This window comes from Leuresthes tenuis, unplaced genomic scaffold, assembly GCF_036924035.1.
Source record: "Leuresthes tenuis unplaced genomic scaffold, fLeuTen1.0.hap1 SCAF_20, whole genome shotgun sequence".
Taxonomy (NCBI): domain Eukaryota; kingdom Metazoa; phylum Chordata; class Actinopteri; order Atheriniformes; family Atherinopsidae; genus Leuresthes; species Leuresthes tenuis.
The window spans coordinates 11,566,901-11,687,977 of record NW_027325374.1 but is presented as its reverse complement, the minus strand read 5'-3'; the positions used below and the strand labels follow the sequence as shown (position 1 = coordinate 11,687,977).

The window sequence follows — 121,077 nt, the reverse complement described above, 5'->3', positions numbered from 1 at the left end:
GATAAATGTATAAATAACCTTTATGAAGGGTATTTCTACTTTAAACAGATCATTGCTAATTGTGGTTACGGTTATCTATTAATTATTTTCATCATCAAAATATATGGTAAGTACATTTCTCGATTAAGTGGTGGTTTGGTCCATTTGATGGGAAAAGAGACAAACAAACAAGACTGATAAAAATAATGGGACTCTGAGAAAACATGAATGTGGGGGCATAATATTATTAAGATGACGTACAAAACAACCATGAAGAGATGCAATAATACCACAAAGAGGCAGAGAATGGCTGCAAAAAGTCAAATGGAGCCAAATGGGGCAAAGCAACATAACAAAACCATTTGAGACACAAAAAGATAAACAGGAGACAAAAAAAAAAAAACTTTACTGAGATGCAACATGATGGAAAAGAGACGCAGAATGACTGACAAGAGAAAAAAAAACAGGGGACACAAACATTAACAAGGAAATATAAAAAAGTACAAACAATGCTGATTGTGAACAATCCTCTGCGTCTGACGTGGTCAGCACATGCTGAATTTAAATGATTTAAATTCAGGAATCTGTGTGAGGACAAACCAGACGTGCCTTTTGTTGCCGAACCAACCAAAGTCGGCATGAATATTTTTTCAATTTATCACCTCATTCCTGTGCAGGTCAGCACATGTGTCCACTCCACCCATACGAAAATATGTTCACAGCTCTTTCAGGAAGTGACATGATCTAAGTTTGGAAATGATTCTTTTTACGCATTCTTTATGTAGCGTCTCGCTTAAGTGGTGTCCTTAATTTTTCTTGTAACACTGCTTTGTAATAAAAAAAAACTTATATATAAAAAACGTTTTTATAGGCTGGAATAGATGTGTTTTATGCAGGTGGTGAAATCTCAGCATGTCAGCAGAACAAGTAAAAGACAACTCAGCTTAGTTGTAAATGTGTTACTGGTATTCTTTTTTCACGTCTGTCTTCTCAAACTCTGTCATTTGGAGACAATTAAGCCAGTTTTTAGAGAGGTGAAATCATAGCTGCTGCATAAGGGATTACATGTTTGGTACCCCTTTCTGAGCACTGGTCATTGTGTGCTGTGGTGTGAAACGGTAAATCCAGTTTTTGCTGTGTCTGCAGTAATGACAGCTTCCTCATATGTGGTCTTGTATGTGCAGAACAATAGCAGGAAACAAAGGCACTTGGATGCGTTTACATTCAAGGGCAGGCAAGGAAAAGGAAAAGATACAGAGGAGGTCACACAAGCACATGAAAAGAGGCTCACATTCACAGCTATACTGTACCATCTAGAAATATTTAAACGTTGCGGTTATTCTGTTGAAAATCTAATTATACTACATTGTACTTAACCTACATTTCTTAGTAAACAGTTCCTCTTTTAATTATTTTAAGTTACACTGTATTGATCAGAGCAAGACCGGACAGGCATGAGTTTAAGTTGCTGGTGCAAAGTTGTTTTATCTAACATTCAATTTTAGTAGAGTTCTAATGGAGAACTGTTTGTACACAATATGTTTTTCATGTGTGGTCGTGCGATTTCTAAGTTACATAGTGAAAATTTGTTAGCAAATTAAGTAAAAAACTGCATGCATTTTCACTTAATAGCATTATTGTCATCACAGGTCAAAACATATGAGTTTTTCCAGTGGTTGTCGTGTAACTTCCGGAAAAGAAAAAAGGTCACATAGCCTCTCCATCAGCTCTGAGTCAGTGTATGTGGGTAGAAACCTCTTGGACCACTGGTGGGCTTCATTGACGCCACATTTGGCCAAATGTACATAAATGCAAACGTGCCCTTTTGTGAGCACACGCACGCACATCCTCCATACATACTAGAGCTGGGAACTCTCCAGATCTGTGTGAAATGCCGGCTTTGTCTGCTTTCACAGTGGCCACTTTCATCCGAGGGCAGTATGTGGGTCTATTGTTGTCTTTCAATATTGCTGCCAGTTGAGCGTCGCTATAATGCTCTCGACGAATCATACAATCATCCTATTGTGTTTTCCATGCGAGACATCAGCTGTGACAAAGTAGGTTTGAGTGGGCAAAAATGAAAACGACTGTGTTCAGTTATTGTAGTTACTGGACAGAAACCAGAACTGATGTCAGTAACTGAATTAACAGATTATCATGACTCATTTATCATGACATTAGGCCTGATGATACACAACTAATGTCAAGTTTCTTTCTGGCTTTCTTGAAGTAGGGATTGTTGTTTGGAGTTTTTTTTTATATGGCCTGTGTTCAAACTATGACTAATAGTAGGAAAATGACTACAGCTGCTAGTTTAGATATTTCACTAATTACAAAGGGAGTTGTGTTTTCTTTTTTCTATTTGGCTCCTTGTTTGACTTTGCAGAACTGTCATATAGTGTTAAAGTGCCCCACAAAGTGCGCTTTTCCTCTTTCCTGTGCGTCAAAGAGGAGCTATTGTTGTTCTGTAGAGGTTTGCGAATGGCACAGAAAAAACAAGGTGAGACATCTGGGGTTAATGTGGAGGACCATTCTCTGGTCAAAGAGCCATACAATGAAAATACCTAAAAACTGTGCTATCACCAAAAGTCATACAGTGACTCTAAAAGGCCAGAAGAATAATCTGCAAGTAAGGAATGCACAGAGCAAGAACTGTCCAAACAAGTTTGTATCTGGTTTGGATTTTGTATTCTGACCAATACATTTGTCACAGAAACTGTGACAAAAAGTTGAACTCTAACATCATGACTTGAGTGGGTGGTGGTTAGAATAAAGGTGTGGTAGCATTTAGCTGTGAACTGCTGCTATATTAAGAAAATGTATCAGAATGAAAAGAATTCAACATATCAGTTCATTTCATTGTGCTAGTCTCTGTTATGTCACCTTGTACAACGTCGTTTTCTGCCACGTTCGGGAGGCCGACGCTCAGTTTTGTGACTTCAGCCTGTTCTGCGTGAATCATTTACACAGGAAAGACCAGTACAGTGAGTGGTAGACGATAGCATGTCGTGTTTTTGGTTGGAATCTGCTTGTTTTGTCAAATAGTTTTAACCTCCTGCTCACGTAAAACATCCCAGATGGGGAAATTTACATTCATGCTCTGATATTGCAAGTCTTGTGTGGGTGAATTAAGTGAAGATGCAATCAATTATATCAAACTGTAAAGTGTAAATCTTTTAGCCAATAAGTCATCTGAAAGCAGAATGTGCCTCCCATGACATTATTTTGCCTGATCAACAGTCCAGAATCTATATACTAAGGAAAAAAAACTCCAAAATCTGCAGATCCTCACACTAAAGAGCAGTTCATTAATTTGACGCTGGCTTATTTTCTGCTGAGTAACATTGCATTGCAATGACAGTCATTGCATCACTATTGAACAGGAGTGACAAGCATATGAGCAGATTGAGTTACTGACAGGGGGTTTGATGAAAAGAGGAAAACCTTTAGTCCCGCTTGTCAGTTTATCTTTTTTTCTTGTACAACAGTGACATCTACTGCTCGTAGCTTAAAATGTTTGCGTGTGTAAGTGTATTTTTCATGTCGATTGAAAATCTTGAGGCTTTGTGAGGACTGTGTCACGTTTTCTGACATCATTTGGGTTTCACATCGAGTCCATTTAATGTTCTGAGTGATCTCCCTAATAGACAATGAAACGCTTTGGTCATGACGGGTGGGGCCTCGATGACTATTACAGCATCAATCCACACATGTGTGTAATCAATACCAAAGTGCACAGAACATTTTCTGGCAAGCTGCAGCGGCTCAAGACCTTACTGAGACCGTTACTTCACCACTACATGCCCACACAGTTGTTCTGCTTTTGTTAACATATTCTATGTGCATAACACGCAACATGTGCATGTTTCTCCTTTTTTAGAGCCGGAGCCATGTTAGTCTGCTTTTTAACTTTCAAGCCCGACATAAAGTGAACATGTTTAAAACACTGCTAACACCTATGGTCTGAGAGGGTTAAAAAGTATCAATAAAAGAGCAGTGCTGTTTGATTATGTTTAAATGTTAACATATATCTGATATAATGTGCACTTGCTGTTGGAACACACACTAATACAAAAGATATACAAAGTAACTGTAACTTTTCGTGTGATTTTTGTCATGCTCGCTCTATGAGTTTTTGTGTTCTGGTTTTGACTTTGTTTTTTGGTTTCTTGGGGTTCACTATGTTCTACTTTTCCATTTTGTCATCAGTTTACTTCTCGTTCTTCAGTTAGCTGGCATCCTGTTTTATTTCCAAAGAGTTTGGTCTCATGTGTAGTCTGGTCTGTTAACTTCCTGTAGCACATCTGGTTTAGAGTTACGGATTGTTTGAAATCACTTTCCTCACTATATATTCTCCAGTCAGTCAGTTTTCTCTGTGATGAAGTCAGTTTTCTTCACCTGTCTGTCTTCAGCCTCCTGTAAGTTCTGCATTTGGGTCCATTCCCTCCGTTTGCTTCAGCTGTGACTCATGAAAAATGAACGATAAACGGGAAACACATTGCAAAGCTTCAGTGTACAGAAATGGTAAACAACAACCGTAAAAACATTATTTTATTTTCTCTTCCAATTGTCATCAAATTATTGTAATCAACAAAAAAAGTAGTTGTTTACACATACAGATCAGCTGTGTTCATACACATCAACATTGTTACATAAATACACCAAGCTTGCACAAATTCTTTAATACAGACAGACAGTTTATATCACCAAAAGAACATAAAGGTTTGACACACATTACCCTAAAACTACAAAGATATACTGTGGACCTTTATCATTTACATAATTCGTATAAGTGTATGTTTAATGTGAGAACTTCTGTGTGTGTGTGTGTGTCTCTGTGTGTTTAGGTTCGTGCGATGGCTGGATTATTGTCCGTGTCTCATCTCGGGCCGAGCTTCAAAGGGGCCTTGTGGGAGGAGAGGTTCTTCTTGCCGTTGTGCGGCTTCACTTTCAGATTTTGTTTTGGAGCTGTTTTCAAGTAAAAATGAAGCTGTCACGGAAGAGATGGAGAAACACAGGTGTGAGAGATGGTGAGAGTATGTGTATTCAACACAAAGATTCAACACTGACTGACTTGTCTTGGGTTCTCCAAAAACTCATCTATTTGTTCAAAATAAAGTAAATATACAGGTTCCTGCCTCAAGCCCTCATCTAGGGCAGAAAGCTACACCTTGAGACAAACCTGTATAGCCTCAGCTGGTCCCACTGTTACGGTTCGGGTTGAAGGGAGGTAACCCTTTGCAGAGGCTGTCACTGTGTAGGTGCCTGGCAACAGAAGTCTGAAATAGTCGCCATCCACCCCTGGAAGAGCACACAAGACACAATTCATCTTAGAATAAAGATTAATAAAGCCCACTTAGAATTAAAGTAAAAGTATCTTCTAGTAAGGCAAATTTGATTTAGTCAGATTTGAATGTAAAATATTTACTATGCTATTAGGCATTTGTGTGAAACAGTTACTTACTGTCCTTGGTGATAGTATTACGAACAGGTATTTCATTTAGCTAAATAACAATACATAATTTGTCATGTATCCAAGATGGGTTTTAGGTTTTGTTCAAAGTATCCAACAAGAGGATGCAGCAGTCGTATGTAAAAAAAAAAAAAAAAAAAAAAGATCAAAACAGTACAATACTTTCTATTCAACTGAAATAAGAGGTTTAAAGCGTTACCAATATGTATAAAAATGAAGTACCTCGGAGCTGTGCTTAATTGAAGGTGCGTTTCCACATTTGACCAGCAGAGGGAGACCTTTTACTTGCCATTATGAGGACTGTTGGCACTTCGCTTCATTTGTGTTCCTGATGGACACTAAATTTTGTCTGTTCCTTCCAAAACGGCACTCTTTTCCAGGTGACTTTTTACATGTGTGTTAAAGAGTTTCACAATAGTTTCTGGCTTTTTGGGGACGTATCCCAACACTCTTCACCACTGTCCAGGACAGCATTCAACACAAATCAATCTTGCTTTTCAACTCTGGAGTTAATGATTGACAATAAAAACAAAAAAAAATTGTATGGATAGAAACAGACTGTCTTACCACTGGTCATATCGTGATTGATGCCAGCCACTGAGATCTCAGCATTGCTGATAGGGTTGTTGTTCTCATCATACACCATGCCTTTTATCCCATGATGTATCTGAAAAGGGAGAAATGTTCCAATAAGTATTCAAGCTACAATTTAAATAATTTCTTTAAGCGGTCATTACGGTCTCTAAAAGTCCCAGAGTTTATATCCTCTAAAGTTTAATGGAAAATATGTGCTTTTATTGGCACACACATAGCTGTGTAGTAGAATGAAGCAATAGTATCAAATCATAATAGGTCATAAATCACATTGCCGAAGCAAGTTTCCAAAGCATTAGACCTTGTTAACCTTCCACAGACTGCAGGCCCTTTCAGTTTAGTTTGTTTAATCAGAATTGTGGAAAAATGCATTTCTGAGTCCTCCCTTGTGACTATAGTAGCTCAGTGGGATAAAAGCTCATGCTTGCTGCAAACCAAGTATTTTTTTTCACAGTTAATAGAAGGTTAAAATCAGCCTGTTTGTATTACACAGAATTCCACACAAAAGATATGTTGCAGCTTTGTTCAGAAAATCCATGCCTATTTTTGCAAAAAAATAGCATTTCAGATTGATAAGGACTTTGGGTACTTGGGTCTTGGTGCATATCTGTGCAAATACAATTCTTTGCAAAAGTGTTAAGCCATCTCTTATTTCTCTTTGGTATCTTTCGTGGATGTAGCTTAAGAAATGGAAACAAATCATGAGTCTGTGTTACATGCTGCTGATAAAGTTAGAATATATAATTGGTTCTTTGCTAAGTTGTCTGTTATGTGTGGACACAACCCGGGTTGATTCCTCGAGTTAGGTGACCTTTTTTTTTTGTATGAATTATTCACACGTCAGTGTTAAGTGGCTTGGAAAAAATAGAAATGAAGGTTGGCTCAAGTCCTTTGCACACTTTTTTTAAAGTGTATCAGTATGTGCCTCCGGTTGCAACATGTATGTGTTTATGAACATAACTGTGGTCTGACCTGTTCCATGTATGAAACCAGGGCTTCTCGGTTTCCCAGCCATTCTCTGGGCAGCGCTGATTCTGAAGGAAACTTATCACAGCTCAGCTCCAGAGTGATCTCAAAACAGTTGCTGTACAGATAGTTGAAGTCCTGCATGCCTAAAGAACAACATTAGAGGGAGAAATTAGTCTAATTAGGTTTTTTTTCACTTAGAATTTCAACAGAAAGTCTCTAAAGGTTTTTGTTTCTTAACACAAGTTTTGCCTTTTCAAGGGTTTGAACAGATTTCTAAAGACTTATCAGCAGTGTGCATTGAAAAGGTCAACACTTTTACTGAGCCATCTGAAAATGATTTCTCTCTTCAAAACATTTAATGTGGACTTTCAAACTGAAGTTTCTGGTTTCTTATTTATATTGAGAAGATAGCTTTGCAAAAATGAGGTCCCACTTTTCATCCAAAGCTGATGTATATGAAGGCCAGGATTGGGAGGGCAGGATCAAATGTAACCTCATAGACCATGACACAACACTTGGAGCAAAAGGACTTGTTAGAATAAACATAACGTGCTCCCACTAAATGAGACTGCGGCTATTTTCATCAAATTCAAAAGCTTGCACGATTCAACCGAAAAGCTCTAAAGATTCACATTCCAATGCAGAAACCAAACCAACCCAGACCAGAACTTACACATCAAAGAAGTTTGTATTATTATTGTTGCAGCTACAGATTCACTGAGCTGAAAATATGCCCAGACAGTTTCAAGAACTTTTGCAGTTTCCAAGAATTCTAGAGCAAAAATATCACCGTAAATTTTCATCAAACCAAAGAGGATGAGTTTAACTTTTCTAACACCGCCTAAGATTATCTAACCCTGAATCTGCATGTGCATTGCAGAGACAAGCTGAAATATAAATCCAAAATATTGGCCTTTTTTTATTTTCAAGGTACAAGGTACATTTCTACATGCAATGCTGTTTAAAAGCTGCTGAAAATGTGTACAAAGAACACAATAGATAACACTAATGTGAAACCACAGAGAAACAAAAATGTTGGAAATGCATCAATGTCATGGCTGCAGCTACAGTTTAGAAAAGTAAAAATTAAAATACCAACACAATTTGAAAATATATGTGGAAAAGGAGTGTGTATCTGTATCTGATCTTTATGTGAACACATTTTTGGGGTTGTTAGATACTGACATGTGATTTTTCTGCTTCATACATACTGTTCCTGGTCTCTCGAGCCAAAAGCAAAGGGTCGACACTTACAGCACACAGTATCTTTTCACCTTAGTTGCGTTATGAAAGTACTTTTTAATGCATGTCTTATTGACTCATTCACACAAACACACTCAGCAGACTATGCCCAAAGATACTTAAACATATGGAAGGGCCAGGGGTTGAAAATGTCTACCCTGTGATTTGTGGCCAACCCCCTCTACCACAGGAGCCGCAGCATCCCCCGTCATGTGTAGTCATGAAAAGGCCAAACACAAAGAAAAGGCAGAGGAACAATAATGATAGCATGTTTTCAGCAATCTGATCAAAACTGGTTGTCCAATTACCACTCAGGATGTGAACTGTTTTGTGAGATCAAACGGTCAAAAGAGGTTTGGATTCAAATGTAAGCAAAGCTTGTCCTCTGTTTCTATAGTGTCAAGGGGTAGTTTAAAGGAGAGGCAGCTGAACTCACATGACTTTGTTCATCTTTACAAAGAGGCAGGGACATCCCCAGTTTCATTAAAGTTTCACTGACCATTCTCTGGAAAAACACTTAAGTAGTCAGCACTGTGAGTAAAAACTCTCCAGGAGGTTGATGGCACTTTTAATCACCTTTTGTAAAGTTGGTGAAGTTACTTCACCCTGCCGAGTGTCTTACATACCTGAGCAACTAAACTTAAGGGGTCAGTGGGCATTCAGCTGTTGATGTGCACGGGGTGAAGAGGTTAAAGGCAAGAGCAGGGTACAAAGACAGAGTCAGTGAGTTTGTGATTGCCTTGCAAGCCTGTGGGGGAAGTCATTCATACTGAAGCACCCTCCATCAAGCAGGCAGGTGTTGTGTTTGTTGGAACAGGAATGATAATGGCTATACCCATAGGAATTTTGCATGTAAACAGGGACCAATATGTTATGTGCACTGGGGTAGTGAATCAGTTTTGTACCTTATGGTGCTTGAAGAAAATTCAGTGTGTTCTTCACACAACAGAGTTCTGACCTGCTGTTCTGTCCCCTTTAAAGCAGACCTATTATGCTCATTTTCAGCTCTATATTTTTTACTCTGGGACTCATAGAGCATGTGTAAATGCTTCACATTTTCATCATTTTTTATCTATCTTTTATTTCATGCGACTTCTCAGTCAGAGTCAGACTAAAAACAAAATTCAGCACTGGCAATTCTCATCTGGACCGGCCCCATTTGTCCCCAACTTGCACAACACTGTGTAAAGCAATGTTAAACATATAAGCAATGGAAAATATAGCCTATTAGTGTTGGACAGCGCTTAATTGGTTTCAGAATACACAAAGGGAGCTGTTTATTGAGACAGTGCATGCACCCAGAGTTTCAACTCCTTCTATAAGCGTTTTACGTACCATCACTTAATTTGTCAATATTAAATTCCCTTTTATGTAGAAAATGTGCTGTTTCAATGTCACTTTAAGCTCAACAAAGGGCTAGTGTGAGCCTTTTTCAAAGTAAAGTGGCTGGAAAAAGTGTTGGAAAGCTGAATGGTAACTACATACAGTATGTAGTCATGTTGTTGAGCTGCTTATCCTCGGGTGTGGACAACTCTGCTCTTCAGTATAATCCTCCTCCATCCAAAGTCTTTTGTTCATCTTTTCATTCAGTGTCAATATCCTTTTAAGTTGACTGTCTTAGATATCGGTCCAGCTAAATTTAATATTTTGCAGAGGAGCAGAATCTGAAACATTGCTTTTAACATTTGTTACCTTCGAACGTTTCCCAGCTACTTGAAACTGTTGACTTATCTCTCTGTCCTATTTTGCTCCATCTTTTATTTTTAAGACTTTTATCAAGTTGTGGTTTTCAACTACTTTCTGTCCTGTCTGCTTTTGACCTGTTCGTGGACAGTCACAGTTGAAAGCGAGGCGGTGATGATGGGACAGTATGTTCTGCAACTGCCCTACAGAACAGGTAGTGCCTCATGGGGCAATGTAACCCCCCGCTCAAGTTGGTTATTCTGTCATCAACTGGACCACAACGTCTGATCACTACGTTATTTTCAACCTAATTTTTCCCCTCAGTTTGTGACCTTTCAGTCCACAGAATAGATCGGCCCATCTGGCATTTGCCATAATTGCCAGATGGCTGGTCCGAGTCTGCGCTGATTTCATCCAGAATTTTACTGTTTGAACTCCTGTCTCTTTAAAGCCACCTCCATACAAGCCTCTGTCTTTTGATTGACCAACTGCTGAAATTGTCCTTGTAAGCTATATCTCGTGCACCTGTAGCAGATGGCCATGTAAAGAAATCTGATTACTTTTGGATGTTATTGTTATTGATAGAAAGCATCCTACTTAGTAGAGACAGAAAAGGAAGAGAGACTGCATTGTATTGTTGTATCAGGGGTGTGCTCCGTGCTTCCCTTTCTTTAACCAGAACAATACTTTCATGGTGTGGTGGTGCTTACTGGCATTTTGAAAATCAATATCAAAGTTATGGGTATCCGTTTGCATTTATAATCAACATATGTTGTGTTATTTTAAAGGAAGGGTTCGGCATAATGCTTAATATGATAACTAAATTCTTGCCAAGAGTTGGATGATGAGCTATAGCACAGAGGCAATGAAACTCCATTCAGGTGGAAGGATTCAAGTTTCTGAACTGATATAAACTTACAAGCTCAAGTAATTTGAACCTTTTTCACAGAAAAAAATAATTGATTAGATTGTCATCTTTTTTATAAAGGTGAATATAGAATTTCTTCTCCAACCGTGGCAATCTAAAAGGAACTAAACTGCATGTTTTTACAATCTCTACTACTACAGAAAATTTTCAAAACAGTTTTTTCAGTTTATTTGCATTCAATGACCGTGGATTAATGGTCAGCCCTTCCCTCTGAATGAAAACAAAGCCCCAAAAGATTGTGGAACATCAGTGAACCCCAAATGAAAACCAGTATGAGTATAAACCACATAATATAAAGCAGTAGCTCCCTCTCACTCTGTATCAAACAACTGCAGAGATGACAGAATTGGATTTCCACAATTGCAGTGAAGTTTTTTATGCTCAAAATAAACACTTCTGATTTAATTTCACAGGAACAGAGGCTTTGCTTACCTTTGGAAAGGGAGTACCAGCTGGCTCCGTTGGTGATCCCCTCATCAAAGAAGTCTCCGCAGTTCCAGCCTTTGTGCATCCAGCTATGAGCGTACGAGTAGGTCCTCGCCAACTGTCATCACATACAAATGCATATGGACCCAATCATCCGCAGGTTTACACACACACAACAGACGGCGGTGATGTCAGATGTGTGTAACATCTGGAGAGAATTTTCAATCTGCCACACACCTTTCTGAAGATCTTGTCATCTGGAGTCGCCGCATACGTGGTCCTTCCTCGACTGCGAGGGTCTCTTGACTTGTCAAAGGGGTAATTGGCCACTACTGCTCCCCCGTGGAGATTAGCTGACAGGATAAAATTGTAGTTTTGCATCCATTTTATGACCGCCAAAGTCTCCGGTTCAACCTGTGAAGGACATTTAGTAAAAAGGTTAGAAATAATGTAACTTACAGGACATTCTATCAGGTTTACTACCAGGTTTCCTTTGTTCGGTGCCTCATCATTCACTGTCATACCTCCCAGTTCAGAAACCACAAAAACATTTCGAAAAACTTTTTTTTCTGTTTTGCTGCTTTGGATGAAGTGTCTTTTGAAAAACTGTTTTATTATTGTTCTCTCTGAAATGTGTTTTCTGAAATTTTGTTGCATTTTTTTAAACTATTGAGTTCTGATGTGCTTTAGTATTTTGCACCTCATGGCAATCATAATACTGTCCAGTAACTTCCAAGTATTACACACAAGAATCATCAGTGGGTTGAGCTCTGCTTTTCTTCAAGCCTTTTCTGCTCATCAGCCATATGCACATATATTCCATGTATTCCCCATATTAATCACTAGGCAAAAATAGTTCATTCTTCAAAGTTGCCCAATTAATTATTCTGCACCTATACTTTCGACACTGACATGCCCTCATCCTCTACTGGCCAGTATGTTTTTTCTTTTAAAGCCTCTTAAATGAAACATTTTGCATTTGTAAAAGAGCCCTTTTTTATGTTTATGTGAAGCTTCTTCTTTAACAGAAAACAAAGTCAGCAAACTAAATTAACATAACATAAGGCCGCCCTTTTGTTAATGAACGAATCTAAAGGATCAGGATCTAAACAGGATCAGCTTTTCCCATATAGAAACTCCAGCATATCGCTACAGAAGCCTTGAAATTCCACTTTGAGCTTCCATTTATTTTTTATATCAGCACTAACAATCCTCACATGCTCCAAGCTGTATCTCATGTTAGGAGACCAGACATAGTAACTCTCCTTGAATACAGTATGTAGGACAATAAACACAGTCTGCTGATCAGCACCCACTGACCTTGAACACAGCAGCTGTAACCAAGCAGTAAGTTATCTGCAAACCTTTAGAAGAATGGGCACATACTTTGAAGTCAGAGCTGCCACTACCGTGTCGACTTGTGTATAAAGAACTAAAAAAGGATCACTCAGTAGTTCAGTTTGAAGTTCTTCTTCGTACTGAATGAATCCATCTGTCCAAACGCACAGGCTTCCTTCATGGAGGAGTCTTTTTCCGAATATGTATAAAAAAAATCCCAAAAAAAACAGACCCTGCTGACAGGTGGTGCAAAGCTTTACAACATTTACTTCAACATTAAATTAACCATGAAAATAACTATAACTCTAGAGGACAAAATGACTTGCCCTGCCTCAGATTTATCTTCTTACAAGATATTAGAAAATCGTACAAATGTTCCAACAGGAATCAAAACAGCACCAGCTGCTCCTGAGTCTTCAGGCAGTTCACTGACTACAAACTGACTTTATGTGGAGAAAAGTCATTTAATGTTTTCACTACAGTCATTCCTTTGAATGATACATCATCATTCTGCTGAATTACCAAATGCAGCATGACTGTGCCTGCGGGCTCGCACAAGGCTTGTGGCTTCATGTTGCCAGTGAGAAAGTAATCCTGACCAGCATGAATGAAACAGCTCTAACAGTGGCACAGTTGTGTCTTCCTGTCAGGAGGCTCCCAGGAGGTCATGTGGCTGGGACCACAGCCCATAAATCGACGGATCACTGTTTTAGTTTTCCCAACACATTTTCAACCAAAGAAAGGATAAACAGGAAAAAAAGAGCGGTAACTGTTGCCCCTTTGATTGAGCGGAAAACCAATGTACTGAAATGAAACAAACAGAAATTACACCACTTCCCTGTCAAAAACTGCTTGCAAGGCTTATTTTAAGAGGAGTGAAATCTGCCATGCATTCCTTGTTTAAAGTAGTCCTCCTTGATAAGGTGTCCTTTTTTTCCTTATAGGCTATTTATCTTCATCTGATTCCTTTCATCCATCCATTCATTCATTCATTTTCTATAGCTGCTATAGAGCAAGAGTCAGTGCACACACTGGACAGGTCACTAGTCCATCACAGGGCTGACACAGAAACCTCATTTGAATCTAACTTTAAATATGTTAAGATTGAGGATCTCTTTACTGATAATATGGAGACTATGAACCGCTCAGATCTGAGAGATTTGGATTTTCATATGCTTATTCATCTTTTTTATTCTGTTTGACTGGGATGACATGTAGTGGCACTCTAACATAAATGTGGTACCAATGGAAAGTTTATACTTTTTCTAGCTAATATGCACACTCCTTGGTCCTTGGTTAGGCTTTTAAGGAATAAAACTAAAACAAGTAAAAAGACAAAAATGCACCAAAAACAAACAACAAGAACAACACTCTGTAATGGGCAAATAAATCGGTAGAAGAGAACAGAAAGAATTCTGTGCGTTTATCTCAGGGGACATGACACAGCAGCTAATAATCCGGGAAAAGGATATTTTGATCCAATAAATTATTACAGTGCCTTGATGTCTTGTGTTGCTGTGTTGTTTTTAATGCCCAAGCTCAGACAAATAATTTGTAATGTGTGAAACAGTGACTTAAAGCACAAGAAACAACAACAGAATCCTAAAATGATAGCTATAAAGAAGGTCACTTTAAATCATCAGTAGTTGTGGGTGATGTGTGTAGCTCCGTCCCACGACCCCTCTGACCATTATGGACTTTGTGCGCTCATAAATGTGATGCAACAGTTGTTTTGTGACTGTTTCACAAAATGCAGTTAAACTCCCTTGTCAAACTCTTCCAGCTTGCAAGCATTCATTTTTCCCCTGCCAAAGCTGATAATAACTCCCTCTATGACTGTATTATTATATGTAGTCATGTTGCATAAGATAAAGTCATGTTTACATTTTATGAAACACTTTTATATACTTCTGTGAGACTGTGGTTGTTTGAAAATGGACTCAGCAGCAGCTTGAATGTACACTGATGCATGCATCCGCCTAAAAAAGCCTTACTTGAATGGGGTGAGCATAGACTGTGTGTTGGATTATATCTGCGAATACATTACACATTCAAGGCCAGTTTGGAGGACTTCACGGAGTTAACCATGAACAACAGCCCTTTTCAAAGATAAGATGACAACAGTCTAGACGCCCCCAAGGATTTGACCCTAATATTTGAAATGTGCTTTCTGGCAGACTGTTACCAATAGTTCAACAGTGAATGCTCTTATATTTCCCGTCTTCTGTTCATTTCACACTTCAGTGACCTAAAGTAAGTACATGGTGGATTATAGGGGCCATTAAATCATCCAGAACAAAGCCATGTGTCTCCCAAAGTCAATCTGACAGATACTATTTACTCTGGAAAGTCTAGCCCCAGTTTATATTCTCAGTGAGGGTTTCACTAGTCTAATAGCTAGAAAATGATCCACAATCAAGGCTTCAGCGGCTGTTCACTGCCACTGAAAAAAAACATATGAGTGAAAGTATCTGTCATTTAAAGAAAACAGAATTACAGACTTGGCCATGAGGGGATGATTTTGAGTGAAATCACAGCTTTGTCAGCTATGTGGAGAGTTTGCCAGTAACTCAGGCTTGCAGGTAACAGTTTACACTCTGACGTCGAAGAACAGGTCAGCTCAACTTCACACGGAGGCGACGAAAAGACAAGAAAATGTTTAACTGACGCTGAACATCTTCATATACAGAGCGTGTATCACATCAGGTGTTATGAAAAAGCACGAGAAAAGCTCTCTTCCTCTTGGATCGAAACTTTTCTACACCCTAAGCTGAATTCCTGCACACAAAAAGTAGACCAAAAAAGTCCAGTACTCATATTCTTATATTTGAAAAGACGCTTTGGTTCTAGTTTATTCGAGTTGGGAGCGACGCTGCAACTTTGCCCCCCTGTTTCATTCTAGGTTCTACTGTAATACAAACAAACACATTCATCCAAAAGACTGCATGAGAATACTATAAACTTTCACAACACGAAGCAGAAAGAATGGCAAGGGGATTCACTACTGGTTGTTTAAATTCAAGGACAGTTTCATTATATTTACCTAGAGCTCAGCTGGCATTAGAGTCTGATCCTGTGCAAAACACACCAATTTGTCTATGTCAACTAAGTCAAAGCCAAGATAACAAAGCTACGCTAAGGTTGCTTATTATTCAGTGCATTCTCACGCAAGCATGACAACTGCACGCATCCATAATCCTTACTCCCTTTTTTTTTCTCACCCACTTAAGATCTTACTCACACATATTTGCACTTATTTCCCTTAAAGATGTGAGAAACATATATAAACAGGGTCTTGCGTATGTGTATCCAGTAGCACTGACCTGCTTCTCCCAGTTGTCTGGCAGAGGAAGGTGGTGGTTTCGTCCATTGGTTTTCTCGTAGTAGTACATGAGGGCGTTCAGGTCTGGAAAGTTCCGGTTCAGATCAGTTTCTCTGGCATTTCCTCTGCCCACTAGATAGCCATTTAACTCAGGACCCTGGTGACACACAAACACACAAACGTAAGCTATTGGGTAACTTTATACTTTCCCAATGTAATGAGTGAATGGTTGTTTTCATATTGCTTGGAAGCAGCATAGGAAAACCAATTTGATTACTCTCAACCTGCAAACACTGTTAGTATTCAGCAAAATATTTTCCCTACTAGAAAGCGTTTCAAGAAAATCTGACTGTTTCTTCAAAAAAGATCATCCAGCTGACAGAATTTCTTACAATAAAAGCTTTTAACATTGCAAGTTAATATAAGCCAGTTTGATGAAAATACTGATTGAGGTTCAACCTTTCATAGATCTCATATTACCCTCAATTACAATTTCATGACTTTATTTTGGGAGGATCTACTAGACTATATTCCAATGCTTTAATGCTGAAAAAAAAAGTTCTCGTACAGTACATTGGTGCAGGTTATTGTGTTAACCTCTGTCTGGAACACTTTGTTTCGGCTCCTGTCTCTTTAAATCCTCCACTGGACAGCCTGTCTACCCAGTTTATTGGTCAGCAGATTCATTGTTTTATTTAGATTTTTTGTTTTAGACATGCCAGACAAGCCACTTGGCAGCCATTATGTAAATTTGATAGATAACCTACCTTTAGGGGGGGAAAAAAACCCCTGGACTACAAAAAAAGGTATTTAGGTCATTTTCGGAGCTTTGTCTTCTGTGGGAGAGTGTGTTTTGTGGGAAAGTTTATGCTCATCATTCGCTCCAAATGTCACACCACAATACCACACCAACACACCAGGCACTTTGGTGTCATTTCAGCTGGCCGTGCCCTTCCCTAACGTTTGTAACTTATCACATGCTGCATAAGTGGTAAACAGAGATACGGGGAACAGCATTCGAGCAGGTTGGTCACTGGAGGCAACTGTACAACCCATCTAATCTCAAGAAAATTAAAATATTGCAAATGTTACAAAAACATCAATTTACGACTTAAATGTAAAGCAGAGAGTTTAAAACTGTGTAGTTACATTTGTGCATACGTATGTTCTCCCAGTACGACTCCTGCTAATGCTATTGCTGCTGTGTCAGTTTCTCAGTAGTGACTAACCCTTACTGTTTAGGATGAAGACTGCAGTGAGTAAAGCGGAAAACTCAGCAGCCGGAGGAACGGTTCTGACATGAAGTCTAGCTTAAGTGGTTTGGTCTTTATAACTTTTCTGACATTTTACAGACACAGAAGCTATTCTGCAAACTAAAGGAAGGGGAAAACCTCAAAAATATGTCCTCATTGAGATTGGCTACATGTTAACTTGCAGTCCCCTTTGAGCTGTTGCTCAAATTTTTTGGTTTAAAAAACAAACTGTTACCTGTTAGTCAAAAAATCTGAAGTGACTGAATCCTGTTTGTTTTTTGTTTCCTCTCACACAGTGCAGAGCTTTCTTCTGAGTAACAAACCAGTAGAAGGATGGTCTGTTTTCCATCAGATATATATAGCTAATTTACATCGGTAACAGCTGCTTTGATGTAAAAGTTTGTGTTACTTTTGTGTTCCAAAGAAAATGCAGTAGCAAGACGTTGCCTTTTAGGATAAGTTTAGGGGAAAAATCTCAAGATTTGTAAGGAGAGACTTTTTATAGGGACAAACTCACAAACTGAAAAGTTGCTAAATCTGGCAACAATGGAACTAATAAATAATAATAATTCTAATATATATCTATATGGTACTTAAAAAAAATTCACAGGACAATAAAATCAAGTAAAACATAAATCAAAGAAGGCAGAAAATTCAACAAACACGAGCAAATAAAAACAAAGAATTAAATTAAAACTGAACCGATAGTAAACCGAAGTAAAAGTCACGAAAAGTGAATAAAACCAAATAAAATCAGACAAGGCACTTTCATAAAAGTATGTTTTTAGGGAGTCATTTAAAACAGAGCCCTGATTCTGTTGACCAAATCCCCTCAGGCAGCTCATTCCACAACTTTGGCACTTTTACCACAAAACCACCATCACCTCTGGTTTTTAGCTGTGCTTCAGTCAAAGATAAGAGCTCTCTGTTAGAGGCTCTCAGAGTGGAAGCAGGCTTACGTAAGTAGGACATAATCCTTAGTATGCTGATGTTAGCATTGAGTTCAAAGCAATACTATGCTTAAGTACATTTTCAACAGCCTTGGAATTTTCCTTCTTGTTTGCATACAGCGAGATGACCTTTTATCTTTGAGATTTCCCCTTCTTTGATCATATGTTCCAAGTAGGAATTTGTTGCACAACAGGGTGTCTCTCGTATGATTTTCCAGTCTTTAAATGCAAGATTTTCTGACCTGTTTAAGGTAGCTGAAACAGAACTCTATGGCCACTGGTGCCAAAAGATATTTGCTTCTGTTTCTGTTCTGCCTCAAAAGCAAAAATGATTAGCCTGAACCAACACCATGCCATCCAGGATGCTGGAAAAACAAAACAAACTTCCCATTGTTGCCCAGATGCTGCTGCACCCAAACATCTGCTAAATAACAAATCATAGTGCAGTATGCATTAGCATTTTTAGTGGCATAGAATGAGACTGTCATCTGTGATGTGCCTGCCTCTGGACATATGATTAGTGTCAAAGACATCGTGCACACGTTTTTGTGTTGGAGTAGGCTGCATGTGATCCACTGTTTCAAAATCCACAATTACCCCTTAACAAAAGAAAACAATGGGAAACAATGACCTGCAATTGCCAACTTTGTTTAAAACACACATTCATCTCAAATCAAAACAGATACCTTGACAGTATATATATCTTATCACACAGAGTCATATAAACTATGCACTGAATGTGAGTGATATACTGTTATTTGACATATAAATGTTTAGTTTCACTCAGGAACCATAACATTTCTACTCCACTGGCAAGAAGGAGGACAAAAAAGTGGACCCCCCCCCCTTTATAAGTAGCAAATGATTGCCCAAGAAAAACAGCCGAAGGTGTCCCAATGGGAGAACTTTCCTGCTTTTCTTTTGGCACGTGGAAGCAAAAAGCTCACATGTATGTTAGAGTTTACATTACCTGTCTGGCTGCCACTTCGTAGCCATCAGGGTTCATGGAGGGCAGGATGTGGATGCGTGTGTCATGTATCAGCCTCATGATCCGCTGGTTTCCGACCCTATACTCCTCGCATAGAAACTGGGATAACTTAATGAGGAGCTCGCGGCCAAGCACCTCGTTTCCATGCATGTTGCCCACGTACTTGAACTCAGGCTCCACTGGGGGAAAAAGCAGAGAAGTGGAGGAAGCAGGAGGTTAAAAAGCCTCACAGAGTTGCTGTGCATAACATTTTAAATGACTGAGTGAGAATGAGCACATGTAAACATTTACCTTCATGCATATGGAATCTTTTGGAATGCTGACTTTTTCATGTTTAAATGCTTTATTCTAACGGGTTTTCAATGAGTCTTCTAAATGTAGCACAATTCAAATATTGTCAGCAGCTTCTGATTACCAACTTGAGTGATTTGCTTTCACATCATTTATCAAGCTGCCTGACTAAAAGTGATTAATGGGAGTAATTTTGAAATAAAACTACTGAAAATGAATAGTGAATCGACAATCTTGACTAAAAGGCATCAATCTTTTTTTTTAAACTGGCCAATAACATTGTTGGATTAAGAATATATATATTTTTTCCTTTTTAAATGTCTCCTTTAAATATATATCCTCTCTTTTAGATTAGCAGTTCTATTATCTCGTTAAACCATCCCATCTATAGTTTCCACAATACAGTTTAGTCGGTCAATCAAAGATTGATCCTATCAAGCACCAGCATCTGATTGTACAAGTGTCAGAAACAGTTCCTCAAGTGGCCACTTGAGGCCAAAAACAAATCTATTCCCATAGAACCTCTTGTTAAAATGCCCAAAATGAACAAGTTTGTGATACAAAAATGGTTTAAGCTTATAGCTAATTCCCCTTTCGAGTGAGACTGAGCTATCTGTAGTTACTACCAAATAGACTTGCATAATGTTCTTACATTTTTAGAATGATCCATCCCGTGCACATCACCTCTGGCTCTAATAACCCTAAATGAAGATGACCTAATAGGAACCAGGGGGTGACATCACGCTATTCCTTTAATAAACAGTGTAAGACCCTCTCTAATGGTGCTTACATGACATCATTTTAATGAAATTATCAGAATTAGTGCACCTCCCAGTCATCTTTTAACTGATTTTGATGTGGTGTTGCCAGTTTCATTCCTCTGTAAACTATGTAAGGCCCCAGTGTGAATTGCAAGACTGTGGTAACATTTTACCTAATTTCTTGATAAGGATACTTTCAAGGTTCCAACAAAAGAGGAGCTGAGGAGAGGGAGTCTGATTACAACTGATTGCATTATTTTGGATAAAGTCATCTGGCATTCTTGTGGGTATATTTGAACCATCAATCCAAAGAAAACCTTGCCCTCTGTATCGAATTTCCTCCTCCCAAAGGTTCTTTCATTAATAACTGCTAAAGTGCTGAAAGAGCTAAGACCCAAATTAGCAAAACTGCGGGACAAATCCCCTACTTAAGACGGGCTTCAAGTGGTTTTGCTCCAAAACAGCTATTTGAAATTGTTTGTTTTTTTAATTGAATGTTCGTTGCTCAAAACAGGAAGGAAGTGTTGTTTTTTGGGGGGATGGGGTGTTGAGAGGTTGAGTAGCCACTTCCAAATTTATCAACGCCCTGCACTAATTGCTTCAGGCACCCAAATGGCAGCTTGGCCAGTGCTGTTCACTTCTTTTCCTTTAACACAGGGCCAACTGGCCGGGAGTTCAGAAAACAGTTATGGCTCCAGTGTGTAGCTTTTAAAAAAAAATCCCACAAACTCTCAGCAGCAATGTGAAAGACACGAACTTCTTAAAGGGTAGAACAGGGTCAGCCCAGACCAGACCTTGGGTCACTCCCCTACGTGAAGTGTGCTGTTCCTGTTTTTCACCCTCAGTCACCTTACAGCAGAACAGGCGTACATCCTTCTATTCTAAAGAAGGAAGCCCCTACGTGTGCAGACATGGAAAAAAATGCAAGCCTGGCTACAGCCAAAATAGCATTCTCCAGTTGTCTGGGTATTTTTCAAATACTTACTAATGCAATTACAAGAATGGAAAAATCTCTAAGGTTACTTACATGATATGACCCCTCAGTGTATAACCCACTCAAACATTAGGTGTAGTCATATGATGGTTTTCAATTTGCAACCAATATGCAATATAAACACCTGAAGTGGCGAATCAGTGGTTTAAAGGGGGTGGGGGTGGGGATGGGGGTTTAGTCTAACCTTGTTGACTCAAAGTGAACCTCTTAAGTCATCTGCTCAGCTTAGAATAACACCCCACATTTAGTCAGCGATCCGATGGCAAAAGAATTGAAATGAAACACAGATGTTAACGCAGTTCTTTCACTTTTGCCTTTTCTTTCCTCACTTTGGATTTTCCACAGCTTGTTTATCAAAGACGCCAGCTTTTGAATCACTCCTCCTTTTTGTCTTCTCTGTTAAACCACAGATTTATTCAGCCCCATAAAGCCAAAACAGAAAGCTTACATTTAATCTCCTTGGGACCAAACCAGAGCCCCCACAAGCTGCTCTGTCTTCTGCCAGCTATGTTCTCACTCCTAACAGCAAAAAGTATAAAACAAATTAACACAATGGACCACTAACACGGCCTGTGCATTTGAAACCCATGATCAAATAAACTACATATATGGTCCACTTCAACATCCATTTAATCCCCAATCTTGACGACATCATAAATTAAAGCACTTTTCATTTTCTTGAAAAAATGCATACAGAGAACACTTTTGTAAAATGCCCTTCTCCTTTGGACTGCCAAACAATGAATCAGGTGTTACTCACATGCTTCGTGGATGCCCGGGTTGTCACTGAACTCCAGCACATAGAGGTGGCGTCCCTCCACGCTGCGCCCGATGCTGTAGACTCGGGAGATGTACGGGCATTCCATTTGCACTGCAAACAGAGCTCGCACCATCTCCTCATATCGGTGATGCGTGAAGTCCGAACCGGACACTATGAGTCCCGTCATCCCCAGCAGGAGAGCGCGGAACCAGGGGAGAGTCCAGCCCTGCAGCATTATCCCTCAGCCCGGGGTGTGCAGCACAGGAGAGGCTAGAGAGGATGCCCACAGCTATGCAAAATGCAATTTCAGATGTATTTATCTCCTCACATGCCAAACATACTGCTTACTGCTCTTTTCCTTTCTTGTTCCCCCTTTGGCTCCTGCTCTCCCTATGCCTCCTCCTACAAACAGTCCTCACATTGAAGAGCAAGTAAGGACAGCCCCCTGCTCCCTCTTTGTCTCACTCTCCTCCTCCAACAGCTGCTTCTCTCCCTGTCTCTTTCCCTTTGGGTCCTTGTCAAGTACATGCTATTTGCTTTATTAGTGCTTCAAATGCTTCTGCTTCAAGTAGTTCGCTCCAAAGCCCCTCTGGGCTCTCTGTACACACAATCTGAATTTCATTCTGTGTGTGAGACACTCATTTTCGATCCCGTTCTTTGTCTTTAACTCAACTTATATGCTCCCTTCCTGGGAAAGAGGGGCTGTTTCCACGGTGCTGCCTTCCCCAACCCCTACAGCCCTCAATCATCCATTCATTAACTCTTAAGTCAACACACTACCCCTGTGCCTGAATGTGTGTGTGCAAGCGTGTGTGCACGTGTGTCTGGGCTACTCGGATGAATCAATGCAGAAGCTCCTTCGCAACCAATGGGCTGGTTTTGTTGCTGTTCCCCAAAGCGCACACACATAGGAAAAAATACCCACACATGCTCCTGTGTCCCTGAGAGGGAAGACCAAATGCTGCAATTAAACTTCTTAAAGACACAGGTTGATGCCAAGACACATGCACCCCCACAAAGACACACACAGACATATACGTCCGGCTGTGGAAGGGGTGCTGTCAATCAAACCTGCTGGAGAAAAGAGGAGCTTTTTTATCTCGCAGAATGTTGTGCAACCGCTTGTGGACGTTAAAAAAAACTGAGAGGGGAAAGCAAGAGAAAGAGGAAAATTGAGCAACAGGAGGCTCAAGAGGAAAAGACACAAAGGGAGGAACTGACGAGGATGTAGAGAAAGCAGGAGAAAAGGGATGAGGAAGAGAGACTTCAGAGTGAAGGGACTTTTCATGAAATCATGAAATTTAGCTTTATTGTTTTGGATCTTCCTAAAATCACAAAGTTGAAACTGTCTCACATTTGCACATGTGACATCATTGTCTTCAATGCCTTAAACAAGGTAATGTTGGGCCTCGTAGTTGATGTTAGAGATTGTATGGGCTTCTTCTTTTTTTTTTTTTTTTGCTTTGTTGTTTGAACTTTGTTTGCATCAAAGGTCTGCTCAACTTGCCAGTCACCTTCACTTCTCGGTACAATATCAACATGCGCAACAACTATTTTAAGCTTAGTAATTATACACTAACTGTATAATTAGTATTGTAATTTGCAGGAAGATGCAATTAAAACAAAATTATTTATACTGATGACTGGCACTGCATCCTTAAAAACACACAGTAAGGTTATCTTGACACTTGAAGTGAAACCATCAAGCTTTATTTGAGTACAAGAGCCTATCCCCCTACTTTAAGTTCAGTGTAACCTAATAAGAAAGCTGAGGTCAAACCAGAACCACTACAATGTTTCCTCATTGTTTGCTAACATTTTTGTCAGTATTATCACTGTTTTTGTAGTAACAAAAAGGCTTTTCTACACGAAACAAATTGACTGTAGATTCAGTTCCTTCAGTGTGTGCTTCAAGCAGCTAAAGATGTTTCGCTGCTGTGGAAACTTAGCATTGCAGTGTGGATGGAGGTGACAACTTGGAGACAGTTCCAGATTAGATTATGAGCGGAAAGCTGAACGCTATCGTGAGCATTCAGCATCCTAACCCTTTTCTTCCTGTCTATGATGAGCTAAGGCAGCTCTGCATTATATTCTGCAAAGGACTTGTTCAGTCTGAAAGAGCTGAGGCGGCTCGTGTCATTAGACTCTGCACAAGACCAACCACCCCCAGTGAATGAAGCTTTCAGCCACATACCACTCACTTATTTTCATTTGAGTTTCTACATCTACAGTACACCACAGACAGAGCTGGTCAGAAAACCTAATACCTACAACTTTATTTTCAACATAGAATGTTTTAAGATTTTCATAAATAAATGTAAATGATCCAAAGCAATAAATTCTGAATAGTTTGATCCAAAGTTACCAAACCGCTAAAGCAACAAAATAAGGCTTTTATATTGTAAAATAAGAAGAAAACACAAGTCATACTCCAGCCATAATTACTGTCATACTTCATTAATATTCATGAATCTTTGGCAACAGTCTCCTCGCCTTGTTGTGCATTTCTAACACACACATTGTGTCCTTCCTGGTCATTATCCATGGAGCCTTATTTCATTCAGTGTACAGCCACAAGAACTGGGCTGAAGCCACCACTCCAGGTTCTCCAGGTCAGACTGAAGCTCTTCACGCGTGTGTGTTTATGCGGTGTTTTCTCTAAATTCAGATTGGCCTATATTTTTTAATTGTCATTCTTCTTTTTAATAAGAGAATAAGAGAATTCGGGTTCTATCGCCAGCTCACTTGCCATTAATTGGACAAAGAAACAAGAAATAACCTGGTGTTTTTATGCAATAAAACCACCATGCACTGGTCGATAAAGGTCGTGTAAATATGCAGAGTCATATTTCTTTCTGTCTTATTTAGGGCAAAGGATTTCAAATGTTGAAGAATTTGTTTTATTTCAAAATTGTTTCATTTGCATTTATATCTGAAGATACATGAAAAACCCCGATTCTTTATGAATCTTTACAAGGTCTTTATGGAAATTTTTTTTCTCCAGTGTTTATATATGCGTTCTCTCAGCACTATTCATACAAACAACTGATGATTGTTAATTATTGAGAAAGGAGAAGAGTAGGATTAAATAAGCATATGCTTCTTCCTACTCCCTTTCGGACATGTTATGTTAACATTTCAGTATTTATTTTTTGTCGTTTTGAATAATTTGATTTGTTGTTTTTGTTTTTTGGTTGTTTTTCTCTTCATCCATTCATTAAGCCTGCCAGTAAGATTCAGGTTTCATAACTATTGTAACTATAGGCAAAGGTCTAGTAGACTGAAAATGCAAACGGGGACCTGAAAGGTAATGTATGAAACCCACAGATTAAGATTTATCTGTCGTTGATCGTACTCTTTTAGTGGCTAATCCTTTTGAAAAGTGACATCTGGTGGATTTGAATGGTACTGCAACCATTGGAAAAATAGCTTTGTTACTGGATGAACAGGCGTTTATCTTGTCACACTTAAAAACCTTTGAAAAGTATGTAACAGCCGTCAAATTCCCCCTTATCTGACAAATATTCAGTCAAAAACTTAGACTTAAGGTGGTTCGTATTTGCTGAGGGGTCCATCTTGCATAAAACTGAGATGTAACCTACATAAAAGGCGTTTTTCTTCGGTGGAAAAAGGGACGTGCAAAAGAGCTCGTCAGTTTCTCCATTTAAAAATAAAAAATAGAGGAAAAATAATAAAAAATTGTTATCTATTCAAACAGCGCATACAGGAAAATATGCATCGATAACGTTGTGACCTCATTTATATGAAGCTGTATCCTTTGCCTATCAACAATATTAAGTGGGTGGAATAAACCTTGGAGTTCTGCTGAAATATTTGCATGTTTGGTCATTATCAGGTCAAGTTTTTACTTTACAACTCAAATTTAATTATAATCCGGTCATTTGAAGAGCCATTTAAAGATAATACCCACCCCCTTTTTTTTTCAGTAACCCGAAACTAAAGTGCCCAGATCTGCCCAATCCTGTTCTAATGTCCTTACAGCTACTGTTCACCAGAGGGCAGTGTAGTGCTACTGAAAAAAGAAAGAAACACAAAAACCCCAACAAACTGGTAGACATAACACTTACTGGTTACACAATTAACGCGTTTCTGAGTCACATTTCACAATAAAGCCTAAATACTTGCTTTAAGACGATAATATAGGCTTTTTTATTTTTTTTATACTATGAGTTGAAATAACTTAAATGCTCTTTTGCTCTTGCTCTTTTTTCTTTTTGATCCTTTTACATCTTATTTGATATAGAAAACTGTGACATCAATGCCAGAGAATCAAAGAGGGAATATATATATATATATATATATATATCAATAATGATAACGTCCAACGATAATTTTGGCCTATAGTCAATAATGCGACGTGTATGCTGCTCAGACCTTTCGCTCTCTCAGTTTATAACGCTGCGCTTTCTCCGCCCACTGCGTTTAATTGTATGAATATGTGAGCTCGGGAATGAGAGTGGTGGGGAGGCTTTTAGACACATGACTCTATTTGGAGTTGTGTGAGTTACAGATGACTTTTTTCCTGTTCCTCTTCACTTGTACAACTCCTACTGGAGCTCACTGGCTGCGTCCTCACAGAGAGCCCTGACCAGGATGGGTGCCCTCCCGACGCAGAGGGTGTTATGGATGTGCGTTTTGTTCTTCACAGGAACATCAGCGATTAGAGGTGAGCTCGTTTTCATGTTTTGTGCATGAAGCAAAGCATGTGTGACAAATGAATACCAACATTTGGAACCATTTCATACATAAAAAGAATGTTCTCAGGATGCTTTCCTTGTATAATGATGTCTATTAGGGTACCGGTGCCTTTAGAAAGTTTGTTGGGCTTCTGAGGAATAGTTTTTAAACTTATGCAAGTAAAACAATGTAATGGGAGTTACATGCCCAGAGAAATAAACATTTAAGGGCCAACACATCTATATATAAATAGAACTATAGTCTAGGCTACTTAAGAGAAAGTAATATTTTTTACATTATATGATTGCAGATGTTAGTGAATAAGCAATATACATGATAATGGAGCTCGAACCAGTTTACATACATTGTCAGGTCAAGAAGTATTTCCCATCTGATTTATTCACAGTATATGATGGTTGATAGGCAGCGAAGTAGAAAAAAATCTGTCACACATTTCTGTTTTTATCCATTGTTAATGTTGATCTCAGACAGATTAAAAGATGTTGAAAGAAACCTTGTTAGACCCTCACGTGAAAGACGTGAAAGTTCCTGGCTCTGTTTGAAGTGTCGAACATTACTTTCCTTTGATGGAGTTTTGTTCAATTGTGGTAATATTTGTTTATGATGTATTGTTGGAAAATTCCTTTCTGTGTTTGCATATTTCCCAATGTGGCAGAATATTCAACCATTTTACAAGTCTGTTATAACATCTCTGTCATATCATGTACCTGCTTTTCAGTTAAAAGGGCTTTGAAATATTTTATATAGGCTTGTTTTTAATTGCAAAATCTTGATTCAAAGAAGGAGCTAGTATCTACACTCCCAAATGAATGCAGTGGAAAAATGTAACAATGAAAGTCTTAGAATTATACATTTGCAAAAAGGTCTTACTTTGAATTATTGCATTTAAATTATTCTGAACAGAGAAGGTTTTAAGAGGATTCAAAGTTTCTTGTTCCAGAGAAATAATTCTCCTTCTTGCAGTTTCAGGCTCAAATTTGTGCACCTCCAGAGGCGCCAGCACATGCAAGCAATGTCTGGCAGTGCACCCCAGCTGTGCGTGGTGCTTGCAAGAGGTGAGCTCCTCTTCTGTCTCTATACATTTAGGTAATGAAGTCTCTGCCAGCCTGGCTTATACAGGCCTCCTTATCAGCCAGCTGTAATCTGGTTGGGAAGAGCTCTCTCTGAGCGGTTGTTTACAGTCATGAAAACCCAAAGACTCATCCTGTTTGGGTTTTAATTTGTGAACGAGCACTTCTCTTCTAGAAAAACAAGCGCAGTAGAGATAAGGGTTGGCTACTTGAAATTATTGACTTTAACTCGTGGTCTGGCACTGTTGAGAGGAACTGGTTTAAGTTTGTTATAGACAAATAGTCAGTTGTTTTTATTTAAGGGTAAACTTTGTCCATTTTTGGCCACTGCCTGTCCTATTATTTCACCATTAAATGAATAATTTAGGCTCCACTACAGTTAGCAGTCTTGTTGATAATCACAGTGATTCTAAACAGAGGTAGACGGATTGAAACTGTTTCTCTGTGTTGAATTTCTGTCAGGACTTTGGCCATAGAATTACCAGCTCATCCAGATGTGATTTAAAGACAAATCTGGTGGCAGCAGGCTGCGCTCCATCAGCTTTGGAGTCTCCAACAAGCAAACTACAGGTGATTGAGGACCGGCCTCTTAGCAACAAGGCAGCAGGAGCAACACAACATGTTACCCAGATAAAGCCCCAGAAAGTGCACATCACCCTCAGGCCAGGTGAGCCTTCTCCACTGAAGTCTGTGGGTTTTATATCAGATATATTGTTTTTGTTTTTATGCAAGTCTTGTGAGAAATTAGCTTGGATGTTCTCACTGAATTTATTTAGAAAACACTTTCAACATATCAGGTCCAGCAGATCCATGAAAAAAAGGTGTATCATGTTTCCCAGATGATGCGAAGCGCTTCACAGTGAAGGTGCGTCAGGTGGAGGACTACCCTGTAGATCTCTACTACCTCATGGATCTTTCCTACTCCATGAACGACGACCTCTTCCGTCTGAGGACTCTGGGCAAAGGCCTGGCCGAGGCCATGAACCGCACCACTAGCAACCTGCGCATGGGCTTCGGGGCTTTTGTGGACAAGCCGCTCTCGCCTTACATGTACGTCTCACCTGAAGAAGCTGTGAAGAACCCCTGTTACAGGTAAAGATGTACACATGCCATCCTCAGAAATAGGTCGACAATAGCCCTAGATTATGAAGCCATGTTGAAAATACCATTGATTTTTCTGTTGTTATGAATGCACTTCATGCTGAAGTGACTCCGGGATCAATTGAATTTTTCAGAAACAAGTGAGTGGAAATAAGATTAAATCATGTTGCAGTGTAAAGGAAAATAACTCCCTAAATGTGACATAATTAAAGGCATAATTTGATATTCTATTATATATGCTTATTTCCTGGTGGGCTAAGTGAAAGCTAGCATGTTTCACAAAATGTTGGACCACTCTTTTTTGATGCTGTTTTGCTGTCTGTACACGCGTCTTATTAAAATCCAGACTTTGATTCGTACATTTGTAATAGATACTCGCCGATGTTGATTTCAGAGGTTGTTTATGTCTGCATTTGGGAAGTAGCTCCATTATACGTATGATATAATTTTTGTGAGAACATCTTAAACACAGCAGATAATAACACGTGCAGAGTCACAGCACTTGTTAAAGGCTCACAGTGGCTCCAATAGGTGCTCAGTCAGCTGCTCAGGTAATTTACCCAGAGTAAGAGTGTCCAAAGGCAAACTCTTGTACAGCAACTCCACCCGAGAACTCCGCTGAAACTGATTTGGTGGTTTAACGTCTCAAGGGTACCTTTACTTTAGGTTTACTCTCTGTCTGCCCAGATTCAGCCTGCAGGAATGTTTGGATAAAAGATAAGACAAGTGTAGAATTTCAGTCTAGTAGTACAAAGTGGAACTTGCAGTTCAGAAGACTATTTTTAAAGGTAATATGTGTAAGAATGTCAAATAATTTACTTGACACAATGTTGAGTAATTTAACAGATTGACATTCATAAACATTGCCTCCACAAAAATAATAGCATGAGATGAGGAGGTTAACAAATGAAGGTATGTTCTCTTTTATTAGGGGTCTAGCAGCGAAGCTGCAGAACCCTATTGTTTTAGTAGCTTTTCTTATTAGGGGTCTAGCAGCGAAGCTGCAGAACCCTATTGTTTTAGCTGTTTTTCTTATTATTATTCTTCTACTTTCCGCTGCAATTGAAGTCTATGGCAGCCCCATTAACGCAATGGTAAAAAGTTGTGAAATTTGGCCTATATCTTCAGGAACATCCCATTAGCAAATTCAACAAATTTCGTGCCCAAATTCAAAACTCTCTAGCGCCACCAACATGTCAAAGTTTGAAGCCCATTCAGCTAAATAACTTTTGACTCGTTGATCCAAATTTCAAAAACAACATATCGCTGGAATCCTTGGATCATGACGAGTCCAACGCACCCTATGACGTCATTTTCCGTCTAACTAGATTTTCCGCCATCTTGGATTTTGTTGAAAACCTTCAAAAAGTTTCACAGGTCACAAATTTTGACCAATTCTCATGAAAATTGGCACACAGTATCTTTGGACGAATCCGCACAAAGGATACGAAGCGGATTTTTCAATTTCGACTTTGTTCACCCATTACAACCAATCAAAGTTAACGGCAACAACGCCAAAAAGGACGTGAGGCCATATCTCAGCAACCGGTTGGTCTTTTGACATAAAACTTATGACACTGACTCATAACTCGATCCTTAACAGGCCCAAGAATTATAGTGATCTTTGACCTATAGGTGGCGCTATATTTAGCAAAAATGCATTTTTGCTCATAACTTTACACCTGTTTGTCCAAATATCACAAATCAGGTACCGTTGGAGTCCCTGGATATAGCCGAGGTCAAACAATCTCATGACGTCATGCGCGCCATCTTGGATTGTCCGCCATTTTGAATTATATCAAAAACCTTCAAAACGCATTACAGGTCACCCAGATTGTCTGATTTCCACGGGACTTGACATATAGAATGTTCAGACCAAGCCTCACAAGAGCTATCATGTTGATTTTTTTATTTCGTTTCCGTTTGCCCGTAGCAGCCAATCAAATTCAGCGATGATGCGCCAAACAGGACGTGAGGCCATATCTCAGCAACCATATGCTCTTTTGACATCAATCTTCTAACACAGACTCATGATCAAGTCTGTAAGAGGCCCAAGAAGTCTGGTGAACGTCCACCCAGAGGAGGCGCTATAAGTAGCAAACATGCATTTTGCTCATAACTTTGGAGCCGTTGGTTCAAATTGGACAAATGAGGTACCGTTGGAATCCCTGGATGAAGACGAGTTCATCTCAAACACCAAACTTGGTCTATGTACTCATAATGCCTTCCTGAGCAGCCGCAGGCTTACCTGCTATTCTGCTAGACCCCGCCATCGCTGCTTGCAGCTATATTTATTCTTCTACTTTCCGCCACCATTGAAGTCTATGGCAGCCCCATTAACGCAATGGTAAAAAGTTGTGAAATTTGGCCCATATCTTTAGGACAATCCCATTAGCAAATTCAACAAATTTGGTGACCAAACTCAAAACTCTCTAGCGCCACCAACATGTCAAAGTTTGAAGCCCATTCAGCTAAATAACTTTTGACTCGTTGGTCCAAATTTCAAAAACAAGGTATCGTTGGAATCCTTGGATCATGACGATTCCAACGCACCCTATGACGTCATTTTCCGTCTGACTAGATTTTCCACCATCTTGGATTTTGTTGAAAACCTTCAAAAGGATTCTTCGTTCACACATTTTAACCGATTCTCATGAAAATTGGCACACAGTATCTTTGGACAAATCCGCACAAAAGTTAGGAAGCGGATTTTTCAATTTCGACTTTGTTCACCCACAATAACCAATCAAATTTGGCGGCGACTACGCCAAAAAGGACGTGAGGCCATATCTCAGTAACCGGTTGGTCTTATGACATCAAACTTTTACCAAAGACTCATAACTCAATCCCGAACAGGCCCAAGAATTATAGTGATCTTTGATATATAGGGGGCGCTATATTTAGCAAAAATTCATTTTTGCTCATAACAATGGACCCGTTTGTCCAAATTTCACAAATGAGGTACCGTTGTAATCCGTGGATATATCCGAGGTCAACACACCCTAGGACGTCATTCGCGCCATCTTGGATTGTCCGCCATTTTGAATTGTATCAAAAACCTTCAAAACGCATTACAGGTCACCCAGATTGTCTGATTTCCACGGGACTTGACTGATAGAATCTTCAGACCAAGCTTCACAAGAGCTATTAGGTGGAATTTTTTAATTTGCTTCCGTTTGCCTGTAGCAGCCAATCAAACTCAGCGATGACGCGCCAAACAGGACGTGAGGCCATATCTCAGCAACCATTTGATCTTTTGACATCAAACTTATAACACAGACTCATGATCAAGTCTTTAAGAGGCCCAAGAAGTCTGTTGCACTTCCACCCAGTGGAGGCGCTATAAGTAGACAAACTGCATTTTGCTCATAGCTTTGGAGCCGTCTGTTCAAATTGGACAAATGAGGTACCGTTGGAATCCCTGGATGAAGACGAGTTCATTTCAAACACCAAACTTGGTCTATGGACTCATGATGCCTTCCTGAGCAGCCGCAGGCTTACCTGCTATTCTGCTAGACCCCGTATCGCTGCTTGCAGCTATATTTAGGGGTCTAGCAGCGAAGCTGCAGAACCCTATTGTTTTAGCTGGTATTCCTATTATTAGGGGTCTAGCAGCGAAGCTGCAGAACCCTATTGTTTTAGTAGTTAGGGGTCTAGCAGCGAAGCTGCAGAACCCTATTGTTTTAGTAGCTTTTCTTATTAGGGGTCTAGCAGCGAAGCTGCAGAACCCTATTGTTTTAGCTGGTATTCCTATTATTATTGATCTACTTTCCGCTGCAATTGAAGTCTATGGCAGCCCCATTAACGCAATGGTAAAAAGTTGTGAAATTTGGCCCATATTTTTAGGACCATCCCATTAGCAAACTCAACAATTTTGGTGCCCAAATTCTAAACTCTCTAGCGCCCCCAACACGTCAAAGTTTGAAGCACATTCAGCTAAATAACTTTTGACTCATGTGTCCGAATTTCAAAAACAAGGTATTGTTGGAATCCTTGGATCATGACGAGTCCAACGCACCCTATGACGTCATTTTCCGTCTGACTAGATTTTCCGCCATCTTGGATTTTGTTGAAAACCTTAAAAAATTTTCACAGGTCAGAAATTTCGACCAAATCTCATGAAAATTGGCACATAGTATCTTTGGACCAATCCGCACAAAAGTTAGGAGATGGATTTTTCAATTTCGACTTTGTTAATTAGCTACATCAAATCAAAGTTGGCGGCGACTACGCCAAAAAGGACGTGAGGCCATATCTCAGCAACAATTTAATCTTTTGACATCAAACTTATAACACATATTCATAACTCGATCCCAAACAGTCCCAAGAATTATAGTGATCTTTGACCTATAGGGGGCGCTATATTTAGCAAAAATGCATTTTTGCTCATAACTTTCGACCCCTTGGTCCAAATTTCACAAATGAGGTACCGTTGTAATCCATGGATATAGCCGAGGTCAATGAATCCTATGACGTCATTCGCGCCATCTTGGACTGTCCGCCATTTTGAATTATGTCAAAAACCTTCAAAACGCATTACAGGTCACCCAGATTGTCTGATTTCCACGGGACTTGACATATAGAATGTTCAGACCGAGCCTCACAAAAGCTATCATGTGGATTTTTTTATTTCGTTTCCCTTTGCCCGTAGCAGCCAATCAAACTCAGCGATGACGCGCCAAACAGGACGTGAGGCCATATCTCAGCAACCATTTAATCTGTTGACATCAAACTTATAACACAGACTCATGATCAAGCCTTTAAGAGGCCCAAGAAGTCTGGTGAACTTCAACTCAGAGGGGGCGCTATAAGTAGCAAACATGCATTTTGCTCATAACTTTGGAGCCGTTGGTTCAAATTGGACAAATGACCAATACCGTTGGAATCCCTGGATGAAGACGAGTTAATCTCAAACACCAAACTTGGTCTATGGACTCATGATGCCTTCCTGAGCATCCGCAGGCTTATCTGCTGTTCTGCTAGACCCCGCCATCGCTGCTTGCAGCTATATTTATTATTATTATTATTATTCTTCTACTTTCCGCCACCATTGAAGTCTATGGCAGCCCCATTAACGCAATGGTAAAAAGTTGTGAAATTTGGCACATCTAATTAGGACAGTCCCATTAGCAAATTCAACAAATTTGGAACCCAAATTCAAAACTCTCTAGCGCCACCAACATGTCAAAGTTTGAAGCCCATTCAGCTAAATAACTTTTGACTCGTTGATCCAAATTTAAAAAACAAGGTATCGTTGGAATCCTTGGATCATGACGAGTCCAACGCACCCTATGACGTCATTTTCCGTCTGACTAGATTTTCCGCCATCTTGGATTTTGTTGAAAACCTTCAAAAGGATTCTTCGTTCACAAATTTTAACCGATTCTCATGAAAATTAGCACAGATTATCTTTGGACGAATCCGCACAAAAGTTAGGAAGCGGATTTTTCAATTTCGACTTTGTTCACCCACAATAACCAATCAAAGTTGGCGGCGACTACGCCAAAAAGGACGTGAGGCCATATCTCAGCAACAGTTTAATCTTTTGACATCAACCTCATAACACATATTCATAACTCGATCTTGAAAAGGCCCAACAATTTTGGAAACCTTTGACCTATAGGTGGCGCTATATTTAGCAAAAATGCATTTTTGCTCATAACTTTCGACCCGTTTGTCCAAATTTCACATATGAGGTACCGTTGTAATCCGTAGATATAGCGGAGGTAAACGAATTCTATGACGTCATTCGCGCCATCTTGGATTGTCCGCCATTTTGAATTATATCAAAAACCTTCAAAACGCATTACAGGTCACCCAGATTGTCTGATTTCCACGGAACTTTACATATAGAATCTTCAGACCAAGCCTCACAAGAGCTATCATGTTGATTTTTATATTCACTTCCGTTTGCCCGTAGCAACCAATCAAATTCAGCGATGACGCGCCAAACAGGACGTGAGGCCATATCTCAGCAACCATTTAATCTTTTGACATCAAACTTCTAACACAGACTCATGACCAAGTCTGTATGAAGCCCAAGAAGTCTGGTACACTTCCACCCAGTGGGGGCGCTGTAAGTACAAAAACTGCATTTTGCTCATAGCTTTGGAGCCTTTGGTTCAAATTGGACAAATGAGATACCGTTGGAATCCCTGGATGAAGACGAGTTCATCTCAAACACCAAACTTGGTCTATGGACTCATGATGTCCTCCTGAGCAGCCGCAGGCTTGCCTGCTGTTCTGCTAGACCCCGTATCGCTGCTTGCAGCTATATTTAGGGGTCTAGCAGCGAAGCTGCAGAACCCTATTGTTTTAGTAGCTTTTCTTATTATTCTTCTACTTTCCGCCACCATTGAAGTCTATGGCAGCCCCATTAACGCAATGGTAAAAAGTTGTGAAATTTGGCCCATATCTTTAGGACAATCCCATTAGCAAATTCAACAAATTTGGAACCCAAATTCAAAACTCTCTAGCGCCACCAACATGTCAAAGTTTGAAGCCCATTCAGCTAAATAACTTTTGACTCGTTGATCCAAATTTAAAAAACAAGGTATCGTTGGAATCCTTGGATCGTGACGAGTCCAACGCACCCTATGACGTCATTTTCCGTCTGACTAGATTTTCCGCCATCTTGGATTTTGTTGAAAACCTTCAAAAGGATTCTTCGTTCACAAATTTTAACCGATTCTCATGAAAATTAGCACAGATTATCTTTGGACAAATCCGCACAAAAGTTAGGAAGCGGATTTTTCAATTTCGACTTTGTTCACCCACAATAATCAATCAAAGTTGGCGGCGACTACGCCAAAAAGGACGTGAGGCCATATCTCAGCAACAGTTTAATCTTTTGACATCAAACTCATAACACATATTCATAACGCAATCTTGAAAAGGCCCAACAATTTTGGAAACCTTTGACCTATAGGTGGCGCTGTATTTAGCAAAAATGCATTTTTGCTCATAACTTTCGACCCCTTGGTCCAAATTTCACAAATGAGGTACCGTTGTAATCCGTAGATAGAGCGGAGGTAAACGAATTCTATGACGTCATTCGCGCCATCTTGGATTGTCCGCCATTTTGAATTATATCAAAAACCTTCAAAACGCATTACAGGTCACCCAGATTGTCTGATTTTCACGGAACTTGACATATAGAATCTTCAGAACAAGCCTCACAAGAGCTATCATGTGAAATTTTTATATTCATTTCCGTTTGCCCGTAGCAACCAATCAAATTCAGCGATGACGCGCCAAACAGGACGTGAGGCCATATCTCAGCAACCATTTAATCTTTTGACATCAAACTTCTAACACAGACTCATGACCAAGTCTGTATGAAGCCCAAGAAGTCTGGTGCACTTCCACCCAGTGGGGGCGCTATAAGTACAAAAACTGCATTTTGCTCATAGCTTTGGAGCCTTTGGTTCAAATTGGACAAATGAGATACCGTTGGAATCCCTGGATGAAGACGAGTTCATCTCAAACACCAAACTTGGTCTATGGACTCATGATGTCCTCCTGAGCAGCCGCAGGCTTGCCTGCTGTTCTGCTAGACCCCGTATCGCTGCTTGCAGCTATATTTAGGGGTCTAGCAGCGAAGCTGCAGAACCCTATTGTTTTAGTAGCTTTTCTTATTATTCTTCTACTTTCCGCCACCATTGAAGTCTATGGCAGCCCCATTAACGCAATGGTAAAAAGTTGTGAAATTTGGCCCATATCTTTAGGACAGTCCCATTAGCAAATTCAACAAATTTCGTGCCCAAATTCAAAACTCTCTAGCGCCACCAACATGTCAAAGTTTGAAGCCCATTCAGCTAAATAACTTTTGACTCGTTGATCCAAATTTCAAAAACAACGTATCGTTGGAATCCTTGGATCATGACGAGTCCAACGCACCCTATGACGTCATTTTCCGTCTGACTAGATTTTCCGCCATCTTGGATTTTGTTGAAAACCTTCAAAAGGATTCTTCGTTCACATATTTTGACCGATTCTCGTGAAAATTAGCACAGAGTATCTTTGGACGAATCCGCACAAAAGTTAGGAAGCGGATTTTTCAATTTCAACTTTGTTCACCCATTATAACCAATCAAATTTGGCGGCGACAACGCCAAAATGGACGTGAGGCCATATCTCAGCAACAGTTTAATCTATTGACATCAAACTCATAACACATATTTATAACTCAATATTGAAGAGGCCCAAGAATTTTGGAGACCTTTGACCTATAGGTGGCGCTATATTTAGCAAAAATGCATTTTTGCTCATATCTTTGGACCCGTTTGTCCAAATTTCACAAATGAGGTACCGTTGTAATCCCTGAATATATCCGAGGTCAACCAATACTATGACGTCATTCGCGCCATCTTGGATTTGCCGCCATTTTGAATTATGTCAAAAACCTCCAAAACGCATTACAGGTCACCCAGATTGTCTGATTTCCACGGGACTTGACATATAGAATCTTCAAACTGAGCCTCACATGAGCTTTTGAGTGGTATTTTTACATTCGATTCCGTTTACCCGTAGCAGTCAATCAAACTCAGCGATGACGCGCCAAACAGGACGTGAGGCCATATCTCACCAACCATTTAATCTTTTGACATCAAACTTCTAATACAGACTCATGACCAAGTCTGTATGAAGCCCAAGAAGTCTGGTGCACTTCCACCCAGTGGAGGCGCTATAAGTAGAAAAACTGCATTTTGCTCATAGCTTTGGAGCCGTTGGTTCAAATTGGACAAATGAGGTACCGTTGGAATCCCTGGATGAAGACGAGTTCATCTGAAATACCAAACTTGGTCTATGGACTCATGATGCCCTCCTGAGCAGCCGCAGGCTTACCTGCTGTTCTGCTAGACCCCGCCATCGCTGCTTGCAGCTATATTTATTATTCTTCTACTTTCCGCCACCATTGAAGTCTATGGCAGCCCCATTAACGCAATGGTAAAAAGTTGTGAAATTTGGCACATCTATTTAGGACAGTCCCATTAGCAAATTCAACAAATTTGGAACCCAAATTCAAAACTCTCTAGCGCCACCAACATGTCAAAGTTTGAAGCACATTCAGCTAAATAACTTTTGACTCGTTGGTCCAAATTTCAAAAACAAGGTATCGTTGGAATCCTTGGATCATGACGAGTTCAACGCACCCTATGACGTCATTTTCCGTCTGACTAGATTTTCCGCCATCTTGGATTTTGTTGAAAACCTTCAAAAGGAAACTTCGTTCACAAATTTTAACCGATTCTCATGAAAATTAGCAGAGAGTATCTTTGGACGAATCCGCACAAAAGTTAGGAAGCGGATTTTTCAATTTCGACTTTGTTCACCCACAATAACCAATCAAAGTTGGCGGCGACTACGCCAAAAAGGACGTGAGGCCATATCTCAGCAACCAATTGGTCTATTGACATCAAACTTATATCACAGACTCATAACTCAATCCCTAACAGGCCCAAGAATTGTGGTTATCTTTGACCTATAGGTGGCGCTATATTTAGCAAAAATGCATTTTTGAGCATATCTTTGGACCCGTTTGTCCAAATTTCACATATGAGGTACCGCTGTAATCCCTGGATATATCCAAGGTCAACCAATCCTATGACGTCATGTGCGCCATCTTTAATTGTCCGCCATTTTGAATTATATCAATAACCTTCAAAACACATTACAGGTCACCCAGATTGTCTGATTTCCACGGGACTTGACATATAGAATTTTCAGACTAAGCCTCACATGAGCTTTCAAGTGGTATTTTTTTATTCGCTACCGTTTGCCCGTAGCAGCCAATCAAACTCAGCGATGACGCGCCAAACAGGACGTGAGGCCATATCTCAGGAACCATTTGCTCTTTTGACATCAAACTTCTAACACAGACTCATGACCAAGTCTGTAAGAAGCCCAAGAAGTCTGGTGCACTTCCACCCAGAGGGGGCGCTATAAGTAGAAAAACTGCATTTTGCTCATAGCTTTGGAGCCGTTGGTTCAAATTGGACAAATGAGGTACCGTTGGAATCCCTGGATGAAGACGAGTTCATTTCAAACACCAAACTTGGTCTATGGACTCATGACGCCTTCCTGAGCGGCCGCAGGCTTACCTGCTATTCTGCTAGACCCCGCCATCGCTGCTTGCAGCTATATTTAGGGGTCTAGCAGCGAAGCTGCAGAACCCTATTGTTTTAGTAGCTTTTCTTATTATTCTTCTACTTTCCGCCACCATTGAAGTCTATGGCAGCCCCATTAACGCAATGGTAAAAAGTTGTGAAATTTGGCCCATATCTTTAGGACAATCCCATTAGCAAATTCAACAAATTTGGTGACCAAACTCAAAACTCTCTAGCGCCACCAACATGTCAAAGTTTGAAGCCCATTCAGCTAAATAACTTTTGACTCGTTGATCCAAATTTAAAAAACAAGGCATCGTTGGAATCCTTGGATCATGACGATTCCAACGCACCCTATGACGTCATTTTCCGTCTGACTAGATTTTCCGCCATCTTGGATTTTGTTGAAAACCTTCAAAAGGATTCTTCGTTCACACATTTTAACCGATTCTCATGAAAATTTGCACACAGTATCTTTGGACGAATCCGCACAAAAGTTAGGAAGCGGATTTTTCAATTTCGACTTTGTTCACCCACAATAACCAATCAAATTTGGCGGCGACTACGCCAAAAAGGACGTGAGGCCATATCTCAGCAACCAGTTGGTCTATTGACATCAAACTTATATCACAGACTCATAACTCAATCCCTAACTGGCCCAAGAATTGTGGCTATCTTTGACCTATAGGTGGCGCTATATTTAGCAAAAATGCATTTTTGAGCATATCTTTGGACCCGTTTGTCCAAATTTCACATATGAGGTACCGCTGTAATCCCTGGATATATCCGAGGTCAACCAATCCTATGACGTCATGTGCGCCATCTCTAATTGTCCGCCATTTTGAATTATATCAAAAACCTTCAAAACGCATTACAGGTCACCCAGATTGTCTGATTTCCACGGGACTTGACATATAGAATTTTCAGACTGAGCCTCACATTAGCTTTCAAGTGGTATTTTTTAATTCGCTACCGTTTGCCCGTAGCAGCCAATCAAACTCAGCGATGACGCGCCAAACAGGACGTGAGGCCATATCTCAGCAACCATTTAATCTTTTGACATCAAACTTCTAACACAGACTCATGACCAAGTCTGTATGAAGCCCAAGAAGTCTGGTGCACTTCCACCCAGTGGGGGCGCTATAAGTAGAAAACCTGCATTTTGCTCATAGCTTTGGAGCCGTTGGTTCAAATTGGACAAATGAGGTACCGTTGGAATCCCTGGATGAAGACAAGTTCATCTGAAATACCAAACTTGGTCTATGGACTCATGATGCCCTCCTGAGCAGCCGCAGGCTTACCTGCTGTTCTGCTAGACCCCGCCATCGCTGCTTGCAGCTATATTTAGGGGTCTAGCAGCGAAGCTGCAGAACCCTATTGTTTTAGTAGTTTTTCTTATTATTATTATTCTTCTACTTTCCGCCACCATTGAAGTCTATGGCAGCCCCATTAACGCAATGGTAAAAAGTTGTGAAATTTGGCACATCTATTTAGGACAGTCCCATTAGCAAATTCAACAAATTTGGAACCCAAATTCAAAACTCTCTAGCGCCACCAACATGTCAAAGTTTGAAGCACATTCAGCTAAATAACTTTTGACTCGTTGGTCCAAATTTCAAAAACAAGGTATCGTTGGAATCCTTGGATCATGACGAGTTCAACGCACCCTATGACGTCATTTTCCGTCTGACTAGATTTTCCGCCATCTTGGATTTTGTTGAAAACCTTCAAAAGGAAACTTCGTTCACAAATTTTAACCGATTCTCATGAAAATTAGCAGAGAGTATCTTTGGACGAATCCGCACAAAAGTTAGGAAGCGGATTTTTCAATTTCAACTTTGTTCACCCACAATAACCAATCAAAGTTGGCGGCGACTACGCCAAAAAGGACGTGAGGCCATATCTCAGCAACCAATTGGTCTATTGACATCAAACTTATATCACAGACTCATAACTCAATCCCTAACAGGCCCAAGAATTGTGGTTATCTTTGACCTATAGGTGGCGCTATATTTAGCAAAAATGCATTTTTGAGCATATCTTTGGACCCGTTTGTCCAAATTTCACAAATGAGGTACCGTTGTAATCCGTGGATATAGCCGAGGTCAACGAATCCTATGACGTCATTCGCGCCATCTCGGATTATCCGCCATTTTGAATTATGTCAAAAACCTTCAAAACGCATTACAGGTCACCCAGATTGTCTGATTTCCACGGGACTTGACATATAGAGTCTTCAGACCATGCCCCACAAGAGCTATCATGTGAAATTTTTAAATTCGCTTCCGTTTGCCCGTAGCAGCCGATCGAACTCAGCAATGACGCCCCAAACAGGACGTGAGGCCATATCTCAGCAACCATTTAATCTTTTGACATCAAACTTATAACACAGACTCATGACCAAGTCTTTAAGAGGCCCAAGAAGTCTGGTGAACGTCCACCCAGTGGGGGCGCTATAAGTAGCAAACATGCATTTTGCTCATAACTTTGGAGCCGTTGGTTCAAATTGGACAAATGAGGTACCGTTGGAATCCCTGGATGAAGACGAGTTCATCTCAAACACCAAACTTGGTCTATGTACTCATAATGCCTTCCTGAGCAGCCGCAGGCTTACCTGCTATTCTGCTAGACCCCGCCATCGCTGCTTGCAGCTATATTTAGGGGTCTAGCAGCGAAGCTGCAGAACCCTATTGTTTTAGTAGTTTTTCCTATTATTATTATTGATCTACTTTCCGCTGCAATTGAAGTCTATGGCAGCCCCATTAACGCAATGGTAAAAAGTTGTGAAATTTGGCACATCTAATTAGGACAGTCCCATTAGCAAATTCAACAAATTTCGTGCCCAAATTCAAAACTCTCTAGCGCCACCAACATGTCAAAATTTGAAGCCCATTCAGCTAAATAACTTTTGACTCGTTGATCCAAATTTCAAAAACAAGATATCGTTGGAATCCTTGGATCATGACGATTCCAACGCACCCTATGACGTCATTTTCCGTCTAACTAGATTTTCCGCCATCTTGGATTTTGTTGAAAACCTTAAAAAATTTTCACAGGTCACAAATTTTGACCAATTCTCATGAAAATTGGCACAGATTATCTTTGGACCAATCCGCACAAAAGTTGCTCGTTTTTTTCTTCAATTTCGACTTTGTTCACTAACTACAACCAATCAAAGTTAGCGGCGACTACGCCAAAAAGAACGTGAGGCTATATCTCATCAACAATTTAATCTTTTTACATCAAACTCATAACACATATTTATAACTTGATTGTAAAAAGGCCCAAGAATTTTGGAAACCTTTGACCTATAGGTGGCGCTATATTTCGAAAAAATGCATTTTTGCTCATATCTTTGGACACGTTTGTCCAAATGTCATAAATGACGTACCATTGTAATCCGTGGATATAGCCGAGGTCAACGAATCCTATGACGTCATTCGCGCCAACTTGGATTGTCCGCCATTTTGAATTATGTCAAAAACCTTCAAAACGCATTACAGGTCACCCAGATTGTCTGCTTTCCACGGGACTTGACATATAGAATGTTCAGACCAAGCCTCACAAGATCTATCATGTTGATTTTTTTATTTCGTTTCCCTTTGCCCGTAGCAGCCAATCAAACTCAACAATGACGCGCCAAACGGGACGTGAGGCCATATCTCAGCAACCATTTGCTCTTTTGACATCAAACTTCTAACACAGACTCATGATCAAGTCTGTAAGAAGCCCAAGAAGTCTGGGGAACTTCCACCCAGAGGGGGCGCTATAAGTACAAAAACTGCATTTTGCTCATAGCTTTGGAGCCGTTGGTTCAAATTGGACAAATGAGGTACCGTTGGAATCCCTGGATGAAGACGAGTTCATCTCAATCACCAAACTTGGTCTATGGACTCATGATGCCTTTCTGAGCAGCCGCAGGCTTACCTGCTATTCTGCTAGACCCCGTATCGCTGCTTGCAGCTATATTTATTATTCTTCTACTTTCCGCCACCATTGAAGTCTATGGCAGCCCCATTAACGCAATGGTAAAAAGTTGTGAAATTTGGCACATCTATTTAGCACATTCCCATTAGCAAATTCAACAAATTTCGTGCCCAAATTCAAAACTCTCTAGCGCCACCAACATGTCAAAGTTTGAAGCTCATTCAGCTAAATAACTTTTGACTCGTTGATCCAAATTTCAAAAACAAGGCATCGTTGGAATCCTTGGATTATGACGAGTCCAACGCACCCTATGACGTCATTTTCCGTCTGACTAGATTTTCCGCCATCTTGGATTTTGTTGAAAACCTTAAAAAATTTTCACAGGTCACAAATTTTGACCAAATCTCATGAAAATTGGCACATAGTATCTTTAGACCAATCCGCACAAAAGTTAGGAGATGGATTTTTCAATTTCGACTTTGTTATTTAGCTACATCAATTCAAAGTTGGCGGCGACTACGCCAAAAAGGACGTGAGGCCATATCTCAGCAACAGTTTAATCTTTTGACATCAAACTTATAACACATATTCATAACTCGATCCCAAACAGTCCCAACAATTATAGTGATCTTTGACCTATAGGGGGCGCTATATTTAGCAAAAATGCATTTTTGCTCATAACTTTGGACCCGTTTGTCCAAATTTCACATATGAGGTACCGTTGTAATCCCTGAATATATCCGAGGTCAACCAATACTATGACGTCATGTGCGCCATCTTTAATTGTCTGCCATTTTGAATTATATCAAAAACATTCAAAACGCATTACAGGTCACCCAGATTGTCTGATTTCCACGGGACTTGACATATAGAATGTTCAGACCAAGCCTCACAAGAGCTATCATGAGGAATTTTTTATTTTGTTTCGCTTTGCCCGTAGCAGCCAATCAAATTCAGCGATGACGCGCTAAACAGGACGTGAGGCCATATCTTAGCAACCATTTGATCTTTTGACATCAAACTTCTAACACAGACTCATGACCAAGTCTGTAAGAGGCCCAAGAAGTCTGGTGAACGTCCACCCAGAGGGGGCGCTATAAGTAGAAAAACTGCATTTTGCTCATAGCTTTGGAGCCGTTGGTTCAAATTGGACAAATGAGGTACCGTTGGAATCCCTGGATGAAGACGAGTTCATCTCAATCACCAAACTTGGTCTATGGACTCATGATGCCTTCCTGAGCAGCCGCAGGCTTACCTGCTATTCTGCTAGACCCCGCCATCGCTGCTTGCAGCTATATTTTTTCTTATTAGGGGTCTAGCAGCGAAGCTGCAGAACCCTATTGTTTTACTAGCTTTTCCTATTATTATTATTGATCTACTTTCCGCTGCAATTGAAGTCTATGGCAGCCCCATTAACGCAATGGTAAAAAGTTGTGAAATTTGGCACATCTAATTAGGACAGTCCCATTAGCAAATTCAACAAATTTCGTGCCCAAATTCAAAACTCTCTAGCGCCACCAACATGTCAAAGTTTGAAGCCCATTCAGCTAAATAACTTTTGACTCGTTGATCCAAATTTCAAAAACAACATATCGCTGGAATCCTTGGATCATGACGAGTCCAACGCACCCTATGACGTCATTTTCCGTCTAACTAGATTTTCCGCCATCTTGGATTTTGTTGAAAACCTTCAAAAAGTTTCACAGGTGACAGATTTTGACCAATTCTCATGAAAATTGGTACACAGTATCTTCGGACGAATCCGCACAAAGGATACGAAGCAGATTTTTAAATTTCGACTTTGTTCACCCAATACAACCAATCAAAGTTAACGGCGACAACGCCAAAAAATACGTGAGGCCATATCTCAGCAACCGGTTGGTCTTTTAATATCAAACTTATACCACAGACTCATAACTCAATCCCGAAGAGGCCAAAGAATTATAGTGATATTTGACCTATAGGTGGCGCTATTTTTAGCAAAAATGCATTTTTGCTCATATCTTTCGACCCCTTGGTCCAAATTTCACAAATGAGGTAAAGCTGGAATCCCTGAATATAGCCGAGGTCAACCAATCCTATGACGTCATTCACGCCATTTTTGATTGTCCGCCATTTTGAATTATGTCAAAAACCTTCAAAATGCATTAAAGGTCACCCAGATTGTCTGATTTCCACGGGACTTGACACATAGAATCTTCAGACCAAGCCTCACAAGAGCTTTCATGTGGAATCTTTTATTTAGTTTCCCTTTGCCCGTAGCAGCCAATCAAACTCAGCGATTACGCGCCAAACAGGACGTGAGGCCATATCTCAGCAACCATTTGCTCTTTTGACATCAAACTTCTAACACAGACTCATGACCAAGTCTTTAAGAGGCCCAAGAAGTCTGGTGAACGTCCACCCAGAGGGGGCGCTATAAGTAGAAAAACTGCATTTTGCTCATAGCTTTGGAGCCGTTGGTTCAAATTGGACAAATGAGGTACCGTTGGAATCCCTGGATGAAGACGAGTTCATTTCAAACACCAAACTTGGTCTATGGACTCACGATGCCTTTCTGAGCAGCCGCAGGCTTACCTGCTATTCTGCTAGACCCCGTATCGCTGCTTGCAGCTATATTTATTATTCTTCTACTTTCCGCCACCATTGAAGTCTATGGCAGCCCCATTAACGCAATGGTAAAAAGTTGTGAAATTTGGCACATCTATTTAGCACATTCCCATTAGCAAATTCAACAAATTTCGTGCCCAAATTCAAAACTCTCTAGCGCCACCAACATGTCAAAGTTTGAAGCTCATTCAGCTAAATAACTTTTGACTCGTTGATCCAAATTTCAAAAACAAGGCATCGTTGGAATCCTTGGATTATGACGAGTCCAACGCACCCTATGACGTCATTTTCCGTCTGACTAGATTTTCCGCCATCTTGGATTTTGTTGAAAACCTTAAAAAATTTTCACAGGTCACAAATTTTGACCAAATCTCATGAAAATTGGCACATAGTATCTTTAGACCAATCCGCACAAAAGTTAGGAGATGGATTTTTCAATTTCGACTTTGTTATTTAGCTACATCAATTCAAAGTTGGCGGCGACTACGCCAAAAAAGACGTGAGGCCATATCTCAGCAACAGTTTAATCTTTTGACATCAAACTTATAACACATATTCATAACTCGATCCCAAACAGTCCCAAGAATTATAGTGATCTTTGACCTATAGGGGGTGCTATATTTAGCAAAAATGCATTTTTGCTCATAACTTTGGACCCGTTTGTCCAAATTTCACATATCAGGTACCGTTGTAATCCCTGAATATATCCGAGGTCAACCAATACTATGACGTCATGTGCGCCATCTTTAATTGTCTGCCATTTTGAATTATATCAAAAACATTCAAAACGCATTACAGGTCACCCAGATTGTCTGATTTCCACGGGACTTGACATATAGAATGTTCAGACCAAGCCTCACAAGAGCTATCATGAGGAATTTTTTATTTTGTTTCCCTTTGCCCGTAGCAGCCAATCAAACTCAGCGATGACGCGCTAAACAGGACGTGAGGCCATATCTTAGCAACCATTTGATCTTTTGACATCAAACTTCTAACACAGACTCATGACCAAGTCTGTAAGAGGCCCAAGAAGTCTGGTGAACGTCCACCCAGAGGGGGCGCTATAAGTAGAAAAACTGCATTTTGCTCATAGCTTTGGAGCCGTTGGTTCAAATTGGACAAATGAGGTACCGTTGGAATCCCTGGATGAAGACGAGTTCATCTCAATCACCAAACTTGGTCTATGGACTCATGATGCCTTCCTGAGCAGCCGCAGGCTTACCTGCTATTCTGCTAGACCCCGCCATCGCTGCTTGCAGCTATATTTATTGATCTACTTTCCGCTGCAATTGAAGTCTATGGCAGCCCCATTAACGCAATGGTAAAAAGTTGTGAAATTTGGCACATCTATTTAGCACATTCCCATTAGCAAATTCAACAAATTTCGTGCCCAAATTCTAAACTCTCTAGCGCCACCAACATGTCAAAGTTTGAAGCCCATTCAGCTAAATAACTTTTGACTCGTTGATCCAAATTTCAAAAACAAGGCATCGTTGGAATCCTTGGATCATGACGATTCCAACGCACCCTATGACGTCATTTTCCGTCTGACTAGATTTTCCGCCATCTTGGATTTTGTTGAAAACCTTCAAAAGGATTCTTCGTTCACACATTTTAACCGATTCTCATGAAAATTGGCACAGACTATCTTTGGACGAATCCGCACAAAAGTTAGGAAGCGGATTTTTCAATTTCGACTTTGTTCACCCACAATAACCAATCAAATTTGGCGGCGACTACGCCAAAAAGGACGTGAGGCCATATCTCAGCAACAGTTTAATCTTTTGACATCAAACTTATAACACATATTTATAACTCGATCCCAAACAGTCCCAAGAATTATAGTGATCTTTGACCTATAGGGGGCGCTATATTTAGCAAAAATGCATTTTTGCTCATAACTTTAAACCCGTTTTTCCAAATTTCACAAATGAGGTACCGTTGTATTTCGTGGATATATCCGAGGTCAACCAACCCTATGACGTCATTCGCACCATCTTGGAATGTCCGCCATTTTGAAATATGTCAAAAACCTTCAAAATGCATTACAGGTCACCCAGATTGTCTGAATTCCATGGGACTTGACACATAGAATCTTCAGACTAAGCCTCACAAGAGGTATCACCTTGAATTTTTAAATTCGCTACCGTTTGCCCGTAGCAGCCAATCAAACTCAGCGCTGACACGCCAAATAGGACGTGAGGCCATATCTCAGCAACCATTTAATCTTTTGACATCAAACTTCTAACACAGACTCATGACCAAGTCTGTATGAAGCCCAAGAAGTCTGGTGCACTTCCACCCAGTGGGGGCGCAATAAGTAGAAAAACTGCATTTTGCTCATAGCTTTGGAGCCGTTGGTTCAAATTGGACAAATGAGGTACCGTTGGAATCCCTGGATGAAGACGAGTTCATCTCAAACACCAAACTTGGTCTATGTACTCATAATGCCTTCCTGAGCAGCCGCAGGCTTACCTGCTGTTCTGCTAGACCCCGCCATCGCTGCTTGCAGCTATATTTAGGGGTCTAGCAGCGAAGCTGCAGAACCCTATTGTTTTACTAGCTTTTCTTATTATTAGGGGTCTAGCAGCGAAGCTGCAGAACCCTATTGTTTTAGTAGCTTTTCTTATTATTCTTCTACTTTCCGCTGCAATTGAAGTCTATGGCAGCCCCATTAACGCAATGGTAAAAAGTTGTGAAATTTGGCACATCTAATTAGGACAGTCCCATTAGCAAATTCAACAAATTTCGTGCCCAAATTCAAAACTCTCTAGCGCCACCAACACGTCAAAGTTTGAAGCCCATTCAGCTAAATAACTTTTGACTCATTGATCCAAATTTCAAAAACAAGGTATCGTTGGAATCCTTGGATCATGACGAGTCCAACGCACCCTATGACGTCATTTTCCGTCTAACTAGATTTTCCGCCATCTTGGATTTTGTTGAAAACCTTCAAAAAGTTTCACAGGTCACAAATTTTGACCAATTCTCATGAAAATTGGCACACAGTATCTTTGGACGAATCCGCACAAAGGATACGAAGCGGATTTTTCAATTTCGACTTTGTTCACCCATTACAACCAATCAAAGTTAACGGCGACAACGCCAAAAAGGACGTGAGGCCATATCTCAGCAACCGGTTGGTCTTTTGACATCAAACTTATGACACTGACTCATAACTCGATCCTTAACAGGCCTACGAATTTTAGTGATCTTTGACCTATAGGTGGCGCTATATTTAGCAAAAATGCATTTTTGCTCATAACTTTACACCTGTTTGTCCAAATATCACAAATCAGGTACCGTTGGAGTCCCTGGATATAGCCAAGGTCAATAAATCTCATGACGTCATGCGCGCCATCTTGGATTGTCCGCCATTTTGAATTATATCAAAAACCTTCAAAACGCATTACAGGTCACCCAGATTGTCTGCTTTCCACGGGATTTGACATATAGAATGTTCAGACCAAGCCTCACAAGATCTATCATGTTGATTTTTTTATTTCGTTTCCGTTTGCCCGTAGCAGCCAATCAAATTCAGCAATGATGCGCCAAACAGGACGTGAGGCCGTATCTCAGCAACCATTTGCTCTTTTGACATCAAACTTCTAACACAGACTCATGATCAAGTCTGTAAGAGGCCCAAGAAGTCTGGTGAACGTCCACCCAGAGGGGGCGCTATAAGTAGCAAACATGCATTTTGCTCATAACTTTGGAGCCGTTGGTTCAAATTGGACAAATGAGGTACCGTTGGAATCCCTGGATGAAGACGAGTTCATCTCAAACACCAAACTTGGTCTATGTACTCAAAATGCCTTCCTGAGCAGCCGCAGGCTTACCTGCTATTCTGCTAGACCCCGCCATCGCTGCTTGCAGCTATATTTAGGGGTCTAGCAGCGAAGCTGCAGAACCCTATTGTTTTAGCTGGTATTCCTATTATTATTGATCTACTTTCCGCTGCAATTGAAGTCTATGGCAGCCCCATTAACGCAATGGTAAAAAGTTGTGAAATTTGGCACATCTATTTAGCACATTCCCATTAGCAAATTCAACAAATTTCGTGCCCAAATTCTAAACTCTCTAGCGCCACCAACATGTCAAAGTTTGAAGCCCATTCAGCTAAATAACTTTTGACTCGTTGATCCAAATTTCAAAAACAAGGCATCGTTGGAATCCTTGGATCATGACGATTCCAACGCACCCTATGACGTCATTTTCCGTCTGACTAGATTTTCCGCCATCTTGGATTTTGTTGAAAACCTTCAAAAGGATTCTTCGTTCACACATTTTAACCGATTCTCATGAAAATTGGCACAGACTATCTTTGGACGAATCCGCACAAAAGTTAGGAAGCGGATTTTTCAATTTCGACTTTGTTCACCCACAATAACCAATCAAATTTGGCGGCGACTACGCCAAAAAGGATGTGAGGCCATATCTCAGCAACAGTTTAATCTTTTGACATCAAACTTATAACACATATTTATAACTCGATCCCAAACAGTCCCAAGAATTATAGTGATCTTTGACCTATAGGGGGCGCTATATTTAGTAAAAATGCATTTTTGCTCATAACTTTAAACCCGTTTTTCCAAATTTCACAAATGAGGTACCGTTGTATTTCGTGGATATATCCGAGGTCAACCAACCCTATGACGTCATTCGCACCATCTTGGAATGTCCGCCATTTTGAAATATGTCAAAAACCTTCAAAATGCATTACAGGTCACCCAGATTGTCTGAATTCCATGGGACTTGACACATAGAATCTTCAGACTAAGCCTCACAAGAGGTATCACCTTGAATTTTTAAATTCGCTACCGTTTGCCCGTAGCAGCCAATCAAACTCAGCGCTGACACGCCAAATAGGACGTGAGGCCATATCTCAGCAACCATTTAATCTTTTGACATCAAACTTCTAACACAGACTCATGACCAAGTCTGTATGAAGCCCAAGAAGTCTGGTGCACTTCCACCCAGTGGGGGCGCAATAAGTAGAAAAACTGCATTTTGCTCATAGCTTTGGAGCCGTTGGTTCAAATTGGACAAATGAGGTACCGTTGGAATCCCTGGATGAAGACGAGTTCATCTCAAACACCAAACTTGGTCTATGTACTCATAATGCCTTCCTGAGCAGCCGCAGGCTTACCTGCTGTTCTGCTAGACCCCGCCATCGCTGCTTGCAGCTATATTTAGGGGTCTAGCAGCGAAGCTGCAGAACCCTATTGTTTTAGTAGTTTTTCTTATTAGGGGTCTAGCAGCGAAGCTGCAGAACCCTATTGTTTTAGTAGCTTTTCTTATTATTCTTCTACTTTCCGCCACCATTGAAGTCTATGGCAGCCCCATTAACGCAATGGTAAAAAGTTGTGAAATTTGGCCCATATCTTTAGGACAATCCCATTAGCAAATTCAACAAATTTGGTGACCAAACTCAAAACTCTCTAGCGCCACCAACATGTCAAAGTTTGAAGCCCATTCAGCTAAATAACTTTTGACTCGTTGATCCAAATTTAAAAAAACAAGGCATCGTTGGAATCCTTGGATCATGACGATTCCAACGCACCCTATGACGTCATTTTCCGTCTGACTAGATTTTCCGCCATCTTGGATTTTGTTGAAAACCTTCAAAAGGATTCTTCGTTCACACATTTTAACCGATTCTCATGAAAATTGGCACACAGTATCTTTGGACGAATCCGCACAAAAGTTAGGAAGCGGATTTTTCAATTTCGACTTTGTTCACCCACAATAACCAATCAAATTTGGCGGCGACTACGCCAAAAAGGACGTGAGGCCATATCTCAGCAACCAGTTGGTCTATTGACATCAAACTTATATCACAGACTCATAACTCAATCCCTAACTGGCCCAAGAATTGTGGCTATCTTTGACCTATAGGTGGCGCTATATTTAGCAAAAATGCATTTTTGAGCATATCTTTGGACCCGTTTGTCCAAATTTCACATATGAGGTACCGCTGTAATCCCTGGATATATCCGAGGTCAACCAATCCTATGACGTCATGTGCGCCATCTTTAATTGTCCGCCATTTTGAATTATATCAAAAACATTCAAAACGCATTACAGGTCACCCAGATTGTCTGATTTCCACGGGACTTGACATATAGAATTTTCAGACTGAGCCTCACATTAGCTTTCAAGTGGTATTTTTAATTCGCTACCGTTTGCCCGTAGCAGCCAATCAAACTCAGCGATGACGCGCCAAACAGGACGTGAGGCCATATCTCAGCAACCATTTGCTCTTTTGACATCAAACTTCTAACACAGACTCATGATCAAGTCTGTAAGAAGCCCAAGAAGTCTGGTGAACGTCCACCCAGTGGGGGCGCTATAAGTACAAAAACTGCATTTTGCTCATAGCTTTGGAGCCGTTGGTTCAAATTGGACAAATGAGGTACCGTTGGAATCCCTGGATGAAGACGAGTTCATTTCAAATGCCAAACTTGGTCTATGGACTCATGATGCCTTCCTGAGCAGCCGCAGGCTTACCTGCTGTTCTGCTAGACCCCGCCATCGCTGCTTGCAGCTATATTTATTATTATTCTTCTACTTTCCGCCACCATTGAAGTCTATGGCAGCCCCATTAACGCAATGGTAAAAAGTTGTGAAATTTGGCACATCTATTTAGGACAGGCCCATTAGCAAATTCAACAAATTTGGAACCCAAATTCAAAACTCTCTAGCGCCACCAACATGTCAAAGTTTGAAGCACATTCAGCTAAATAACTTTTGACTCGTTGGTCCAAATTTCAAAAACAAGGTATCGTTGGAATCCTTGGATGATGACGAGTTCAACGCACCCTATGCCGTCATTTTCCGTCTGACTAGATTTTCCGCCATCTTGGATTTTGTTGAAAACCTTCAAAAGGAAACTTCGTTCACAAATTTTAACCGATTCTCATGAAAATTAGCAGAGAGTATCTTTGGACGAATCCGCACAAAAGTTAGGAAGCGGATTTTTCAATTTCGACTTTGTTCACCCACAATAACCAATCAAAGTTGGCGGCGACTACGCCAAAAAGGACGTGAGGCCATATCTCAGCAACCAATTGGTCTATTGACATCAAACTTATATCACAGACTCATAACTCAATCCCTAACAGGCCCAAGAATTGTGGTTATCTTTGACCTATAGGTGGCGCTATATTTAGCAAAAATGCATTTTTGAGCATATCTTTGGACCCGTTTGTCCAAATTTCACAAATGAGGTACCGTTGTAATCCCTGGATATATCCAAGGTCAACCAATCCTATGACGTCATGTGCGCCATCTTTAATTGTCCGCCATTTTGAATTATATCAATAACCTTCAAAACGCATTACAGGTCACCCAGATTGTCTGATTTCCACGGGACTTGACATATAGAATTTTCAGACTGAGCCTCACATGAGCTTTCAAGTGGTATTTTTTAATTCGCTACCGTTTGCCCGTAGCAGCCAATCAAACTCAGCGATGATGCGCCAAACAGGACGTGAGGCCATATCTCAGCAACCATTTGCTCTTCTGACATCAAACTTCTAACACAGACTCATGACCAAGTCTGTAAGAAGCCCAAGAAGTCTGGTGAACGTCCACCCAGTGGGGGCGCTATAAGTACAAAAACTGCATTTTGCTCATAGCTTTGGAGCCGTTGGTTCAAATTGGACAAATGAGGTACCGTTGGAATCCCTGGATGAAGACGAGTTCATTTCAAACACCAAACTTGGTCTGTGGACTCATGATGCCTTCCTGAGCAGCCGCAGGCTTACCTGCTATTCTGCTAGACCCCGCCATCGCTGCTTGCAGCTATATTTAGGGGTCTAGCAGCGAAGCTGCAGAACCCTATTGTTTTAGTAGTTTTTCTTATTATTATTATTATTATTATTATTCTTCTACTTTCCGCTGCAATTGAAGTCTATGGCAGCCCCATTAACGCAATGGTAAAAAGTTGTGAAATTTGGCACATCTAATTAGGACAGTCCCATTAGCAAATTCAACAAATTTCGTGCCCAAATTCAAAACTCTCTAGCGCCACCAACATGTCAAAGTTTGAAGCACATTCAGCTAAATAACTTTTGAGTCGTTGATCCAAATTTCAAAAACAAGGTATCGTTGGAATCCTTGGATCATGACGATTCCAACGCACCCTATGACGTAATTTTCCGTCTGACTAGATTTTCCGCCATCTTGGATTTTGTTGAAAACCTTAAAAAATTTTCACAGGTCACAAATTTTGACCAATTCTCATGAAAATTGGGACAGAGTATCTTTAGACCAATCCGCACAAAAGTTGCTCGTTTTTTACTTCAAATTTGACTTTGTTCAACCAGTACATCCAATCAAAGTTGATGGCGACTACGCCAAAAAGGACGTGAGGACATATCTCAGCAACAGTTTAATCTTTTGACATCAAACTCATAACACATATTCATAACTCAATCTTAAAGAGGCCCAAGAATTTTGGAGACCATTGACCTATAGGTGGCGCTATATTTAACAAAAATGCATTTTTGCTCATATCTTTGGACCCGTTTGTCCAAATTTCACAAATGATGTATTGTTGTAATCCCTGGACATAGCCGAGGTCAACCAAACCTACGACGTCATTCACGCCATCTTTGATTGTCCGCCATTTTGAATTATGTCAAAATCCTCCAAAACATATTACAGGTCACCCAGATTGTCTGATCTCCACGGGACTCGACATATAGAATCTTCAGACCATGCCCCACAAGAGCTATCATGTGAAATTTTTATATTCACTTCCGTTTGCCCGTAGCAGCTAATCAAACTCAGCAATGACGCGCCAAACAGGACGTGAGGCCATATCTCAGCAACCATTTGATCTTTTGACATCAAACTTCTAACACAGAGTCATGACCAAGTCTGTAAGAAGCCCAAGAAGTCTGGTGCACTTCCACCCAGAGGGGGCGCTATAAGTAGAAAAACTGCATTTTGCTCATAGCTTTGGAGCCGTTGGTTCAAATTGGACAAATGAGGTACCGTTGGAATCCCTGGATGAAGACGAGTTCATTTCAAACACCAAACTTGGTCTATGGACTCATGATGCCTTCCTGATCAGCCGCAGGCTTACCTGCTATTCTGCTAGACCCCGTATCGCTGCTTGCAGCTATATTTAGGGGTCTAGCAGCGAAGCTGCAGAACCCTATTGTTTTACTAGCTTTTCTTATTATTATTATTATTCTTCTACTTTCCGCTGCAATTGAAGTCTATGGCAGCCCCATTAACGCAATGGTAAAAAGTTGTGAAATTTGGCACATCTAATTAGGACAGTCCCATTAGCAAATTCAACAAATTTCGTAACCAAATTCAAAACTCTCTAGCGCCACCAACATGTCAAAGTTTGAAGCCCATTCAGCTAAATAACTTTTGACTCGTTGATCCAAATTTCAAAAACCAAGGTATCGTTGGAATCCTTGGATCATGACGATTCCAACGCACCCTATGACGTCATTTTCCGTCTAACTAGATTTTCCGCCATCTTGGATTTTGTTGAAAACCTTCAAAAATTTTCACAGGTCACAAATTTTGACCAATTCTCATGAAAATTGGCACAGATTATCTTTGGACCAATCCGCACAAAAGTTGCTCGTTTTTTACTTCAAATTCGACTTTGTTCACCCAGTACATCCAATCAAAGTTGACGGCGACTACGCCAAAAAGCACGTGAGACCATATCTCAGTAACCGGTTAATCTTTTGACATCAAACTCATAACACATATTCATAACTCGATCTTGAAGAGGCCCAAGAATTTTGGAGAACTTTGACCTATAGGTGGCGCTATATTTAGCAAAAATGCATTTTTCCTCATAACTTTTGACCCGTTTGTCCAAATTTCACAAATGAGGTACCGTTGTAATCCGTGGATATAGCCGAGGTCAACGAATCCTATGACGTCATTCGCGCCATCTCGGATTGTCCGCCATTATGAATTATGTCAAAAACCTCCAAAACACATTACAGGTCACCCAGATTGTCTGATTTCCACGGGACTTGACACATAAAATCTTCAGACCAAGCCTCACAAAAGCTATTATGTGAAATATTTAAATTCGCTTCCGTTTGCCCGTAGCAGCCAATCGAACTCAGCAATGACGCGCCAAACAGGACGTGAGGCCATATCTCAGCAACCATTTAATCTTTTGACATCAAACTTCTAACACAGACTCATGACCAAGTCTTTGAGAGGCCCAAGAAGTCTGTTGCACTTCCACCCAGTGGAGGCGCTATAAGTAGACAAACTGCATTTTGCTCATAGCTTTGGAGCCGTCTGTTCAAATTGGACAAATGAGGTACCGTTGGAATCCCTGGATGAAGACGAGTTCATTTCAAACACCAAACTTGGTCTATGGACTCATGACGCCTTCCTGAGCAGCCGCAGGCTTACCTGCTATTCTGCTAGACCCCGCCATCGCTGCTTGCAGCTATATTTAGGGGTCTAGCAGCGAAGCTGCAGAACCCTATTGTTTTAGTAGTTTTTCTTATTATTATTCTTCTACTTTCCGCCACCATTGAAGTCTATGGCAGCCCCATTAACGCAATGGTAAAAAGTTGTGAAATTTGGCACATCTATTTAGCACATTCCCATTAGCAAATTCAACAAATTTCGTGCCCAAATTCAAAACTCTCTAGCGCCACCAACATGTCAAAGTTTCAAGCTCATTCAGCTAAATAACTTTTGACTCGTTAATCCAAATTTCAAAAACAAGGCATCGTTGGAATCCTTGGATTATGACGAGTCCAACGCACCCTATGACGTCATTTTCCGTCTGACTAGATTTTCCGCCATCTTGGATTTTGTTGAAAACCTTAAAAAATTTTCACAGGTCACAAATTTTGACCAAATCTCATGAAAATTGGCACATAGTATCTTAAGACCAATCTGCACAAAAGTTAGGAGATGGATTTTTCAATTTCGACTTTGTTATTTAGCTACATCAATTCAAAGTTGGCGGCGACTACGCCAAAAAGGACGTGAGGCCATATCTCAGCAACAGTTTAATCTTTTGACATCAAACTTATAACACATATTCATAACTCGATCCCAAACAGTCCCAAGAATTATAGTGATCTTTGACTTATAGGGGGCGCTATATTTAGCAAAAATGCATTTTTGCTCATAACTTTGGACCCGTTTATCCAAATTTCACATATGAGGTACCGTTGTAATCCCTGAATATATCCGAGGTCAACCAATACTATGACGTCATGTGCGCCATCTTTAACTGTCTGCCATTTTGAATTATATCAAAAACATTCAAAACGCATTACAGGTCACCCAGATTGTCTGCTTTCCACGGGACTTGAGATATAGAATGTTCAGACCAAGCCTCACAAGAGCTATCATGTTGATTTTTTTATTTCGTTTCCGTTTGCCCGTAGCAGCCAATCAAATTCAGCGATGATGCGCCAAACAGGACGTGAGGCCGTATCTAAGCAACCATTTGCTCTTTTGACATCAAACTTCTAACACAGACTCATGATCAAGTCTGTAAGAGGCCCAAGAAGTCTGGTGAACGTCCACCCAGAGGGGGCGCTATAAGTAGCAAACATGCATTTTGCTCATAACTTTGGAGCCGTTGGTTCAAATTGGACAAATGAGGTACCGTTGGAATCCCTGGATGAAGACGAGTTCATCTCAAACACCAAACTTGGTCTGTGTACTCATAATGCCTTCCTGAGCAGCCGCAGGCTTACCTGCTTTTCTGCTAGACCCCGTATCGCTGCTTGCAGCTATATTTATTATTGATCTACTTTCCGCTGCAATTGAAGTCTATGGCAGCCCCATTAACGCAATGGTAAAAAGTTGTGAAATTTGGCACATCTAATTAGGACAGTCCCATTAGCAAATTCAACAAATTTCGTGGCCAAATTCAAAACTCTCTAGCGCCACCAACATGTCAAAGTTTGAAGCCCATTCAGCTAAATAACTTTTGACTCGTTGATCCAAATTTCAAAAACAACATATCGCTGGAATCCTTGGATCATGACGAGTCCAACGCACCCTATGACGTCATTTTCCGTCTGACTAGATTTTCCGCCATCTTGGATTTTGTTGAAAACCTTCAAAAGGATTCTTCGTTCACAAATTTTAACCGATTCTCATGAAAATTAGCACAGATTATCTTTGGACAAATCCGCACAAAAGTTAGGAAGCGGATTTTTCAATTTCGACTTTGTTCACCCACAATAACCAATCAAAGTTGGCGGCGACTACGCCAAAAAGGACGTGAGGCCATATCTCAGCAACAGTTTAATCTTTTGACATCAAACTCATAACACATATTCATAACTCGATCTTGAAAAGGCCCAACAATTTTGGAAACCTTTGACCTATAGGTGGTGCTGTATTTACCAAAAATGCATTTTTGCTCATAACTTTCGACCCCTTGGTCCATATTTCACAAATGAGGTACCGTTGTAATCCGTAGATATAGCGGAGGTAAACGAATTCTATGACGTCATTCGCGCCATCTTGGATTGTCCGCCATTTTGAATTATATCAAAAACCTTCAAAACGCATTACAGGTCACCCAGATTGTCTGATTTCCACGGAACTTGACATATAGAATCTTCAGAACAAGCCTTACAAGAGCTATCATGTGAAATTTTTATATTCACTTCCGTTTGCCCGTAGCAACCAATCAAATTCAGCGATGACGCGCCAAACAGGACGTGAGGCCATATCTCAGCAACCATTTAATCTTTTGACATCAAACTTCTAACACAGACTCATGACCAAGTCTGTATGAAGCCCAAGAAGTCTGGTGCACTTCCACCCAGTGGGGGCGCTATAAGTACAAAAACTGCATTTTGCTCATAGCTTTGGAGCCTTTGGTTCAAATTGGACAAATGAGATACCGTTGGAATCCCTGGATGAAGACGAGTTCATCTCAAACACCAAACTTGGTCTATGGACTCATGATGTCCTCCTGAGCAGCCGCAGGCTTGCCTGCTGTTCTGCTAGACCCCGTATCGCTGCTTGCAGCTATATTTTCTTTTGTTCTTTTTAACATCCTGGTACTTTTAAAGTATTCTCAGGATCTATGACCAAGGACCACAACAGAGTCAGCTGCTTTGCTGAGACTAGCTTCCCTAAATGACACAGTAGACTACTGAATGTGGACTGTCCAACTACTGTTTTCCCCAAATTCCCACAACATTGCCTATATGGCTCAAGGGACAGCATTATAATTATAAGTCTGTAAAATTAGATTGTTGGCCATTGCTACAGAGAGTACAATGTCTCAGCAATGGATTAGGCTGAAGATTTGTCCTAACTATATTGGTCCTCTTGAACCCTGATGCTGATCGTCTTCTGGCTTTTCTGTTGTATCTGTTGGCTTTTGTGTTGTATACTGGGGCGTTAGTGCCGTCTTTAACTTTAACGCCACTGTTGCCCGATTAGATTTTGTGTTGTTTGGCAAAAAAAAAGTCAAATCTAGAGAAGAAGAGAAGAGATGGAAAAAGAAAAAAATTAGAAATAAGACTGAATCATACAGCTGAATACTAGATCTCCTAATTAAGAAGCAGTTTATTATGCTAAAATTTGATGCCTTGCAAACATTAAAGTAAAGATACCATTATAATTGATAGTAATATATCAGTGTTTACTATAATTGACGATAACATTGAGAATTGATATCTGCTTTGATATTGTTTTCTTTACTTGCACTTCATAGGTAGGCTAAACATTTGGTTATGAGGAGGAAATGGAGTGACATGTAATTTTATAGTCTGATCCTGCTGTTAAAGTTAGAGTTCAGGGTCCTTACATACAAAAAACAACCTCAGAGCAAGCGAGAATAAAATATGGCTTGCAAACAATTGACATGTGAAGTCAACTTCACCATTTCACTAAAAACCAATGCTTCTGTCAGTAGCATCCGTGGTTGTGTTTGGTGCTAATTAGCAAATGTTTAAAGCTAAAACGTGATAAACACATGGTCTATTGATAAACAGCATATTTGTTAAATATTAGTATTGCAATCGTGTGGCTGTTCATACGCTAGTTTTAGATTTTAGCACAGCGTGGCCAAAATGATCTTACAGACACCAGAGCAGCATAGTTTTCTTTGGGAATGTTTTTGGGAAGCACAATACATAAAATACTGACTCAGCCTCATGGCAAATACTCACGTCAGAGGACAAGAGTTTGCATGACAAAGAAATTTTCCAAGAAAAACAACAAGTAAACTGATTTTGCTCTAATGAATGAACATGCTGACAGCAGTTTGGGTGAACCCTGACATTAATTGTTAAGCTTAACTGTTAATTTCTGTTTAACTGACAGCATTAATAACACCTGCCTGGCCCAGTTTGGCTACAAACATGTTCTGTCTCTAACGGAGGAAGTGAGCCGCTTCACAGAGGAGGTGAAAAAACAGATGGTGTCCAGGAACCGAGATGCCCCTGAGGGAGGCTTTGATGCCATCATCCAGGCTGCTGTGTGCAAGGTGGAGAAACATACAGCTTGGGCAGATTCTGTCTCACACACATTGCATGGATTTTATTTTACATTCCTTTTCTCAAATGTCACACAAATACAAAGAGTATGCAAGAATAAACAATGCAAGGAAAAAAATAGCTTGAAAGTAAATCAGAAACAACTTTGAAAAAATAAAGTGGAAATTGAATTAAATTCAATCTTAAAAACAGTTTTTATTTCTTCCATGGGGTCCAGGAGCAGATTGGTTGGCGACCAGATGCATCCCACCTGCTGATCTTCACTTCAGATGCCAAAACCCACGTGGCACTTGATGGTCGGCTGGCTGGAATTGTGCACCCCAATGATGGGCTGTGCCATCTAAACTCTGATAATATTTACAGCATGTCCACCACCATGGTTTGTTTATACATTGTAAAAGAGAATAAAAAGATCTAATTTAAACATGCAGGCTTGCGGAGGCACTTTAATTCCATTTGAGCTAACCACATTATCCGGTTTGGCCTACAGGATTACCCATCTCTTGCTTTGATCACAGAGAAGATGTCAGAGAACAATATAAACCTCATCTTTGCTGTCACCAACCCCGTGGTTCCCCTCTACCAGGTCAGTTCACACCGAGTTCATTCAAGTATTTTCTGACCTTTATATACATATATATGACCAAGTACTGAGAAGAAGACAAATCCCAGGCTACAGTCATCCTGAACATGCAGTAGTGCTTTTTTGTTTTAGCCCTCAAAACCGTTCTGGTTTTAAAAAATATTTCTTGGATGCTGCCCTACAGGGTGAATAGAAACTAAGAAATCACTTTTACACATTACAGACACTGCCTGGTATAAACTCACTTCTTAAACTGGAAACATTGTTAGAACTTTACATTTTACTGCAGCCACAGGATGGAAACTGGATTACAAACCTATGTAAATAAAGACTGAATGCTGCAATTTGTGCAAATCATTTTAACCTGACTAAATAGAAAGCTGTATAAAGACAACATATCTAATATTTAAAAGTAGAATTGTTGTTGCCCATTTTGAATTTGATGCATAAGTTTCATGTCAACATGTTCAGACATGTCTGTCACCTATCAAATACAGGGAAATGTTTGTATTGCCAGCAATTCAGTGGCAGCACTGAATCAAAAACAGACATGATTCTGTATCTGAAATCAGTCTGTGGGTTCATAAACACCTCAGAAAACCAAGGTCAAAAAACAAATCCAGATAGACCACAGCCTTCTTTTGGCCTTAGTTCATTTCAGATGGACTTATATATATAATATAATAATATAATTTTCAGAAATTAAGTATGCGGTTTTCTCTGGGCGATCTGTATGGTCAGTGGCGTGCGCAGACTTTTTGAAGGGCAGGGGCGGAAGGGGAGGAAAAAATAAATAAATCTACCCATGTAGTAACTTTGAAATGGCAGTTTGAGAAAAGATAATCCTGTAATTATACTCTTTTGTAACCTGAAAAGGTTTTGTATAGTAATAACTTTTTGCTCTTCATATGACTTCCACACACGCTATATAGTGACAGCAGTTTTCCAGTCTAACCATCTGTTTTCTAGAACTACAGTGAGCTGATTCCTGGTACGACAGTGGGGACACTGTCCAATGACTCGGGAAACGTTATTCAGCTCATACTGAAAGCCTACGCTGTAAGTGCCGCAGACGCACAGACACACACAGCTTTGGCCAGACGGCGTTAGAGGGAATGACATGTGCTTGTTCACACACACACTGCATGAGTCATGTCGGGTCAGACTCTTAGTAGAAATACCACAATGGCTGAGGTGTGAAGTTGACCAAATGTAGATATTCATTCTAGCTGTGTTTTAAGTTTATTATGCATGCAAGAGATGGAGTTGATAAATTATTCTAGATTAAGTCTAGACTCTGGAGTTCTTGTCGGTTCATAAAGACAATGAAAAAAAAGTATCATGCTTATAAAGCCATTTTCAAACCTTTCATGTTTATGCATTTTCCACGGTTTCCTTTTGTTGGCGTTGTCAGAAAATTCGCTCTAAGGTGGAGCTGGAGCTGCAAGGTGTTCCAGAGGAGCTGTCACTGTCCTTTAACGCCACCTGTCTGAATGGAGAGCTCATCCCAGGCCTCAAATCCTGCTCTGGGCTCAAAGTAGGAGACACGGTTAGTTTCCTCAACACTCCTCTTCACTGCTACAAGGCTGCTTTTGTCACGGCTGGGTAACAAGCCGTCTGAAAATATGGACTCAAGAGCAGACAGTGAGTCAAGGTAAAAGAATTTATTAGGACATGAAGTTGGTGGAGAGTCGAGAGCTGAATCCAGGTTGGACAGGAACTCTGCAGATGGAGGGAGAAGGTTAAAAGATATTTAAAAAAAAAATAAAAAAAAGAGGTGAATCCAAGCTGAAGGGGAGGGTGCAAGCTGTGTTGCTTGCGTCCGAATCAGCAGCAAGGCAAGCAGGCAGGTAAGTGACAAAAGGTGGAAGAGGGAGTCCAACCATGAATGTCGAAACAGGCACAGGGAAACCAGAAAATGAAGAGCGGATGAGGGAGCACTAGGAGAAACAGGTACATGGAAGACTTTAGCAAAATGTAACTTACAATGAAACCACTAGCGGCAGCCTAATTACCACAATGAATGTGAGACAATCTGGCAAAAACTGGTTGCTCCTGCAGCTCCTATTAGGGTGCCCTGATGAGGGCAGAAGAGGAGCAGGTGTGAGACTCCGCCCAAGACTTCCAGGAAACCTGCTCAGCCTCGCCTTAGACTCAGAAACCAAAAACAACAAGCATGATCGTGACAGTTTTCACACATCGGATTAGATATTTAAAAAAGAAAGAGATCCCTGATGACATAAACCCTCTTATAGTTGTTTGTAAGGAGAGAATATATAACAGTTAAGAGAAACTACATGATTCTTGTGTAAAGCGGTGAAGTGATTCCCAGATATGTTCTTTGTTTTCCAATTGGCGTGTCCAGCAAAGGATAAAACTATCTGTGTTTTAAAACATGACATGCAAGAGTGCTCTGATATTTTGTTGACTCAAAATTGACCAGTGCTATTTGCATACTGTCATATATCCTCTGCTACTTGACAAGAAGGCGTAAGAATGAGTACAAAAGTAGTGCTTCAGCCCATCCAATGAAGGCAACCAGTAGGCAGTGAAGGGCATGTCATGTCTTTGCCCTCCTGAAAAAAACAAACTGCTGTACAATTCTTGGTGAGATGCAATTTATGGAGAATTTAGAGGTGGTTGTACTTTATAATGATGGAGTATTAGGAGTATACCCATGCATACCCTGCACTATACCATGAACTGCATGGATTTCCGAAAATCAGAGGCCTTAATAAATTGCTATTGTTTTAAGTATCAATACAATTTATATGTTGTAAAGACTTCTGGTACAACTCATTTGCCAATTTGTTGTCATTTGTATATGTGTTGTATGTTATGATCACGTCTTTATGGCAAAAATAACTATAGTAGATATGTGAGTTAGTTCTATATGCTATTTTTTGCTGTCTATTTGGACAGCATTTCTGTCTAATTTTTCCATTTCCCGTATTTTGCTGCTATCTTCATGCCTGTAAAAGTGGATTTTCCCATGTCAAAGGGTGCCAAAGAGATGGAAATAACAGATCAGCATCATCTCTGTATTTATCTCTTATACATGATGTTTCTTCTCCTTTTCTTCTGTCAGCTATGTTTGTGCCAACTTTGCCATGTTTAACTGTTTTATTTTTTCTATTTCCCCCCCTCTGAGGCTTTTTGTCTCTCCTCGGTCCAGGTGACATTTCCTAGCCTCCGCACATTTCTCTCTCTTTGCCTCAACTCCTCTTGTTATTTCCATATATGGATATCTCTCCAGATGTAGTAACAACCCACTTTTGGACATTTACCAGATATGGATGAAAAGCTGACTGAAAAATTACTTTGACTAAGTGCATTTGGAGACATTCCATGAGTTGCCTTTGTGCTGTTTCCTCTGACAATGACTTGATAAGGGTAAAAAATGAGTTGCTATTAAATGAATAACAATCAGACAACAGACTTTTTTTTTCTTTAAAGGACTCTACATATATATATACGTATCTTATTTAATCTAAACTCCTCTTATCCAGGTCTCATTCAGTGTGGAGGCACGTGCTCGTGGTTGCCCCAAAGTAAAGCAGAAAACCTTCATCATCAAACCTGTGGGTTTCAAGGACTCCCTCTCTGTTACTGTCAACTTTGAGTGCGACTGCAAGTGCCAGGCCAAGGCCGAGCCAGATAGCCCCAAATGCAGCCATGGCAATGGTACCTACGAGTGTGGCATCTGTCAGTGCCACCCAGGGCGCTTAGGACCATACTGTGAGTGTGCAGAGGGTGATTATAATCCCACAGAGCAGGATCGCTGCAGTGGACCCGCAGGATCCAGAGGACCTCTGTCTGCCATCTGCAGTGGCCGTGGAGACTGTGTGTGTGGCCAGTGTGTGTGTCACAGCAGTGACTTTGGGAAGGTCTGGGGAAAGCTCTGTGAGTGTGATGACTTCAACTGCCTGCGCTACAAAGGAGAACTATGCTCAGGTAAGGTTTTATAAGTTAAGTTACTTTGAGGCAGAGGTATACATTTTCTTTTTTCTTTCTATTTTTGTTTTTATTTTGTCAGAAATGCTGAATGCATCAGAAATTGTAACTGAAAAACAGGCCTCACAGTCACTTAAAGTATTTCTAGACTGCAGCTCTGCTCTAATAAAATCCTGATTTTATAACAACAGCATCATATGACAAAATCACCATTCAAGTGAGTGAAAGACAGCGCCTGTGCAGTGAATTCAGCTATACTTATGTGCACGCTTATCTTCCACAGAGAAAGTTCTCTCACACACGCATCACAGCGTCAGGCATACTTAACATGAATTTGGTCCTGTGTATACGAGGACAAAGACAGTGGTTCATTCATCCCTCTGTGAAAGACTGTGTGGACAAATAGTTAAGCTGTCTAAAAATAATTTGCTCAACACAAAATTGGAGATTTCATCATCTATGGTACAATTTATTAAGTTAACTCAAGAGGCGAGGCTGAAAGCCAGTTCTGAATCATTGTGATCATCAAGCCCTGAGGTGACATTGTACTAAAAACAGACATGATTCTATTGTCGAAAGCATTTTATTGGCTCAGCTGTTGTATGGAAACGAGAAAGTCAGACTGAGCCAATTTTAGATGGTCTGAGAAACTGCTCTGTGGTCTGATAAATCCAAGTTTGAATTTTATTATGAAAAACATTGATGCTGCATCCTCAGAGCTAATGAGAGGATAAATCCTCCAGCTTATCATCAGCCCATTCTTCAAAGCAAGTCACCGGGGCATTAGAGAACATGACAGATGAATTGGCACATCTGTGAAGTCACTGCTAAATTATAGATATACAGGTTTTGGAGTAACATGTGTTGTTTTATTTCAGCAGAAAAATGCAAAACTACAATTGGCTTTTCTTTACAGCATGACTTCATAATAAAAGCATCCAGGTGGTAAACTGATGTGCCTACAGTCCAGACCTGTGACGCACTGAAACTATTTGGTTCGGTATAAGAAAAATATAGCAAAGTAGGCCCAGAACTGTTGAGCAGCTACAATCTTATATGAAGCAGGTAGGAGTTACTAATTTGCTTTCAGTAACGGTAAAATATAGCAGTTGGTCACCTCAGTACCTAAGCTGAACCCTGAGTATTTAAACATTTGAAAATAAAGATTGCAACATAATTTCTCAGTTACAATAGATATAGATTAAAGGTTTTAAACAATTTGCAAATTATTTGTGTTTATTTTACCATTTGACACAACAGCCCAGCTTTTTAAAGAAAGCATTAATTTTACATTGTTTTCACATGGATCACCTCACTATGGGTACACTGCAGTTTGGGTACATTTAAAAAGGGGAAGGACAATACAATGACATACTGACAACTGTGATTATTTTTGCACGGCTGTGGTAGCGTTTCAGAGGAGGTGCGTACCTTAGTACTAATGCTGGCACTCCCCTTTAACCATGCTGACTTGCCACCCACATCATCTGGGAAGAATTACATGCAATAACAACTCTCCCCTCTGCCCAGGACATGTTCTCCATTCACAATAAACATATGGTGTAGCGTGTGCACCATGTGTGAGTGTAAGCTCAGGTTGTATGTTTGTGTCAACCGAGCCAAGTTTTGTACCACAGAGTTCAAAAGAATTTGTGCACAAAAAACACTTTTTTTTTCACTTTGACAGAAGTCAAAGGGGAACTCAGAGGGGACTCTCTTTTGTGAAAGTTTTTGTTCTAGGGTGTAGATTTGAGAACAGTGGAAATTAGTCTGTGTTTTGGTAACTATTAACAGCTTTAACTTGGAGCCCACAATACTTTTAGTCTCTTTGAGTGTGGCATTGATTGAAAACACATGATGTTGCCTCCAGGATGTTTGCAAGTATGATTTTTTATTGTGAGATTTAACTGTTGTAAGCATCAGGCCATGCATTACCACCCTTTCACTCTTATAACAGATCATTTGCGTAACTGATGTTTAGATATTATACAAGTATTAGATTATTGCGAGACATTTCACAAAAATGGAGATACTTGTTTGAAATGATCAACTAACCTTAGACTCTACATAAAAGAGGGTTTGACTTCAGATATGAAAGTGATTGTTATATGAAGCCTTCCCCTCAAAAAGCTAAAATAAAAATGCCTAAATTTTGTTAATTTGTGGTACTGATGCAAGTGTGTGTGGAAAGTTCACAATAGTTGTGTTAGGGTCAGGTATACTATAGACAGAGCATTCAATAAGAAGAAGGAAGTATACATGCACCGTATTACCAAGGGAGATGAGCATTTAGTTACAACCATCTTACCACATTGATCACTGTGGCCACAATACATTATGGAGCCTTGAATCAGTTTTGAGAATCCCTGAGCAAATAGTAGAATATAAATTTAGGAAGAAGGAAAAAAGGCTTTTGATTTGACTTGTGATTGTGTATATACTGGTTTTATAGCCAGGTAATCATTAAAATATCAGTTGTGGTGTATACATCAATTAAGAACAGAAACATGTCCTTGTTGATCTAAAATAACTGTCTGGAGGCCTCAAGATGGCTCCAGAGTGACTCTAGCTGTAACAGATGTCTTTACGAAAGAAAAATGGCTTTCCTTTCATTTTTACAGCTACTCTTTCATCATATTCTCTTCACTTAACTTAACTTTTGGTTCATTTTTTTATGTTTGATAATATTTTAAAACTAAATATATATGTTGCACCTTTAAAATTATTAAGAATATTAAAGTAGCCATAAAACGTTAAACTTCCGTTTGATAATGACGCACTTACGCAAAAAATAAAGTAGCAGTAAATCAGCAAGGTTGATTCTGTTCAGACAGAGGAACTTTGAGTGTAGCCGGGCTTCCTTTTCCACCTGCTTTTGCTGTTTATGTTGGGTAAACTATCACCTCCAGATTCCAGCCATGCTTAAGAGAGAGTACACATCTTTCTTTCAAATGTGAAGCCAAACAAATATTTTTCTAAATGACAAACATCTTTGGTAAAGTTTAAGATATCAGAAAGTACAGAAAGGGAGAACTAGACATAAATGCATAGTGCAAAGTTTTGGCACAGACCTTTGCTTTATGTGTGTCTTTACATCATCAGATCTCATATATCACTCAACCCCCCTTCTCTGCTCTCACAGGGAAATGTTTTGCTGAACTCCCCAAAGTCCATGGAGTAACATGAAAATACCTCTCTGCTTACTCATTGGTTAGTGTGGTGTAATGAGGCTAAAAATAAACCCATGTTTGGTCAAAAAGGGCCAACTGGGAGAGTACTGGAAATGTTCTAAGAGTGTGTCTGTGCACAACATGGTTTGCTTTTGTCTTCAAACACCATATACAGTGTGAGGACCATTCTTCTTCTGCCACAGAATGGCATAATTAAAAGTCAGCAGTACTGTGGTCAACTGGTAATGACAGTTTATCCACGGACCATCTTTTATCCAGTCAGACTGTCCCAAACAGCTTCCTGTCTTATTGTTTATCTGGCTTTGTTTTCTGTAGTGACAGACCGCAGTGTTTTCTGCACTGTCACTCACAATGACACTGACACATTAGATGAAGGAAAACAAGCCAAGGATGTGCACACATTTACTCACAGATGCGCTGAATAATGCAGCCAAAAATAAAATTGTTGCAGACACCGCAGCGACACAATGGCACAGTAGTTTCAGGATTATCAGTTACCACTCAGACCTACAAAACCACTAAATGTCTAACCAAGAAATGTGGTAACAAGCATGGTGGGGAATATACAACGGTTTAAAGATAGATCAGTGGTAAAACATATAAGTCAAGGAAAATACGGAGGAAAATGACACAGACTTATAGTTAATTCAGTCATGACCACATAGAATTTCCAAATGCTCCTTTTATGTTAAGTTGTGTATGAAAAGGTTATGATTTATTCTGTGGTGTCTTACTTACCCCTCCCTTCTTAGTTGATTGAATTTCTTGAAAACAATCATGTGAAATTAACTTCATGGGGTCTTGCAAAATGCTTAAGCGCAATCTCTTTAGTTTTGTTTTTAAAAGTTTGTTCATCTGAGCTACAGTTAAAGATTTTATTGTTTTGGTTTCATCAATCAATGAGATTTGCACTAACAGGGATCATTTTCAACTAAATGGCTGTTGCTGAACAATTTACAAAAATCATATTGAAAATGAATATTAGTTAATGATAATCTTTTAAAAGGGCATATTATAATTATTTAGATTTTTCATTTTCACTGCACATTTACCTGAAGGGATTATGATGAAATCCACTAAAATGTTACGATTTATGGAAGATATGTACACTTTTTTATTTATTCTGTACTAAATGAATACATTGTCTTAATATTACATTTATTGGAATTATATACCATTGCAGCCACTACATATTCAGCTTGTGTTGACATTTTCCAAAAGGTATTTGTATTACTTTGTTTAAAATCGAGCTTGTGGTTGTTTGTGGTGTATTGAACTGCATTACATATAAAGTGTTCCTAAGTTGGTGGAACTAACTGAGAAGTCTCTGGAGTCAATGATTCAATCAGAGTAAGAAAGTCTTTCTTCCTCCCCAGGCCACGGCGTGTGTAACTGTGGCTTCTGCCAGTGTGCACCAGACTGGCAGGGAGAGAACTGTAACTGTTCCCGACGCACTGACACCTGTATGTCCACGTTGGGCTTGCTGTGCAGTGGGAGGGGCCAGTGTGTTTGTGGGGTATGTGAGTGCACACAGCCAGGAGCCTATGGGGCCACGTGCGACAAGTGTCCAACCTGCCCAGATGCCTGTACCATGAAAAAGTAGGTCTGCAAATGAACAAGCTTGCGATCGGAATTTGGCTTCCAGAGAGATGTTTACGTGAACTGATGCGGTGAACATTTTTTCTGGTCTTGGCAGGGAGTGTGTGGAATGCAAACACTTCAAGAGGGGCAAGCTGTTTGAGGACAACACCTGCAGTCGAATCTGCAAAGATGAGATTGTGCTTGTCGATGAACTGGGTGAGACACGGCTTATCAAAACTCGAACTTGAATGTTAGAAGTCACTTACTAATCATAATCACAATCGATTGCAACATAATAGAAGTAGCAGAACAAGGAGTAGTATAAAGTAAAAATAGACTGTCTGATGACAACTTAAAACAGGTGAGGAGCAAGTTGTTATTACTGTCATTAATATATAATATGATTTGGTTAGAAAGTTGAATGTTAAACTAAAACTGAGAACATAAGAGGGTTTCACATTTTTCAAATAAGATAAATCTGTGTGATTTTATAGTTTATACTGATAAAAAGATAATAGATTCATGTCTTGGCCAACTGATGAGTTATTTCCTTTACATTTTTCACACAGTGCTCCATGACACCAACGCCGTGAACTGCACTTACAAAGATGAGGATGACTGTGTGGAGCACTTCCAGTACTATGAGGATGCTAGTGGCAAATCCATCCTGTTTGTTGTCAAGGAGCCAGGTTAGACAGATCTAACTGATATATGCAGACCAGCTGAGCTACACTGATTGTTAAATATTCATACTTGTGCCTACTTTGTTTCTTTTCTTCTTCTTTTTGGCTGATTTGATGCAACAATTTTGTTTTTTTATCTGCAGTATTTTTCTTATTCTGTTTAACTTTTGAAACACTATTAATTGCTAATAATTTGGAACTTGGGTAAACCATCTGCACTTGTGGACTGACAAACCTGCATAGATTTACTGTCAAATGCACATTTTTAGTTCTTACTTAAGTTCTCACTGGGTTCATCAATCAAATATTGGCTGGTGGTTAAAAAATAAAAAAATCAAATACATCAACATTTAGTTTTTATGCAGACAGAGCTGGAGTAAATATCAGATTTAAGTGCGTCTACGGGGCTCCAATAAATGCTACACTTGTCTTGTGTCTGGTGGATTTCATTATTACATGAAACCATAATGAACTAATGCAGTAATATTGCACTTACAGGTTGTCAGCTGACATCAAGTGACCAAAAATCTTTTGATACAATGACATTAATTGTGGTTCTTCATCGTACTGTACTGATTATATGTGAATGAGATAGAAAGTGATAACAGATAACAAAACTTAATCACCACAAATCTATCACCATTATCTGCATTATCAAAATTCTAGCTGACCTCTATGCCTCGTGTTGTTTTTCATCCAAGCTCCGTTTGTCCCTGCTGCCTTCTCTTCATCTGCCTGTTGAGTGGCCAAATAGAGAGAGCGTAGAGTTTAATGACCATCATTGCCCCCAGAGAAAGTCTGCCCTTTGGAGTATACTTTTAATGGATGTGTGTGTTTAATTTAAACACAACTGGGTATCAGAAGCTCCCCACAATTTGCCTTGAACACAGGCGCACCCTGCCGTGTCAAAGAGGGTTGTAAACAACGGCCCAGCTCCTCCGAGAACCTGCTGACTCTACATCCCCTCGAGAGGAAAAACAGGAGAGGAAGAAAAAGAAAATCCAGTGAGCTAAGAAAGGCAAAGAACACTTTTAATTAATTAATGTGCTAATGGATAACGTTGTAACGATTATCTTAAAGAAGCAACATGGCAGGACATTCGTATAAGCTGTAGGGATCAAAAGGGTCAAGCTCAGGAGCCGGAAATTGAGCAAAGTAAAAATGAGTGAGAGAGGAAGAGGAGAAGAGCTTTGATGTTGGCTGTAAAAGTTCACACGGGTTGTCTTTGTAGGTTACTCAGGACTGCTGCCCACATACGTACTGTTTGTGCATGAAACCACATGCTCAAAGACATTCAATAGTTACATGTTTTAAAACCTAACCAGCCTGGCAAACAACTACACACATTAATGGACCATTATATTAATGGCTGTTATACTATTGGTTAAAAGTGCATTATGAATACAATCATATGAACACATATGATATATCATATGAAAAGCTTAACACTTTTAACATCTGTCTACACCAATGAAATCCTTATCTAATCTACAAAAAAATTATAGGAGCTCCAAAAAAACATTTTAGATCAGATGAATGTGTGTGTATGAACATGGTTACTCAAACTGGCACACCCACGAAACATTAACACCTTATTCTTTCTGGCATGTTTTAGCAAATTTTTCTGGTTTCACTGACAGCAACATGACAGTTTTTGTTCTCTCTCATTACAGTTGAAATAGTCAAAGAATATTTTCACACGTGGTAATGAAACACTAATTAAGGGAATGAGATATGGCTCTGTGACCAGAAGTTAATGCATGGGAAGATCACAATTTTCTCATAACCCCATGTTCCCAAAACACGTAAGATTGAACAGCATTAAGTAGAGCTTGCGCATTTGTTTTTGCGCATCAAAGCAAAATTATGTCATGGCCTTGCGTATAAAGAAAACACCTCACTTGGGATGCATTTCGCATGTCATTTATAAATAAATTAAGTTTAATTTGATGTAATTAAGACAACAAACCAAATGGTTAGGGTTGGGGAAAATTAAAGTAAATAAAGGTAATAATACATGGCAACAGTTTAGTTATCACATTCCAATGCAACATTAAGTTGTGGTCATAATGTAATTATGTTATTCCCAGGCAGTACTAACCAGTGGCAACATCTTAGTAACCTGTGGCCACTCATTAATCTTTAATTCCCAAACTTAACTTTTTTGCCCTGCTAAAAATATTTTCTATTGAAGCAGGCCAGGCTCTACTCTTTCATTTATTTTGTCTTTTTCTGTCTTTTTCAGCCGCAGCAAGTAGCTACTCATTGTGGGCTATAAAAAGTACTGCATCAAACCATGACGGGAAAAATTAAATAGTTGGGTACCAACATGCAAAAAAGAGCCAGATATCTCCCAAAATGTTTTGATTGGACCTAAAAAAGAGCCCCAAAGTAAGGTTAATATTGGACTTTAATACATCAGGAGGACAGGGAGATGATTCCAATTAATGTTAATAGTCTGTACCGTCTGGATTTGATTGTACACAAGTTTGGCGTGTTTGTTCCCCTGCTGCCAAAAAAGAGGCCAGAAATTAATGTTCCCTTTTTAAGTAAGGGAAAAATGTATATATATATTTTTTTTACTTCAAGGTGGAGTAGCTTGGTTCCTCAGAACTATGCTGATACAGTCTGGAGTGTAAAAGAGTGCCACAGGCCAAACCAAACATTTGTAAATTTCTCATCTGAGTGAACCCAGTTTGCTAAATCAAGAGTTGATAATAAGATCCTGACTCAGACCGCAGACTGTAACACAATTTGGACCTGCATTCTCTTTGTCTCACTGACTCTGCCAGCTGTCTTGATGAAGGTGATAAACTGATTGTCTGACTTGCTTACTGTTGGAAGTCCCCAAACTTGCATGTATTTAGCTTACCAGTATGTGGATGTAAAATAAGGAATGACTCAGCGGCACCTTGCCAACAACTTTCTTTGCACATTACTCAGAAACCCATTTGGTGGACAATTTAAGAGTAGTTAATGATGGCAAAAAATGACTGAGGAGTGCATAAGTTGTGTATTCTTCCACTCTGCTGATAGAGTGTTTCATGTTAATGAGTACTGTCTAACATCTAATTTGTTTTCCTGTTGAAACAGTGCAAATCAGATTCCTGCATTTTGCCAGACCATAATGAGGAAAGGGAGTTTTGTGGCCCAGCTTTAAGATGTTACTGTTTTCCACTGCAGCCTGTCCTTTTCTCTGCTCTTTGGTATTTAACAGTTTGTTCACTACCATTGAGTTGCTCATATTCTCTTCCATCTTCACTAATTATTTTCAGAAATCATATGCCATTCATTTAAGGAGTAACCACGTTGATGCATCTGCAGGCATGGAGAGCATTACTGCTTTGTGATTCAGCGGCACACACTCCTATATGTGAAAACCCATAACATTTAGCAGAGCAGTAAATTGCAATTAATTGACAATTGAAATAGCTCCATGAAATCAAACTCCTTCTGGCCTAGCTTCAGGCTGTTTTGTGAATCTAGTCTACTTATTCCTTTATTTCTTTCTGCCCACATCCAGACTGTCCTAAAGGTCCAGACATTTTGGTGGTGCTTCTGTCGGTGGCAGGCGCCATCTTGTTCCTTGGCCTGGCTGCTCTGCTGATCTGGAAGCTGCTGGTTACCATCCATGACAGACGCGAGTTTGCCAAATTTGAGGAAGAGCGTGCTCGTGCCAAGTGGGACACGGTGAGTGAATTTAGTATTAGATGGCATGTGCAAAAATGTAGCCACATATGAATTAGCATATTTGGAAACTATGTGAAACTGGTTAAATATTAAGATGGAATTACTGGAGTAGTCACAGTTTTAAATGTTAACACTTGTGAAACTTCCTTCGTACTCTTTGAACACACACGTGTACGAAATGATAATGGTACTTCCTACACACACACACAAATACACACCAACACAGATAAAAGGCCACACACAAAATGCCTTGTTCCTCTTTTCTGAGGCTGTATTTTGTGGCATGCTGTTACTCCCAGCAGAACAAAGGAAAGTCAGCGGAAGGGCTGGGTTTAAATTAGCCAACGCTAATCAGTTTTTACAAGTAACAGGCCAATTTGTGGCCTTATAAACACACCCAAATCCAACAGGACTCAAATAGCAAAGAATCGCAGTGTTCACTGAATAGAAGAGATACAAACACGTGTGATATAAAAGATAGCATCCCTGAAACAAATTAATGTAATCAACATGCAAGGAAAATAATTAGTTAAGACCTGTATTTTAATTTACTAATATATGGTGGATCTTTAAACTGCCCTTCTAGAAATTCCAAGCATTTAATATCTATTTTGTGTCTGTGAATCACACATTAACGTGTCTTCATGTATGTTTCATCAACAGGGGCACAATCCTCTCTACAAAGGAGCTACATCTACCTTCACAAACATCACATACAGAGGAAAAGACTGATGCTACTGAACAAAGATGAAGAATAGAGGATAAAATAATGAACTTTTACCATCCTTTGGGTGAAAGCAACAAATGATGTGCAGGCTTCTACTGTCACAAGACAATCATTGATAATTGTGTGTAAATATGTAGAAATTATTCTGAGGACACATTTTATCAGGGATTAGACTCTCATCCACACTGATAAAATAAAATATATTGTTTTGTGTGATTTACTGAGATTTATTTTGTTGCTCAAGCCAGAATAAAGGTTTGATTCCCCCAAACAAATGTCTTGCCATTGTATTTGCCCTGATATCAGTAGCCTTTTGAGTCCTTAAATATGGATAAGGGAGAATGCTGCTGAGATCTTGCCTGCCCAGTGTAATGATAGAGAGTTACACTAATGTTCAAGCATTAAAAATGACATTATTATTATTATTATTTTCAACTCTTATTTTTCTTTGATCCCAAAATTACTTAATTTGTACCTACAGATATATCCTTGGAAATTGAAAGCAAAAAACATCAACATAAGTTGGTTACAACTAAAGCTTAAAGGCAAAATTATAAAGAAAAAACATCCTGTGGGTGATCTCATACTTAAGCTCTGAGAAACTGAAGGGGAAACAGATGGACAGATAATATGATACAACGTTAGTTTCATTTCCTGATCACATAGTGAGGATTTCCTGCTTGTTTGACTGAAAATGCAGCAAGATAAACTTATTTCACCCAAGTGACATCCAGTAGATAAGATGTTTATGTTTATGCATTTGGCAGATGTTTTAATCCAAAGTGACTTACACTCATATCCCAGGTAAGCAGGTAGCATAAGGGGGTCTTGCCTAAGGACCCCTACTTGAGGTAGCACCTTTCATGTGGGTGGGTCAGGATTCGTGGTTTTGAATAAACTGTATGTGTTTGACTATTTACGGATATCCTCAAAGGTGGTCAACTTTATAGCCATATATTGTGAGATGTAAACAGCAGGGGGTGATTTTATTTTTATAATCAAATGTGACGCTTCTTATTGATGTCTTTCAATATATGTTAATGAAAAATCTTATAAATGACACTAGAATCCCTCCACGAAAACCATGAAACAATACACAACTACAGAAAACCAGAAATGCTGTTTCCTTCAATAGACGTCAGTTTTTATCCCAAGCTGTCAACAATGTGTTTCCCACACAGAATGTATGCCACTCAACTTGACAACGAGGACGTTTCACTTAGTTAGAAATGATAACGTCTAACTAATTTTATCACAGAAATGTGGAAAACAATTAGAATGTGTTCTTTTTTTCTTTGAGGTACTTACATTATTATTTTTCTTTTCAATAAAAAAATACAACAAATATGCATGCTGCAGTAGCTGCATTATAAAAGTCAGGAAAAGTTTAATTATTAGTATTTATCAGTCAAGTGCTCAATCGTCTCAGTTTCAGTGCATGTCTGAGGAAAGACACACAGTGACCTCTAGTGGAACTTTAGGTGATTTCTACCAAACTCAGCAAGTGTGTTCAGATTAAATCCCAGGCGTAGTTTAAAGAAAATAAGAAAAAGAAACAAGTCTTAATGTCATTAGACCAACACCCCCATTTTGTTCACTTACACAGCTGTTTGCTTGTGAGACATTAGGATGTAGTGGATGTGGATATCCGACTCTGCTGACATCTTCCTGATACCCCCTGCATGTTGTGGGAGTTTCTATCCATGCACTACTATTCTGATTAGGGTGACTTTAGCAAACTATCTGCACAGCTACTCCTAAAATTAAAAAAAAAAAAAAATCTAATTGACAAAATGGTAGATGATAAGAATTCATCACATATTGTGCATTCCTGCAGTAATAAACAATGGCTTAAATGTAAAATATGACTACTAAACTGAAAATGAGCTAAATGTTTGATGTATGAGGGATCTAAAGCTGAACTCGCATCTCTACCAACAGAATCACAAGTGAAGCATCAAAAGAGAACCACAGCATACTTATATAACTTTTTAAAAGAATACACACAGACCCACACACCTGCTGACATATACTTTTCTTGTCATGGATGAAGGGAAGAATTACTGGTGTGAAAAAACAAAACAAGACCCAGGGAGTCATGATCTCCACTGCAGAGCCTTTCCATCAGCATGTCATGTGAGTAAATCGAACCAGAACAAAGAAATGCAAAATTACTTAAACCAGCAACTAAGACACTCAGAATTACTGAAAACAACTGTAAAGAGACTAAAATGACCCAAAGCAGTTGCAGAAGTTCTTGTCTTAGAGCTGCAAAAGGATTCATAAAGGAATAACTGCACTTCAGATGACTCAAAAAACAGTAATTGTCATTGTCTGTCCATCATACCACCTGGTCCAACTGTACTGTTTCACTTACTTTTCACTGACTTCATCTACCTACTTCATTTGGGAGCATCCATCTATATGTGCTGGATAAAACAGGTGGATACACATACATCAATTCAGTGTAAATTAATTTGTACATATGCGGGACTTTGTGGTATTTCAAATGTGTGAATTTCTTAACATTTAAAATGTTTTCCAAAACACAACCAGTTATTACTTGATTTGATGCTGTAAAGGGCCCCTGAAGTCTGGGACTTCGGCAAAGTTTTCTTCTTCTCCGTTTTATTCTTGACGACAGCACACTGTCTGTTTATGGGTGGCTCTGACCTGAGGAAGTTACATTATGTATTAAACCAGCACTTGGGAAGCATCAGTGTCAGCTCTCCCTGGAGCTCTATGCGGCCTTGGTGCAGGGGGTTATGATCTTTTTATATCAGTTAAAGGAAGAATGGTCTCTAACATGGCGATTGCTCCCGATGTAGATGCTCGATAATGTCGACAGATACACCGCGTGAGGCAGAAATGTGACAGCACTTGCCAAGAGGCTTCTGAGCATTGACAGCTCCCTACCCACCCGTGCACGGGCACCAACACAGATAAGGAAATCCCGAGGATCACGGCCTCCCGTCCGGATGACACCAGCAGGAGCCCGTCACACTGCTCCATGTAGCTAGCATTAGCTAAGCTAACAAATGTCTTACCTGAATTCGACAGATTTGTAAATGGATAACTTTATTCAGTCATCGTCAACTGGAGTGTGTGGGACGTGGAGCTGTTGAGAGGTTTGCTTTCATTGGATGGGCGGGCAACACCCTTTTTCATTACTGTGAGCGGTTGTGAGAACTGCAAAAGGTTTTCCAGGTGAGACTTCGATTGCAGCTAACGTTAACCTTAGCTTGCTCTACAGCTTGACGCTAGCTAGTTTGCATAGCTAACCTCTCAACCCTTGCTGTTATTCTGTAACATATGAGCTGGCATTATCATTCACCTACTCTTGACAAGTACACATTATTAACAATACGGGCTTTTGCTTTTCTCTCTTAAAATACAGGCAAGGTTTTGCTCAGTGTTAGCCAAGTTCGGCATTCCTCATATGCTTGTTAGTAGATCAGCTGCTACATCAACTTCTACAAAGTGTTTCGCTGAAACATGGATTGAAATGAATATCTCTGAGCTTTGTCATTAGAGCCGAGGTGTAACCACTTAAGGGTTGCTTGTTTGCATTGCTTGGAAAAACTAGTTTATGGGATTGCATGACGAAAAGTGTTGTAATTGGTTTTGGAACAGTTTGGAACAGACTGCAAAATCAGTATCAATAGTTGATGAACACACTCGACCTGATATTTATGATAATTACGCAACAGAAAAGAGGCTGTTGATGTGTTATTTGTTGATCCTCCGGTCTTACTGTATTTTCTGACCTAAGCAGTGCCCAAATTCAGTTCAGATTCAGGCTCTCATTGCATATTTAGTTTATTTACCATTTAGATCAATACATTGCATTGCAAGCATTTGAACATGTAGTTTTAAGAGTTTTGCTGACATATGATGAATGCACAGGGGGGGGGGGGGGGGGATTGAAAATAATTGCCTGATTTTGCATTTGAAGCATTCCTTTCTTTAAATATTCCTTAAATATTTTTATTAGATTAATAATGTGTGCATGCACACACCAACGTTTCTGGACACTTGTATTTTATGTTTTCTTTTTTTTGCTCAAATTCTCAGCAATGCACTAATGAAAGCCTGTTTTTCATCTGTTGTATAGTGATTTTCTTTGATAAATTTATTGTAAAATGTACTTATCCAACGTAGGCTCAGGCAGATCTGATTAAAAGGCTCTCTCTTTTAATGCTGCTCAAATGTGAAGGTTCACTATATTTCTACGTTCCTTGCCAAAGTGAGACAGAATGCTTTACATGCATCTTTGTGTGACACAAACTCAACTCAGCCAAATTCCATTTGCACTCACTGTTTTTGTTTCTCTTTTGAAGCAAGATGGAAGGACTTCATAGCCAGACTATTAGCCTAGACCCACGCAGGCAGGAACTGCTTGAGGCCCGCTTCACAGGAGTTGGTGTGGCTAAGGTTGGTATATCTTTATTGATAAAGGTGGCTCATAACGACGCCTATTGTCAGTGTGGATTGTTTCTGCAAATGCTGGACTTTAAATAGAACATAGTGAGTGTTGAGCTATATATAATGTGTCTTGCGAAATTGGGCTTGGAATGCTGGAGTGATGTTTCCTTTTTATACTTTGTGCAGGCAGTTTGGAGACTTAAGCATATCACCGCTTTTTTTTTTTTTTTTTTTTTTCTGGAATATGTCCCATAACCCCACTGTGAACGCAAACACGAGCAGTTCTATGTGGTATTCGTCTGTAAGTTCAGAAAATCTTGGAATTTTTCTGTTTAGGCTATACTCCGTGTTTAGGAGTTTCCTTCAGTGGAATGATTTGCTGTCCTGGGCTGAAGGTAAAAAAAACAAGACAAGCTCTGTTTTGGCTGACACGGGAGCTGGCCAGCAGCTCTTTGTTTCACTTGAGACCAGTGACACTGAAATGGCACAGCATTCGAAGCTTACATCATTGGCTGCATGCTGTGCATCAACTCTGCCGTATAACACGGTACCGCGATGTGTGTGGGTGCGTATTTGAGCAAATGGCAACCCTTGAAAAGCGATCTCTGTTATTCATGACTGGCCTATATATTGGTCTGAAATAAATTGTTCGGCCTGCTGGCCTGTGGCACAAATTATGTTGGGGTATGAGAACGTGGACTACATTTGAGGCTGTGTCGAGTTGCCGTTCAGCACATCGCAATGAATTTTTAAAGTGTATGTGTTAATAGAAAGGCTGAGAGAATCTCTTGGCTGTTTGTGTGACCTTGAGCAGCAGAGAGCCAGCAGGCCTTAAAAGCATTAGCCTGCTGCCCCAGTAAGCCTGCTGTTTCTTTTAAGTCTCGTAAGCTAGCCATGAATGACCCCAACTGGATGTGATCTGAAGATTTTCTGATTAACACGGGGATCTGTGTTATACACCCACTGTTGCACCGTGGCTTATCATTTTAGCGAAGTGACGATCCTTTTATATCTATAATGGGCAGATGAATTAACTGGAATCCCAACAAAAATAAGATACAAGGGGTGTCGGAAAGGATTTACAAGCGTCGGTGTAAATGATTTGTAAGCGTTGGGGTGAAGTTGATAGCCATTTTGTATCATTTGAGAATAGATTGTTGGGTTTACTTTGAGAATTCAGGGGAGCCCACCATTTGTCTTGAATTTATTTTAGTATAAAACAGGATGTGGCTTTGCATGTAGCTGTTGTCTGTCTATGATTTTTCTCTTCCATGCACAGGAATGGCTTGTGACTAATCAATCCCATTAATTGTTTTTCCTCTGCATAATAGAGTTCAGCCAACAGCGAATCATCAAACCAGTCTCTGTGCAGTGCAGGATCACTCAGTGACAAGGAACTAGAGGTTGGTTGGGGTGGGGGGGGGGGACTCCAGACAAAATGAGAAGTGGTTTTGTGCTCATCCTCAGCTTCTCTGACTGTTTGTACTCCACCCAACCTTAAGTTGGCAAGTATTTTTAATAAGGTGGTGCTTGATAAGACTGGTTAACATTACAAAACTGATTAATTTTATCTGTGAAGTTTGATTTGTTTTTAAGATCAATTAGTATTTCTTTATAGGATGATAACAACACAACTTCACTTTGAAGGTACCCAAGTATATGTTTGCTTCAGTATCCCTTATCTTTGTCTCAGCATGTGGCCAAAAACACAAAATTCTATGGTTGAGATGAAAATTACACATATATTATGATCCAGTAAGTTTTCCCCTCTGTAAATTCTTTCACTACCGGTTTCTTCCTTTCTTTTTTTTCACCTTTCCAGTCCTAAACAGTCAAAAGCTGTCCTCCTTATTTGGTTTGGAAACTAAACCACACACATGACACCTCTGTTGGCGTTGAAATTATTGCTGTTTATGTTCTCTTTGAAGGCCTATTATAGTCCCACGTGCAGTGCAGAAATGCACCAAACCTGCCACCGTTCAGCTTTGAATGTGTTCCTGTCACTTTGTTTATGTGAATAACTGAGTGGACTCTAACGAACAAAATAGAAATCTGGCATGCTTTTCCTCCTCCTGTCAGACGCCAGAGAAGAAGGCCAACGAGAGAAGCAGGAAGAGAAAAGGAGACGTATTTGACAGCAACAGCCAAGGTGAGTTCCAGCCACTTACTGCTAGTCCTACACAATTACCATTTCCCCACACTAATCACGCTCTATATTAATAAATGCTGTGCTGACATGGATACCGCTTTCTTCACTGCTTTGTTGTTTGCTCTAAATATTCATAGTTTTAAATTTGGGTGAAAAAAGGTCTTTAACGGACATCTGGGATTCATACGACTCGGATTATTTTTCTTTCTTTGCAGGCGTCTTTGAAAGCAAAGGAAAGTCACTTGGGATTTACTGATTTAACGTTATTGGTGTTCTGTTTCTTTGTAGGAAAAGGAAGGGGACACAAAATAGGGGATTATTTTGAGGTGAGTACAAGCTGAGTTCAGATGGTATTTAATCGTTCTTTTGAATGTCGTTTTCTTTCGAGTTATTTTGGTGTTTGTAGTTTCAAATCACCCTCGAGCTCTATTGTCTCACCCTCAAAGCTTTACTGTCTCGCCCTCATTTTCTCACTGTGTCAGCAAGTTCCTTCATTCACCTTTTTTTCTGAATAACCACTCTGTCCTCTTCCCCTCTGTTTTGTGTCTTCATTCTTTGTCAATGGCCCCATGGCCAGTTTGCTGGTAGCAGCGGCTCTGGCACCAGTCCTGCCCGAGGCATCCCTCTGCTGGTGCGCTCGTCTTCACAGCACTCACTGTCTTATTCTCCGGTGAGCACCGGCATCCATCTGCATAGCTCTCATCTGCTTTGCCCTGTGTTGACTGGGTGTTCTATCCTTAACTTGTGTCAGAATTGACTGGTGTGTTGGTACTATGAGTCCTCGCCTGATTTCTTGTAGAATCAGTTTGGTCTCATTTGGACAGGGTTAAAGCTTGTGTTGGATTTGTTTTTAACGTTGATTAGATGATGAGCTAGCATTTAGGCAGGGAACTGTACATCAATCTAGCGTATGCACTTCTAAGAATGTAGTTGTTGATGAGTTTTATGAATTTTTATGACAGAAATAGCCTGAATTAAGGATAGCTAACGGATGGATTTCTACACAGGCACTCTACTGGGACGACTTCATCCACACGCCCCCCTGGAGCACAGTTTATTTACTCCTTTCTCTGTGACAGTTGGCTAACTTCACACGGAGTTTGCTACTGCTTTTGACAATGTGAACGACGACTTTGAGTAAGATGGACGTTCTTACCGGAGTGAATGAGCTGTGCTGCAGCCCTGCGTGTGGATGAAGTGGTCCCAGTAGAGGTGTGTGTAGAATTCCCGTTAGCTCTCCTATAGCTGCAAGTAGCCACATAACAGTAGCTATGTGCTAACAGAGCAATAGTATGCGTTCGTTCATTCATTCGTCTTAAAGTATTGGTGAAATAAAGACAGATAAGTCCTCATTTAGAGGCTGCATCGTCTTTGCCCCGTTCACTCTGTTATATGGATATACGCCGATCGCGTAGCTTCCGAAGGACGCCGACTTTCGCCAAACTGTTCTCGTGAGTAGATAAACGTATTTCATGCCAGAAATAAGGTCTAGGTTTAAAAATACCGGAGTTCCCCTTTAACAGCCACATCATTTGTTGGTTTACCTCCCTTTCAGCTGCTCCCCTGCTGGCTGTAATATGTAATTGCTACATTTCAACCCCTTTATTCCTAACTTTTCCCTCTGTTTCTGTGGAACGCAGTTTCAGCACGGCAGTCCTTCGTCCACAGGCTCAGCCCACACGGACTCCTCATCCTGCAGCTCATTTAAAACAGCTCCCACACACTCCTGCTCACACAAAGGCATCCAGGTAACTGTCTAACCCGAAGCACCATTTGACACCAATTTTTTATTTTTTCCCCACATTCTTTTCTCTCTCTGACTTGTCTAGTTGTGGCATGTGGCCACACATTTCATTATAATGATCTCATGATGTCAAAGTTGCAAAATGCAACAGCCAGCCAGATATCTCTTTCGATTACACTGATTGGTCGAGTTAAAGGTCAAAATTTTAAACTGAAATGATATGTTCAACACTTGATTGGTACGTTGCATGAACGAAAATAGGAATTTCCTCATTTAAATGGGGTACGGTGTTAACTGTTGGCTTGTCTTTGTTTCATCCTTCCAGTCAGAACTGACGCTGCTGAAACTGACGGCACTGGAAAAGGTCAAAAACTCTGACCTGGAAAAGAAAGAAGGGAGGATAGATGACCTCCTGAGGGTTAGATTAAGCTTTACTTTTTCGGAAATATTACAAGTTGAACTTAGTTTGGAGTATTCATTCCATTCTTTGTATTTCTTGCTAAATGTTATGCATTAAAAGTTTCAAATGGATGCCAGTAACTGTGATTTAAATCCATAAATAAGGCCTGTTTAAAGTGTCTTATCTTCATCACCTGAATCCAGTTTTCATCTGCTTATCACAACAACTGCTCAGTCCCAGTCTTTTTACACATCATCATTAATGATGTGCCCGTTAACGTTTAAGATGTGACTTTACTTGCATAGATGTAGAAGTCGGTAATCCAAGCTGAAACGCTGACTTCTGTGGCGTAATGTCATTATAAGAACGAACCAGCCGTGAGTCTTTGTTTTAAGAATTAGTTGTCAGAGGGCTGCTGTTGTATTTCTCGGCAGGCTAACTGCGACTTGAGGCGTCAGGTCGATGAGCAGCAGAAGATGCTGGAGCGCTATAAGGAGCGGCTTAACAAATGTGTGACCATGAGCAAAAAGCTGCTGATGGAGAAGGTCAGTGTGAATAAGACGTGCACAAGTTGGTTGTTCATTTTCTCAGAGTTTAGTCAGCTTTTGATTGCACTTGTACAGTTTTAGCCATTCGTCTTTTTTGCAGTCAAAGCAGGAGAAGATGGCGTGCAGGGACAAGAGCATGCAGGATCGCCTACGTTTAGGTCACTTCACCACAGTACGCCACGGAGCTTCCTTCACCGAGCAGTGGACAGATGGATACGCCTTCCAGAACTTAATCAAGTCAGCATGTCGAGAGGCGCAGACATTCGCTTTCATTTTGTCCCATCTGCGGACAAACGTGTTCACACCAGACTGTCCTTCTACGTTGTAGGCAGCAAGAGCGAATCAACTCGCAGCGGGAGGACATCGAGAGGCAGAGGAAGCTGCTGGGGAAGAGGAAACCTCCCTTGGCCCCAACACCCCCGCCCAACATGGAACAGAACAGACGAAAAAGTAGAAGCAATGGCCAAGAGAATGAAATGTAAGAGCAGCTCAACTACTGAGCAAAGTCAACTATCTATATAACTCTGTGCCAGCAGTATGTGTGAAAACCTAATTTCATAAAGAGTCTCTTTGTTACTTTCTTTCTTTCTTCCATCATGTCAGCTGAAGTAAATTCGCATCTCAAAAGCTGACCTTTTGCTACGCTGTCACACACAGGTTGTCCCTGGCAGAATACCGCGAACAAGAGGAAATTTTTAAACTTCGAATCGGTCATCTTAAAAAGGTACCAGCCTCCACAGTTGCACTCGCTTTGTGTTGTTTGGCCACTTTTTTTGAGGCTGCGGTCTTGTGAGAATGACCCGGGAGGATTAATCATTGTGACTGTGCAGGAAGAAGCAGAGGTCCAGGCCGAGCTGGAACAGTTGGAGCGGGTTAGAAACTTGCACATTCGGGAGCTGAAGAGAATCCACAACGAGGACAACTCGCAGTACGTTCCCTTGCGATTTAACATACCTCACTTAGGTTCTGTTTTTAAATGGCGTAAAATAACACAAAGTTTTTCCTCTGCAGATTTAAAGACCATCCCACGCTGAATGACCGTTATCTGCTGTTACGTTTACTTGGAAGAGGTGGCTTTAGTGAAGTTTTCAAAGTAAGCATCTACCCTTTTATATGGCTTGGACTTTAACTCCCATCTCCTCTTTGCTTCGCTACCTTTCCATTACAAACAGGAGGGCAGCTTAATGTGTCACAGCGGTGTGTGCAGCAGCTGCTGCGTCTCTGTTGACAGGAGGGTTCGCTCACATTTGATTTGTCAGTATGTCATGTTTCTCTGGCAGGCTTTTGATTTAACAGAGCAGAGGTATGTGGCCATTAAAATTCATCAACTCAACAAGAACTGGAGGGAGGAGAAGAAGGAAAACTACCACAAGTGAGTCTGAAATTGCCCTAAATCACTGAAAATGTTTGATCGGTAATGAAATATTACATTCTCAAACTGCCTTTAAATGAAAGAATCTTTCATTCATTTGTTTTTGCAGACACGCCTGTAGAGAGTACAGGATCCACAAAGAACTTGACCATCCCAGAATAGTCAAACTCTATGACTATTTCTCAATCGACAAAGACTCGTAAGTGACTCGCAAAGCTCTAAATGAAGAATATAATAACTAAGGCACTGTCCACCCTACCACAGTTATATTTTGCAAAACAAACTGCATCTTCAGCGTGAAAATAGAGACATTTTCCGAAGTTAAGATTTACATATAAAGCGGCCTACTTTTCATATTCCAGCGCTTGCTTTGTGTAACGCGTTGGAAACCACAACAGCAGTGGTGCCTACTGTATGCACCAGTTTCTCTGCATCTGGCTTGCTTTGCTAGGTCAAAGCATTGCCTGGGTTGCTCGGCTTTCATAACCTGTGAGTTAAATTTGACATTTTATGCCGTCTTTCTAGTTCATTGCAGGATGAGGTAAGTCTCCAGGTTGTCTAATGGAAAAACAAAATTTCTGAATGTCATCTCTTCTTACAGTTCTGTTGTATATTTACTTGTTTTACAATCCTGTTTCACATGAATTTTTACCTGAACTCTGCTCGAGGAAATTTAGTGTTCATATGCCACAAAATTAATTTACTAATTATCAATAGAATCTGACCCACTGGCGTGTGTTTGAGTTATTTCGTATATGTTAATGGAAAATATCTCCTGATATTCATATTAAAATCTTACGGCTTTTACGCATATTTGGATTTATTGGAATGTGAGTGAGTAGGTGATCAATAGAAAGACTTTAAAAATGATAATAATGCTGTCTGTTGTGTCATCTCTTTCAGATTCTGCACAGTGCTGGAGTACTGTGAAGGCAATGATCTGGATTTCTACTTGAAGCAGAATAAGTCAATGACAGAGAAAGAGGGCCGCTCCATTGTCATGCAGCTCGTCAACGCCCTCAAGTACCTCAATCAGATTCGGCCGCCCATCATCCACTATGACCTCAAGCCTGGTAAGTCTCATGGAGTTCTGATGTGTCACTTTGCAGTCTGGCAAACGTAACAGACTAAACCTGTGTGTGTTCTGTTCTCAGGAAACATCCTGCTGGTTAACGGCACAGCCTGTGGTGAGATAAAGATCACCGACTTTGGCCTGTCCAAAATCATGGATGATGACAGCTACAACTCTGCGGATGGCATGGAGCTGACCTCACAGGGAGCAGGGACCTACTGGTAAAAAGACACATCGCTGCATTTAGTGCACAGGAAAATAATCTGGCTTCAGTTTGTTTGTTGCAGTGGTGCAGAATTGATATCCCCTTGTCACTTGTCGACTACATAGAAACATATTGTGCTACTTTTGTGTCTCACAGGTATCTACCACCGGAGTGCTTTGTAGTTGGGAAGGACCCCCCAAAAATATCCAACAAGGTGGATGTTTGGTCAGTTGGGGTCATCTTCTACCAGAGCTTGTATGGGCGCAAGGTAACCATGAATCTCCATTCTGCAACATAGATTGTGAGGGTTAAGTTTTCCTTTTGAAGAAGACTGTTAACTGGCTGCCTGTTGTCTTTCTTAAGCCATTTGGTCATAACCAGTCGCAGCAGGATATCCTCCAAGAAAACACCATACTAAAAGCTACCGAGGTGCAGTTCCCCCCTAAACCTGTGGTCACCACAGAGGCAAAGGTGGGGTACACATCAGCAATCTAATTGTATAGTTCCCATCAAACCTCTTACATTGAAAGTGTGACTTTGTCAATTTCTGGCCTGATGAAAGGACAGTGTTGCTCCTCGATGAGATTAATTTTCTGCTCAAAGTTAAAAACCTATATTTCTGGGTCTGTAGAGAGTAAAAAGTGGGTTCTTAAATGAGTCGTTCGTTTCTTTCCTAGGCCTTCATTCGACGTTGCCTGGCGTACCACAAGGAGGACCGCGTGGATGTGCTGCAGTTGGCCAGCGACCCCTTCCTTATGCCGAATATTCGTAAAGCCCTAGGTAGCAGCACAGCTTTGGTGCCCGCCAGTCCCTCCACATCCAGTTGCTACAGCAGCAGTGCTTCCAACTGAAGTTAGCTGAAAGAAACTAGAGTAAAACTCCAGGGAGGACAAAGCCACATGGAGACATTACATGCTTGATGAAGCTCCTTCTTGGTAGGGCATGATGGGACGGAGAAGTCTTTTAAGTGTGAATGGAACCAGAATGGTGGATGAGAGGATAGTAATGGTAAATGTGCCCACCACTGTTGTCGGAGTGGTAAAAATGGAGGGCAAAGCCTCCGGTTGTGGGCTCAGTAGAACCCAAAGATTTGCCCCATATGCATGCACTAACGTAAACTTTGGCTCATTTCCAGAGACTTTTCCATGATAAAAACGAAAATCATTTGGAAAAATTGCACAACTGACTCGGACGTATGAATTGTGGAACGTTACGTCATGTCCATACTCTGGAAGGTTTAGCGGAGGAAGCACTGATAATATTTCATCTTATACTGCTTGAAATCCATCATCAGACTTTTTTCCAGAATTAGTGGTCTGTTCCACATACATATCCCTGTAGGATAAAGAGCTTGATGTTTTGAGAAAGGGCTGCTGCAAGTGATGAATGATTGGTGAATGAGGTTCATGGCCTGTCTTATGTGACATGGCCCCATAAGAGATTTATCTGTGACTTTACACAGGAGAGAGCTGATTCTAGAGATTGACTGTTTGTTTTCCCCAATAATTTTACTTGATAACTGGAAGTCAGCTTATTATTTTAATTAAGTCCATATTTTTCCATGAGATTTACCCCCTCTAATGTTAACCTTAAACGGGAGGGGGGGGGTTGACTGAGTGAGTGTTTTGAGGCAAGATTCAGCTGAAATAATAATTAATGAAACCATTAAAAAGCAATTGGTTAACACTGTGGAGTCTTGTTTCATCTGGGCGGATGGGGAAGAGAAAGTGCAGACTATTGGTTTTGATGCAAGTACATCACATGTCTCTGTTGGTAATTACACTATCAAATATATTTCATCTTAAAACTGTTAAGATTCTTCTCACATCTTAGAAATGTTTGTAACTCAGTCCCACTATTAGGTTTCCATATTTAAAGGACAGGTTGGTGTGCTGCTGCAGATTATGAGCACAAAGTAGGTGTATTAATGCGGCTTATAACCGTTTGCAGAGTATGTAATGGACTATTCTGGTATTTGTATTCAGTCTCAATATACTGATATACTCTGATTAAATCATTTGCTGTGGTCTATTGGAAATCCTTCTCATGGAAGACAGACGGTGAATTCAAAGGTGCAGTGCAACAGGAGACGAGATGCCCTTTGATTTGAAATAGCAGTGCTGTATTTCTGAGTTTGTTTCACGTCACATTCTTCGTAAGTGTTTAATTGTTTTAATGTGCTGTTTTCAGAAAATGCTATTTTTAGGGAGACAGATCATAACCAAAAGCATACATTATCCTTCTTTCTTACTGGTGTCTTTAGTCTCCCACGTGGGAGCCACAACTGTACTGTGCAACAAAAAAAAAAAAATTGAATTGCCTTGAGCATGAAAAAAAAAAAATCAAAACAAGATGTGCACTGACAGTCTTGACTTCTCTTAATCCAGCAAAGACTTGCAAAATGGTGCAAGCATTTCTTTTCCATCAGCTGCATATCCAACTCAAGAATCACAAGATATCCATTTAACGGCTGCATATTACTATCAAGTCAGTAAATCGACTCCAGCGAGTTTATCTGTTGTAGAACTGCGAGGTGACCCAGGCCAGCCCCCATTTCAGATTGGTGAGCATAAACTTCAGCGCCTTGGTCCACTGCTCCTCAGAGTTAAACTGGGTTTTGATGGAGTAGGAGCCTCCGCTGCCACCTGTATCCTCGATCTTCCCCTTCTCCACATCCATCCTGAGAGATGAGGGGGGGGGGAAACACCTGTTACTGCCGTAGCATCAGGGGGAACCATCACTTTACAAATGGTGACAAACTCTGCTTTGTCAAAAAAAAATAGATCTAATTCAAACAGTTATTTAATTCAAACTTTTCCGTTTGCCTCAACTGCATAATAACTCCTTTTTGTAGCCCTCGTAGAATAAGTTCAAACAACGGTTCAGGATTCTAGTTTCATTTGAAGTTGTAGAGACGTGCTAGAAAACAAGGTCAGTCTGCTTGTATCTGACCTGTACGGGAGGCAGAAACCAGTGTCTCCTTTTTCCACCTCTTCTTTGAACTGCTGGACACAATCCAGGAAGGCCACCATGGCGTGATCAAACTTATTGTCCCAGAAGAACCTCAAGCCACCCGAGCAGTACAGTGGAAGTTCCTGGGCACAAACCCCACAAGGAGAAGGGACAGAACTGAAACCTGAAAGACTTGAAATAATAATGGGAGACCTGGAAAGAAAGAGTACTTTTTCTTACCTTTGACTTGTCTGTCAGCGACTCTAAGTATGAGTGGTTTCCATATGGGACAAGACGATATCTGTCGAGACAAGGGAGGTGTTTAAACGGAAGTTTCTGTTGACATGCAGACAGACAAAAAGCAATGTCAATAACAAATACTACATGACTGTGATAAAGCTTAGCAACAGCAAGGTATATCATAACAAGATATGTAAGCAAAAGAGGTGAGTTAACATGGCTCCCATTAGTGGATGCATCATTTCTGCCTATTCTAATTTAAACTGAACTGAAAAATGCATCATAATGCATAAATTCAAACAAATAATACATTTACCTCTGAAATCGCAGCCCCATTTTGTTGGCCAGAGCATGCAGCAGTAGCACCGTCTGCCCCCAGGCTGCGTTGATTTCGTTCCACTCCACAGGAACGCTGGGAAGCCGACCCAGACGGAAGGTGTTGATGGTACCGAACTGGCCGCTGTGCCTGGAGCGAGAGGACAAATGATTCGTATTTCAAGTGAATACATTTTGGTTTACTTAGATTCCTGTGCCCAAGTTCAATCTTTTCTGAGTTGAAATGGACTTTGGACAGAAAAACAAATGAGTTCTGAGTAGAAACAAGCGTGTTTGTGTACCAGATGTGAAATGTGGCATTGAACACATTGGTCTTCTTCAGGCGATCCAGCTGAATCTGGCAGTAACGCATCTGGTTGTCGACACTCTTCAGCTCGTCATCCAGCTCAAGCTGCTGCCGTTTAAACTCGCTGTACTCCTTTTGGTACCTTGCATCACAGAGCAGTGGGAACAGATACAGCTGTTAGGAGATCCATAAATAATATGCCACCTCTTTATATCACTGCTCGGACACTCACTGTATCTCCTCCGTGTCCAGCTGCTGAGACTGGACCCTGCTCTGGGCCAGGTCCTGAGCCACAGCAGCCCTCTGCTCCTCCACAGCCTCCAGCTCCTGTACTAAAGCCTCCTCCTCCTCTTTGAGATGCTGCAGCTCTGCCAGCAGGGTCTCTTCATCCTCCACCTGTAGGTTTGACAGCAGCTCCAGACACTGTCTGAAAATAGATCAAAGTCAGCACTTTGAAAGTGTGTTTTTATACAGCATGTGCTGGTATTAAGTCAGGTCATTTTGCGTCCTTTCAAACTGCTTTGACTGTAAAAGGACTTCCAGTGAAATTAAACTTTATTGTGCTCCAGCTCACTTGTAATTCTGGCACTCATTCTCTGTGATGTTGAGCTGCGTGTCCAGATGGTCCAGCAGTGTGTCGGTGCATTCCTCACACAGCGGGTGGTCCACATCCGTCTGGCCTGACATGATGTCAAAAAGGTCACTGGTTACCTGAGTGGGATATGGTGATAAGGTAAAAGCGTCAGTAGGTTTATTTACATCGTGTGATCATAAAGATGTTTTCGAACGTTGTCACCCTTCCTCTAAGTAAATTGAGATAACTGAGCTTAAAATTCACTTCAAGGGTAAATATCACCTTGAGTCTGCGACTAAGGTTTTCCATGGTGCCACCATCAGATGCATCTCCAATCAGTGTGAAACTGTTGGCACTTTCTGTTGACATCATCCTGAAAAGAAGGGCATGATTAAACTTTGAAGGATATGCTGCATTCAAAGGAGCAAATTTGCCACAGTAGACAAATACTCTGTGCTGGCTCAAAAACAGAAGGTCTGGGCTGCTCACCGGGCAGGAGGGATGTATTTTCTTGACACTCCATCTTGCTTGTTTTCCACAAAAGTCTCCTAGAAGATGAAAAGGAAATGTGGTGTCAACAAACTGCAAGTTTTGTTTATATTTATCAGACCAGATGCTAATCAGACTGGATACTCAGCCTTTTTCCTCATTGTCTGACTATTGTCAACAGTCCTGACTAAATTCATCTAAAAACGCATGACTTTGGCTCTTTCCAAGCCAACTTTCTCCATAGTCACCTCTCTATTGTGTTGGGTCATTCCAACCACATTACCATAACCAATCAGGTTATGCATTTTGAATGATATTCTAACAAGCCTGGACACCTACAGCTCCACAAACAGTAAAGTTTACAGTATTGCTAAATCTGTGGTAATACGAGTATGGGAAGAATTTGCTTATGAGGTTGTGGGGTAGAAATAAGGCATTGACAAAGAAATCCATTTCCCTGAGGTTTCTGCTGTATCTCAGTGGTCTGTTTTCTTGACAACAACCAAATACCTTTCTCAGGCCTGTGGAAAGTGGATTTAACAGCTCTTAGAAGAAGCATGAAGGGTGAGAGTGGAAGGCTAAGACAACAGCACACGTTGATGACACTGGTTCACACTCAGTGGCGTTGATAGTAGACAAAACGGTCGGAGACCATGAGAATCTGGTGCCGAAGCAGACAGCCCGAACATTGATAATAAGCAATAGCCCACCTCTGGTGCTGCCTCGCCTACGCTGCTGTCGGCCTGTTTGCTGGGAGTCACAGTGACCAGCGGCGCTGCGGGGGAGAGTAAGGGTCACAACATCCTGTAACTACATGTGGAACAGTTGCATGAAGATGTCACTTGCATTTCACAGCGACCACAATCCACCGTTAAAGGTGATTACACACCAATGAGTTCCTGGATGGTGACTCTGTCGAGCACGTTGAACGATGTGTCCAGTTTGAGCGGCTGACAGCAGCGCTGACACACGAAGCTGACTTGCATGGTTGTGCTCGACGACTTGGAGCCCTCCATCGCGACCTACCAGACATGAACAGAAAAAAAACAAACAAGACTTTGTAAACGTGCAAAACACCAGAGTGGCATTACACTTGAATTCTATCTATTTGTTCAAATAACATTAAAGTGAGAGACTGGTACATATTACAGCCTGCTCGCTACATAGATAGCTTTTGGCAACGCTGTTAAAACAGCTGCCTGCTTCAATTAGCTTTGCAGTTAGCTTGAGTTTAGCACAACCAGGGCGTATAAAGATATACTCACAGCCGCATATGAAAGATAAAAACTATTAGGTTATGAACCCTATCTATATCCTTGGGAAATAAGAATCCAGCCCTGATATTTTTAGCATTACGCCACTTCCCTGTTGTTGTTTACGGTGGGCTGTGACGTCTTCCTCTTTTGTTTAGGGTTGCGGACACTCGATGCTACACTAACTCACTGCTGCCCTCTACTGTTTAGTTCCAAAGCTCATTTTGTTTCTTCCTTTCTGGGACTTATTTTCACAAAAAAAATGTTATGTTCTAAATTGTGTTCAAGGGTATGAGTGCTTCTCCTTTCTTTTGCGTGACAATGTCACAACACTGTGCCTAGACAACTCCTCCTAGGTCTCACCTGAACACAGAATTGATGAGAGTTCTTTGTGCAGGTAAGCTTTTCCTGGAGATTAAACCTTTCTGGTCTTCTGTAGTGCCAGCTGAAGAGTCTGCTTTCAAATGTTGAGGCAAGGACTTCTCTAATTCCAATACACACTTTATGTATATAACTTTATGCCTAAATTTGAATATCTTTCATAAAGTCCATAGGTATTCATTCAGATTTTTCATTTTAGCTGTTTTGCTCGTGCTGACTTGATGTTTTCACGACGAACAGCTTCTCTAGGTGTGCTCAGGTCTTTAAGCAGATTCCTCCTTTGAAGTGAGTAAATTTGGATGAAAGCCTGTATTACTGTCACTGATCATCCATACACACAATTGCCATTACGGCGTTTACCAAATAAAAAATCCACAACACATCCTGCTCTGTGGACTTTTAAAAATATTTAGCAAATCCCTATAATGCTTTGGTTCGGGTGTGGTTTTTGTAATTGTTATTGAAGCTGCTGTTGTCACTAAATGTCCTTTAAGTTACCACAATGTTGCCTGCATCTCTGCTGTGAAGGCAGACTTTACTCGTTTAGAGTCTTTGTTCAGGAACAGTTACTCCAAATGTCACTTTTTTCTTATACATATTCTTATGTATACACAATTTTATAATATAACCCTCTTCAAAAAAAGAGCCTGCTTGTGTTTGATGCTGCTGTGTATGTGGTTCACTATGTGAACCAGAAGGGGGCGCTGTAACAATAGGTGCAAAACGCGGGTAAAATAAAGCAGAAGAAGACAAGTTGCGGGAAAACCGAAGTGGATGAGGTTTATGTTTTTATCGCCGAAGTGCAAGAAAGCAAGGTAAATCTACCGATAGGGGTTGTTTTACAGTTGTCAATGAACACGATCGGCTTCTGCCTGTCAGACATGTGTTTGGTGACTTGTTCTCGTCGACTGTCTCAGTGTCAGAGATGTTTTAAAAGAGGAGAGAACTGGTTGTGTAACTCAACCTCCCTCAACAAATCATAGCGGTTAGCCAGACTGTATGTTTTGCTCTGATATGAACATTAAAAAGTAACTGTGTTATGTTCAAAGAGGACACCGTGTATTTCGAGTAGAGTTTACGTTAATATGTGACTTCTTATTCATGTCATACTGTTTTGCTTTTTGTAAATGACTGAGTATTGGTGGGATGTAACACAATAAATGTATTCAAGTTGTATTTAAGTGTACTTTTAAGGTATCTTACTTGAGTGTTATTTTTGCATCACTAGGTGGGAACGTTGCACTTTTTTTTACCTCCCAATATTTGTTTACTTTCTACAATTAGCAGTTATAGTACAAATTTAGCTTTATTTTTTTTTAAAACACACAAATAAAAAAAAAAACCTGTTTCCCATTTAATTAAACTATCCAGCAGTTTCAGCAAGTCGAGCTAAAGTTTTTGAATCAATCTGCTGATGAACAGGAAGTTAATTAGCATCTGCTTTACAAGTCATTTATCATTGGTCATGCAAAAACATGTTGTTACACCCTGTTAGGAAATATTTAGATTGGTAGTAGTTACTGACTTCACTAGTCAATGGTTTTAGTTATGTGGTTGATCACTCTGTGATCTCTGTTCTTTCTACCGTGTGTGTTTACCTGATTTTAGTTTTCCTAGTAATGTTGTAGTATTAGTACTGTGTGCTTAAACAAAGGTTCTGAATATTTCGCACATGGATGTTTATTGGAGCCTGAAGGAGCCTGATAGTAGACAGACAGCCTAGTTACTGTAAGTATGAAGGTAATTCCCTTTTGATATCTACTGGAGAAGAATGGCAGATATTTTTACAATGACCAAAGTACACACAGGTGCCATAACTTTACTGCAGCAGACAAGGTTAGACTGTGGTTTACCGTTCAGTCAACAATAGGACTCTTAGGCACAGGCATAATGTGGATAGTCTGTAAATTAGATAACAAATGAGCTTATTAGACCATAAGCTGTTATCAGTATGGGGTACATTTCTGTTTTGAATACAAGTAGACCCATTGTCTGCCAGACACCAGTTGCATGAGCGGGCAGAGTCTAATAGAAAGCTTGATAAGATTTGTCAATTTATAGAAGTAATTTAATAGAGGATTCCACGAGAAGTGGTTTGGAAATAGTGCATCACAGTTTTGAGCAGATAATTACTGTTTTTAATTCAGTTAATTGCAGTTTTTAAAGGTAAAACTGTAATATTATAATGGATGTCAAATAGTTGATTCGTCTTTTCTAGGTTTGCACACAGTATGCATCTTCTGTCACTTATCACAGCTGTACTGTTTGAATAACATTAAATGCAAGCGTTACTTCTGAATTGCTGTTGTTGATGTCGGCAGTTTGTTTCGCAAACAGTGTTTCTTTACAGCCTCTTTTTTTGCACTCTAACTTGTCGTCGGCAGCCTTTAAAACCATGAATACCACGAAAACCCCAAAGGCCACAGATGTCAAAAAGGGAATCGCAGTCCTGTGGGAGACTCTGCAGTGTCCCATATGGTGAGTGCCATTCAGAGAAGGAAAGTTTGTTTGAAAATGAAAAATCCGCTCCATCTGTCATGTATTTTTGGGAAAAGATTGACATTTAATGTATTTCTCCTTCTGCCTTTAGCTTGGATTTAATGACTGCGCCGGTGTCCACCAAGTGTGACCACCAGTTTTGCAAGTAAGGAACTGATGTATTGTCGTTCTGAGATGATTTATAATGTTTTGTTAAAAAAAAAACTCAGAATCTGCTGATTTGTTGGTTTTTTTGTCATTAAATATGTCTTTTCTTTTCCCCCAGGTTCTGTATGATGAAACTTTTGGACAGCTCTAAGCAAAACAGGGCTAACTGTCCTGTATGTAAAGCCAAGATAATCAAAAGGTTAGACGGAGTCAGTAAGCCATCATTGTAACATTGAGAAGAGTCACTGAAAGAACTTTTTTTTTTAATTAAACCCTTTGATATGTGTCTGTATGTACAGGAGTCTGCAGGAGAGTCCTGGGTTTCAGCGACTTGTCGCAGGATTGCAGGACATGATACAAGCATATGAGCACGACACCGGCACAAACTGTGAGATCAGAGACTCATTAAAACGTCCTCATGGAATTTGCTTTAATTACAATACCTGATGACATTTTTACATTTTCAGACTTCACAGGAATGTCTCTGACAAGAAGGCCCACAAGGTAAGAGCTAATAAAACTGAGATTTGATAGGAAAGCTCATTTATTGAGTTCAGTTACAGTGATACTGTGTATTTTTCTCTGCCCAGTGTCACAGATGGTCAAACTACTGAACTTCCTCATATTGTATCTCCTGGAGATACACTTGGCACTGACATGGACAATGCAGAGCTCGATGATCTTCCACAGTCTCACTCCTCAACTGTAGAAGGTAAAAACTTCAGTCGCTCACCTTATTACTACAAATCAACTGGTACATTAACTTGCATTTTTATTATTGAAGAATAAATGGGGAGTTTTGGTATTGTTACACATCTTGGAAAAGCATATAGCCTTCTTCTGTGAAGGTCAGCTCAGGTACAATCTGAAAATGATACAGAATCTAAGAAAATATGGCTGTGGTATTATTACTTTTAAGATCTAGGACATGATCTACGTTATGATAAAATACAGTCGTGAAGAAGAAAATCGCCTGCATTTTTCTCATGAACAAGTTACACATTAGTTTTCTCATGCTGCGCAGCTTTTGTCTAAAACTCTTTAGTTTTAGTTCTCTCCTATTTATGCCTGAAGTTGCATGAAAAAAAAAAAAAAAAAAAGGCCCAATCGGTACAGTTGTCATCTAATTCGTCAAAAAAGCTCATTTTCCAAATTAGGAATGCCAAATTAACCGCTTGGCCGTTATTTAGCACATACATTTAATAAGCTGTGTTCACCCATGAGCCAGATTTTTCAGTTGAACTAGTGGTGTACAGCAGACCTTTTTCTACAGCTCCTAGTCACACATTATATATAGATTTTCCTCTGCTGATGTGCTCTAACAGCAGGAGGGGTTGGGGTGGGGGTATCTGTCTCAAGTGCCCAGGAGGCAGGATGTGGTGAAATCACTGTTTTTTGAAGAATGAAGGAGTGAGCTCCTTGATCACTGATAACAGTACAGCATTTGTCTGAATGTGTCCAAAAACTTGGAGCAGCAACTCATACCAGTAAATGTTCCAAGAAAACAAAGCTGAAGTACTCGACTGTGGTGACATAGATAACTGGACTTCAAAAAGTAGTTTAAGAGTAGTGTCTCTGCTGATAATACTCAAGCTAAATATTTCTCATTTCTTCATTCCACTGATAGCCCAGAATGGTTTTGCAAGACTCATGGGACTAGAAGACTCGTTTCCAGAAAACGAAGGCCTGGATAGTGGCCTTGGTGACGCTCCGCCAACTTCTGACAAGAAATTGTCCAGCCCTGCCGATAATTTGGAGCCAGAAACGACAGATGTTGACGAAAGGGCTACACCAAGGCACAAAGCTAGAAGCAAAAAGAGATCTGCTAAGTTGGAGAATGCCTCCCCTTGTTCAGTGTCGGATCAAGATGAGACTGAAGACCAACCTCTAAGAAAGTCCTCAAGGAAAAAGCAGAAAAAGGATTTGGAGCCTGATGAGATTCTCCAGCAGAGAAAGAAGAAAAGTTTAGAGAAAGTTGCTGAGTGGCTCTTGAATGTTCCGATTGTAGATCCAGAGTTGGAGAACCCACGTGAGAATGCTGATGACTCCGACAGTTGTTCATCCACATCGACACTAGATGTGCAGCTCCACAACTCTGTCGTGAATCCTCAGAAGGTCGATCGTTCTAAAGCCCTTGAAGAGCAGGTGTTTGGTGCCGTGTACAAACGAAAAGGGAACAAGGCCTCTCCTCCACTCAAGGTTTTTGTTGAACCACCAGCTGCCACAGACATGCAGACGCAGGGCGGTGTGTCTAAAAGGAGGAGGAGGAGTGATCTCAGTGTTGCTGAAAAGCAAGAAATGTTAAAAGAAATAAACGACACCAGCAGTGACATTTTCAAAGAAGCGGAACAGATGGAGGCCGGGCAGGAGCATGATGCAGGTACAAATGTGGATGATTTGAACCGCCTGTCAGAAGGTGACAAATATAAAGACGAATGTGAGGATCCCGAACAGCCAGAGACAAGGACAAAGAAAATGACTTGCGCCGCTCTCCGACAAGCTCAGGCGAACTCAGAGGGTGCAGAGCAGAAGAAAACTGACAGAAGGAAAGGTAAAAACACGAGGTCCGAAAGAAAACCTGCCAGAGTGCCAAAACCTCTTGTCCTGGTTGGAGTTCACAATGGGGACACGAGTCCAAAGGCTACAGAAAGATCAGAAGAAGTTCAAGTGCAAATAGAGAATTACCCGAGCAGTGAGGACCAAGAATCTGCTCCCATAAGAAGCACGAGGAGGAGCAGAAGACTTCAGCTCTTTGTTGAGGAAGTCCAGGAGGCCCACAAGAAAGCACACCCAAAAGCGAGGGCACCCAGAAAAGACAGCAGTGTTGTAAAACAATGTGAAGATGCTAAAGGTGAAACATTGGACGACACAGCGCCGCCTAAAAGTGGAAACACGACAAACGCAGCTAAAAGAAACGGATGCATTTATGACCGAGATATAGGAGGCATTGAAAGCATGGAGAGCAGCGAGAGAAGGTCTCATCTGAGAGCAGCTGAAGCAGCAGCGCCACCTGCCAATACTGTGTCTGAAGCCGATGGCGCCTGTTCTGCCTCTGTGGTCCCTAACTCCACAAGTCAATCTGATGCTTCTGTGGTGGAGCCAACACTTGGAAGTGAAAGCCCCACAAATAACAGCCCCCTCAAAATTCAGCAGGAAACCTCAGTTAGTGAGACCACATGTGGTGCAACAGAAAACGAGGAAGACAAGAATGAAAGTGAACTGGACACGGAGCAGCTTCTCAGGAGCTTCAAGGCCACGAAAAGGAAGTCATTCCATCTCGGAGAACAAAATTTGAAGAAAAGTCGACATTCAAACAAAGAAAATGTGGCTGATGCTGAAGTAGAGAACAGTCGTGCTTGTTCAGGTATCAAGTCTGAACATAAGCAGATGTTTAGTACGATTCCCGAGGATTCAAAAGGTACTGAAAAGTCATCTTGCAGTGATTTGATTCCACCTTCCAACTCACCCATCCACACAAGAAAAACTTTCTTTGAGAAACCAGATCAAGTGGTGGTAGAAAGCAGCTGTTCAGGTCAGGATAGCACTGATGGAAACTGTCCTCTCAGGAATAGTGTTAGCAGTGGCCTCAGTCCTAACAAAGTGTCCAAGCGCGACAGGGAGAGTTCTCCTCTTTCTGTTCTCCCTCAAGTGGTAGATTCTGGGCTCTGTTTCACAGCTATCGAACACGGGGAACTAAACGAAGCCTCCAAGTGTTCTCAGGTCACAGAGGGTCAGCTTGATTGTACCGCGAGGGACGCGGGCAAAGAAATGAAGATCAAAGACAATATTTCAGTTGGCCATACTGAACCCATCTTAATTGCAGAGGCTTCTTTAACACCTGAAGGCCTGGCTGACCCAGTTGTCCAAAGACGTGAAGCAAAGACGAGCAACAACGGCAGCGGAGAGGGCAGCGCCCATTCCTCCATCAACTGCAACCCCAGGGCAAAGAGAAGGGTTCAGAGGCTGGACTCCTCATCGGAGTCCGACAGCAACGAATCCAAAGAGGAACTGCCAACTTTGACGCAAATCTTTGGAACGTCAGCTCGTCCTGCAGCTGGAAATCAGGAGCAGAGAGACTGCGGTGACGTAAAAAGATGCGAGGATGCACGGCTTACAGCTGATGCAGCAGAACCTGCGTGCCCCAGCCCAGACTCTGTTGACTCCAGCCAAGCATCGGTGGACTTGTTCGGCACTCCAGATGAATGTAAGTTGACTCACTAAGTTATTTCTTGGTCAAGGACTCGGCTTGTAATACCAAGCACCTGAACAGTATGCTCTTGCTCCGTTGTTTCCTCCTGCAAGGGCTTGCAATAAAAACCTAGAACCTGCAGACACTCAGCTTTCTAATCGTTTCCTCGCTACAGGTGATGTCCAAGGAAATGACACCGGTGTTTCCATAGAGTCATCACAATTCTCAAGCGAAGTCCTTGTTACACAGGTAAACACAATTATATATCCGCTCACTTTCTTTGGTATTGTTGCACGATTGCATCCTCTGTTTCAGAAAAATGACATCTGATTGGGTGCACCAGCGGCTTTTCATCTCGGTCAGAATGAGATTTTCCATTTATTCAAACATCTGAATCCTTTTGCTTACTCAGCACGGCCTGCTCTCATCATGTTTCCACTGATGCACTGTCACAGCACTCCCCGTAGAGGGCAGCCACCACACTTTTCTAAAGCAAACTGTCAGCCCCTGAGATGACAGACTACCTCGCTCAGTGAGAAAATTCCCCCTCAGCAGCTTTCTAAATTGCATTTCATTTACGTTAGAGGAAGTGCTGCCCAGAAGATGATTTTTGTTTTGTACCTCATCCATCTTCCACCACTCTCACTTTTTATCTGTCGACTGTATTTGACTGGGGAGTTCAAGTCTCATGCCCTGTGGTTTAGAAAGGGTTTAGAATGACATAAACAGCTGAGAATACAGAGCTCCACTTTTTATTTCTTCTCTCTTTGTGCTTAATCAATGCATTTGCTCTGTTCTGTGAGCCCAAAGGATGAATTAATGAAAACATCAGTCTGGCTAAGCAAAGCCAACACACTCTGTGTGCTCAAACAGCCTCAGTTGTAAATGTTGCAATCAAATCTCTTGATTTTTGTCCTGGAAATGTTGCGTTGCAGCTCTCATTCGTAACTCACCCCCCCCTGCACAGTAATAGAATGTAATCATGAGCCTTTACACTTTGCATCGTTTCCTCCTCTTCAAGCAAAAGATAGAGATGCAGAAGGAGCTGGTGAGGCTGGAGAAGCTGATGGCTCTGGTGTCAGAGGTGCTTCAGGAGAAAGAGGCCAGTCCTGCAAGAGAAAGCTCCTCAGAAACCCACGAGAGCAGCAAAACCACAGGTAGCCACGTAACACCTGTGTGCTGTTTTTGGAGCTGGAAATGTCGGTACATTTGACCGTGAAGGATGATGATTTGTTGACATTTCTTACACAAAGATGCCAAGTGTTCTGCTGTCCATGATGCACATTTGCTGATCGTCTCTGATATTTCACTAAATATCTTTGACCTAAGCAAGCTAAAACTATTATACAGGGCTCTAGTTTTTCATTATTCTCTGACATTTAACAGACGGTGGTGTTTTCGGACGATAGAGATTTGCCTTGTGTTTAAATTCAATGTGAAGTAAGGAGCAAAATGAATTTTTAAGCAATTTCTGTCTCTTCTTTTCAGAAGAATGCAAAGATAAGTGGGTGTTTCCTAAAAGCCAGTTCATGCTTTCTATGTCAGCTTGTGTGCGAGACCTGTGTTGCATATATTTCATCATCTGCAGCAGTCCCTGAGGATCCATTGGATTTCTCTGTGGCTGAGTGTGTGCAGCCCAAAAAAATTTCAATAACACTGACATCCGACTGTATGTGCCTAGATCAATTATAAAAAGGCAGAGCAGAGGAACAGTGCAGAGTCTTGTTTTGAGGAGGAACTTTGCAGGAGATTCTCAGCTATCGAACCCATTTACAATGATTCTTTGACAGGCTGGACTGAGACAGATTAAATGTGCATGAATGGAAAGCTTCCAAATAGGCTCACGCACCATGGATGTGACTCCCATGACTTTGTTTTTTTTTGTTGTTTTTTTTTGTTGTTGTTGTTGTTGTTTTCTCACACGCACTGCTGTCCTAAGATGTTCTGGAGATGTTCAGCAGGAGTGGTATGAGACAAAAGTAAATATCCAAAGACTCTGCTCTGGACCACATGTGGAGATTAGTCACCCACCGCATCCTCCTTTCTCTAAGGGCTGTAACAAAAAAGAGTTCTCCACACCATATTTTCTGCATTAGAAATGCTCCCCCAAGCCAATTCCCTCATATTTTATGTCATGCTCCAGCAGAAAGTCCCCTGCTGTGATGTGTGTGTTTGTGGGGAAAAGCATTGCAGAAGAAGCCCAGACTAAGTAGTCCTCACATTCTAATGAACAGCTCAGGTGTTCGTATGTGAAAGCAGCTTCAGAGTCATGGACTTACTTTGTGTGACTGTTTAAACTTGACTTGATTGTGAAAATGTGTCCCCAGGGCCAGATGCTAGCAGACCCCCTCTTTGTGACGAGGACCCAAGCAAAGGTTCTGGGAGGTGAGTAAAGTGTGGCAGACTGAGCCGTGCTCCCTTTCACTCCCTAAATGGAAGAACTGTATTTTGTGAAAGCATTTTAATGAAGTAGGTGACAAATAAAAGGAAGAACTTGGCTAAACATTAAAAAAAACATTAAAAAACACTTTCAGCACAGTATTATTTAGCGAGAAAACAGTAAAAAATATATTTTGCTTAACCTTAAACGCTGATTTAGCTTGAGATTATGGGAACGTTAAAAGCTGCCAACATTAAGCTGCTGCTTTCAGGAAGTGATTAGAAGAGCTGATAATATCCCAACAAAATGACTCTCGTGAATTGGAAACTGGTTCTACCTAGTTGCTGTTTTCATTCCTGCAGGTAACACATCCTCGACACTGCAGTCCTCTTTATTCATCTCTAATGCAGTTACGCAAAATGACGTTCGTAAATGTCAGGCTTGTTTCCGCATATTTGCGTGTTTAAGACTTAAAAAGTTCTACTGAACTTTACTGTGCAGCACCAAAACAGTTTCATGACTAATGACAGATCATTAGTTATTGTAAAAAAAAAAAAAAAACAGTTGAAAGGAATGAAGTGTAGCAGAGAGGAGGGTACGTGGTTGAGATCACCGCAAATTTAGGTTTTCTATTTAAACCTGGCAACGACTGGGCTGATGAGTTCACAGACGGCTTTGGCATTGGCGCAGGGTAGGATATACACAGTCACCAGAATAACACAGGTGAGCTCTCTCGATAGATAAAATGGACGTAAAGTGGCAGCTAACAGATAAATGTTCTGGGTACAGATCCTGTCCACTACACTAACATGTCCACGATTACACCGCCTGTTGTTAACAGGCACCGCAGTACTCTGCCTTTGCTTTTACCGCTGCGATTAATGTCCCTTCGGACTATACAATATATGTACTCTATAGTCAGATTTTTGCTGAAACAAATAATACTGCATTCTCATTTCCTCATGAGCGCACCACACTCATCCATATTATTTGCCAGCAATCTCACATTCCCTGTTATGATTTAGGGAAGGGATTGTTTATATGTCCTCCCCCTCTTTCTGCATCTTTGTATCCACGCGGTTTCATCTTCAACTCATCTGGGATTTGGGATCTTATTCCAGGCATCAGTTGGCATTTTCAAAGACAAATGACATGCTCCTGTTTGAAAATGGCTCCTGTTGCCATGATAACTTATTGTAACGGATGTTGAAAAGGGTCAGAAATATGAGGAGAACTCAAGCAACACGGCTTCTAAACCCGTGCAGATAAATACAGTTATAGCAGAAATAAAGGAAAACGTCTCAAAATTTGAAATATACACAATATGACTGGAGATGCAACAGTACAATAACTGTACAAGTGGCATGTAATTGGTCTCTTTCAGCCTATAAGTGAAGCAGTAAGTCAGCCTGTATCCGTATGCCAGTTGCAAGGCTTCTTCTAAGAGGGTGATGTATCTCAAAAGGACAGGATGATAATCTCACTAATGAGCCTAGAATCTGCTTATGCTGTGTGAATAAAGAAGTCATTACTGACAGCATCTTATATGTCATTTAGAGCACTTAGATGGAAACTTGTGTTGCCTCAGTAATTTATCTCTCTCGCCTGACTGCTCCCCTCCAACCTCTCGCCTAGTAGGGTTCTAAATACTGGCCTCCAGCAAGAGCGATAGAGAAGATGGTGGGAAGTGACTTCATTATACAAGTTCTAAATTGAAAAGCACATGCTCGAGGATTGCAGTGAGAAAATTAGAAAGAATAGTTTTTGAAGATTTGCTGTCACTTTTGTGCTGGTGATGTGTGAACGTGCTGCCAGTTTGCAGCATTACAGAAGTCTTTTGACTCAAGGAGTTGACTTAAAGGAAGTTTTTTTTCCATGTTTGTCACACAGTTGCTTCCTTGTTGGCTGATGAAGTCTGATTCAAAAGTCAAAACACTGTGAAAAAGTGCAAATTATTGAAATTTTTAAACATGACTCGTATCTGCATCTTCTTCTCCATATTAAAATGTTCAATTTCCCGGTTAAAATTTCCTAAAAGAACATATCTACATCAACCTCTTTGAAAAATATAGAGGATACAGTAACCAAATGCTTTGAGCCACTTTTCATTTCTTAATTTATTGCCAGGAAAACAGAAATGGGATCTATTGAAATGTGCAAACAGAAATGGATGTGCAGCATATGGGCAAATAAACAGAGTTTGTACAATTCTAACATGCTTTAATGTCAGTATTTGGTACGACCACAGTTATTCTTCTACACAGCCTGAACCCTCTTCGACAAGCTCTCTTGTAATTTATTTAAGTAGTCCTCAGGAATAGTTCACCAGGCTTCTAGTTCTTTAAAGCTCCTCTCTGGATGTTGGCTGCCTTTTGTTCTGTTCTCTGTCAAGATGATCCCACACTGCTTCAGTAATGTTGAGGACCGGGCTCTGGGGAAGATTAGTCATTTCATAAGACCTGCTGCAAGGGATTTTCAGCCCATTTCTTGAGTAATTAGGCATACCTCAGCCTTTTCTCCCTGTTTCCCTTCCTTAAGAATGGCTTCTTGACAGCCACCCTTTCATGGAGACCGTTTCTGAAGAGGCTTCAATGAGCAGTAGATGGATCCAACTGAGGGGCCAGATTTATCTCTCAGGTCCTGTGTGCTCTTTGCTGTATTTTTTTGAGACATCCCTTTCAGATACTGCTCATCTGAAGAATATCGTTTTTTTTTTTTTTTTTTAGGCCTGACACTTCTTCTTTTGGCTTCCACTTGTCCAGTTTCCTTAAATTCTTTAAGGACACGCTGCACACCGTACTGAGATATGCCAAATTGTCAGCTAACAGAACTTAGGGAGTCACCTCATTTGTGCAAAAATACTATTTTCTGTCTGTCAAACTGTTGTCAGTCGTATTTTTTTTGTAGATGCAACTAAAGAAATCAGGATAATTTGTGTGTTTGTGACACAGTGAGTGCAAAATGATACAATTTCCTATTGGTTCTCGACTAAGTTGTCTCTTATGAGTAGACACAACTCTGAGTCAGCTCTTGAGCTAAGTGCTTTTTTTTGTGCTTGAATGAGTCATGGATTAGAATTAAGTGGCTTAGCAAACAAAAAAAAAAAACCCACAAATTCCTCTGAAAATGGTTATGAACAAGGACTGAACTGAGAATGAGCCAATGTCCAAAGAACACTTTTAAAGATTACAGGAAAGTCTCACTGCTTGGAAGCAAAACACAACGAAGTGAGAGGCGGCTCAAGACTTCTGCACAGTACTGTATGACTGCATATTTTTCAGTACTGGATAAAGTGTTGGATGAAAAGGTTATGTCACTTTTCAAAGCATGATTCAAGTTTGTGCTGCATCCATTTGAAAGCTGACATGTGCCTCAAACCCTGATTTTCAGTTGAATTTTTGGATCATTTTGTATTTTACCAAAAATAATCTTACAACCTTGACTGAGGGAACACAGGCCAAAACTGCTTTGGTCGTTTCAAAGTTCATAGACGGGTCTCTTTTTTCGTTATTTATTCTTTAGGAACGATTTTCCAGATGCAAGACAGGATCCAAACACGGGCCCATCTGATGACAAACTCGGGACTGAGCCCAGTGTATTAAGGCTTGGTGGCATTTCTGAAAAGGGTAAGGCTATTGGAGGTAGTGTGGGAAAGAGTGTGACATGAAGTTAAGTGTTTAAAGAAGCATTTCCCCTCAAAGTGTACATAGTCTGTATTAAAACCATTAAAGCCGTCAGAGGAAGTAGCTCTTTGTTGCTTTTAAAAATGTTTTAATCTGCCTAAACAGTTGAACTGATCTGAGACTTTTTGCTGCATTGAAGCCTGACTGTACCAACATGTAATTGTCTTCGAAGAGAATTAGGTGTGGTCAAATTACACTCCGAGTGTCAGCTGATGTTTCTTTGTATCTTTTTTTTAAATTTCTCCAGTTGTGCAGCTCTCCACGCAAATGGGACCGCTTGCCTCTAAGATACCCAGTTTAGCTTCAGCAGCCAAAACACTAATTAACTGTCCTCCACCCGATGGGCAAGAAGACAAAGAAAATAGCAGTCCTCCAAAAGACAGATGTAAAGCGAAGCTTGTGCTTGTGTCGTCTGGCTTAGGCCCCAGTGAACAGGTGCGTGTTCACACGTGCAGTCAGTCCAGATGTCCATTGATCAGTCGGTTAGAGAGTGCGATCTGAGTGTGAACTGATCAAAAGTTGTTGCCAACAGATTTTGGTGAAGAAGTTTGCCAAGAGAGTCGGTGCCCGTGTGATTTCCCAGGTGACACCCGACGTAACTCATGTCATCATGCGCACAGGTAAATATGCTCGCGTGCAAGTAGCTGATTTAGTTCAAATAGTTTTGTTTTGAGTGCTGAGTTGATCTGGAGGACTGTAATTGGTGGTTTGAAATGTACTTAATACACAGAAGAGCAATGAAAGTTTCCCTTTTATTGTCTCCAGTTCCTGCTTTTCTATGTATTTTCTTGACTAAGAACATTTGCATTTTGAGAAGTACATTTTCTTTCTACGTTCTTTTTTATGTGTTTCTTAAAGCACTCCTCACAGATAAGCTCTTTCTTTCCCATTCACCCACACATGCTCGGCTCTGTTCATCCGCTTGTTGCTAATTATCCTCTCTGCTAGATTATTTTAAATTTCGAAGCTTACTGTCTCCAAAGCACCATATTAACTAAGAAAACGTTTTTCAATGGCAGCTGTTTCCTGGGCAACCGAAAAAAAGAAAAAAGGGGAGTGCTGGGGCTGTTGATCTTTATGGTTAAAGGCTGGGAAGGAACAGGGAGCCTTCAATTATAACCATAATAGTTCAAAATGTATTTTACTATCATACAATAAACACTTTTTGTCTTTTTTCATCACAGGTTCAATGAGTTCAATGATTCCTGTTAGCTGCTGTACTTTTTTTTTTTTTTTTTACCCACACTGTGTATATAAAGGTCGTGAGTCTGGAACAAAGTTATTTTATTTGCGTGTTATTACCAGGATTCACCTTCGGACTAAAAGTGTAAGTAGAATAAATGATAACATAGTTAAAAAGTCATTTCTAGGAAGAGTGGGCAGTAGTTATGGTCATATATTGGGCTTTATTTTTCACATTAAAGCTTCCATGATTGTCTTAAAGAGCAGCCGAGGCTCCTCATCCAAGCATTATGATTGTTTCTAAGCTCTAGTGTACATCAGTCAACCTTTACATTACGACCACCTGCCTTTTATTGAATAGGTTTCTCTTTTGCAGCCTTTGAGACATGAACTTCTGTAGATTTCTTCTATGTCTAGAAAAATTAAAATAGATAAATGTACAGATGTCTAACAGTGACTTAGTGCACCTTCTCACAAAGAAAACAGTAACAAATGTGCCTCCTAAAATAAAAAAGTCCATTTTTGATAACACAATAAAGACATAACTTGAGTGAACAGATCAACAGATTGCATGAAAGAAATCATTTGCCCTTGTGGAACATAAGTAAAAACAAGTTTCACACTCTGTGCTTCTGCAGTCTGTGTCCAAAGCAGTGGACTTTGAGAGGAGTGGAGAATGACGGCTGCCCGACCCAATGAGGCGTATGATATTGTTGTTTCCCCACGTTACCACAGCAGGCCGTCGCTTACTTTTGTGAGACGAGCTCCCCTGTTGTCAAACCTCTTTATCCATTGGACGAGGAGCCCCCGTCCCGTTTCTTCCAGGTCTTTGGAAGAAACAGGACCTCACCACACAATCTCAGCCCGCTGCGGTGACTCAGATGGTAAAAAGAGCTTTACCATTACGGCCCATCAAAGACATTAGTGGGACAAACTTTACAAAGTTTTGCCAGCTTTTGCCATGTTGTTGTGTGTCCTTATAAAAAAGTAAATGAAGCCTGAACTATGGGCGCCGCTTTCCTCTGTTGCTCCATGGCCCTGCCCTGATGCTCATTGTAGACACATCCTCCATGGACACGTGTCAGCGTGGACACTCTGACTGATCTGCAACTAAGCAGCTCCATGCACCACAGGCCGCACTGCACTGCACTTTCTACTGGAATCAGCATTTATGGTTTCACTAATATTTGGTAGAATGGCTCTTGCGATGGATCAGAAAACTCTCGGGCATCTTTTCACACGTCGCTGTTTACTCTTTTTTTTTTTCTCTGCCAGATGAGCACCTGGTATGTGAGCGCACGCTCAAATACTTCCTTGGCATTGCTGGCAGGAAGTGGGTGGTGAGCTTCCAGTGTAAGTATGATCTTCTATTGTCAAACTCGACCACCACTGGTGGTCTTAGCGCAGCCACTCGAGATGCGGAGGGGTAGACGGGAATAAACTCATCACATAACTCAGCAGTCCCCGGAGCGATGTTTGCACTCCTGACAACAAGCGCATATGTTTTTCTTCTTATGTCCTCTATGCAGGGATTTCTGAGTGCTTCAAACAAAAGAAACTCCTAGATGAGGTATGCTCGCCTGTGTGCTCTTTAAATTTGTGCGCCGGAGATTTCCAATTACATCTCTGAACATCTTGATGTCAAATTAGGGCTACATGATGAATCTCTGTAAGGGGTCTGCTGTGAAACCCTATAAATTATTTTCCATCCATTTGCTTTGGCTATCCCTACAACTTCTTTTTTGATATGCCGGTGTAATCCTTTTATCGAGCTTTGTTTGGTATTGTCATTATTTAATCCTATTTTCATGCATCATGTAGTTTGTGTAGAAGTGCTCTTCATACAATTATAAGACGGCCATGCCAGCTTGAAGAATGTTCAGTACACTTTTATAAGTCTAACTGACCGCTGGGAAGAGTAAAAAATATCTATTTATGGCCTCTTCATTTGCATTCAGCCCTTATTTCAGACTGAATTATGCTTGCCTTATTAATTAAAAACCAAGTGAGGTCGTGGACCGGCTATAATTGAGATTCATGCACACGTGTTGAAATAATTTTCTTTGTTTGTCAAGAGTCCGTTTGAAGTGAGAGGTGACGTGGTGAATGGACCGAACCATCAGGGCCCCTCGAGAGCTCGTACAACTGAAGACAGTAACGTGAGTAACTGAGTAATGCTGCCCTTGGTGTTTGCACATTCACTCCAAAATCCAGTTTGGAAAGAAAATCGCCATTAAGTTTTAGAGAAAATGACGTCTTTAAAGTAACTGGTTCACTCCAGTTCTGAACCAACCAAAACAATTCAAACTGCATATTTTTGTACCTGCTTTAATGTGTATTTTCAGAATGCTCGGTAAATCCTACAGACATTAATATCCATTATTTCTCGACTCACTCCCACCTGCACTAGATACAACCAGGTTTAATATCTGTTATTCTTCATTTCTGAGTGTAAAAAGTACCAATCAACTTGTGACGTTGTTTTTTTATCAACTTAAGGCTTGTTGTGGGCAAACCATGAAGAGTAAATATTTTGGGTTAGCGTTGCTGTGCCATTTACAAAGTATGACTGAAGAGATGCCTGAGGCTTTAGCTGAGTGGTGGCAGGAATGTCATGGACCAGGTCAGAGAAACATGCACTGGGTTGAGACATCCAGATAAAATTAGAACTACAGTGACCACAGTGTGAATAAGCATCTGTCCTTTAGGCTGATCTGTTCAGAACATTTAAAAGGATTTGACAGACCTTTCTGGACATTATGCCTTTGTTATATCGGGAGGGTAAAGCTGGGCAACAACGATAATCAATAAGTGTTGTGTTCTTTTGTTCAAGACAAACATTTTCCAGCTACCTGCATCACAAAGAGCAATGCTGCAAAACTTCTCACAGCACTGCAAAATGGCAAGCCCACTATGCAGTCCAGTGGGCTGTAAAGTGAATAATGAATGACTCTGGGCGCAGAGATTTAAATGTCACGGGAACTAGAATGCACTTTGATTACATGAGTTTCATTTTGAAGAAAACAGATCATGTCCAGCTACAGTGTAGCTGGTTTCTTCACACGTGGAAAACAGCTGTGTTTTGCAGCTCCTGTCCTCCAAAGCTTTTCTTTTATTCATATCAAAAGAAGATTGAAGTTCAGCATTGCTTGCAAAGAGAAAGAATCCTTGAGTTTTAACATTCTGATGTGTTGATTTTTGCATCTGTAATGGGGAACGCCAGCAGGGGTAGTTTTAAATGAGTGTGACGCTGCGGAGTTTATTGTATAAGATCGTGTCTTTGTGGTTTATACTTAAGAGAATGTTATAGCGCAAAGACCAAACTGATAGAAACAGGACTGAAGGGAAAAAACTACACGTTTGTGAGCTTTTTAAGCACCATGGACATTGCTGTGGATTAATCATGAAACAGCCCAGTTACGCTGGTGATTTCTTTAGTTTTTGTTTACTTATTTAATTTTTTTCAGAGTCAGATAACGAGTCATGAGTTAGGCAGACTAAAGCTATCTACTCTACGTCTTGCTAATATTGAATGGAGGGGGGTGACGAGTTAAAATGAAGGATGGAGTCTTGTCATTTTGCTGTGTAGGGAGATGTCATACCCATCCCCCTCACTGTATTCACTGTATCTTCCCCTCATGTATTCACTAGACTTTAAGAGCGCTCCTATTAAGGAGTCATTTTTAAAGTTTTAGCATTGCTGTCAGCCAAAAACAGAGTTGTATGTAGGGATGAGACGCCTCTCTTTCGTCATATCAAGATATCAAAGCTGGTTCCTCTACATTTCTTAGACTCTTTGGGCCTCTAAATCCTTTATCAGGATTACTGACACTATTATCCACATCATTTCATTCTATCAGCAGCCCTCTCTAATACTGTAGATTATAGATTTGAACAGGCAGGCAGCTCCTCAGCCTGAACTCAACACTTACAACTTGTCTACAAAAGTCATCAGGACTACAGATCTGAATGGTTACGCTTTGTTTAACTGCTGCTAGAGTTATGGCAATAACTGCTGAAGCTCTGACCACAGAGAGCAGTCTGATTCTGTGGCAGGAGAAATGAATGAATAAATCAAATGTCCCAATTACAAGCAGCTCTTGAACTTGTTTCGTCCTGTTGCACCAGCCGCTTTGCTTACACCCTGTTGTGAAAAGCTAATTGTAATTTTCCTCTTGGTGTAAGGCCAGCAGGGCCAGCTCTGTTGCCACTGAGGGGGAAAATTAGAAATGGCTACATGTCACATTGGCTGTGTCACTGCCTTTGAAGAACGTCTGCTAATTGAATTAGCTAGCAGTTTCAGGCTTATTTAAGCGGCTTGAACGAAGCGCTGGCACACTGACGGAGCCAGACACGTCGGACAGTTCACATTCGCGTTCCGTCACCTGCTCAGGTTCGACAGATTAACTGTTGAAATGAAGAGGCAGGGAGTCTGTTGACAGCATGTCGATGCTCAGGAAATGAAATGAACTCTTTAATGTGTGTATGACTGCGTGTGGGCAGTGCACGTTATCACAGTCTGATACCTCCTGAAGGACATTAGCTGTTGTCTAAATTAAAAATCGGTAACGGAAACACTTTTTCGTCTCACTAAGCACCTCTGGCTAATGAGCATTACGGATGGACAGGGAAGTGTGGGGAGTTTTTCCACATTTATCTTTCAAACGCTTCCATCCAGCCGCACACTGTATATTACACTTTGATGCACTTTTCCCTTTTGTGGTCCTTTCAAGGAAGTAAGCCTCCGTTCCCAATTTCGAGGGAGCTTATTGACTCAGAGAGCAATAAAACAACACGTCCCCAATGTCAGGCACGTCGTTTTTCTCTGCGTGCTTTAAGCGTGATATTGCCTCGGTGAAGGTGGCTGTTTGACTCATGCCTAAATTTACAGTATTACCCTGAGAGCGAAAAGTGAACAAGGTCTGCAGGCTTTATTTTATGCTCTAAGCGAGGAGTATCTGCTGTAAATTGCTCACAGAAACGTTCACTGTTGTAACCCTTTCCACCGGTTCAGAACCACACTCTGTAATGGTAATCTCAGTAATGGCCCCTCGCACACACTGCTGTAGAATGTTGTCTGAAGGTTCAATTAACTGAATAAATGTTTTTCTTTTCCCCTTTTTGCAGCTTTCTCAAACTAAATTCCTTACTAACCCCAAATTCTTCTTTTTGTCTTCAGCTGCTCATGAAAGGCTACAAGATCTGCTTTCAAGGACCTTTTACAGACATGACCACAGGTAAACTTAAACAGCAACGACAGGTTAATTGAGACCGAAAAGGCTTTCTATGTATTTTATAGGAAGTAGACGGCTTCTTAGGTGCACAACACTAAAACACCACAGCAAATTTCAACGCTTAGATTAAGTTTCTAATTACTGAAGACAAAAAGGAAGATTAAAAACTTTCAGTTGCATGTTGTTTCATTAAAAATCAAACTAAAGGAATTGTTGCTTTCAAGCTTTGTGCACTGTTCAGTTTAAAATTTGACAATTAGAACAGGGACAGCTGAATAAGTCCGATTTTATTTGACTGACGCAAAGAATTGTAAACTGTGCTGTTTTTAAATCCCTGTCAATCCCAGGCATGGTGAGCAATGACAAATAATTCCAGCAAGTGGGTGGATTGAATACAGGCTAAGAGGTTGTGCAAGGTGTTTTTACTGTGTTGTCACGTTGCGCAGCAGTTGCCATGGATTCAGCTAGCTGCGAAAAGCAGCATTTGTGGAAAAGATCATGCTACCGTATCTCAATCAGCCCAGTTTTAAACTTCAGTCCCAAGGAGTTAAACTCTGAGTGTAAGGTTAAAAATATGTGCCCTTTTATAAAGAATAGATTTTTTGATCTACACTTAAAACAGGGCTGAATGGACATAGATCATTGGTTACAATCTCAGGGGCACATGTTACTTGAAAACTCTCAAGGCAGCATTCTCTGGTTTTCTTCATCTTCCCGGGGCTTTTAAAGTGCTCTTGGAGCACCGTCCTGCTGCCTGCTGGATCAATGAAGCTTTGCTAATGGGTTGACATCTGTTAGCTTGTGTGAGCAGCTTAAAGACTTTCTTATACATGGTGCAAGCTTTGGGGTGGAGTTTGTTCTTCAGCCCAACAGGATTTCATTCAGTATTTAACCACTTAAGTCGTTGTCTCAAGTGACAAAAGAAAGTGAAATCATATGGAGGTGTTTTGAAGTACCGCCAAAAATGCTTTTGTGGGTTTTCTTAGATGAAATGGAGTGGATGGTGGAACTTTGCGGAGCAACTGTAGTAAAAGATCCACTTCTCCTCGACGACAAACGGGTAAGAATATCGGTTTTACTTAAAAAAGATGAGAGGCCCTGCGGTTGAACCTTTTTGTTTATGGTAATCAAGTTGTGGTTTATTTTCAAATCCAATCATTCTAAATAGGAGATCAGATATGAGCTTGTCTGATTATTTTTCTTTATTAATTTCAATTTCGTTTGTTCCACTTCACTCGTGATTAACACGATTTTCTGATGAAAACTTGGCAAATTTTCACCCGAAGGGGGGTAGATCCCAGTAACGTGTATATCTGACGGTTTCTCCACTGAATTTTTCATTTATTTTTAAGAATAATGCATTAAAGCAGTGTCATTCTGCAAATGTGACGTTGGCTATGGATAAGAATGGAAAAATAATCTAATAGCGGTGACACAATAATCACCTCAAATGCTAAATCAGTCCTTTGTGGAGCAAGTGTCAGCAGATAGACTGCCAAGCTGTGAGAATATATACTGTATGGATTACATGTTGTATTGCTAAAATTAATTCTTTATTTGATCTCATTGTAATACAGAATTCCTGTCAGCTTGTTATTGTACAACCTAGATCGGAGTCGTCATCTTCTACATACAGCAGTGAGTTTTGTCTGAAAACAAAATTCAATTTTCACCGTCTTTTTTTCACAAAATAACTCTTTTTGCACTGACTTACTTGATCTCTGCTTCTGGCCATCACACACAGCACTGACACACATCCCCAACATACAGAGCTCATAAAGACAGAGATCAGACTGACAGCAGCAGCAGGGGTTACATAATTCATACATAGGTTCACTCACAGGTTAGAGCTCACCCAGGTGCAGACCTTCCCGACTGTGAGGTAGAAACGGTGCCAAAGACAAAATATCAATAGACGTTAATATTCCATTAGACTAGGGTTAAAGCTTGATATGGTGTCCCAAAGACAGTTCTGCTATAAATTGTGTGATAACATATAGTTATATATAGTTAATGGCTGGGGGAGAAAAAAAAATCCATTCAGTGAGTTCTTCAATTTGTTTCTTTATATCAAAGCATCTCTAGAAAGGTTTGTTAACCTTAAAACTATGTGACTGTGACTAGTTTTGAAGTACACTGACTTTTATTTCAAGGCCCGAAACTGCCCTTGAGCACTCGAAGGCTGAGAAGCTGCATTTCACAACTTTGGTTTTCAGCCCTGCACTATATTGTTTTGCCTGGAGGTCACTTTTTGATTGCATCTTTGTTACTTTTTCAACATGAAAAAAAAGATGTGCTTGTGTGGCATACATTTGCAGAGCTTACATGATGACTTGTTGTTATGACAGTGGTATTACATCTTAAAAGAGTCGGAGAGCAAAAAAAAAAAAACTGCTTTAAAGTGCTGCTCTTGTGTGATAGAGTGGAGATGGCTACCAATGAAGCAAAGTGTATTTTGAATGAATTGAAAATCTGTTTAAAAAGTACCCAGAGAGAACGCAGGCATACACAGGAAGAGTAGACCTTTCTGTGTAAACTCCACACAGTTTATGCCGGGAATCGAACCTGGAACCCTCTTGCTCTGAGGAGACGTTCTAACCACCTTACCCCAAGTCTAATCCTCATTGAAAAGAGCTGTTAATGGCCAATATTTATGTTACTTATTTTATGTGTACATAGTAAGCAAATTAAACATCAATTTACTATGTTGTAACCAGCCAATGTCAATGTGAAGGACAGCCTTAATATCTGAGGACACTGAAGGGAATATTCTCTACATCTATAGCCACTGGGGTTGTTGTAGATGTCTCTGCCCCTGTCGGTCCATTAGTGCATAAACTCAGACATACCCCTGCGAGGACCAGGTGGAGAGTGGTCGAACAGTAGAATGGCAGACACGGCCAACTAAAATGAGGCAGGTTTCCAAGAAGAGCGAGGAGAATGACTTGCCAGGAAGGCATGTATGAAATAAGTCAGGGAGCAAAGAGATGGCCAAGAGAAAATGTCAGATTGTAGCGGAGGGAATGTCAAAACAAGTTGGCCACTGATGAGAGCAGCTGCCACTGTGCAAGAAGAGCTGACAGGTTGAAATAAAGAGGAAGCAAGTGGCTCAGAGCCCCCCCTCCTCTTGGCATCCTAATTTACACTACTGCATATTTAATGTTGCTTTTCCTCTTCCACGTCCTCTAGCACTTATATTCCAGGTAATTGAGCAGCCCCTCCTGTCTCCTCATCTCTTATCCCCCTTATCCTCTAATTGAAATCCTCGAATATGATTTAGATGTGTAAATATCAAACAAACATTGGCAGTAAGGGGAAGATGTGTCTCTTTCCAAAAATAGTCGTGGCCTGAAAAGACCGCAAAAAGCAATGCGGTTATGGGGTGCATGGCCACATGAGATGTTGTTATCACATCCACTATCCGTCCAGTCTCCCTCCCCACATCATATTGATCACGTTGTTTTGGAAAAACAACTTCTGCATCGTTTTCCTTCATCTTACACCATTTGACAATTTATTTGGTTAAATGATTTAAGCATCAGCCACACAGCGCTCCCTCCACACAAAGAAAGACTAGTTTTAGTCCACATCTGTGTTTTGAAGATAAAAACATATTATGGATATCTATTTGAGTTGTGACCATATATATATATAATATATGTTGTGTGTGAGCCTCTGGACTGTTTCAAAATAAGGTTTCTGTCCTTCTGGTACAAATCTATGTGCAACAGCTGGTTAGCTCACTCGGTTAAAACTTGGAAAAAACAATGGTTAGACCTAGGATATTATCGCTATTTGATTTTTACTATCGGTTATTGTTCCCCGTGTTGGACTTTGTTTTAATCAAATCAGATGTATATATAAATTTTGGGGGCAAAAATCCCAATTTAGTCAAATGTTCTTTTTCCACATCGTTTTGGGACAAAAACAGTCATCCTGGACATAAAAACATCCAAAGCATCCTGCATTACATTCACTGTAATTAACAACTTAACGAATCTTAGTTATGATTCGTGTTTATGATTGCATCAAAAAATGTGAACGCTTTTGTTCTTAAATGTAGATTATAGAGAACTTTTATTTCAATCAGTTCAAAAAGAGCTTGTTTTTAAAACCTATTTTTGCTCATTTGTTATTTCAGTGATCTTAAATCTGTCAGTGATCTGTCACTGTTTGTTAGTGTGACGTTTCACACCTCTTTTGAGTTCCTGCCATGCTGATATAAAAGATAGGTCTACTGATGTTTTACATCCCATAAAATATATCCAAAAACCAGTGTTGCTTTCGGTTCATGAAATGTTTCCCGTGTCGGCACAGCGTGTGTCTTCAGAAGACAATAATGGTAAAGATACATCAAGAGGTGACAGAAAGAGATAGTCAAAGTGGAGCTGCTGTGGTTTGTGAGCACACCTCAGCCACAGGGATGTCCCAGTAGAGCTCTAGTCTGATTGAAAAATGAATTAATTCCACATCTATCATGGTGTTGGATTAAAACAATTGAACGTTGCACACATGAACGCAGCGCCGCTATTTTAAACCCTCAAAGACTGTCTGTTGCTAAAGTGAACTGGCACAACTGCAGAGTTTTGTTTGTCCATATGTGCCGTTCTGTCATCTTTAAAAGTACCTGACTGTTATCTTCTCCGCAGGTCTCTCCAGAAGAGCTGCGGTTGTGACCCGTGGTTGGCTGTTGGATTCAGTTGCAACCTACACCCTGCAGAACTACAACAGTTACACAACATAAGAAAACCATGTACAAAAGTCATTCCTGCCTTCTTTTCTGGCCCATGTTATGATTCCCTTTTTAACATCCAAGTCGTTAACTAAACTGTCCTCTTTCTATTCTGTGTTATATATGTGCATGATATAATGTATATAAAGTTTAAGCAACAGCTGACGCTTGAGTTGAGTTTTCTCTTTGTTGTATTTTCTGGCTGTTAGTACACAAATATAAACCCCAGCTGCTATACATATAAATATATAAAACGCCAGTGTTCCTTCTAATGTTCTAGCATTTTCCCCGATGATACTAATAGTTTCCTAAACACAGATCTGCATGTTGCAACTTGTTCTACTCGGGGTTTTCTTCAATTATTGATCAGGGCTTGCAGAGGAATAAAATGGGACATATGGCAGATCCATGTCTTTTTTCCGAGGGCACCAAAATAACCGATGTGTGCACAACATACATGCTTTCACGAAAGTAGGCCACTGTAAAATATTGCTGTCATGCAGCCTCTGCACTTATTCATGCGCAGTGGTTTCTACGCAAGCGGTCTGCAACACGGGTCATATCTAAAACATTTTCTCTGTAGTAAACACAATGAATAAAGATTTATAGCATTGAGTAGTTACTGTAAATCATGATTATCTTCATTACAATTTGATCTAATTATTTTTAAAATAATGTCTCACAGTCACTTGTACCTAAAGCCCAAATTTCCAAATAATTTCTTTGAAATTTTGAAATTTAAATTCCTACTTCCAAACTTTCACACATCTCTCTCTGGGGGTCTGCAGAGTCACAGCAGCAAAAGAAAGCGATCGACTGCTTTGCTTAGCCAATCATCGCATCCTAAGTGTAAAGTTTCCGTGTTGGAAAGGAAGAACACCCGACTTGGCTCTAACAGCATTAACCTTAATAGTTTAACTGCTGCGGTAAATTCAACTTTTGAATTAAATAAATTGCTTGACCTCGCTTTAACAGTTATCTATTTGTGTGAATGTGTCATGTAGGTCACTGTGGTTCACATTTCATGGAGAGCAGCAGGCATGAAGTTTCTGATTTGCAATTTTTGTCTCGAGTTTGTCTTAACGTGTGTTGTCTTCAACCGTTATGATATGATACGATATGAGGATGACGATGTGAGGATTTCCTCTTTTAAGCTAGAAATCAAAATCTGACTGAGATTTTTAGAGAAAAAATAAGAAGTGAACATTTATGTATTTAACTCAAACCAAATACTGAATGTAGGACTTTAATATCTTTCCAATGTAAACCATGTTTGAGTTTATCACTCATGTCCCTTCTCCTGCGTCTGTTTTCTATATCTTGTCAGAGACTTATCTTTCTGATATGAAACTTGCTGTAGGGTTATTCAAGCCTTTGGCAGCAAGTCCCAGCTTCACTGTATGAGTAGCATTATTTTAAAACTATTATTGCTTTTTTGTATTTTTTAATCAGTCTTTACGATCTGTCTGTGTCCACCAGAAGATACTTGTTACAGAAGAAGACTTGTTATATTACTGTATGCACTGTAATATATTGATCAGAAGCCATCGCCTAAAAGCAGCGGGCCAGCTGTACTACTTCAACAGATTTGATTTGTTGACATTCTGGGAAAAAACCTCTTCTTTTAACCCCAGAGGTAGTTCTAATCTGTACAAAAACCAGAGCTCATGTTGTTGAGGAACCACATCTACAGTAACAGTGAAACGACATGAGCAAGTTTGAAGGGCAGAGATGTTGTAGAAAAACACTGTGCTAGTCAACTTTTCAAGTAAAATGAGCTTTTGCCTGGAGGACATCAATCTACTTGAATGACTGCACCCTACACTACGCCCATATACATTTATTTAAAGGTCAAAGTAGTGTTTGTTAACAGTGATTTTCTTTTAGGGCTGAAAGCATCATGTTAATTACATCTACTGAACGAGGAGTGACTTCACAAGATTAGAATATATGTCCACCCATGATTGTTTTAATACTTTAACTTCAGGTACATTTAATTTGTTAAAGCCCCAAAAAAGAATTCCAAGAGAACATTTTTTTTCATAGCTTTGTGTGAGCTGTTTTTGCCATTTGAGTCGGTGACATTTAGTTGCAGGATAAATACAAATGCTGCATTTAGTCTCATTCATTGCTATGACAACAATAGACCCCAAAAACCAGGTGGCTGAAAACAGAAAAGGAACCCACATGCAACAATAACGTCAGCTCATTCGCTCTGAGGCCTTTTAAATGCCAGATGTGCGGTGCCAGTGTGCCAGGACGCTGCTAACCTCCAGTCAGCTGATTTATTTATTTATTTTTTGTTAGTGCAGATCTCCAGCCGAGCGTACATTCAGCTCAGTAACTCTGGGACTCACGCTTACAGTGTAGGACGCTGTGGAGGCGCTCATAATGCGACACTGCTTGCTTCTTTTATCTTACAGGATTATCTGAGTGCTCCTCAAAAAACTAAGGACTGGTTGAGCATTTTTGCTTTACTTCAAGCCTGCTGCCCTTTTGAAAAAGAAGACAAACACTCCACAGGCATGCTAAAGGCAGTGCGTGAAAGTTGGTAACAGTGGAAATGAAATTTCAGCTTGATATTTGCATTAGATGAGTGGTTTAAACTGTTAAGCTTCATCCGGTGGGGGACATGAATGGATCTCCTCAACTTAACTCATTAAGGCCTGATGCAGCATACGAGTGTAGCCGCAACATGTTAAGAAGGCGCCTCAGGTCTTGATGAGTTAATGGAAAACCATCCAGTGTTTGTTAAATTTCACCTTCTGCTGTCACTATAAAAAAAATCTGAGGACCAGGATTCATTCTCTCGACACCACAAATGACTAAAACAGCACAAATGTCAGCCTCATGGTGGAGTGTGACAAAAGTTCAGGGAATCGTCTATATCAGTATTATTGGTTTTCTGCAGAAACTGAATGTTTATGGTAAAGTCTTACATTACAATGTAGCTAGATTCTTCAGAGATATGTAAAATAACGATCATGAGAGAATCAATTGAACATTTGCTTGTAACGTTGATAGGCTGATGCTTCCTCCAGTAACCAGCTAGTTAAGGGTCTTTTTTTTGAAGGGCCCTTTTCCAAACATTTTCTGCTGAGGATTTTCCAGGTGTTCCTTGAATCAAACCATCTTTTATCTTTGATTACGGTAACCTACCAGTTGAGATATTTCAGTGCTGGAAATATTGAATACTTATGCTTCTTCTTTTATGTTCTGGAATGAAACTTTGGAGCATGTGCAGGGCGCCATAACAATACAAACTACATATTTTAGGACCTGCTGCAACAAATGGGTGTACCAGTTCTCCTTCTTAGTGGAGGCCTCGGGTCGTAATGGATTATATGTAACTACCATTGATAAAAGTCAGAGCACTTGCATCAGAGCTAGGGACCACTTTGTCAGAAGTCACTGAGGTTATTCACAGCACAAGAAATAAGCAAGTTAGACACAATTTGTTGGTCACAAGATGCTGTTTACCCAAAAAAACGCATATTTGTTAGAGTCTCTTTAACAGTAAGTGAGTTAGGGCTGCATGCAGGTTGTGTTTTTGTTTTTTTTCTGGGTGTCTGCAGTTGTTAAGTCCTAATGCATGGTTGTAGACCAAGGTGTCTCAGTGGGCCCCGGTGTGGATAATATGTCTGTTCCACAGGGTAAATTGGCACAAAACAAACTGCCAAGCCATCTGGACTATTTCAGTGTGCTTGTTTGTTTTGAATCGACACATCTGTCTGCAAACATGTACAGTGCAGACCAGCGATTTTCTTTCAACACCTGAAGGCACTGAGTTATTCCTCACCTAAATTTCCCAAAAGAGAGATCTTTATTGTAATAATTGTTCCTGCAAGACCTAAAACAACAATGTGTGTCTCAATCGCCATTTTTGTTTTTCATTAAGTTCATTTTTGAATTGCCAGAATGTTCTCTGAAGACAATACCTGGGGAAAATGGTGTTAATGTAGGTGCCAGCTATGTGGTTCAGGCAGAAGATTGACTCTAGCTCTTATATGACAATACACTAGATTTAACCTCTGACACAGACATTCTTTCCCAAGTGAAAGCACAATGAGCCTTAATAAGAACGTAATCCCTACTGTCATGCTTCCATGTTGCTTAATGACTTGAATTCATGCTCCAGATACTTTCAGATGCTCTTGTGCACATTATATACAATTCCATGTCAACTCTTTGTAGTCGAGCTGCTGTGAATAATGTGTGCG

The 121,077-nt window shown here is 40.4% G+C and overlaps 5 protein-coding genes across 7 annotated transcripts; 3 read left to right on the top strand and 2 right to left on the bottom strand.

Annotated features, from left to right (window-relative positions):
- Nucleotides 1-4,512: 4,512 nt before the first annotated feature.
- cpn1 (carboxypeptidase N, polypeptide 1) lies at nucleotides 4,513-22,547 on the bottom strand. The gene is made up of 9 exons (XM_072373113.1): nucleotides 21,952-22,547; nucleotides 19,128-19,324; nucleotides 15,956-16,111; nucleotides 11,532-11,708; nucleotides 11,301-11,412; nucleotides 7,019-7,158; nucleotides 6,020-6,119; nucleotides 5,162-5,280; nucleotides 4,513-4,969 (listed from the first exon to the last, which is right to left on the bottom strand). Exons 1-9 carry the CDS (start codon nucleotides 22,184-22,186, stop codon nucleotides 4,859-4,861), a joined length of 1,347 nt encoding a protein of 448 aa, XP_072229214.1. The 5' UTR covers nucleotides 22,187-22,547; the 3' UTR covers nucleotides 4,513-4,858.
- A 3,891-nt stretch (nucleotides 22,548-26,438) lies between these two features.
- On the top strand, nucleotides 26,439-74,660 carry LOC140278158 (integrin beta-3-like). The gene is made up of 15 exons (XM_072373095.1): nucleotides 26,439-26,638; nucleotides 27,640-27,725; nucleotides 28,203-28,407; nucleotides 28,580-28,832; nucleotides 59,804-59,966; nucleotides 60,194-60,355; nucleotides 60,467-60,562; nucleotides 61,529-61,618; nucleotides 61,974-62,108; nucleotides 64,069-64,513; nucleotides 69,081-69,303; nucleotides 69,401-69,501; nucleotides 69,855-69,974; nucleotides 73,492-73,658; nucleotides 74,322-74,660. Exons 1-15 carry the CDS (start codon nucleotides 26,566-26,568, stop codon nucleotides 74,388-74,390), a joined length of 2,388 nt encoding a protein of 795 aa, XP_072229196.1. The 5' UTR covers nucleotides 26,439-26,565; the 3' UTR covers nucleotides 74,391-74,660.
- Nucleotides 74,661-77,065: 2,405 nt separating this feature from the next.
- On the top strand, nucleotides 77,066-87,989 carry LOC140279015 (serine/threonine-protein kinase tousled-like 2). Of its 3 annotated transcripts, none has more exons than XM_072374190.1 (21): nucleotides 77,066-77,592; nucleotides 78,730-78,819; nucleotides 80,142-80,213; nucleotides 80,890-80,959; nucleotides 81,248-81,285; nucleotides 81,537-81,629; nucleotides 82,600-82,707; nucleotides 83,029-83,121; nucleotides 83,538-83,648; nucleotides 83,752-83,888; nucleotides 83,980-84,129; nucleotides 84,309-84,375; nucleotides 84,482-84,579; nucleotides 84,663-84,744; nucleotides 84,932-85,023; nucleotides 85,133-85,222; nucleotides 85,927-86,096; nucleotides 86,178-86,316; nucleotides 86,457-86,568; nucleotides 86,664-86,771; nucleotides 86,978-87,989. In XM_072374190.1, the coding sequence occupies exons 2-21, from the start codon at nucleotides 78,730-78,732 to the stop codon at nucleotides 87,149-87,151; spliced, it is 2,094 nt and encodes a 697-aa protein (XP_072230291.1). In that variant the 5' UTR covers nucleotides 77,066-77,592; the 3' UTR covers nucleotides 87,152-87,989. The 3 variants fall into 3 exon arrangements, with proteins under 3 accessions (XP_072230291.1, XP_072230290.1, XP_072230292.1); XM_072374189.1 differs by having other exon boundaries at nucleotides 78,726-78,819; XM_072374191.1 differs by lacking the exon at nucleotides 81,537-81,629 and having other exon boundaries at nucleotides 78,726-78,819.
- On the bottom strand, nucleotides 87,800-92,584 carry becn1 (beclin 1, autophagy related). The gene is made up of 12 exons (XM_072374192.1): nucleotides 92,443-92,584; nucleotides 92,067-92,199; nucleotides 91,888-91,952; nucleotides 91,178-91,236; nucleotides 90,971-91,061; nucleotides 90,689-90,825; nucleotides 90,347-90,541; nucleotides 90,110-90,256; nucleotides 89,809-89,958; nucleotides 89,493-89,553; nucleotides 89,253-89,395; nucleotides 87,800-88,980 (listed from the first exon to the last, which is right to left on the bottom strand). The coding sequence occupies exons 2-12, from the start codon at nucleotides 92,191-92,193 to the stop codon at nucleotides 88,812-88,814; spliced, it is 1,344 nt and encodes a 447-aa protein (XP_072230293.1). The 5' UTR covers nucleotides 92,194-92,199; nucleotides 92,443-92,584; the 3' UTR covers nucleotides 87,800-88,811.
- A 920-nt stretch (nucleotides 92,585-93,504) lies between these two features.
- On the top strand, nucleotides 93,505-117,025 carry LOC140278459 (uncharacterized). The gene is made up of 21 exons (XM_072373470.1): nucleotides 93,505-93,626; nucleotides 95,196-95,289; nucleotides 95,402-95,455; nucleotides 95,576-95,656; nucleotides 95,757-95,845; nucleotides 95,925-95,961; nucleotides 96,048-96,169; nucleotides 97,085-99,661; nucleotides 99,822-99,895; nucleotides 100,668-100,803; nucleotides 101,974-102,031; nucleotides 105,549-105,652; nucleotides 105,957-106,144; nucleotides 106,242-106,329; nucleotides 108,167-108,244; nucleotides 108,421-108,461; nucleotides 108,967-109,050; nucleotides 112,071-112,128; nucleotides 113,112-113,185; nucleotides 113,703-113,763; nucleotides 116,775-117,025. Exons 2-21 carry the CDS (start codon nucleotides 95,207-95,209, stop codon nucleotides 116,867-116,869), a joined length of 4,182 nt encoding a protein of 1,393 aa, XP_072229571.1. The 5' UTR covers nucleotides 93,505-93,626; nucleotides 95,196-95,206; the 3' UTR covers nucleotides 116,870-117,025.
- Nucleotides 117,026-121,077: the final 4,052 nt, after the last annotated feature.

What these genes read in the sequence shown, in the direction of transcription:
- LOC140278459 (XM_072373470.1), top strand. Translation starts at nt 95,207, where the DNA reads ATGAATACCACGAAAACCCCAAAGGCCACAGATGTCAAAAAGGGAATC. An exon ending in GCACGACACCGGCACAAACT is followed by an intron (nt 95,846 to 95,924) that starts GTGAGATCAGAG and finishes TTACATTTTCAG; the next exon opens with ACTTCACAGGAATGTCTCTG. An exon ending in AAAAGAAACTCCTAGATGAG is followed by an intron (nt 108,462 to 108,966) that starts GTATGCTCGCCT and finishes TTGTTTGTCAAG; the next exon opens with AGTCCGTTTGAAGTGAGAGG.
- cpn1 (XM_072373113.1), bottom strand. Translation starts at nt 22,186, where the DNA reads ATGCTGCAGGGCTGGACTCTCCCCTGGTTCCGCGCTCTCCTGCTGGGG. An exon ending in CAATCACGATATGACCAGTG is followed by an intron (nt 5,281 to 6,019) that starts GTAAGACAGTCT and finishes GTGCTCTTCCAG; the next exon opens with GGGTGGATGGCGACTATTTC. An exon ending in GACCAGCTGAGGCTATACAG is followed by an intron (nt 4,970 to 5,161) that starts GTTTGTCTCAAG and finishes CTTCCGTGACAG; the next exon opens with CTTCATTTTTACTTGAAAAC.
- becn1 (XM_072374192.1), bottom strand. Translation starts at nt 92,193, where the DNA reads ATGGAGGGCTCCAAGTCGTCGAGCACAACCATGCAAGTCAGCTTCGTG. An exon ending in CACCATCCAGGAACTCATTG is followed by an intron (nt 91,953 to 92,066) that starts GTGTGTAATCAC and finishes TCTCCCCCGCAG; the next exon opens with CGCCGCTGGTCACTGTGACT. An exon ending in CGCTGACAGACAAGTCAAAG is followed by an intron (nt 89,396 to 89,492) that starts GTAAGAAAAAGT and finishes GTTTGTGCCCAG; the next exon opens with GAACTTCCACTGTACTGCTC.
- LOC140279015 (XM_072374190.1), top strand. Translation starts at nt 78,730, where the DNA reads ATGGAAGGACTTCATAGCCAGACTATTAGCCTAGACCCACGCAGGCAG. An exon ending in AATGGCCAAGAGAATGAAAT is followed by an intron (nt 84,130 to 84,308) that starts GTAAGAGCAGCT and finishes TGTCACACACAG; the next exon opens with GTTGTCCCTGGCAGAATACC. An exon ending in AGAGCTTGTATGGGCGCAAG is followed by an intron (nt 86,569 to 86,663) that starts GTAACCATGAAT and finishes GTCTTTCTTAAG; the next exon opens with CCATTTGGTCATAACCAGTC.
- LOC140278158 (XM_072373095.1), top strand. Translation starts at nt 26,566, where the DNA reads ATGGGTGCCCTCCCGACGCAGAGGGTGTTATGGATGTGCGTTTTGTTC. An exon ending in GATGCCTGTACCATGAAAAA is followed by an intron (nt 69,304 to 69,400) that starts GTAGGTCTGCAA and finishes TGGTCTTGGCAG; the next exon opens with GGAGTGTGTGGAATGCAAAC. An exon ending in CTCGTGCCAAGTGGGACACG is followed by an intron (nt 73,659 to 74,321) that starts GTGAGTGAATTT and finishes TTTCATCAACAG; the next exon opens with GGGCACAATCCTCTCTACAA.